Source organism: Phacochoerus africanus, chromosome 6 (assembly GCF_016906955.1).
Source record: "Phacochoerus africanus isolate WHEZ1 chromosome 6, ROS_Pafr_v1, whole genome shotgun sequence".
Lineage (NCBI taxonomy): Eukaryota > Metazoa > Chordata > Mammalia > Artiodactyla > Suidae > Phacochoerus > Phacochoerus africanus.
In genome coordinates, this window is record NC_062549.1 from 110,106,832 (window position 1) to 110,250,550 (window position 143,719).

General features: G+C 46.3%; 4 protein-coding genes across 4 annotated transcripts; 2 read left to right on the forward strand and 2 right to left on the reverse strand.

Annotated features, from left to right (window-relative positions):
* Positions 1 to 6,703: 6,703 nt before the first annotated feature.
* Positions 6,704 to 11,405, reverse strand: PROK1 (prokineticin 1). The gene is made up of 3 exons (XM_047783083.1): positions 11,334 to 11,405; positions 8,674 to 8,799; positions 6,704 to 6,847 (listed from the first exon to the last, which is right to left on the reverse strand). The coding sequence occupies exons 1-3, from the start codon at positions 11,403 to 11,405 to the stop codon at positions 6,728 to 6,730; spliced, it is 318 nt and encodes a 105-aa protein (XP_047639039.1). The 3' UTR covers positions 6,704 to 6,727.
* A 29,049-nt stretch (positions 11,406 to 40,454) lies between these two features.
* LAMTOR5 (late endosomal/lysosomal adaptor, MAPK and MTOR activator 5) lies at positions 40,455 to 45,158 on the forward strand. The gene is made up of 4 exons (XM_047785069.1): positions 40,455 to 40,634; positions 41,513 to 41,574; positions 44,075 to 44,192; positions 44,830 to 45,158. The coding sequence occupies exons 1-4, from the start codon at positions 40,600 to 40,602 to the stop codon at positions 44,888 to 44,890; spliced, it is 276 nt and encodes a 91-aa protein (XP_047641025.1). The 5' UTR covers positions 40,455 to 40,599; the 3' UTR covers positions 44,891 to 45,158.
* An 11,367-nt stretch (positions 45,159 to 56,525) lies between these two features.
* Positions 56,526 to 80,814, forward strand: SLC16A4 (solute carrier family 16 member 4). Its single transcript, XM_047785070.1, is given in 10 exon segments — positions 56,526 to 56,735; positions 58,166 to 58,281; positions 64,216 to 64,348; positions 65,004 to 65,147; positions 65,317 to 65,478; positions 67,239 to 67,334; positions 67,337 to 67,756; positions 70,217 to 70,428; positions 71,677 to 71,770; positions 80,294 to 80,814. Coding segments are annotated over 9 exon segments (1,497 nt in total). The 5' UTR covers positions 56,526 to 56,735; positions 58,166 to 58,197; the 3' UTR covers positions 80,446 to 80,814.
* A 15,272-nt stretch (positions 80,815 to 96,086) lies between these two features.
* RBM15 (RNA binding motif protein 15) lies at positions 96,087 to 104,314 on the reverse strand. The gene is made up of 2 exons (XM_047785071.1): positions 100,570 to 104,314; positions 96,087 to 96,459 (listed from the first exon to the last, which is right to left on the reverse strand). Exons 1-2 carry the CDS (start codon positions 103,436 to 103,438, stop codon positions 96,437 to 96,439), a joined length of 2,892 nt encoding a protein of 963 aa, XP_047641027.1. The 5' UTR covers positions 103,439 to 104,314; the 3' UTR covers positions 96,087 to 96,436.
* Between the last annotated feature and the right edge of the window lie 39,405 nt (positions 104,315 to 143,719).

A 143,719-nucleotide genomic window follows, 5' to 3' on the forward strand; every position in this document is an offset into this window, starting at 1 on the left:
GAAGTGAAGCGCATCCTAGAACGGGATTTTGTTTCTTTTTTTTTTTGTCTTTTGTCTTTTTGTTGTTGTTGTTGTTGTTGTTGTTATTGTTGTTGTTGCTATTTCTTGGGCCGCTCCCTCGGCATATGGAGGTTCCCAGGCTAGGGGTTGAATTGGAGCTGTAGCCTCCGGCCTACGCCAGAGCCACAGCAGCGCGGGATCCGAGCCACGTCTGCAACCTACACCACAGCTCACGGCAACGCCGGATCGTTAACCCACTGAGCAAGGGCAGGGACCGAACCCGCAACCTCATGGTTCCTAGTCGGATTCGTGAACCACTGCGCCACGACGGGAACTCCCCGGGATTTTGTTTCTTTCTGGCAGTTTTATGAGTTCACCTCATTACTGCTGAGCCACAACGGGAACTCTAAGCTCTCAGATCTGATTCCCTCCCCTCACCTGGGGGTGAGCTGCGGGCTCTTTACTAAGACACCCGCCCCCAGTGGGCTCCTGAGTGGGGCAGCCCCCGAGCTGGGCAGAGGAACTTGGGCCCCATTTTCTGAAAGATGCCCATGGACTTAGTGAGCCAGGCTGACTGTCTTCAGAAATCAACACAAAATGTATTGTGTTGTATTGTGGGCCCTCTAAGCACGTCACACATACGGACACTTAATCCTCACGGCCACGCAAAGAAATCTAGTTACCAGTCCAAACTCGGGCCTGCTCCCCCGCAGTAAAGCCCATCTGCTGACCCTGACTGGCCGCAAAGCAAAGGGCAGTGTTTATTCCAGGACACCAAGCAAGGAGCCCGGGGAGCTAAGGTTCAAAAGGCCTGTGCTCCCCAGCGGTTTTCAGGGAAAGGTTTTTACAAACAGGGTGAGGGCGAGGGCAACGGGTACATTATCAGGTTCTCGAATATTCTTTGATGGGTTGGGGGGCGGTAATTGGGAGACACCTTCAGCAACCTTCCGGTCCCTACGGGTCTGGGGTCTGGGTGCCTGTGGGCAGCAGAGGGCCAGCTCCTTCCCCCTGGTGGGGGCGTCAGTGTCTGCAGAACAGCTCTAAGGACCCGACTTGGGAGGTTTTCTTTCACCCTTGAGGATGGGCCAACGTCCTTGACTTTGTCTAATGGCTAAACTAGTGTTATGTTGTGTTGTTTGACTGTTGTCTTTCTTCCTGCATTTTCTGACTTCTCTGAGAAAATGGATTCTTTCCAGGAAGGCCTAGGAGGCTAAAGTTTTTCTACGAACAAAAGGCAGGCAGTGGGGGAGGGGAGGGGTCTGGCCCTGGAAGGCCCCACAGGGTCCTGCTCGGTCACACTGTCATCATCATTGCCATTTTACAAACAGGGAAACAAGACGAGGTTGTCACTTGCCCACAGTCTCTAGCTAATAAGCCGCCTGGCAAGGGTTCAAATTGGCGGTCTACACTGCTAACCACTGGGCCGCCCTGGCAGCAAGATATTTTGCTGCTAATTCTGTGAGATTTGCCAACAGAGCAAAATGCAACGTGACCAGAAGATGTCAAGGGGCCACTGGACATTACTTTTTTTTTTTTTTTTGTCTTTTTGCCATTTCTTTGGGCCGCTCCCACGGCATGTGGAGGTTCCCAGGCTAGGGGTCCAATCGGAGCTGTAGCCGCCCGCCTACGCCAGAGCCACAGCAACACGGGATCTGAGCCGCATCTGCAACCTACACCACAGGTCACGGCAACGCCGGATCGTTAACCCACTGAGCAAGGGCAGGGATCGAACCCGCAACCTCATGGTTCCTAGTCAGATTCGTTAACCACTGAGCCACGACGGGAACTCCTGGACATATTTATTTACTTGCTCTTTGGGGCATAGTTTCATGGCAGAATCTCCCAGGCCCCACTCCGCCTGGTCTCTGTCAGAACCGTGCCCACGGCTTCTTACGCATCCGAGCTCCTGCTCAGGCCCAGTCACTCCTCCTCACTAATCTGCCCCCAAATAAAGTCGTCATCGCCCCACCCCTACCCCCACCTTCCAGCCCTGCACAAGGCGGGGCCCTGGGGGCGGGGCGGGGGGGGCCCTCGCGGCTCAGATTCTTTAAAAAACGCACCCATGATTCTCCTCCAAGGTGCACTAATATCTAAATGAAATGAATGTCCCAGTGGCCCCTGGCAGTAGAGCCTTTCAAGGAGGCAGGGGGCTGAGACAAGAGAGATCCTTCTGGACGGAGGCCCACACCCTCCAGTGGCCTGGGCCCAGTGGACCTCTTAAGGCCCAGGCACTGTGCGCTCAGGCTGGTAGCTGGCTGCAGACTCCCACGAGGCCCTTTGTCAAGTGTGTGTGAAAGGCCTCAGGGGGAGGTCGAGAAGGGCCTCAGTGGGCCAAGGGGAAGGTGAGCCCTTGCCACCTAAAACTTTTTCTCCGCAGTGACTCTATGGCTTTGGGCTTCTGAGGCCAGGGACGGTCCCCAGCGGGGCTGGAGCAAGGAATAGATGGGATTTCACCCTATTCGGAGCCCCCGGCCTCTAGCTGTGCAGCTGCTCTAGCCCTGGCTCCCGCCACTCAACCCTGGGACATAAACGGGACCCAGACTCTGCCCTTCCTTCTCCGATGGGAGAGGCTGATCCAGACACAGGTGCTTTTGGAAGAGCAAGTGCCAACCCAGTGATTGAGGTGTGGCCCAGACGACTTTTTTTTTTAACAGCCGCGCCAGCAGCATGTGGAATTTCCCAGGCTAGCAGTCCAATCAGAGCTGTAGCTGAGGCCTATGCCACAGCCACAGCAATGCCATCCTTACCCCACTGAGAGAGGCCAGGGATTGCACCTGCATCCTCACAGAGACGACATCGGTCCTTAACCAGCTGAGCCACAGTGGGAACTCCCCAGATGACTTTTTGTTGAAGGATGCAGGTGGAAGTGGGGGAGGCACTTGAGTTGATCTGAAGGACACGGCGAAGTCACCAGGCATCAGAGGAAAGCAGAGCCTTCCCGATGGAGGGAACAGCCAGGGCAATGACACGCGTGGCAGCCTCCACACACTGAGACAGTCCCGAAGCCAGGCAGCCCAGGGGGGAGGGTGGGAGAGGCAGAGAAAGGGAGGCAGGGCCAGGCCACGAGAGGCTTCTTTCTGTCTGCAAGGCTGGGCTTTGTCCTTGGGTGCTGAGTAGCCACTGGGGAATTTTCTTCGGGAAAGAACCAGGCCATTGTGGAAGGTGGCCTAGGAGGAAGACTGATGGACATACATGGGTGGATCTTAAAGGGAAGCGGGAGGCAGAGAGAGTAGATGGGAAGCAGCTGCCACGGACCTTGCTGGACGGGATGAGGGTTCAGACACAGGGACGGCTGGTCAAGAGGTTTTTTTGTTTTGTTTTGCTTTTGTTTTTTAGGGCCACACCTGGAGCGTTGGAGGTTCCCAGGCTAGGGGTCAAATTGGAGCTGTAGCTGCCTGCCTACACCACAGCCACAACAATGTCAGATCTGAGCCGAGTCTGTGACCTACACCACAACTCAAGGCAACCCTGGATCCTTAACCCACTGGGTGAGGCCAGGGATCAAACCTGTGTCCTCATGGATACTAGTCAGATTTGTTTCCACCGAGCTACGACAGGAACTCCTTGAGAGATGTTTAAGAGGTAAAAGAAACTGAGACTGGTGACAAGGAGCTCGGGGAGAAGAGACAGTAGGAGGGAGAAGAATCTAGACCATCTCTGAACTTCAGACTCAGTGTCAAGGGATGGTGGCAACACCAGCCATCATGCCCAGCAGGGAAGATGATCTGGGGAGAGAAGCAGCTCTTCCCCTGCTGTGCCCTGGTGCACACAGCCATCTTCCTCTGGCCCCCACCCACCTCCACCTTCCTGATCCTGGAGAAGTCCTGAGAGGCGAGGTCTCACAGGATGATGACATAGGCTTCCCAGGAAGATGTTTGTAGGGTGGACCAGACCCAAAGGGGCAATAAAGCATGTAGATTGTGCTCCCTATGGTGGCAGGCCTCTTGCCATAGGTGGAAACGTTGTCTCTCTAAGCTTCTGATTGAATCTAACACTAAGGATGTCTGGGGAGTGGTCCTTGAGAGCTTGCATCTCTCTAAGGCGTCCATCTTTCCCATGCCATCCCCACTTTAGCCACTAGATGGCACCAGACTCCACAATTTGGGAAGGAAGCGTTGCAGCAACTACCTATGGGAGGTCAAGCTGTCAGACCCACTTCTTGAAGGAGTGTCCATTTCACCTAATTCTAATCTAGTTCTAGAATACATTCTTAGTATGAATATAGTATTCTCATAAGTTGATTGTTTTTATATGTATGAACAATATATCCCTGAATATAAAGACTTCTCACAAATACACTTTTCTTAGCCTCCCTGTGTTCTCTCAGGAAACTGGAGCAGAGACCAATTATCCATTCCTCGAAACTCTGGGGTAAAAAAATTAGAATCGGGGAGCTCTTGCTGTGGCTCAGCGGGTTACAAACTTGACTAATATCCACAAGGATGCATGTTTGATCCCTGCCCTTGCTCATTGGGTCAGGGATCTGGCATTGCCATGAGCTGTGGTGTAGGCTGCAGACGCAGCTTGGATCTGGCATTGCTGTGGCTGTGGCATAGGCCAGCAGCTGTGGCTCTGATTTGACCCCATAGCCTGGGAACTTCCATCTGATGAAGATGCAGCCCTAAAAAGCAAAAAAAAAAAAAATTTAAATAATAAAAAGAGAGAGAAAGAATCAGCCAGTTAGATTAAAGGCTTGGTTCAGCCCGCTGACATGTCTGCAGATCAGCCAGCTCCCTAGAGAGGGTGGCCAGAGGCTGCGTGTCAGTAGCCCCCCACCACAGGGCCCGGTGCCTACAGCCACCCCCACCTCTCTGCACTGAGGCCTGCAGGGGTGCCTCACCCAAGCTTGCTCTGCCTGCAGAGGGGACAGGACGGGGAAAGACCCCACTCACAGCGTGGCCTGGCAGCACCTGGAGAGCCACAGGAGAGGCCAGGCACACTGGACTCCTGGACACGAAGAGGAGCTAACTCTACGTCTAGTACCTGAGCCTGAAAATTGCAGGGGAAGTGACTCTCAGGCTGCAAGAGGGCCGGGTCCACAGAGCAGGCGCCAGTGTCTGTCAACGGAGCCCAAGTCAAAGAACCAGCCTGGGTGGGTCCTGCAGTGAAGCCTGTCCTGAGCACCCCCAGGGCAGAGCTCTGATGGGGTCAAGGCCAAGTAACGAGGGCAGCCGCCCCCCAGGCCTCAGAACCAATAGTCTTCTTGAAGGCTTCTGAGAACCCAGAGGACACAACGTGCTTTCATTTCATGTTGTGCATTTTCCCAGATGAGGAGGTGCAGGAGAGAGGGGTCACGGGCCGCTAGCTTGGCACTTGGGGCTGCTCCCGCATCCCTGGTTCAGACACAGGCTCAGGGCCTCATCAGCCCCGCCCTGATATGGACTTTCTCACCCACACGTGTCCATCTGGTGGCCTCAAGTTTGGGCACTCAACAAAAGGGACCGAATGGCAGAGATGGGAGCCGCAACTCATCCGGATCTCAGCAGTGGCCTTCCCAGCCACTGGCCAGCTCCCAGCCCCCTTCCCGCCTCCAATCCAGCAGTCTGCTGGAGCCTCAACAGCCCCCACTCCCCAGCCCCTCCCGGAGCCAGCCGAGCTCCTGCCACCTTTCCTTCAAAGAGACTCCAAATCCACCTTCTCTAAAAAATGGTCGCAGCTTGGAGGAGAAACACCCGTCGCCTTCCTCTCCTCTGCGGTCCTGCCCCCTCCCCAGGTCCCCACATCAGGACAGCAGGAACACCACGGCCACTTGCCCCTCATTCGTGCTTTTATTCTGTGTGCACAGCTTCCAGCATCAGCAGGCCGCCCTGGGTGAGCCTCGGGCAGCGTCCAGATGGGAGGCTAAGAGGGGCCGGTGCTTCGTTGATACACCGCCCAGACAGACGGCCTTGAACTCCAGGCAGCCTGCGCTCCCTAGAGAAGATGCCCTGTCGGTGTGGGGCACGTGCAGCCTGGCTGTGGGCCGTGATGGGAGTTGCCTCCCGTGTCTGCAATCAGTGTCCTGCCGGCTCCCTCCTCATCCCTCCCCAGTCTGGGCAAAGCCCGAGGCCAAGGTCACAGGCAGGATCTCAGGGGCTAATCTTGAGAAGGGAGCTGTTGAAGGTGACACCCTCATTGCCTCCTAAAATGTCAACGTCTCTTGACCCGAACCACCACCACCTGCATTTCGTGGGGAGGCAGTGGGTTGGGGGCCTCTCTCTTCACTGGTCCCCATGCTGGAAGGGGCCTGGGAGGCCTGCAGTTCTGGCCCAGTGGGCAGGCAGCTGGCTGACTGGCACAGCCATCCGAGGCTCCCCACACCTTCCAGGAGCTCCTGGATTCCTGCACCTGCTGGCAGGGAGAGGCGGGGCCTCCGAGACCAGACCAAAGACTCCGTTCCTGTTACTTCCAGCTTCTCCAGCAGGCTGAGCAGTGCAGAGATCCAGTCAGGCTATTCCCAGGACCACAGCCACCAGCTGGGACCCTGCGAGGCAGGCCTGGTGGACCGTGTCACCGTGCGGTGTGTGTCTGCGTGCATGCACATGTATGCAGTAGAAAGGAGGCATGTAGGCAGGCGGCGCGGGGAGTGGGGACAGAACAGCGGGGGGACAGGCAGGAAGCTGGGCCAGAGGCAGAAATAAAAGTTCAAGAAGGAGCCCCCCCCCCAAAGAAAAAGGACCCCCACCCCCACCCCCCAGGCTGTGCCCAGGAACAGGGCCTGGCAGGTGTCCCGAGGCCAGACAAGCTCCTAAAAGTTGATATTCTTCAAGTCCGCGGAGCAGCGGTACCTGCCGCCCAGGGCCCTGGAGCACAGCAGGTTGGGCAGGCAGGGGCAGGTGTGGTGCTGGCGTTTTCTGGAGAAGGGGACCTGGGGAGAGAGGGGAAGAGGGCCACACCGTCACCAAAGGGAGCCGGGCCCAGTCCTGGCTGGTGTCTCATCAGCCCCATCCCAGAACAGCGATAACTGCTTTTATGGAGGCGGAAACTGAGGCACAGAGTAGCTAAGCAACATGCCAAGGTCACACAGCCCGTGTGTGGAGGAGACAGGATTTGAACCCAGGCCATCTGGCTTTGACACAATGTGATCAGCCACAATACAGTGCTGTCCACCCCCAAACCAAAAACACCACAAGCCCCCACACTGCTCACCCGGTCCCCCTCGCTGATCTGGCAGTGCCTGCCTGCTCACAAACTCACACCCACATTCGTGACGGAACATCACTTGTAGCTCATCCATTAGGCTCTCGACACTGTGTTGGGTGCGGGGTGCAGCTGCCCGGGACACTGTCCCTGCCAGTGACAGACACCCAGAGCAGGGCTGACCCACTGCAGTTTCCTTCAGGGGCTGAATAGGAGGGGTTGGGGCATAGATCAAGTCAGACAGCCTGGGCTAAATCCCAGGTCTGCCACTTGCCAGCTGTGTGACAACTGGCAGGTTATTTAGCCTCTCAGAGCCTCAGTTTGTTATCCATAAAATGGGCTATTAAAAGTTCCCACCACATATAGTTAAGAGGTTTACACTATATACCTAAAGAGGTTTAGGGGTTCCCACTGTGGCTCAGTGGTAACGAACTCAACTAGTATCCACAAGGATGTGGGTTCGATCCCTGGCCTCGCTCAGTGGGTTAAGGATCTGGCGTTGCCATGCACTGCAGTGCAGTTTGCAGATGCGGCTCAGATCCTGCTTTGCTGTGGCTGTGGTATAGGCTGGCAGCTGCAGCTCCAACTCAACTCCTAGCCTGGGAACTTCCACATGCTGTGGGTGCAGTCCTAAAAAGACAAAAAAAAAAAAAAAGTTTAAACTTGCAAAGAGCATTCAGTCGGAAGGGTGTAGTAAGATTCTGCTTGCGTTGCCTCTGCTGCACCCTTGGGGATAGACTCACACAGCCCAAGACCGCGAGGACTGCTCCCTGCCCTGCCCCACCCGTCTCCCGGCACCTCCTCACCAGCTGGAGGCTGCTCCTGGGGGCAGCTGTCCTCCTAGGAGGAGGGTGAAGGACGCCTGGACCACAGGAAGCCCGGGGAACAGGGTGCAAGCCTGGGTCCCACAGTTGCTGCTATATCAGACTGACATTCACAAGTGGAGGCCCTACAGCCCTTCTCAGGCCTCTGGGCTGGGAGCTTCGCAGGGACCAGGGCTAGGTGCCTAGAGTGGGCCTCCTTAAAGTGTGTGCCTGGGCCCCCAGACAGTTTCGCCCCCACCCAGCTGTGGATGGGAACCTCTTCTATGGTCCCTATTTCACCCCCCTTTTTTTTTCCCCAACCCACAGTGTATGGAGTCCCCAGGCCAGGGATCGGTTCCAAACCACAGCTGCGACCTGCGCCACAGCTTTGGCAACGCTGGATCCTTTAACCCACAGCACCGGGCTGGGGATCGACCCTGTGTCCTGGCGCTGCAGAGACACCACTGATCCCGTTGCACCATCCTTTGGAGCAAAGGGCTTTGAGGAGCCTTTCAGAATCTGAATTTATCAGCTCAGAGGGAAACGTCTCCCCTCGTTGCACATGTGAGGCGACTGAGGCCCAGAGCCGTCGTGCTAACTGCCCAAGACCCCTGGGCAGATGAGAGCTGGGGACCCAGGTCTCCAGGCTGTGTGACTGGGACCCCAGCTGCCCCTCCAAAGCCAGGAGGCAGTGATGTATTCCTGGATTGGAGTCAGAAAACGGGTCCAGAGCAGCTCGGGCTCACCGTACCTTGTGACTCCCCGGGTGGCACTGCTCTCCTTCCCGCCCCAGCGGGGTGCACAGGCGCAGCCCGCGCAGCCACAGGCTGACCGCACAGCACGTGCCCGGCCCACACTGCACGTCCCGCTCGCAGGCCTGTGGGGGAAGACAAAGGGCCGTTAGTGCCCGGGAGCGCCCTCCAGAGAAACCAGAAGGGCAAGGATATCCAAAAACCCTTGAGAAGGATGCTGAGAGCGGCCCCCAGGCCTCAGCCACACGGGACCACAGGGCCCTGCAGTGGTGCCCCTGCTCCCCTCACAGCAGGACGATCAGGGCTCAGCAGGGCAGCAGCCCCGGATCTGAGGCACCCCCGGCTCCTTTGAGGCCACTCAGGAGGGAGGCCGTCGCCTTGTGCCAAGTGTAGAGGTTAGAAGAGGGGGCTTTTCCAGCACCAGGAGATGCTCAGTGGATGCTGGTGGAACTGAATTCATTTGAATTCTTACAGGGGGAGGCCCCAGTGGCCCAATGTCCTGAGGGGGTCAGGGTTGAGTTTCAGTGGACAGGACTTGCCAGGCCTGACCCAGCGGCAGCCCAGGTGAGGGCCCCCCCGCCGTCCCCACTGCCCACGTCAGAAGCCCAGCTTCCCCTGAGGAGTCAGTGCCCCTTGACAAGTGTTCCCCCCAAGGCTTCTCTGCGGGCCTGGCTTCCCCCACCCCCCACCCCTCAGAGAGGGAGAGTCTCCTCTGGGTCGTGCTCCCTGAGCAGGGCTGAGTGACCTTCTGGAAGGTGCCATCTGTAAAGCCACACAAGCCCACTTTAAGCAAAAGCCTGGATTGGGGAAAACAGAACTGAACCGCTCCAGGCTGCAGGGGGCCACCTGCAGAGGCACCCAGCCTTCCCACCTCCAGAGGGGCTAGCGACTTTTCTTCTGAGCCGAAGCTGCGAGCCGGATTCAGGTAGCCTCTTCTCCAGCACAAGGCCAGGGAGCGCCCTCTGGCTGCCTTGTGGGAAATGGCAGACCTACCCCCACCCCCGCCCCACGCGCTCAAGCCCCTGGAGGAAAGTGGGGGACGCCAGGGCTGCTCGTCACCTAGAGGACGTGCAGATGTCAACCACCTGGCCACCCCAGTCTCCTGCCTATTAAGGTTACATCTCACGCATCAGCCGGGCCCTGAAAGTTCAGAGCTGGGGCCGAGGAGACCCCACCTGGCTCCTCTCCCCCCCGGTACCACATCGCTGTCCCACTCTGGGTGGAGGGAATTTGGTCACAGTCCAGGGAGCAGGGCAGGGTGAGGATGGTGGGACCCAGCCTCTTCCGGAGAGTCAGACCCGAGGCAGCAGCAGGGCCCGGAGCATGGAGGGAGCGGTCTCCCCTCTCGTGATAAGGTCTCGGGTCTGTCATGCGCTGCTTCTTACCCCCGCTTCCTCTCTGCTGTGCTTTCTAAAGAGCGACTTGGAGGCCTTCCTAGGAAGATATTTTCGCATCTCAGACCTGCCTCCCACCACCCCCTCTGAGCCAGACTCGGACCAGGGGCAACCTGCTGCTCCCATCCCCCTTTGCGGGTTAACCGTGGCTCCTGTCCTCTGCTCTCACCCTCCTGCTCTGCAAGCTACACAGAAGGAAGCCAGCCTTCGGTGGTTTACATTCATGAGGCACCGCTCTGCTGGGCCATTTGTGTTTATGCGCTCCGTCTCCAAAGCGTTGACGTGCCTTTGATATTTGCTCTTCTTTGAAACTCAGCCTTTCTCCTCTAAAGGGGAGAAGAACAAAGTTTTCCTTTCCGTGAATTCAAATGAATCCAATCCCAGGAACTCTTTGGCCTTTCTCTGGGTAAAAAGTTGAAGGAAGTTGAAACAAAGTGAATTTCCCCCTTTTTTTCCTCGTGGCTTTTATCTGGAAAGCCCTTAAAGAGCATCGCTTTCCTTTTGGATAAGAGTGGTCCCACTTACACACAACGTGTGCGCAGGGGAGGGTGGGTCCGGGAAAAGCCAAACTTCTGAGAGGGAACCACAGTCACAGTGGTTCCAATGCTTCAGGGTGCCCGCCCTGGTGCTAAGATGCCCACGGTGGGGTGGGAGGTCTACGCGTTATCTGACACGTGCTGCAGGTCACTCAGCCAAATGCTGACCCTGCCCGTATTCCCATCAGAGCTGGGCACAGAGTGAAAGCACATAAACTGTAATGAAAAGACTTTCAAGACAGGCTTTCTTAGGAGTAGAGAAAGCAGAGGTTAAACGTAACCAAGAGAAGCTAAATAAGGTCACTGCCTTTAACGAAGTCCATCTGCCATGTGAGTTACGCTTCACATGCGGCCCCAGACCGTATACGAAAACCAAAACGGACACTGAATAGAAATGAGGGGGTGCTAATCTACTGTATAATAAAGAGTTCATCATTGCACAAGAGGAACCCTCTTGTGACCAAAAGTCGTAAAGTCAGAATTTGCAATGCTCTCCTAATGCACTGAAAGCAGAATTTGATTTACACACAGTTTTTCCAAAGCAGATCCCCTTTGGCAAAGCGAGGTTCGGCGAATGTGAAAATCCTGTGAAAGTCCTCTTGGAAGTGCTGTCTGGTGGCTGGCTCCTCGCACCCTCAATTCGGGTCCTGTGGGGCCCCTGGCTCCCTTCCCAGGCAGACCCTTCCATCCGCCCGAGACCTGGGGCGCAGAGAATGTCTGATGACTTACCCCGGTGATCACAGCACAGTCGGACACGGTCACCAGGAGGAGCATGACTGAGACCTGCGCGCCACCTCTCATGGTCGCTTGGGGTGAAGACAAACGCTGCCGGCTCCTGGGGCCTCGCACTCCGCCTCGAGCTGCAAGGCCAGGCTCTCCCCCCCCCCCAGTTTATACCACCTGATCCGGGGTGCCCGCCTCCTTCCATCTCCTCCCCACCACGGTTTTATTCAGATGATCTCAGAGATGGAGATGAGACCTGAATCCCTAATGACATCGACTCGCCATCGAAACCAATAAAGATGAGCCATCGGCTCTGTGACAGTCACTCTGACGCTCAGGACGCGGTGATCCACTGCACGGTCCCCTCCGCCTCTGGGGCATCCTCCTCCTCTGCTTGGGGCAGGGGAGGGCTTTGGTAATAAATTAAGGGATTTGCAGTATCGTCATTTATCCTTCCCCACACAGACCTTGCAACACACAGGATCATCAGTTCCCTCACGGTCAACCAACAAGAATAATCTGGGTCCTGACTGTCGGCTCAGCATGGAATTTGGGGGGCAGAGAGGACACAGTGAGAAGGCAGTGTCCCTGGTCCCCTAGAAAGTTAAAATTCCAAGGGGGAGACATGAGGCTGTGAGAAACCAAGGCCAGGCTTGTGGGTTTTATATCCCTGGGAAGCACACAAGGAATTGCCCCAAGTGTCACTTTGCACAGGAACCAAAGGGCACAAGGTAAGCCAGCTCCCAGGTCCTTGTGGAAAAGCATGCTTGGGCTGGGCTGCAGCTAAAAGGTACCAGGAGTCACTCGGCTGCCTTGCTGATACACAGGCTGAGCATGAGAGTGGCCTTACCCAGGAGCCAACACACAGATGGGCTCAGAGCCAGTCTTAGGGAAGGTGACTCCAGACACGGCCCCTTCTGCTGGGTGGTGTGGGGAAGGAGTTGGCCCAGACCCAGAGAGCTCCTAGGACCCACTATCAGACAATCGGCTTCTTTCCACAGTGACAAAAGCCATTATTGTCCAAGGTACATTCTGCAACATGATAATAGGTGTTATGCACAGAAATATGGAAATCTAAGATCCCCACACTCAAGGCTTTGGGAAACAGATTGCACAGTTCCACCTGCTTTTGTACTGCAGGACTTATCAGGGCCTTTCATATGCTAACAAGCATTTGAAACACCAAGCAGGAAAATGCAATTTGTAGTATTTCTTGAATAGAGGGAGTCACCAAACCCTTTTTTCTCGGCATGTCTCAGGGGACTAGGGCTCCCACGTAGACACACTGGCAGGCTTTTATGAGAAGTGAGCACAGCCGCCCAGATGAGACCCCCCAAGGCAGGCATCCTGACTTCTGATCCCAGCGTCATTGGCTTCATGACCCTGAGAACAATGAGAATCTTTCTCAGCCTCAGTTTTCTCATCTCTACCATGGGGATAAGAGTAGCACTTGCATCCTGGGCTTGGGTGAGTATCCGTCCATTTATTTATCCACTGATTACATATTTATTCACAACCACCATATTGAAGGCACTCTTCTGGGTTCTGGAAACAGAGCAATGAACAAAACAACATCCCTGCCCTCCTGGGGTGGGAGACATGTAATAGACAAATAGGAGTTCCTGTCGTGGCACAGCGGAAACAAATCCGACTAGGAACCATGAGGTTGCAGGTTCGATCCCTGGCCTCGCTCAATGGATTAAGGATCCAGCATCGCCATGAGCTGTGGTGTAGGTCGCAGAAGTGGCTTGGATCTGGTGTTGCTGTGGCTGTGGTGTAGGCTGGCGCCTACGGCTACGATTGGACCCCTAGCCTGGGAACCTCCGTATGCCGCGGATGCAGCCCTCAAAAGACAAAAGTAAAAAAAAAAAAATAGACAAATAAACAAACAGATTTATTATTAAATGGCTCGATATGAGGAGTGCCATTAAAAAGGAAGGCACGGAAGACAACAGAGCACGACCATGTTGGTACTTTATTTATTTATTTTTTTCCACACCCACAGCATGAGGAAGTTCTCAGGCCAGGGATCGAACCTGTGCCTCAGCAGTGACAATGCAGGATCCTTAACTGGCTGCGCCATCGGGGAACTCCAGGGTGGTATTTTAAATGGGGTGAGGGTCTCTCCAAGAAGACACTTGAGAAGTCTGGTGAAGTGAAGGAGTGAGCTGGGCAGAGCCTAGGGGGCAGGATCGTGCAAAGGCCCTGTGGCAGGCCCTCCTCAGAGGGTTCCAGGAGCAGTAAGGAGCATGGTGAAGGGGGAAGGCAGGGAGGGGATGCTGCTGGAGCAGGAGGCGGGGGCCGGGTCCTGCCAGCCTTGCAGGACAAGGTCTGGTCCCAACAACAAGCGCGATGGGCGCGCTGGGAGAGCTGGAGCAGGGGAGGGGCAGGATGGGACTTAGACTTTAAAAGAATCCCTGGCTGCTTGTGGAGAATTAAGTGAGATGATGTTTGCGACGTGCTCAGCACAATGCCTGGCACACAGGAGCATCTGCAACCACTGGTAATTCCTATCATAAAAAGATGGGCCTGGATTTCCCAGTGTGCCTCAGCGGTAATGAACCCAACTAGCATCCATGAAGACTCGGGTTCAAGCCCTGGCCCCGCTCAGTGTGTTAAGGATTCAGTATTGCCGTGAGCGGTGATATAGGTCACAGAGGCAGCTCAGATCTTGCATTGCTGTGGCTGTGGTGTAGGCTGGAAGCTGCAGTTCCAATTAGACCCCTAGCCTGGGAACATCCATATGCCATGGATGCAGCCATAAAAAATTAAAAAAAAATTTTTTTTTTCAGGGAGTTCCTGTTGTGGCGCAGTGGTTAACGAATCCGACTAGGAACCATGAGGTTGCGGGTTCGGTCCCTGCCCTTGCTCAGTGGGTTAACGATCCGGCGTTGCCATGAGCTGTGGTGTAGGTCGCAGACGCGGCTCAGATCCCGCGTTGCTGTGGCTCTGGCGTAGGCCGGAGGCTACAGCTCCAATTCGACCCCTAGCCTGGGAACCTCCATATGCCGCGGGAGCAGCCCAAGAAATAGCAAAAAGACAAAAAAAAAATTTCAAAAGAGGGTCCTGTCTTCATTCTTATAAAATTCTCCTGCGAGGGTAAGATAATTTGTCTATGGAGTTCCCTTTGTGTCTCAGCAGTTAAGAACCCACCTAGTGTCCATGAAGACTCGGGTTCAATCCCGGGCCTCACTCAATGGGTTAAGGATCCGGCGTTGCTGCCTGCTGAGGTGTAGGTTGCAGATGCAACTCGGATCCTGCGTTGCTGTGGCTGTGGCGTTGGCTGGCAGCTGCAGCTCCAATTCTACCCCTAGCCTGAGAACTTCCATATGCCGTAGGTGCTTCAAAAAAATAATAAAAATATTGTGTCTACAACCCACCTATACACTGTGACACTGAGCCAGGCACATGACAGGAGAACCAGAAACCAAACCAACCAGCCACTTACAGACAGAGAAGGTGGCGTGGTGCTGGGGGCCGGGAGGGGCACAGAGGCAGCCCTGCGATGCGGGCCACATTCCAAGAGATAATGTTAGATAACGGCTGATCAGCAGGTAGCACCCCCATTCCACCCCTACCTCCTAGTCCCAGCCCCCTTCCCTCCCCCCCAACACACAAAACTGATTAGCCCCCCTAGTGGCTTGAAGAACCGTAGCAGGAAATACTGCTGCAACAGGACCAATAATGTTGATTGAAAGCATTTTATGTCTCCTGAACACTGGTGCTTGAGGAAAAGTCACTTTAATTAGCGGAAGGGGAGAGGTAGATGGTGACTTGGTGGAAATCCCAGAAGAGCCGCTGGGCAGCTGTGGGTCCCTGACCCGCCCGTAGCTCCCGTGCGCAGAGGTACGAGGAGCGCCTTCGGCGTGTCGGGGCCCAGGCTCCTGGCTCCTGGCTCCGGGGTCCAGTTTCTCTCCGGAACACAGAGCTCCCCTGTTCCCACACATGGGTGGCTTTCACCAGCATCCTCGGCACGTGCCAGGAGGGCGCTGAGCTACGCTGGCGGAACCGAGAGCAGAGAAGGTGGTCCAAGGTGGGGACGGTGGTGAAAGCAGGAGGTGGAGACGGTGTTAATGCTGGACTCGCTCCCTCGAGGACGGGGAGAGCTGGCGGGGGGTGGGCGGGTGTCCACAGGGTGTTCATGGGGGAGGGCTGCCTGGTGACATGGGCCGGGCCCCCGCTTGTCTGCTTTAGTGCCATGGTGCCAGTGTCACCATTTTGCAGGACTGTGTATACAGCCATGTATGCGTGTGTCTGTGTGTCTGTGTGTGTGCCTGTGTGTGTCTGTGTGTGTGTCTATGTGTGTGTGTCTGTGTCTGTGTGTATGCCTATGTGTGTTTTTGTCTCTGTGTGTGTGTCTGTTTGTGAGTGTGTGTGTGTGTGTGTGTGTGTGTGTGTGTGTGTGTGTGTGGTGAGCAAGGACCACTCCCTGGGGCATAGGCAAAAGCCCAGGGACAGACGTGCAGGCCCAGGTAGCCCTGACCTGGCACAGTCCTTGGGGGTCATCTGTCCTCGTACATGGGATAACTTTAACTCCTACAGGGTCCGAGGCCCCTTCCAGCTCCACCCAGAGGCCACTGCTCTGCAAACCAGAAAGGGAGGGGGTGTCCAGGCGCCGCACTGCTCCTACCTGAGCGTGGAACATGCGACGACTTCAGTAGCAATTCCTTAGTGGTTCACGAGCAGCTAATGATTAAACGAGAGCTGACTAGCTGACTCTGACTCAAGAAAGAAATGACGAAAGAATTAAGCAATTAAACAATGGAACCTCAAGCATCCAGACCAGGGGGCCTTCACCTGGGGCGGCAGCTCCCCAAGAAGTCCATGAGTAGAAATGAGAGGATCCATAAACTTGGGTAGAAAAAACAATTGCATCCTTACTCTCACTATTAACTGAATTTTCACATTTTCCCTACTCTATTTGTAGGCCACAAACACGGATGTATTCATAGTACCTAAATCTTTGTCGCCAAGAGAAATTAGAGATTTTATTATACCATATTGCTATTGTTGCAAATTGCTGAAAATAGTTCTGCCCATCACTGCATTGAAATCATGGTAGTTACTAAGCTTTCTGCCAGGCTGTTATTTATTAATACATTAATAAAGACCTACACTTCCATGGAGTTTCCTGGTGACCTAGGGTTAAGGATTCAGCATTGTCACTGCTAGGCTCAGGCTCCATCCCTGGCCCAGGAACTTCCACATGCCACAGAAGTGGCCAAAAAAAAAGGGGGAGGACATATAATTACATATCACAAATTTGGTTGGTTGGCTGGTTGGTTTCCTCTTTTTAGGGCCGCATCCATAGTATATGGAGGTTGCCAAGCTAAGGGGTTGAATCATAGCTACAGCTGCCGGCCTACACCACAGCCACAGCAATGCCAGATCCGAGCCACATCTGTGACCTACACCATAGCTCAGAGCAACACTGGATCCTTAACCCACGGAGCCAAGCCAGGGATGGAACCTGCATCCTCATGGATACTCATCGGGTTCTTAACCCGCTGAGCCACAATGGTAATTTCACAATGTGTTTGTAATGTAAATATTTATAGCTATATTTCAATATATGCAATCTTCTTTGTAACTTCTATGTTTTATTTTATACATTTTAAACATTCTTCTGAGCGGGAGTCACAGGCTTCCAAGGGCCCGTGGCAAAAGTCGCTCAAAAAGTCCCTGAGGCTAAGTGAAGAGACTTGGAGAAACAATCCAGTTTAGTGAGGTGTGGGGTCAAAGTTCAGGCTCGTCCAAAGAGAGAACCTCAGATTTGACACATGGGCGGGGGGGAAAACCGCCAGAAAGAAGCAGCAGAAGCAGCCAGAGCAGCCAGCTAGAGCAGGCAGACAGCAGCATGCAGGGTCAGACACAACAGCAGGGCTAATTCTGTCCCCACACAGAGGGCTTGCAGGGTGAACCAGCTTCTGATCCAGGAGACCAGAAGCCGAGCCCCTGAGTCTTGCTAACCCACAGACAACTTGTACCCCCATCTGCCTCATCTTCAGAACTCATTGGATTAAAAACACAAACAAACAAAAAAAAAAACCTGAGGACCAGTTTCCCATCAGTCCCGGAATCTTGTCTCCACCAAGCCACTTCCATGCCCGCTGTCTAGCCGGGTTGCCAATGATGGCAAGACCTCTTAATTCTACAGCAGGAAGGTGCAGCCAAGAGAAGACACGATGTTTCAGACAGTAGCAAGTACCTAAGAAGAAACACCCCATAGCCTGGCCTCATCACATGCAGTCACCCGGACCCCATCCACGTGGCAAGCTCCCCGCTCACGGCTGCTGCCCTTGAACTTGCCCTTGAACGTGGTTCTGCTCTCTCCTTCGGCTTGCCTCTGGGGCCTCTTCTTCCCTGCACAGGGCGTCTCTAGAAAGGCAGACCGTCCCCTGAAGATTCCTCCTCTCCTGTCCTCTCCTCAACCCTCTCCAGCCTCCCTTCTGTTCCCACTAAACCAGCGAAACCACTTCCTCCAAGCTGCTCTTTGCCCCGAAAGGCCAAACGCAAAGCGCCATCCCTGGTCCCCTCATCCCACCTGCGAGGCTGCGGCTGTTGACACAGGCACCTACTCTTTCTTTAAATCCTCTCTTTCCACGACATCGTTTCTCCAGCCCCCTCCCCCCACCTCACCTTTCTCAGTCTCCCCCAGGGGTGCCCTGGAGCTGCACGCTCACTAGCCTCCTGCCTCTCCAGATGCACCCCAGAAAGCTTCAGGGTGGCCACCTGGGTGCTGATGATCCAGCCCTGTCCCCACCCAGGCCACCTGTCTCCTGCCCATCTAGCCAATAGCTCGACGGACTTCACGTGCTGATACCCAGCATCTCAGCCTCACACGCCCCTGTCCAGCCTCCTTTATCCCTCTCACCCCTAAACCCGCTCCTTCTATTCAGGGTTCCTAGTTGGAAATAACCGCATTAGGCTGGCCAGTTAAGCAAAAGGAATGTAATAAAGACTAGTCCGCAGTTCACTGAAGAGTTTGGCGTCTTGAGACACAGGATGGAGCTATGAGTCCAGGAACAATGCCCAGAACCACACCACAGAATCCGATAACGAGACGCATGCCCCCCACCCCCCCCCGCCCCGGGCAGACTCTGCAGACACACAGGCCACCCCACCCAGAGGAGCCGCCTTCCTCCTGCTGCTTCGTTCCCCCAGAGGGAAGGCACCCGTGGGCTGACAGTAGAGCACAGGTCCCACACCTGCCCTCCCACAAGCACCGTGGGAAGTTACCCATTCATAACTCAACATGGGGAAGAAGCTCAAAGCTCTTGTGCAGCTGCAAAGCATGGGTGCCCTCCGTCCCAACCTCCCTGCTGGGTTCCCTGCTCACCACCACACACGAAGCAACTCAACCTGGGAGTTCCCTAAACTCCTGAATGTCCCTGCTCTCATCAGCCACGTATCCTATCACTGCTCCCTGCCCCCCAGAACTCAGACTCTCCCCCCATTTCTGTCCTCACCGCCAGCATCTATGAACACCTTCCTGCCTGACCCCTCCTTCTAGGCTTCCCCATCCTCCACACAACCCAGAGATCTCCCTTCATGCATGGAGATCCAGCGTTCTCCAAGGAGCCCTGGCTGACCTCAGGCTTGAGTCCAGGCTCCTCGGGCTGGCAGCCAAGGGCGTGAGCGGCCCAGCCCTGCGCTCCCTCCAGTTTCATCTCCAGCACCTCCGCCCTAGCACACGCCCCTTTCCAGAAACAAAAAACCACTTACGGCTCCTCCCTGGGCCAATCTATTTCTTCCCTCCATGTGCTGTTTCGTTCCTTCCTTCTTGTCTGGGTGGCATGAACTCACACAAGCTACTGCATCTCTCTGAACCCCAGTTCTATGACAATGATACCCTCGTCCCAAGTGCACTGTGAAAAGCACATGACACAGTGAGCAGAGTGCTGGCCCCCAGAAGGCATGAGCCCATGCCATTCCAGCCTGTGAATGTGACCTTATCTGGAAAAAAGATTTTTGCAGATATAACTAAGTCAAGGATGGTGACATGAGATCATCCTGGATCACCCAGGAGGTTCTACATCCGATGGCAATCATTTTTATCTGAGAGAGAAGAGAAGGTCGTGTGAAGATGGTGACAGAGGCTGGAGTTGTGCCACCACAAGCCAAGGAATGCTAGGAGCTACCAACAGCTGGAAGAGGTGAGGAAAAATCCTCCCCCAGAGGCCCAGAGGGGCCAGGGCTGTGCCAATGCCTGGGCAGCAGACTCCTGGCCTCCAGCACTGTGAGAGAACTCACTCCTATCATTTCATTTATTTATTTTTATTCTTATTTTTTGCTTTTTTAGGGACACAGCCATGGCATATAGAGGTTCCCAGGCTAGGGGTCCAATCAGAGCTGCAGCAGCCACAGCAACACAGGATCTAAGCCATGTCTGCAACCTACACCACAGCTCAGGGCAACGCCAGATCCTTAACCCACTGAGCAAGGCCGGGGATCGAAACTGCATCCTCATGGATACTATTCAGGTTGACTCACGACAGAAACGCCATGCTTCTGTTGTTTGAATCCATTGTGTTTGTGGCAACTTGTTAGGCAGCCGTCGGACACTCTTACAGTCACTCTCACAAAGGCAACTCAGCCCCTCCTTCCTCTCATCCCTTCCAGCAGGGGTCCCAACAGAGATGCTTCTGGACCGGGGACCCACAAGGCCAGGCTGGGGCCAGCCAACAGCACATCAGAACATCCCATTTCCTTTACAAGCAATCGCCGCAGAGAAGGCGTCCCCGAAGAGCAAGTTGGATAGTGACGCTGCTCCACCCTCTCCTCCGGAAGGGAACTGGCTTCCCAGCTGGTCCAGAGCAAGTGAAGCCAGGGGACCGGCAACAAGCAGCTGGTCCATCAGCTCCAGCACTCAGGGGCCTGGCAGGATGACTAGCTGGCTTCCTCCTTTTTTTTTTTTTTTTTTTCCTTTTTGTATTTTTAGGGCCACACCCACAGCCATATGGAAGTTCCCAGGCTAGGGCTCCAGTCGGAGCTACAGCTACCAGCCTGCACCACAGCCATGGCAACAAGGGATCCGAGCTGCATCTGTGACCTATACCACAGCTCACGGCAACGCCAGATCCTTAACCCACTGAGCGAGGCCAGGGATCGAACCCGCAACCTCATGGATCCTAGTTAGGTTCGCTAACCACTGAGCCACGAAGGGAACTCCCCAAACTTGGGCTTTTAACCAAGTCCAAGGTGACAGAGACCCGTGAAGGTTTGAGCAGAAGAAGAGCCGAGTCAGATGTGCTTTGGCGTGGACTGCTGCTCTGCTGAGGGTGTTAAGTAAGCAGCATCTTATAATAATGACTGTGACAAGCTTCTTGGAGTGCAGCTTTTGTACATGTACATGCCATCAAGGTTCCAGCCCTTTGGGCTGGGGAACAAAGCCCATGTCCCTAGGGAGGGCAACAACACGAAAAAGAAAACACAAAACAGCTCCACCTGGAAGCCGTCCACCTGAAATAGCTCAAGACCAACACAGCCCTTCCGATCCATCTGTGCTCTGCCATTAAAAATCCAAAAGGCTGTGGTCTGGGAGCTGCTATGCAGAAGCAGAGGACGGTTTGCCAGCACCAGTCCCGGGACAAGAGCGAGCTCCACAGTCCCTCACGCAGGATGAGCCGCCGAAATGTTATCAGAGCAGACAGTTGTGGGGGCCGCCTGTCCATGGGCCTGTCAGGTCAGAAGCAGGGGCTCTCCAGCAGGAAGCGGGGATTACTTCCAGCCCGGGCTGATTGCATAAGGCAATAAATGGAAGTTGCTATATGTTGGGTCGTAAATCTGAGCTGGCCAACTGCCCACTAAAACAAGTCAGCTGCGTCCTCCTGGAGAGCCCCGGGGGCCCCTGGCCCAGGTCAGGGCCTGCATCAGTCGCTTCTTCCCATTAAAGAATAATCCGTCGCTTTCTGAAGCTGCAGAGAGTATGTGGATGATTGAAGCTGCAGAGAGTATGTGGATGATTGTTTTTATTTTATTCTTTAACCCGCACTCTTTATGCATTTGAAATAGTCCATTAAAATAAATGAAAGTAGTTAAATGAAAAACAAATCTCCTGTTGGCAGATTGGGGCCCTATTCAGTTAAGGGACATTTGCAACTTCCCTCTATTTTTTTTCTCTCAAGAGATTTAACAACTGCATACAACTTTTCTTGAGAAAAGTCTTAAGATCAACAAGGTATGGAGCAGCACAATTGAATCCTTTAAGGTAGGGGGGTCTTGGGAAGCATGGCCCGCCAGGCGTCACTTCGTGACCGGAGGGCATGGGCCAGTTGGGTGGCATCAGGGACAGAGTTCTGCCCTTGCCTGCCCTGTCTAGAGATGGGTAAAGACCCAGGACTGGAGCAGGAATAGGCGGGAGCAGAGGCTGCTTGTAGTAATGGAAGAAGAGCCACATCTAGTCTTAAAACAGAAAGTGGTAGGAGTTCCTGTTGTGGCTCAGGGATAATGAACCCAAATAGTATCCATGAGGACACAGGTTCAATCCGTGGCCTTGCTCAGTGGATTAAGGATCTGGCATTGCCATGAGCTGTGGTGTAGGTCACAGGTGTGGCTCAGATGCTGCATTGCTATGGTTGTGGTGTAGGCCTGCAGCTGCAGCTCTGATTTGACCCCTAGCCTGGAAACCTCCATGTGCTGAAGGTATGCCCCCCACCCCCGCCAAAAAAAAAAAAAAATGGCAGGAGCAGAAAAAGACCTGCGATTCTCTTTAACCCAACTTCCTTCATCTGTCTTCATCCTGCCCAGCTATCTCCTGCCCTGATTCTTCTTTTTTTTTTTTTTTTGTCTTTTTTGCCTTTTCTAGGGCCTCTCCCGCGGCATATGGAGGTTCCCAGGCTAGGGGTTGAATCGGAGCTGTAGCCACCGGCCTACGCCAGAGCCACAGCAACGTGGGATCTGAGCCGCGTCTGCAACCTACACCACAGCTCACGGCAACGCCAGATCTTTAACCCACTGAGCAAGGCCAGGGATCGAACCCACAACCTCATGATTCCTAGTCGGATTCGTTAACCACTGTGCCACGACAGGAACTCCTGCCCTGATTCTTCTTAAGCGAAACATAGTTGATTTACAACATAGCGTTAGTTTCTGGTGTACAGCAAAGTGATTCATATACATATATATATTCTTCTTCAAACTCTTTTCCATTATGGTTTATTATAGGATATTGGTATTGACTAGAGGTCCCTGTGCTCTGCAGTAGGTCCTTGTTGATCTCTTTTATGTGTAGCACTGTGTATCTGCTAATCTCAAACTCCTAATTTATCCCTCCTCGCCCCTTGCCCTTCGTAACTATAAGTTTGTTTTCTAGGTCTGTGAGTCTGTTTCTGTTTTGTAAATAAGTTCACTCGTATCATATTTAAGATTCCACATATAAGTGAAATCATAAGACATTTGTATGATAATCTCTAGGCCCATCCATGTTGCTACAAATGGCATTACTTCATTCTTTTTTAATAGCGGAGTAATAAATATATCATCGTGTATATGTACCATCTTCTTTATCCATTCATCTGTTGATGGACATTTAGGTTGTTTCCATGTCTTGGCTATTGTAAACAGTGATGCTATGAACACTGGGGTTCATGTATATTTTCAAATTACAGTTTTCTTTGGCTATATCCCCAGAAGTAGGATTCCTGTATCATACGGCAACTCTGTTTTTATTTTTTAAAGGAACCTCCCTACTCTGCCCTCATTCTTACTGTCAAAAATAAATGAAAGAGAAATCCTGGGGGCCTTCTAAGTATTCTATCCAGTGGGAACTTAATAAATAATTCCTGCCTATGATTATAAACTAAATCAGGAAGAGCAAAGGATTTCATTCCATTGGCCAGTGCTGATTGATTATAATGGCTGCCTAGAGAAATGTGTTGACACTAGTGCTGAAGTCATCTCTGGGCTCAGTGGGAAAGAGTTCCAGCAGCGATTGATGATGTCTGCCACGACTATAGGATTGGAAACTGTTGGCACACATGAAATGTGTTTTCTAATCAGGGGACGCTATTCAGAAATAATCCATTTACTCTGGAAACTATCTATGAGATAACAACCGAAGGCTCAGAAGCAAGGGAATTCCAACTCTCAGTAGGAGGCACCAGTCATGTTTTTGTCTCTGATCACAGAAATGAATTCTAGCAATGCATTTAGCCTCCTGGTTCTGGTCACCCAGTTGGAATTATAGTTCTTCCTTTGAGACCTATGGATTTTTGGTGCTGGGAATAGGGTTATGACCCATCAATGCCTTCCCCATCTCTAGTGGTTCATGAAATAAACTGCTTTTTTTTTTTAACCTTTTGGCAAAGAGGCCAGGGCTGAGCTCTGAAAAGCCTGCCCAGGAACCTTGACTCCTAGACTGCCAGTTCTTTCCAAAGAGGGCACTTGCCCTGCCATCCTGGGCAGAGGCTACCTCATACATACACGTGGACCAAGATAATCCCTCGAGGCTCAGAGGACTTGCCACAAAATGAAATACTCCTCATTTTCCTTCAGTGTGTTTATTTTCTCAAAGTAGTTCATTTCCACTTGAGCTGGAAATACGCCCTACAGCATATTCAGGTCTCAAGGTCAGCCGTTCCTACTATGTCTGTGCCACATGCCTCTGAGAACTGTTTCCCAGAGGCCAACAATGAGTTCCCTTCAGGAAACAGGAACTGGAGTGGCAGCCAGGGGTCAGGCACCCTAATAGTGGTGCCTCCTCTTTGGCACTGGCCTGTCTGGCTCTAAATCTACTGCGGAGAGGGGGAGCCTCTCGGTCTTAGAGCATCCTATGGGAAAGGCCCTCTCCTCTCTTTCCCTCCCTCATGGCGTTTGAACAAGATAACAGGCCCATCCGGAATAGAGTTCAATAGATTCACAGACAAAAGGAGCCTGTGTCCATCGCAAAGCTAGTCTCCAGGGTACAAACCAGCGAAGCCGGCTGGAAAGGGCTCGGTGTACAGCCCAGAGAGGAGGCGCATGACGAGACACAGAGGAAAACAGAGGTGGACAGAACGTGCCATCGCTGAGTTAATGAGCATGGGACCGAGGACCGTTTATTGATGTGGGGGAAAGGGCACATTATATCGCTAAGTGGAAAAAGCTGGAAATAAAAAAGACTGTACAATATGATCCCATTTTGCACGTGTGTGTATGTCACTGCATGGACACACACACAGAGCGGGACTGAAAAGAAAGGAACCCGAGTGTTAACGCTGTATCCTGGCAAGGAGGCGTTGCTCATGCCCTTGGGTTTGGTTTATTGGTCTTAATGGTTCTTTTGTCTTCATCCGTTTGTACATTTTGTTTTCTGTTTGAGAATGTGTTCCTTTTGTAAAAGAAAACAAACTAAACGCCGCTTTCAAATAATTATAAAAGGGTGGGAAAGGGAAAAATAAAAAAGAACATGATTATTAGACCGACGTAGAACTACTAGTAATCCTCATTCTGTCCCTTTTTTGCTGGCGTCCTTGGACAAATCATATTCCCTGGGCCTCTGCTTCCTCTCCCTAAATCACCTACCCACGTAGTACATGCTGAAGCAGAGCAGGCAGACCTACTGTCTTTATGCAGGTTGGTTACCGTTTGCAGAGAAAGGGTGCTTAGCAGCCAGCAAAGGATGCTTGAGTACTGGGGAGAGGTTTTCCGTTTCCTCCACTGAGACCAAGCGTCTAGAGTGGACAAGAGGCAGTATGAAGGACGCTAGGAAATGGTACAGCCCAGGAGGCCCCCCACACGCACCATGCAAACGCCCCGCAGTGCCTCCAGCCCAAGCGTGGGGCGCACCCGATACCAGAGCCCTTTGGGACTCTGGTCAGCAAGATTGCAGCCCCATCCATGGTCATGACTAACATGAGCTACACTCAAAAGTCTGGGACCCAGTATTCAAACACAGCCAGCAGACATTTTTTTTCTGAAAATGTGCAGATACTTTTACATGGGGGACAAAGCTGGGCTGGAGTGGGGATAGATGGATTCACCTGCAAGTTGATGGGCCACACAGCCAAGTAAAGTGGCTGGACCTCCATGGCAGTGGCACAAGGGAATATAGGAGATGCTGGAAAGGGCTGAGCATGGCTCTAAAGGCCCTGGGGGACATTGCACGCCGTGGGAAAAACAGTGATTACCTCCGAAGCAGCCGAGCAGCCCCTGCCAAAAGGAGCAGTCCCGGCTCCATTCTGCTGTATAAACCTCATTCCAAAGCACTCGAGTTAATTTGGACAAGAACTCCCCAAAGCTCCCAACCAGACACCTAATTCCACCTTCTTTTTTTCTCTCTCTCTTTCTTTTCAGGGCTGCACCCGCAGAATATGGAGGTTCCTGGGCTAGGGGTCGACTCAGAGCTGCAGCTGCTGGCCTACACCACAGCCATAGCAATGCAGGATCTGAGCCACATCTGCGACCTACACCACGGCTCACAGCCAGATCCTTAACCTACTGAGCGAGACCAGGGATCGAACCTGCATCCTCATGGATCCTAGTCGGGTTCATTACTGCTGAGCCACAACAGGAACTCCTAATTCTGCCTTCTTAACAAATGCCGGGAGTGCCCCGTCCTAAGAAAATCAAGAAAAGGAACAGCCAAAATCTGTCAAGAAATTAATTGAAAATGGCCATGCAGGCTCATGAATATGTAATAAGATGGTAATTTGCTCCTTTCTTGAAGGCAGACATGGAGGCCGGGTACTTTCCCTCTGAGTCCCACTGACCCAGGGCCCCCCTTAGCTGCTGGGAGGAGGTGCTTCTGTCTCCAGCAAACTAGAAACGCTCCATCTGGAGCAAAGCAACAAATGGCGCATCTTCAGCCACCTTCCAACCCAGGACCCAGGGCCATAGACATCGCGCGGCATCAAGGGTGGCCCTTCTGCGAAAAGCAAGAAAAAAATGCCCCTGTGTATTACATGCATCTGGAAAAGGCTTTTTGTTTTGTTCATTATATATTTTCTTTGCGTGTTTGCATCCAGTAACTGTTTCTCGTTGGGATGATGACAAAACTAGAACCTAGGCATTTTAGAGCTGGAAGGGAACCCTAAGATTGGACAGCACCCCCGTGCCCAGCACAGCACCCAGGACTCGGCTGCAATGTCCTCACTTGATGGGTGAGCCCATGGTCACGGTCACAGAGACAGTGAAACACAGGTCTGCTGCTCCCAAGTGGCTCCATCCCATGGTCCTTCTTCAGTTCCATTCACCAAACCAGAGTCCACAGTGAGGAGGCAAAGCTGAGTAAGACAGAGCCCCTCCCCTCAAGGGACTGGCAGGAAAAACAAGGATGGCAAGTGACTGTGACATTAAAAAATAATAGCAATAATTTAAAACCTAGCAACAAAGCCACGAAAGGACAGCAAGTCCTTCTAACGTCATTTGGTCATTGTTTCACAGGCCCACCCAAGGATTATTTAATTGCCTAGGGGAATGCATCTTTGTTTATGGGCTAGTTATCATTAGTTAAGGGCTCGGACTCTGCAAAGTTACGTATAAACGTGTAGCTCATGTCCAGTAAAGATATAAATCATTTCTATCCAATAGAAAACATAACATCAAAGACTGATTTTTTTTTTAATTGTCCTGTAGGACATTAACCAGTTCTGCTTTGTTTTGTATTGCGGTCAAAGACACATACCATCAAATTTTTACCATCCGAACCATTTCTAAGTGTACAGTTCAGTGTCATTAAGTAGATTCCCATTGTTGTGCAACCATCACCACCATCCACCTCCAGAAATTTTTTCATCCTGCAACACTGAAACTCCGTAGCTGTTACACAATGACTCCCTATTGGCCCCTCCTGCCAGCACCTGGCAACCACAGTCTACTTTCTATTCCTATGAATTTGACCACATTGCATACCTCATATAAGTGGAATCAGGCAGTATTTGTCCATGAGACCTGTTTACTTCCTGCAGCATAATCTCCTTATTTTATAATACAGTATCCTGTTATAGCAGGTGTCAGAATTTCCTTTTTGAGACTGAGGGCATTTTATTGTATGCAGATACCACATTTTGTTCATCCATCCATCCGCACATGGACACATGCTTTGCTTCCACCTTTTGGCTACTGTAAAGAGTACTGCTGTAAACTTGGGTGTACACATAGCTCCTGAGACTTTGCTTTCAGTTCTTGTGGATGTATATCCAGAAGCGGGCTTGATGGATCATATAATAACTCTATTTTTTGTGGAACTACCATGCGCTTTTCCCCACCAACAGTGTGCCAGGGTTCAATTCCTCCAGATCCTTCCCAGGGTTCCAATTCCTCCAGATTCTTCCCAACAGTTACTACTTTTTGGTTTTTAATTCTAATGGGTATAAGCCATCTCATTATGGTTTTGACTTGGATTTCCTGAATGCTTAGTGGTGAGCATCTTTCCATGTGCTTACTGGCCATTTGTATATCTTCTTGGAGAAATGTCAATTCGAGTTCATTGCCCATTTTTTAAAATCAGGTTGTCTGGGTTTTTTGTTGTTGAGTTGTAGGAATTCTTTTTTATATCCTGAATATGAACCCTTTACCCGATGTATGATTTGCAAATGTTTTCTCCCATTCCGTGGGCTACCTTTTCACCCTGTTGCTAGTGCGACTTAATGAACAAAAACTTTTAATTTTGATGCAGTCCAATTCATCTGTTTCTTCTTTTGTTTCCTGTGCTTCTGACGAGAAAGCCAAGAAATCATTGCCAAAGCCAATGATGTGAATATTTTCCCTTATGTATTCTTCTAAGAGTTTTATAGCTTTAGCTTTTCCATTGAGGTCTTCGATTCACTTTGAGTTAATTTTCATATACGACATAAGGTAAGAATTCAACTTTATTCTTTTGCATGTGGATGTTCTGTTTTCCCAGCACCATTTGTTAAAAGACAGTCCTTTCCCCAACTGAATGGTCTCAGTACTCTCCTCAAAAATCATTTGACCGTGTGTGAGGGCAAATGGTTTTGTTTTTAACATGGAAATTTTACTCCAACATTCCTTTTTAAGTGCTTATAAATACCCAGGTCCTGAAAATGCTCTTTGAACCAGCTTTGCCATCTTCCTGGTACCCTCATGCATGAATTATGAAATCTTTCACACGTGCCCATGCCATATTTCATGACAGCCACGTTTCCAAATGTCTGAACATTATGCCTTGACAGCAATATACAAAGTGCTGTGGGTGTCAGGGTGAAAATCACTTCTAGCTGGGGGATTCAAAAACCTTTTCACTTTTGAGATCAGCAGTATGATTAACAGGTAGACCTTTTGATAGGTAGACACAGAGGTTTGGGGCAAACATTAAAAGAGCTCAGAAACATCCAGAAGAGCGTTTTCCTTCCTGTTTGCTTCCTTTCTTGTGAGTCTTAGACACCAAATCTATTGGCCAACAGAGATGTAATACTTTTCACAAGAAAACCTTAGGGAAAAAAGCTTCTTGTCTCGCTCATATGTTGTTTCTCTTCAAGGCAGGTCCCTGCTACAGCTCCAGGTCAGTGCATTCTTCTTGAGCCCCAGCCCCCTACCATACTCAACAAGAGGCTAGAAAGGGCTTCAGCTTTTCTGTTCATACTTTTTTTTGGGGGGGGGCACCCTTGGCATACAGAAGTTCCCAAGCCAGGGATGGAACCCACGCCACAGCAGTGAGCCAAGCCACAGTGATGACATCACATCCTTAAACCCACTGAGCCACCAGAGAACTCCCCCATCCACACTGTGGATCCCTCTCTGATTCTGCCTTAACTAGGGAATCGCATTTCCTGCCTGTCTCCATCCACCACATGGGGCATCCATGAAATATCTCCCTAACAGACTCTAAATGTCACCAGCATCAATCACAGGGATAAACAGCAAACAAGCCGGGACAGAGCAGCCATCTCTGTCGGATCCGAAGTCGTATTAATTAGAAAACTGAACTTCTGGCCACGAAGATGAGAATGTCTGCCCTCGAGTGACCTGGGCCTTGGCAGCATGTCCCAAGCCAGGGCTGGTGGGGAAGCCCCCACCCCGCTTAGGGCTCTTCTCTCTGTGGTTGAACTGAACACTGAGACTCGTGTTTTCTGAGATCTCAGATGTGCACAGCCCTTCTGAGGTTTTTGAGATCACGGTATTGTGGTCCCAGGCCTTCCCCACCTGAACTTCCTAGACCACAGCCATGGCATTTTGTCAGTGGCCACATTAACCTGCACGGTGCCTGGTCACTGGATGTCTCAGCTTCTGACTTGCTGAGAAACTGGCACTGACCTCGCCTCCCCCCCCCACCCCACCCCAACCCCGCCCCAGGGGAATCCACGCACAGCAGTGGCCCAGAGGAGCCTCCGCAGAGCCTGCCCCTGCCTGCTGCTAAGACCCGCAGCCCTCACTTGCCCAGTCCTGGACCCCTCCCAGAGCCTCAGCCATCCCGACGCCCTGACCGAGGCCCCCAGCCCCTCAGCCTTGGCCCAGCCTCTGCATTTAGCAAATACCCCGCCTCCCTGTCCCCGGGGTCAGCAGAGCCCCCCTAAGGGGCTGACCATGGGAGGAGGGAGTAGAGCAGAGAGAAGGCACAGCAATCTCCAGGCAGGCTCGTCTGGGCTCCTTTCCTGGCTGGGTCACCAGCAGGCACTGGGGCGGGGTGGAGGGCAGGGGCAGGGGCAGCCAGCCTGCATCTGATTTCCCCCTGCACCAGCTGAGTAACCTTGGGCAAGTCACTCAACCTCTCTAAGCCTCAGTGTCCACATCTGAAAAATGGCGCTCACACTAACACCTCGCAAGCTGCTGGATGGTCAAGATACAGCAGCACAGCACCAGGTAAGAATCACTCCTCCACAAAGGGTAACTGTTTCTCGGGGGTTGGGGGTGGGTTTTGTCCTGCGCGTATGGCCGCGTGCACATTCAGAACATCGCGTCCTCGGGGAAGGCCCGGTGGAACGAAAGCCAGAGAGCTTGCCATTCTCTCCCCTAGACCTTCTCTTTGCTGATGCATGTTTTTACCGTCTCATAAAGGAGGTTGTCCCACATGCACATTGGCTTGTCCAGAGAGTGATAAACTGTTACCTCCTTAGAGTAACCCAGGCAGCTTTCAGACGGGCCTGCTCCACCTTGACAGATGGGATTACACTCATCTCGCTTTCCCTTTGGCAAGTGGAACGATCAATGGGACATTAGTCTCCTTGCCTCTGACCGTCTCCCGGGGCAAATGCTGATGGTCGAGAATTAATGTGGCACTTGATTTACTTGCCGCCTCTCAGGTACAGGACAAGCCCTCCCACGGCTGGGAGGGGAGATGGGGACGCGGCAGCCTCTGGCTGCTTTACGGGACCGGCTCACAGGCCTGCACTGTCTAGACTGGTGAGAAGACAGTTGGGGGGAGCTGACTCATCTGGGATCGCACCCTGGGGGCTGGCCGCCTCAGCCTGGAGTCCCAAAGCCACGGGGCCCCCTCACGTTCTATGACCTTGACAAGTTACAGACCTCCGCAGACCTCAGGTACTTGATCCACAAATGAGGCTAGAGATCCAGGTGGGAGGACTGTGGGATTAACAGGAGATACTGTGTGTGCAATAGATGGGCTTCGTACATGTTGCCTTTCCTTTTAGGTACAAGAGGACACGCTCTTGAGGGAGAAGCCACCACGTTTACAGATATTAAAACTCAGGCCTAGAGAGATGCCATCCATACAGTCGGGTGAGGTAGGAGGATGGTCCCCCAACCTCACTGCTGTTGACACTGTCATTGCCACCGTTTCTGCTGGTTCCCCGAGAGGCAGGATAACAACCGATGAAGGCTGGAGAGGGTCCCTTTCCCGTGAGATCTCCACGGGACCCTCTGATGGAACAGACCGTTGTCGGACACATTTTGGTGCCAGACACTTTCCTAGGGACCATACGGGGTAAGGCAACACACTCACATTCTGCAAAGGCCTTGACCCTGAGGGTTTGGTGTTTCTCTTTTCACCCTCCCACCGTCTCTTCCTTTCTCCCTCCCCGAAGCAGCTCTGCCCGATTCGACTCTCTGGAGGGGGCCAGACACACAGGTTGTTACGGGCAGTGATCATTCATCTGAAAATTTTCTCTCATTCGAAATAAAACTTGGGGGGTTCCCATTGTGGATCAGCAGGTCATGAACCCGACTAGTATCCATGAGGATGCAGGTTCAGTCCCTGGCCTCGCTCAGTGGATTAAGGATCCAACGTTGCTGTGAGCTTCAGGGTAGGTCACAGCCAAGGCCCGGATCTGGCATGGCTGTGGCTGTGGTGGAGGCCGGCAGCTGCGGCTCCGATTCAACCCCTAGCGTGGGAACAGCTAGATGCTGTGGGTGCGGCCCTAAAAAAGTTAAATAAATAAATACATAAATAAATAAAACTTGGGTTGTTTTGTTTTGTTTCATTACCTCGAGCTTATTTACTACATAGAACACAAGCTTCTTTTTTTTTATTTTCTTGGAGTACAGTTGACTCACAAAGCTGAGAACACAAACTTCTCAAGTGAGGAAGCTCTGTCTGATCTACCCACATAGAACTGGCCAAACTAGGAGTGACGGATCGATTTTTTTTAATGAAACTATAGATCTACAGGGATGAAGCTGTGGAGATGCAGACTCTCTGAGATGCATTTTATGGCCCTTATCTCCAGAAGCCCAAAGCACAATGACTGACTTCTGGAATTCCATAAATGCTGAGCTCCCGCAGAAGAAAGGGCAGAGAGCTCGGCCCTCCCCCCGCCGGGGAGGCAAACACTGAGGGTGAAGCTGCTCTCCCAGCTGTGGAAGGGGCTGGGGGGGCCCACCGAAGAGCGCTCCCTCTTGCAAAGCAAGAAGCCCCCTGGGGGAGATGCTCCAGCGCTCTCTTGCTGCCGGGTCCCCTGTGGATGCCTCTGCTTTGTTCCGGGCGCTTTGAGAACAGATGCAGAAAGCAGACCTTTCCTCCTCAGGCTCCTTTGCAACTAAAGCCAGGCAGGTGCTCAGGCTGCATCGTTTAACTTCCCCACACAAGACTTCAATTAGGAGGCTCTTGGAAAATTCCACTTTTCTGGCAAGGGCAACAGCAGCGGGGTCTGGCTTCAGGGGCTCAGTGGTTACAGGATTAGGTTCCTGCCACAGTAATGGCCTTGGTGTCGCCAGCTATTGTGGGCTTGGTCACTGGAAGCTTAGACTGAGCTTTCCAGCCCTCCCAACAACTGGGTAACCACGAGCTACCCAGTGTCATTTTTAAATTTTTCTTTCCTTCTCCGTAAGCCAGTCAGCTTCTGTTGCTTGCCACTAAGAGCCTTGAATGACAGTCGAGTGCAGCTTCGCCTCAGCCATCAGTTCCTGAGGGTCCCAGCACCAACGGCAGCTCTCACCTGTTCACAGGGGGTGGAGGTCCCAGCGGTTGCCTGCGAGGCGTTATACGCATCAATCAGTGGAGTCCCTGCACCACCACTGCGAGGTGGATACTATTACCTTCAGAGAGAGTTGAAAAAAAAATCTGAGCTATCAAGGCATTAGAGGACTTGTCCAAGGTCTCACAAGAGAGTAATTCAAGGTTGTAAACAGTAGGTAAGCCCCCAAAGCTGAACACAGATTCCAAGAGGACGATGGCTGACAACAAGAAGGTTTTCCCCAACAAGAAAGCTCTCTGCTCTGCTCCGCTCTGCTCTGCACGGCAGGGTATGCAGGACTAGGTGGACCATCTTGTCTCCAGAACATTCTCTGCCCTGACGTAGGAACCAGTAACATGTCACTACGCTCATCGGTGGTGAAATAAAGACATAAGGCTATTTCTCTGCTCAAGAAGGATTCTTCCAGGTCAACAGTGGCAGAGATTATTGACAAGGGACTACACGGTTAGCCTTCAAGCATCTTTTCTAAAACCCACTCACCAGGGGCTAAGGGGGTACACGTGGGTAGAAAGAGAGGGGTAGGTAGCCAAAGAAGCTGCGAGCCTGCATCTAGTGAAAAGCACTAGTGTGCAGCTTAGTAAATAAGCTGCAAGTACATTTTAATATGGGTAATTTCTTTTCCATTCCTTTTCCAGCACTTATTTCATTTACACAATCCCAAGGCCAATAAATCTTGGCATTTAAGGCTGATGTGATGTGTGATGCAGACAGTCTAATTAAGGAGAGGGTGTTTTATCAGCTCTTCTAAATTTCCTTTTCCCTGGTCTATAATTTTTTATACCGGGCTGATCTTTTTTTATTCATAAGGGCTTCATTCCCATTTGTCATGGTTGCATTAACTGGGCATCTAATGAGGCCTTGGATCTGGAAGTCTGCATCTCATCTATCCTCAAAAGCAAAATTTATAAAGCAGCAGGAAAATAGCTTCCCGAACTAAAATTTCTTTAGCCCACTCTGAGTCATCTAAAATATATTTTGCTTGTGTGTTCCAAGACTCAGCTGTCAAACTTCGGGAGGCAATGCCCAATCCCAATGTCCATCCCCTGATAGCCTGTACCCTTCTCCCAAGCCCATTGCTTGGAGAGGCTTGGATCAGAGTGTTCACGAGCCTGTTTTCCCGCTGTTCCCACTACACACATCTATTGAGCACCTTTTACAGGCCAGGCTCAGGGATATAAAACAGCTCAAGAAGGTCACAGTCAGATGGGACATGCCACCACTGTTGGCCAATATAAGACAAACACCTTACTTAGCCAAGTATCCAGGTTGGGAGCAAGCTGGAAAGATTCAATGCGCTATCCTTTCGCTTCTGAGAAGGTGACCCTCCCAAGCAGATTTTCTGTAATTAAGGGCTGCCAAGTGTCTGTGATCACAGGCATTGACTGACTTGCAGACATGATGGATAGATGAGTATGTTGGTTTCCCAGAGCTGTCACAACAAAGTACCACAAATGTGGTTCCCATCGTGCTTAGCAATTAACGAACCTGACTCGTAGCCATGAGGACTTGGGTTCGATCCCTGGCCTCACTCAGTGGGTTAAGGATCCGGCATGGCCATGAGCTGTGGTGTAGTTCGCAGACACCGCTTGGATCTGCTGTAGCCATGGCTGTGGCCTAGGCTGGCAGCTGTAGCTCAGATTGGACCCCTAGCCTGGGAACCTCCATATGCCATGGGGGCAGCCCTTTTAAAAAAAAAAAAAAAAAAAAAAGGGTACCACAAACTGAATGCTTAAACCACAGAATCTATTGCCTCAGCGTTCTGGAGTCTAGATGTCCAAAGTCAAGGTGTCGGCAGGGGTGGTTTGTTCTGAGGACTGTGGGGAGGGTTGTGTCCCAGGCCTCTCTCTTCGGCTCAGAGATGGCCGGCTTGTGCCTGTCTCTTCACACTGTCTTCCCTCTATGTCTGCGTCCCAGTGTCTCCTTTTTACAAGGACATCGGTCGCACTGCATAAGGGCCACCCTAATGACCTCATCCTAACCGAACGACCTCTGTAAGGACTCTAGCTCTGGACAAGGTGACATTCTGAATACTGGGGGCTAGGACTTCAAAATATGAAGTTTGGGGAGACAGAATTCAATGCATAGTAATGAGTGGCTCTAAAACTGACTCAACTAAAGCTCTAAGACAGCCTGTAGCAGCTCAATATAGTAAGAACACTGGATAGAGGGTTAAGAATTCCATGTTCAAGTTCTTTTTTTCCTTTTTAGGGCCGCACCCTCAGCACATTGAGGTTCCCAGGCTAGGGGGCCGAATTAGAGCTGCAGCCACTGGCCTACGCCAGAGCCACAGCCACAACGTCAGATCCGAGCCGTGCCTACAACCAATACCGCAGCTCACGGCAATGCCGGATCCTTCACTCACTGAGGCCAGGGATCGAACCTGCATCCCCGTGGACACCAGTCAGACTTGTCTCGCTGAGCCACAAGGGGAACTCCTATGTTCAAAGTCTAAATTAGCCACCTCCCCTCTCTGAGCCTCAGACTTGTTCTCTGGTGAATGAGATCCGGACAAGACCTCGAGAACCCTCTCTCATCCGCAGGGTTGTGCTGCTGACAAAGTAAGGGAAGTTGAGGTAGCACAGCAGGGAGGTTAGCGGCAAGGCTCCAACACTCACAAGCAGGCTGATCTTGAGCAAGGACTGATCTTCTGAGCCTCAGGGATCCGTTTAGCTCTAAGGTGAGGACACTGATAGGAGCTACTTCAAAAAGGTTCTGAGGACCAACAAAGCACACGTCTGTCACTCCACAAGCCTGAACTGCTGGGGGTGTGATTGCTATTAGGATTCAGGCTTTGGCTCTGGGACTCAGCTCTCGGATGAGTCCACGATTGGAAGGCAGGGGTCTGCGTCCCAGGATCCTACCCCGCAGCTCTCAGGGAGTGAGAGCCTTTAGCTGGCAGGACTCCTGTGAACCCGGTGGCATGCCTTTCCCCATCACCTCCACCTTACCCGAATCCTATCCCCTTCTATTCAGCTGGTTCCCGGTCATGCCATTAGGGTTAGGGCTAGGATTCTGATGATTTTTTTTTCTCACTGTTTTATAAATTTTATAATAAAATGTATTTAATTATCTCATTTACAGTCCTCACCTAGACTGTAAGCAATTTGAGGAAACAAATGAGTCTTCTTACTGAGATTTGACAAAGCTTATTTACTGACTCCCACAATGCACCAGCCCTCTTCATAAAAATACCTATCATCCTCCCACCACCTGATGAGGCAGGTGATGGTACTCCCATGTCACAGATGAGGCTCAAGTTCACATGCGTAAGGAGTTTCCGTCGTGGCGCAGTGGTTAACGAATCCGACTAGGAACCATGAGGTTGCGGGTTCTGTTCCTGCCCTTGCTCAGTGGGTTAAGGATCCAGCGTTGCCGTGAGCTGTGGTGTAGGTTACAGACGCGGCTCGGATCCTGCGTTGCTGTGGCTCTGGTGTAGGCCGGGCAGCTACAGCTCTAATTCGACCCCTAGCGTGGGAACATCCATGTGCGGAGGGAGTGGCTCAAGAAATGGCAAAACGACAAAAAAAAAAAAAAAAAAGTCACATGCGTAGGCAGTGGCCAAGCCAGGATCCAATCCCACCTCTGGTAACTCCGAGGCTGCCCACCTAGCCTAGCATTCTCCTCACCAAGCTGTACTAGCTCAGGAGGCTCCTGGGCCCCTGTCCCTCACCCAGGATCCCCCAGGCTGAGCAGCATTTTCTGTGGCTTTGGTGCCCCCTGGTGGCATGTGAGAGCCATTCCCCAGCCCAGCTCTGGGCTCATTCACGGCAGGCCTTCAACCCTGGGCATTGCGTGACCGACGGGGCCGGCCCTGGCCCAGCAAAGCCCTCTGCACCCAGGGGAGGAAGAGCTTCCAGGAGAGTGTCACTTTTTAAATGGGAACCGCCCCCCAGAGGATTCTGCTCCTGACAGGTCAGGGAAGAGGGCTTGGGGTCTCAGGTCTGGTTCACCCCCACCTGGCTTTTTCCTCTCCCCTTCCCCGGTCAGGACACGCAAGCATGTGCAATCTGTGCCAGACCCTCCTGGGGTTTCCATTTTCCAAGAGCTTGCTTACGGAGAGGCGAGGAAGGGGAGGATAAAGGCATTAAAACTGGAGTTCCCATCATGGCGCAGCAGAAACAAATCCGACTAGGAAGCATGAGGTTGCAGGTTCGATCTCTGGACTCGCTCAGTGGGTTAAGGATCCGGCATTGCCGTGAGCTGTGGTGTAGGTTGCAGGTGCAGCTCGGATCTGGAGTTGCTGTGCCTGTGGTGTAGGCAGGTAGCAACAGCTCCAATTAGACCCCTAGCCTGGGAATCTCCAAATGCCATGGGTGTGGCCCTGAAAAGACAAAAAAAAAAAAAAGTAGTTAAAGCTGAGGACTTCAAGCTCCTTTATGCAATACAGTCTTTTTCTCAAAAATACCACCAAGATTCATTAAATCTTAAGGGATTACTACTGGGTTCCACAGTGCTCAGGATGCAGAAATGGAGAAAACGCTCTTTCCGTCTTGAAAAGTAAACATATGAAAATTACAATGCAGAGTTCCCTGGTGGCCTGGCAATTAAGGATCCAGCGTTATCACTGCAGCAGCTTGGGTCACTGCTGTGGCGAAGGTATGATCCCCGGCCTGGGAACGTCAGCATGCTGTGGGCGTGACCAAGAATAAACACAAAAAAAGAAAAATTTGCAATGCAATGAGGCAATATGGGTGCCCTCGGACTTATCCTGTCACCTCAAAAGTGGTTATCTGCACTCAAAACTAAGCCTAAAGAATCCTCAAATATGCTACAGGCTGATGAAAGCAGAAAACACTTAGGGGTCAGAGACCTACTCCAGCTAACCATGGCCCAGGCCCCAGCATTTCTCCAGCTTATATAAAACACCTTGCTCACTCTGCCCATCTGGGCAGGGGCAAAACAGCAGCAGGACACAGAAAGACCGGGTGGTGTGGAAGAGCCTGCCTTCCACCTCCAGAACAACGAGGATGTCTGAGCCGGCCATCATCCTCTTCCTCTTTGTTCACTTTCCCTTCAGAGGCCTGCCTTAACAGCACCAAAAGATCACCAGCTTTTCTGAGAATCCTATAATCACTGGTCTGGCTTTGAGATAATCAGAGGTAGCCCGAAGCTCCATTACCCAGTGCTTGCCAGCAGCCACACACGGCTATTGAGCACTTGAAATATGGCTGGTCTGAAGGGAAACATGCTGTCTGTGTAAAATAAACTCCAGATTTTGAAGACTTAGTCTGCGAGGGGCAGGAGAATGCAAAAAACAAACAAACAAAACAACAACGACAACAACAACAACAAAACCTCTGTATTTTTTAAATTGATTACATGGTGAAATGATAATATTTTGGACACAGTATATGGATACATAAAATATTAAAATTAATTCTACCTGTTTAAGTTTTTTAGTGTGGCTACCAAGACATTTAAAATTACATTCATTTCTGGAGTTCCCATCGTGGCTCAGTGGTTAACGAATCCGACTAGGAACCATGAAGTTGCGGGTTCGATCCCTGGCCTTGCTCAGTGGGTTAACGATCCGGCGTTGCCGTGACCTGTGGTGTAGGTTGCAGACGCGGCTTGAATCCCGAGTTGCTGTGGCTCTGGTGCAGGCCAGTGGCTATGGCTCCAATTCGACCCCTAGCCTGGGAACCTCCACATGCCGTAGGAGCAGCCCAAGAAATTGCAAAAAAAAAAGACAAAAAAAATAAAAAATAAATAAAATTACGTTTCTTAGCAATGAGATCCTGCTGTGTAGCACTGGGAGCTACATATAGTCAAATGATTGAGCATGATAATGAGCGAAAATAGAATGTCTACATGTATGTGTAACTGGGTCACCATGCTGTACAGTAGGAAAAAACTGTATGGTGAAATAACTATTAAAATAATAAATAAATAAACAAACAAAATTACGTTTCTATTGGACAGCGCTGCCTCGAAGGTTAAAAAAGCCAGAGCTGAGAAGCCCTAGACCAGCAGAGCTTTACACCACATGGACCACAAGGGGGCGGTACTGCAGTACCCAGCTGCCTCGGTACTGCAGGACAAGTGGGCGGGCTCCCGACATTTTTTAATGCTATCTTTTAAGAGTGGTTTTAAACTGCTTTTTCTAAAATTTAAATGTCGCATATCATAGTGACCCCTAAGTTAATATAAATCATTTCTCTAGGCCAGGAGTCTAAAACTCCTGAATTACGACATTCAAGGCTGGAATTTTAAGGAAGCTGAAAGTTTCTCACCATCACAGCTAGGGAATAAAGAGGGACTCTTGAATTCAAGGCAAGAGGAACCGGGAAGCTGTGCCCCAGAACAGAAGTGAAAGCTGAGTAAAGCTGGAAAGTGAATAAAAGCTGGAGGAGAGAGGGCTGGAGAAAAGGGAGGTCGAGGTGTGCTGTCAGGAGGATTACAGGGAGCGGGTAGAGGCTTATGGGGGGATGGGTGAGCCTCTGGGCACACTCCCATTCTCATCAAAATGCTACCAATCTGAGTATAAACTGGTACCACCTTTCTGGGGGGTAACTTGTAAGTGTATATTAAAAGACTTTAAAATCTTCACATCCTTTGACCCAATAATTCCATTCTAGTAACTTACTATAAGAAAAAATTTAAACTGCACAAATATTTGGCCATAAGGATATTCATTCAGCATTTGTCACAGCCTAAAAACCCCAAAATAACAACGACGACGACAAAACTATAAGTAACCTAACTGTACATTAATAAGGGGTTGGTTAAGCTATAATATGTAATATTTTCTAAGTATTACAAATGCCGTAAATGAACTTTATGTCAGAAAGACATTTTTGCTAAATTTTGTGGAAAAGGTAAGCTACAGAATTGTTTGTACAGTATGTGTGTCAACTTTGCTTTAAAAAAGAAAAAACAATAACACTGAAAGTATACATTTGCAAAGACAACCGGCGGAAAGAATATTCTCCAAGGCCTTATCAGTCATCTCCGGACAAAGACAATGGGTGGGCTTTCTTTCCTTATTTTTACAACTGCTTTTTTTTTTTTAATTTTTGTCTTTTCTAGGGCTGCTCCTGCGGCATATGGAGGTTCCCAGGCTAGGGGTCGAATCGGAGCTGTAGTCGCCGGCCTCCGCCAGAGCCACAGCAACGCGGGATCGAGCCGGGTCTGCGACCTACACCACAGCTCACTGCAACGCCGGATCTTTAACCTACTAAGCAAGCCATGGATCGAACATACAACCTCATGGTTCCTAGTCGGATTCGTTAACCACTGAGCCACGACCAGAACTCCCTATAACTGCTTTTGTAATTAACTTTTTTAAAGGTTACTTTTTAAGTGGTCCTACCCAGTCTTTATTACAATGACACCTTCTTTCTCAAACGTTCCCGAACTCTCTCCAAAGAGGAAGAACCAACGTCTTCGAAAAATCGCAACACTTGCCCCCTTACCCAGCTTGGGGTTTTAATTTTGTTCCGCCTCATCCTCTAGTCCCTTGTCCTTCCTCTCTTTGTCCCTCCAAGCCTGGGGAACCCTTCATCGGAATCCTGTGTCTCTCTTGTCTGTCCCTGCCCCACCACCTGGATGGGACCCCGCGGGGCCGGCCGGATTATTGTAAAACTTCAACCAGACCTGGCCCGACTTCTCGGAGTCGGTGGAATCGAAATCCAAAGGTCTGTACGGCGGAGACAAAGGGACAGGCCAAGAAGCCGGCTCCAAGGGAAGACCACAGACCTCCCTCTCGGGGGTACATCCCGCGCGGTCCCCTCGCGGGTCGCACCCCAGGCAGCAGAACCCCGCCCAGCTCGCGGGGCAGAGGGCGCGTAATGACGTCATCCTGGACAAAACGCCGAGTCTGCGCCACGAAGTTTGTCCCTTTGGAGGCGCCGTCCGGGTCCGCGTCCTGCTCGCATCATGTGACTGACCAAGCTGAGCCGGAGACCAGTTTCCTAGGAGAAGACCCACCGTGGGTGGTGCGCCGGGTGGACGGCGGCGGGATGGAGGCAACCTTGGAGCAGCACTTGGAGGACACGTAAGTAATGTGGCCTCGTCGGCCTGTCCTGGGTTCGCGGCGGGCCTGTCCTTGAGGGGAACAGAAGGCGCGAGCTGTGACTGCCCGCTGGGCTTCTTGGGGACGTTCTGTCCCCGGGCCGCCGATGGGAGTGGAGGGTGACCCGGAATTAAATCCCGCCGGTGCTCCGCACACTCCCTCCGGAACAAGTGTCCCCGGTCCGAGCCCAAATCCCGCCTGTCGTGTAGAAATTGTGTGGGCGGGACCGTTCTTCAGGAGTTTTAGGAACCGAGTTCATTTGGGGGAAGGAGGGTACCTATCACCTGTACCTGCAGTGTAAACATAAACACACTCGCGTACCTCTTTCTGGTGTAACCAGTTATTTGGTGCTCAAGAAGATGAAAGACATCCTTTAAATTTTTCGAACATATAGTGTCTACGTAAAATCCAAAATTAGGAAAGTTTAAGACGGCATACAGGGAGACACCTCCCTTGCACCAGGGACGCTCAGCTTCCCACTTCCTCTCCATGGGGCAACCAGTTTTAGTTAGCTTTCAGCAGTTCTTTCAAGTGAGAGAGTAGGCTAAAATACATATTTTTAACGAGAGCAACAAAATCCTAGTTATTGCAACGTTTGTAGCCCTCCAAAGCTTAGCAGTACCTGGCACAGTCTTTTCTCTCATCAGAGAGAAATTAGTTTAACCATCATTAAAGTTAGCTTATTATGATTTAATGTAATTTTTCTTGGAGTAGGGATGAGGGATAAAGAAAAAAGACTAACACTGATTTAAAGCACTTAACAGCAGTGCTGGGTACATAGAAAGCCTGTGTGTGTTATAATTATTTAAATCCATTTTCCTACATCATTTGCTTCCTTCTTCCTCTGTCCCTGGAATTAGAATGAAGAATCCATCCATTGTTGGAGTCCTGTGCACAGATTCACAAGGACTCAATCTGGGATGTAAGTATCTGACAACAGCCCTTCCGGGGATTGCACAGCACTTGATGTTGACTGGGAGCCTAGTGTGCTGTCTTTCTCTAGTTTGCATTTCCTGCCACCCTGCCACTTTTGGGGGACTTTTCTGTAAATAGAGATCATCTCCCAATAGCAAAATTAGAAAACTGAATGTTTTCAGTTGATACTTAAAAGGTGGAGCTGTCCCTTGCAGTTCTAGCACTACATGGTTGTTTCTTCTAGAATAGTATTTGAATCATTCTAAACGGGGTCTAGAAAGGACTTCAGATAATGACAGCAGTTACCATTTATTGAATGTATTTTGGGACTGCTAAATTTCCCCAGTAACCCTGCCAGATGGATGGTGTTATTTTTTAGTTCAACTTCACTGAACAGTAAGTAGGCAGTAAAAATGAGGGGTGCAAGCTCAGACACATCTAGGTTCAACCCCCAGCCCTCCCCTGTACTAGTAGTGTGAACCTGGACCAAAAAGAACCTTTCTGAACTTCAGTTTCTGTACGGGGTTGTTGTTTGATAATTATTATTATGGAATTGCACTTGCTGAGCTCTATGTGCCAGGCACCATTATAAGCGCTTTCCACATATCAAGTCATTTAATCCTTGTAACAGTCCTATGAGGTAGATAAAGAAATTGAGGCACAGAGGTTGAGTAACTGGACCAGGGTCATACAACTAGTAAGTGATTGAGCTAGGATTTGAGTCTGGCCCCAAAGCCTCTTCATCACAATATTATAGGATCATATAAAATATGTAAAACACTCAGCACAGAACCCAGACATGATGCTCAACAGATGGTAACAAATTGCAGATGAGGAAAGAAATCCAGAAAGGTAAACAATGGGAGGCTTCAGCTAATTAATGTCAGAACTACTAAACCCAGGACACCTTGCTCACTACTCTTCTGTTCTGCAAGATTTTTTTAAAGCTCTGAATTTTTGCAGGGAGGGTAAATGAAAGAATTAGTCTGTGTAACTCAGGTTTTATACACAAATCAGTTAGTTGGAAGAAAAGGGAGATTTTTTTTTGAGGTGCTTGCCAGCTTTACAGATGGAAAGGTTGAGATTCAAGTATGGAAATCTAAAACTAAATTAATTTCTTTAAGAAACTTTCAAGGTCCCACAGATGAACCTACCTACAAAACAGAAACAGACTCACAGACATAGAGAACAGACTTGTGGTTGCCAAGGGGGAGGAGGGAGGGAGGGAGTGGGATGGACTGGGAGTTTGGGGTTAGTAGATGCAAACTATTACATGTAGAATGGAGAAACCATGAGGTCCTACTGTATACCACAGGGAACTATATCCAGTCTCTTAGGATAGACCATGATGGAAGATAATATAAGAAAAGAAATGTATGTGTGTGCGGTCACTTTGCTGTACAGCAGAAATTGGCATGACATTGTAAATCAATTACTGTTTAATAAAAATATATTTTTTTTATTACTCAAATGAATTTATCACATCTGTAGTTGTATAATGATCATAACAATCCAATTTCACAGGATTTCCATCCCATAAAAAATATATATATATATAAATTTAAAAAAAGAAACTTTTAAGGCCCAAAAGACTACGTTGTGTCTGTCCAGTTAATGTTTTATAAACAACAGTAACTCCATCAACTCTGCATAGTAGCATGTACATTACCTGACCTGGTTTCAAGTACATGGGCTTGTATTGCCTCTATATACAGAAATATACGGTAAACTTAGTGATTACTTTTTGTACCTCACACCTAAGTTATTATCTACAGGCTAAAACAGATATTAGTAAAAAGCTAATTCTGTTCCTATTTGAAAACAACCAGCTTATTCTAATGGACATAATTGCTTATAGAATAGTTATGTATGCTGTTAAGGTGATCCTACAGCTAAACTCTTGAGCAAAGATCTTTATATTCTTTGAAGTTGAACTCAGTAAAAGGAAATTAGATTTCCCATGAGGAATTAATTAGTTGGGATTTTTTGGGAGGGCCTCACCCACAGCATGCGAAGTTCCCAGGCCAGGGATCAAACCCATGCCACAGCTATGCCAGCACCATAGCAGTGACAATGCTAGATCCTTAACCCACTGAGCTATGAGGGAACTCCAGGAATTAATTAGTTTCAACAAGTCTCTTGTCCTTACTGACTGCTTTTTGTCAGTCTCACCTCTGAATTTCATCTTGGTTTCAGTTTGCTTCCAGACTGACTTGAATTATAGCTTCCTTACATGCTTGAGAAGGTGTTTGAAGATGGTGATGGAAATGACTTGGAGAACTGTGTTACGGCTTTATTGACTTTAAAGCTGTTGTCTGGCTTCCTCACTGAGATAACCAGCTGAGTCTCAGGGCAGAATCATTTCATGTCCGTACCTAACAGTACTAACAGTAGCTAAGAGCCCAGGAGCTGACCCTTCTTTTTGTGAATAACTGAGTTTAGTTCTACTATAGCTCTGTACTCATTTTTGGACAGTCAGGCAACATGATACCATATCTGTCTTCTAGGCCGAGGGACCCTGTCCGATGAGCATGCTGGGGTGATATCTGTTCTAGCCCAGCAAGCAGCTAAGCTAACCTCAGACCCCACCGATATTCCTGTCGTGTGTCTAGAATCAGATAACGGGTGAGTAGATGTCAGCAGATCCCTTCCTTGCCTTTTGATTCAGAAAAAGCCCTGGGGAACTTGACTGGGGCTTGCCCTGTGTTCATTTAAAGTACTTGGAGGACAGTTCCGCCCTTTGGACCATAGGAGCTGTTGCATTGATCTCTGAAGCTCTTGTGCTTTCAGACCACAGTGGTACATGTAAATGAAGAGTAAGAGCTGTCACGAACTATCAGTAAAAGAAAGCAGAGGAAGACTAAACCAAGAACAGAAACGGTGTGTGTAGTAGTAGAAATATAAAGACGTTTTGAGTGAGGGTCCTCTGAACAACAGTAAATGAAAAAAGCAGAATACAAAACTATGCTCATTATGATCACAGTTTTGTAAAATGAGAAGATATGTATGCTATACACCAGATTAAAAAAGGAAGATACTAATAATGGTTGTCTTTGATACGATTATAAAATTAATTTCATTTTTGTATTTTATACTTTTCTCTATTTCCCAAATGCTCTGTTGTGTTTATATATTGCTTTTATACATAGAAAAATGATAAGTACTATTTTTTTAGTTGTATCCTAAACCAAACAGCATCTTTAATCTTACACTGACTCCCACCTGTAGCCTTTTACTGAATATCTTCCACTTTGCCTTTCAGGAACATCATGATCCAGAAGCACGATGGCATCACAGTGGCCGTGCATAAAATGGCCTCTTGACACCTTGTGTCCGTTCTCCTGCAGCCTGTCACAGGGCCTCGTTCCTACTTACCTTACAGAACTATTCAAGTTCCAGTAGTTAGGCTGTTCGTATAATGTGCTTTGGGTACTTTTCTATTAATTTTAGAGTAAGCTGCTTTTTTGCCATTCCATGGATTGACTTATCAAAATACTGGTTAAGAAAGTATCATGTTTGAAGCAGCAGGCTTAGGTCACTTTATATATAGAATCTTGTTATGTTTAATAAACCTGGTTAGAGGAAAGCTTGGATCTTTTCTGGATTCTTTAAGTTCTTATCAAATGTTTATTTTTCAATTACCAAATTGTAATCTTTAAAAGGTAACTGCTCCAAATTCTTCCCTTGTGGAAGCTCCTGAAATACAGAGATCTCACAGATGCATCCGTGGATATGTAAAACAAGTCAAACATACTCCTACCCCACAATAAAAAAAAATAATAGCATGGGGTTCCTCTTGTGGCTCAGTGGATTACAAACCCAACTAGTATCCTTGAGGACGCAGGTTTGATCCCTGGCATCGCTCAGTGGGTTAAGGATCCAGCATTGCTGGAAGCTGTGGCGTAGGTTGCAGATGCATCTTGGATCTAGTGTTGCTGTGGCTGTGGTGTTGGCTGGCAGCTATAGCTCTGATTCCACCCCAGCCTGGAACCTCCATATGCCACAGGTGTGGCCCTAGAAAGAAAAAAAAAAAAAACCAAAAACCAAAAACACTAGAGCAGATATATTAGGTACTTACCGTATGCCAGGAACATATTTAATTCTCATTAACAACCCTATATGGGTTATCAGCAGAGAGATGGAAGCAACTCACATCTATGGATGGGTGAATGTATAAACGAAATATGATATATACATACCATGGGATGATAGCCTTAAAAAAGGAACGGAATTCTGACGCATGCTACAACACAGAGGACTCTGGAGGACATTATGATAAGTGAAATAAGCCAGTCACAAAAAGACAAATTCCTATGATTCCACCTACCTGAAGGTACCTAGAGCAGTCAAATTCATATAGAAAGTAGAATGGTGGTTGCCAGGGATAAGAAATGGGGAGTTACTGTATAATTCATAGTTTCAGTTTACAAGATGAAAAGAGTCCTAGAGGTGGATGGTGGTGATTGTTGTAATAACAATATGAATGTATCTAATACCACTGAACTCTACGCTTGAGAATGGTTAAGACGGAGTTCTCTGGTGGCCTAGCAGTTAAAGATGCAGTGTTGTCACTGCAGTGGCGTGGTTTCCATCCCTGGCCTGGGCGGTTCCATACACCATGGGCACAGCTAAAAAAATCCAGAATGGTTAAGATGGTAAAATTTATGTTGATGTATCGTACCACAATAAAATAATTTTAAAAACATGAATAACTTCAACAAGTGGTGCTGGGAAAACTGGACAGCTGCATGTAAATCAGTGAAACTAGAACACACCCTAACATCATGAACTAAAATAAACTCAAAATGGCTTAAAGACTTAAACATAAGGCAAGACATCATTAAACTCCCAGAAGAGAACACAGGCAAAACATTCTCTGACATCAACTGTACAAATGTTTTCTTAGGTCAGTCTCCTAAGGCTCATTTAATTATCTTACTCTTACGAGGTATGACGCCCATTTCAGAGAGGACAAAATAAGCTCATCAAGATAAAGTAATCGGCTCAGAATAAAATAGAGATAATACAAAAAAAACAAGTTGGCAGAAAGGGAATAAAAGAATGAAAAATGAAAGGCAAATATATTGTCTAGTCTAGATGATAGGAAGAACTGGGTGTCATAAAAGCAGTCAACTCAGAGAAGGATTACACGAAAAAGATGGCCAGGTTTGATTGTGGATATGTTGAAACTGAATTTCTGACAGGATACCCAGGTGGTAATACTCAACAAAAAAACAGGTATTGGGCACCCCCCATGTCCAGGCATGGTGCCAAACCTCCCTTCAGGGATCTCCCATTGCATTTAGAACAAAATCCAAAGTTCTTACCATGGGGTCCTAGGTCCTGCGTGGTCCAGTCCCCGGCCACCGCTTGGGCCACATCTCATGCCACCCTCCACCTACTCACATCCTCTCCCTAGCACAGCATCCAGCACACAGGAGGCACCTTTATGAATGATACGAGTAAAGGAACACACATTCTCACTTACTCTTCCTAAGAACATTTGAGGTAGGGTGTAATGCACCCACTATACTGATGAAACATCAGACAGTGCTGGAAAGAGCTCAGGGCTGGAGATGGCTGATTTTCTAGTCTGTGCAGAGCTGTAGCTAAAGTCAGATTGCATCGGGGTTCCTCACGCTCACCCCTGGGACGACTGGTCCACAGGGTGCCCAGATATTTGGTTAAACGTTCTTTCTGGGTGTGTTTGTACCAGTGTTTCTAGATGAGATTAACATTTAAATCAGACCAAAGCAGATCGCTCTCCCCAGTGTGGGCCTACTGCAATCCACTGAAGACCTGAATAGAATAAAATTCTAGTGAGAAAGAATTCTTTCTCTCTCCTGTCTTCCAGCTGGGACATTGTTCTTCTGCCTTTAGACTTGGACTCAGACTCAGATTGGAACTATGCCTTCGGCTCTCTCTGACTGCAAGTCTTTGACTTCTCTGTCTCCAAAATCACATGAGCTAATTCCTTAGAGTAAATCCCTATCCTATTGCTTCTGTTTCTCTATTCCTAATACAACCTCCCAGGTTTGCAGAGTTCCCTAGGAGGGCTCACAGGACTCAGCATTCAGTTTTATTCACATAGAAACGATACAGAGCAGGGAGTTCCCATCCTGGCACAGCAGAAATGAATCCGACTAGGAACCATGAGGTTTCGGGTTCGATCCCTGGCCTCGCTCAGTGGGCTAAGGATCTGGTGTTGCCAAGAGCTGTAGTGTAGGTCACAGACGTGGTTTGGATCCTGTGTTGCTGTGGCTGTGGTGTAGGCCGGCAGCTGCAGCTCCGATTAGACCCCTAGCCTGGGAACTTCCATATGCCGCAAGTGCGTCCCTAAAAAGCCAAAAGAAAAAAAAAAAGAGAGAGAGAGAGAGAGATACAGAGCAAGATTAGCAAAGGGAAAATGCTCATGGGGCAGAGTTCAGAAGAAACTGAGAGCAAGCTTCCAAGAATTCTCTTTAGTGAAATCACACAGGATGCATTAATGCCTCCAGCAAGGAGTTGTGACAACACGTGTGAAATGCTACCTCCAGGGAAACTCATTAGAGACTTAGTGCCCAAGGTTTTTAATTGAGGGCTGATCACATAGGCACCCTCTTCCTGGAATTCTCTTAAAATTCTAGCCTCCCAGAAGGAAAGCAAGTATTCAGCATAAAGTATATTTTTCACACAAATACTCTAAGCGCAGTGATCTACTCTCATAATTCAAAGAAGGGTGGGCGCCCTCCCAAAATCTTAACTCTTTTCTGCACAGTGAGTGAGGCCAGGGAAAGATTCAGCTAAAGATAAAATCTTTTATTTCTAGATGGTAGCGTTGTATTATACTCTAAGTTGCTAAGTACCCAAAGTGCTCGTGGCCTGTGTTTGTCGGTAGAGTGAGGGTAGCAGTGGTGACTTGGGCAATCATGCTGCATCCTGCTGAATAACTTCAGGGCCAAGAGGTAGAAAGTCAGAGGTTGAGGGAATTATTTGCATTTAAAGAGCTTATAAGCTTTGATAAGTTTTTGGGGTACAGACATCAAAATGTTAACTAATATCCCAATGGTGGCTTAAGAATTCTTTGCTGTTGATATTAAGCCCACCTGATTAGTAAAAACCATTTTTAATGAATTAAGTACCAAGAGTGGGTTTGTTAATGTGCCATCATTTTATAAGTATGAGAAAGAAAGAGTCTTCACAACAAACTTGCACATAATATTAGCCATATCTTACAGGTTTGGAAACGGATTCAGAGACGGTAACTTGTCAAGAGTCTGCCGGATTAAATAATGGCAAAGTTAAGATTCTAACTAAGTCTGCATTTCCCACTATACCTCAAAGCTTTCTGTATGAAGGATGTTTCAAGGGGCTCATCTCTGAGGACTTTGCAGCCCTCCTAGCCTCTACGAACGACTCACGGTTCTGCCACACTTCAAATCTGGCCCAGCATCAGAGCCTTCTATCAAGAGAAAGCTAGTCATGTCATCCTATGATCAGAATCATAGATAGACGTTTAAAAGAGCAACAAGCAACCACCAAAGGGGGGAAAAAATCTTTCTTACTGATGTTTACTGAAAAATGCTTTATGAAAAATGTTTTTGAAAAATTTTTGAAAAATGTGTATGTTAGTAACTACATGGAGTTCCCGTCATGGTGCAGTGGAAACAAATCCGACTAGGAACAATGAGGTTGCGGATTCGATCCCCGGCCTCGCTCAGTGGGTTAAGGATCCAGCGTTGCCGTGAGCTGTGGTGTAGGTCGCAGGTGTGGCTCGGATCTGGCGTTGCTGTGGTTGGGTGTAGGCCGGAAGCTGTAGCTCCGATTAGACCCCTAGCCTGGGAACCTCCATATGCCACGGGTGCAGCCCTAAAAAGGACAAAAAAGACAAAAAAAAGAAAAAAAAAGTAACTACAAACAACTTTCTGAAAAACATTACCTTCCCTCTTTTGGGTTTTGTCTTCTGCTGAAGTCTGTTCAATCCTTACCCACCAGCCCCACATAATTGCATAATCTTTTCCATTGTTACACTTCAAAGGCATCTTCCCAAACCACTAAGCTATACTTCTGCGAGCACTTTCATCAAAAAGTATTACAGAGTTGGTTTTAAAAGCCTGAGACGCCCCTTACTTTTTAAAAAGGAATATGCATAAGTATGTGCAGATTTTCCAGATAAAACAAGAAAAATAGACTTTGGTCTAAAATATACGCTGGTTTAAAACCTGGAATGTTGGTGCTGGGGAGATGAAAGGCAATTTCATGTTGACTTTTTTTTGATGTGGAGGGTGGCACAGAGGAAGGAAATGGGAAAAGAAAGATGAATTATCCCAGTAATTTTCTAGGAGGGTCAGCCTCAACCACTTCTAAAATGCAATAAAGGAGTTCTCTTGTGGTGCAGCAGGTCACTGTAGCAGCTTGGGGTGCTGCTGTGGCACGGGTTCGATCCCTGTCCTGGAAACCTCCACATGCCACAGGTGTGGCCAAATAAGGTCAAATAAAATGCAGTAAAAAAAAAAAAAATCATTTGCATGGGAGGTGTTTTGCATTAAGGTAATTAAGTATTAAAAAAACAATTAAAACAGGGCCTGTTACTCCAAAGTACTAACCAGGATCTTCAGTCATTACACAGAAAGTCACACAAACAGGCTAAAGATCACCATGTGTATGTAGCCCAGGAAATATATCTCCCAACTCTGGGAGAGTTGTATGCTTTCCCCCATGAAATAAGCATGTCCTGAGGAACAGCAGAGACATAGGATTCTGGGGCCCTACCCTTTGTCCTGAGCGTAGTATAAAAGATAAACTAAGGTTTTCGGCTTTTTTTTTTTTTTTTTCTCTTTATACAGCCGCACCTGTGATATATGGAAGTTCCTGGGCCAGGGGTCAAATTAGAACTGTAGCTGCAGCCTACGCCACAGCCACAGCCACACGGGATCTGAGCTGCTTCTGCGATCTACTCGGCAGCTTATGGCAACATCGGATCCTTAACTCACTGAGCCGCCAAGGATTGAATGCATATCCTCACAAAGACAACAGGTCCTTAACCCACTGAGCTGCAATGGGAACTCCAAAGATAAACTGAGGCAAATTAAAAATGATACAAGGGAGTTCTCTGGTGGCCTAGCAGTTAAGGATTCAGTATTGTCACTGCTATAGTCTATGTTTGATCCCTGGCTTGGGAACTTCACGTGCCTTGGACATGGTCAAAAAAAAAAAAAATGATGAGGGTTTATTTGAGCAAAAACTAATTTGAAGCAGGCAAAATTGGAAGAGGTTAGGATCACTCTAGCATCAGGAGTTCAGGGAGAGGCTTGTATAGAGAAAATGCAGAAGAAAAGCAAGGCCATTATTGATTGGCTATAGTTTAAAGCCTAGTTGGCTATATGTGACTGTTGTCCTTAGGTTTTAATTTCATAACCTTGGTTTGTTTACACAGACCACACAGCACTAGAGCCACCTTAGTCTAACAGCCTCCTGTTGCTTTAGCCAAATGGCTTCTTAATTTCTTGTAGTTACTACACCATCAGAAGTGTTGACCCAGGTACAGGCAGTAGGTATTTGCTAAGGCACAGACTTCCTTGTTGAGCCAACAAGTAAACTAAAAACAATTCTCTACTATCTAAAACCATCACACCAAAAAAGCCTAGGCATTTCTGTTCTGTAGACATGGCCTTAGCAAGATGCAGCAATGGCTGCCAGAGTTAAGAGGCATTGTCTTCCCATGCATTAATGAGAGAAGAGAGCAAGTAATGAAATGGCAAAAGGACCAAAGCTTTCAAATAGGAGCTGAAGATCTTGATCCATGATCTCAGGAAAGCTGTCCACCTCAAGATGCAGAGTTCCTGTGTGGCACAGTGGGTTAAGGACCCAACATTGTCTCTATGAGAATGGGAGTTTGATCCCTGGCCTTGCTCATTGGGTTTAGGATCCAGTGTTGCTGTAAGTTGCAGTGTAGGTCACAGAGGCAGCTCAGAACCAGTTTGCCATGGTTGTGGTGTAGGCCCCAGATACAGCTTTGATCCAACCCCTGGCCCTGGAACTTCCTTTCCATAAAAAGGAAAAGAAAAAGAAAAAAAAAAAAGATGCCATCTGCTTCTGAGGAAGAACCTCCATACCCAATTTTAATTTTAGGTCTCCTGCTGGTGTGCAGTTCCAAGACTCTTGAGAAACTCTTTTCCACTGGGAGATACGGACCCAAGGTTTAAAGCCCTGAAGGCCCTGACCTGCTATGGTGCCTTCTAAGGAGATTCAAGGGGAGTCTTTGTTCTTAGTGATTTCAAATCAGAAGGGTGTGAGAAAACTGGAAATCTTCATTTAGAGAATAGCCCAGACATTGAAGAAAACTAAAACAATTCAGGATCCAGTCTGTTTTCCAGGTATGTAACAAAAACCCCAAGTCAATGAACAGGTCTAGAATCTGATATCCAAAAGATTGTATTATCGTTTTTTACTGAAACATAATTTTTTTCCTCTACAATCATCCTTATTTCTATCAAAGATAATCATAGTCAGACTAGTTTGTTTGCAAAATAAGTCTGGTCTCATTAAACTTGTCCTGATTATTTAGGTGCAGTAAGAATAATAACTGACCATATAGGCTCTTTTTACTCTACTTTGCTAGAACTTTCCATAAGGAATCTCAGATTGAACTTTTAAAGGCTCTCCAGGTTAAGAAACCAAGATAAGGATTTGTCATTTCAGACTTCACCTGAAATAGCTAGAGATTTGGGTGAATTCCTCGCTTCCTGAGGTCCCCAAGATAATCCTGAGGTTCTTGGGCCTGCATGAAGTGACCTTCCTTACTCAGCCAGCAGAGCTTCTGGGAACCCTCTCAGTACAATACCAGGCCACTTTTCCTAAAGAGTGTATTGCCTTCATAAAGTCAACCTCAGTTTTTAAAACTGTCTACTCATATCTGATTTTATACATATTCTCAAGTAGGGCATTCCAGTGAAAGCCTTGCTAATATAACCACTGTTCCAACTGTGTCCTGTTATAAGGACATATTCTTACTGAGCTTATGTAAATCAATATATTGCCATGAAAATAAAAACATGCCACAAATTCCAAATTCTGGAGGGACTAGGCAGGGGAAAAAAGTAAATTTTTTTTTTGTTCACAAAAGTATACTTTATCAAATTCCTTAAGGCATAAACAGCTTAAGAGAGAAAGGTTTCCTTAAATCTGGAAAACAAAACATTAAGGAATCAGCGATGTTTCAAAGAAAAAGTTGTAAAATTATAATCATCTTCATCAGTTTATTTAGTCTCATGTTACTAATTCTTGTTCAGCTTGAATCCAGTTTTTTTATCAGCTCTGAAAATTCTAACTCGTCTCACTTTGATGATCTTAAACTTATCAGAAACCTATATTCTAGAGTACTTGTCAGTCTTTCCTATGAATCTCTCTAAAGACCAGACACTTTTGTGAAAGCATCAGAGTAAAACAATAATTTTCTGTAAACGACAAAAACACTTTTTAAAAAAGTCTTTCCACACCTTACCCCCCCAAATACATAATGCTTCCCCTCCTACTTGTCATGCACAGTTGTTTCCTTTCGCCTTTATAATTCTAAGTAGTTTTTTATAACATATAATGGTTAGTGTTCTTAACCCTTAGAATCCTTACTTTCTAGTGAAATCTAAGAAGTATGCAATCGTGTGTCTGTTAACACTAGCATTCTGTGGCACATTTATAAATATATTCATAATTTCTAGAAGTATATTCTTCTTCATAGTAAGTTTTTCACTGTGGTACAAAACATGTTTACCAATAGACCCAAATAGCTTTAGTTCCTCTGTAATAAGAAGCCAAAAGTAAATTTGTGTTCAATTAATGTTCCAGTATTTTATCTTATTTGGAAATGATCTAGATAGTCAATGAAGATCCATCATTTAACTTAACTTGGTATAACTTTTATCTAGTTTCCAAATAGTCCCACACTTTTTTTTTTTTTTTGTCCTTCTAAGAATCACCTCTGAAAAGTATGCACTTCAAAGAAATGTCTCTGGGTTTGTAGAGAACCTCAGGTAGAACACTTACATCTCAAAGCTCAAAGGCACAGAAAAAGGATGTAAGTTCCACTAAGAAGGAATCTTATTCCCCAAATCCAGATGTTTGACAATATCTATAAGCCTTTTGAGATGAAGAGGGGAGGTTTTGAGATTGGTCAAAAGGACAGGGGGCTCTGAATTGTTCCTAGAGTTGTATTTCTGTTCTTGTCAAGACTGGATTTGTAAGACAAGTACAGTTTTTTTTTTTGTTTGTTTGTTTTTTGCTATTTCTTGGGCCGCTCCAGCGGCATATGGAGGTTCCCAGGCTAGGGGTCCAATCGGAGCTGTAGCCCCCAGCTTACGCCAGAGCGACAGCAACACGGGATCTGAGCCGAGTCTGCAACCTACACCACAGCTCACGGCAACGCCCTAACCCACTGAGCAAGGGCAGGGACCGAACCCGCAACCTCATGGTTCCTAGTCGGATTCGTTAACCACTGCGCCACGACGGGAACTCCACAGTTGTTTTTAATTCCTCAAAGAATTGGGTTGCAAGCTCAATGACATCAAGAGATGCAATGGACCCACCCATTCCATTATATTATCTTCAGTTTGCTTCTTTATGTCCGGGAGATTTCCCAACTAAAATGCAAATGAAAAGATTCTTATGTTCCAGATTTAGAGCTGTGTATCTTTGGAATGTTTTAGTAAATCCTCCTGCAGTGGCTTTAGAATGTTTTTCTTTCCCTCTGCATACACTGTTTAATTTCAGCTTAGGGGAGTAGACATAAAAAACAAGTTCTTATCATGTTCTGAACATCAGCTTCCAAAGTGACCAACTTCTAACCACAGCGCTCACTTAAAAAAAAATCCTTCAAAATATCTTAATGCATTTTAGGTGGGACAAACAGTAACTCTTCCTGGCAATAAGGAACACACTTCTTCTTTTAAACCAAAGGTATCCCTATCAAAGGACTCCAAACCAAGACCATGGCTTAACCACAGATTCTAGAGGCATCCCCAAAGAAAATGCGAAAGATATTAACCCCTTCATCCCCAAGATCCAGAGCTACTCATAAAGAAAACCAAGGAAATATTTAGACAGTTCCCCTGAGCACGGGCAACCGTTGGTAGGATCTTGGCACAAATGGGGTAGCCATTTTTGGGGGTCCCCAACCTGACAGCTGAGCTGTCCACACACATAAGAACTGCCGACCTGTATGCCCCATGGGCAAAGAGCGGAGCAAAGCACTCAGGACACAAAACAAGACAAATGAGAAAGCAGCAGCAGACCCTGGGAGGGAAAGGACTGGTCGACGGGGACTCAATCACAGCCACCATTCAAAGGTCTAACTCTCACAAATGTTTTTTTCCTGCCAACCTGAACCTAGAGTGGAAGGAACAGGGTGAGAGTGTACCCTCCTCTCTCCATTAGGCACTGCAGGCAGAAACACGGGAGAGCTGATTCTGGGAAGAATTCTCACCCTTTGCGGGCTTCTGCCAGTTTTCCCGGGACCCATCTGCAGGCTCTAAAGCAAGTGGGATGTCTCGGTAGGTCTTATCCTGGCCACCAGAAGCTGTAGAAGAAGAAAAATAATTTCCCCTCTGCTTTTATAGTAAGTGCTTGCCTGCGATCCTTTTTTCTTTTCTTCTCTTTTTCCCATGGCTTCACCTGCATCATGTGGAAGTTCTCTGGCTATGGGTTGAATTGGAGCTGCAACTGAGGCCACAGCCACAGCCATGGCAACACGGGATCTGAGCCACATCTGTGACCTACTTTGCAGTTTGTGGCAACGTCAGATCCTTAACCCACTGATCAAGGCCAGGGATCAAAGCCGCATCCTCATGGATATTAGTCTGGTTCTTAACCCACTGAGCACAACAAAGCTCCTGTTGGGCACCTCATGAATGGTTAAAAGTTCTCCACTGCGGCCACTGTAATTCAAGATTATCTTTGGTAAATTTAGCCTACTTATTCACTTTTAAAATGTTACTTACCTGAAGCCTCACTCAGGACCAGTCCCGTTTAAGTTGGGCCCAGCCTGACCCTGATCCAGTCTGATTTTTAAGTTGGACCCAGGCTGACTCCAGGTGGTTTCTGGATTCAGCCCAGAAAAAGAAATGCTCAAAGATATTCTGACTATTCACAGAAACTGTGGAGCTGAGATGTGAGGGACTTGCCCACCCGCCCAGAGGCATCGAGAAAGCAGCGAGTCCCAGGAACTCAGCGGGTACCTATGTCTGGCTGCTCGGGGTCTCCTTCCTTTGTTCCCTCTCCTGACACCAAAACTGTTCAAAGACAAATTGAAGCATATTGAAACTTTTAAGAGTTTATTTAGGAGTTCCTGCTCTGGTACAGCAGAAACGAATCTGGCTGGTATCCATGAGGACGCGGGTTCGCTCCCTGGCCTCATTCAGTGGGTCGGGGATCAGGCATTGTTGTGAGCTGTGGTATAGGTTGCAGATGAGGCTTGGATCCCGTGTTTCTGTGGCTGTGGTGTAGGCCAGCAGCTGTAGCTCCAATTTGACCCCTAGTCTGGGAATTCCATATGCTTCAAGTGCAGCCCTAAAAAGCAAAAAAAAAAAAAAAAGGAGTTTGAGCAAAAATTGATCTCATGAAACTGGGCAGTGTCAAACTGGAAGATGTTAGGAGCCCTCCACCGACTAGGGTTCCGGGAGAGGCTTTTACGGTGAGAAGGAGGAGAGAGGCCAGGAAGTTAGTGATGGGCTCCACGCCTGGCTGGCTGTGACGGTCGTCCCCGGGTTGCCACTGCCTAAGCCTGTTTCCAGTGTGGTTTGCTTACTTAGGCTGCCATGGCAGTAGAGCCACCTCAGTGTGATGGCCTCCGGGATGAATTAACAATAGTTACCTGCGGGATTTTCTACTTGGTTTTCTCCCCAGCTTGTTTTTGAGATGATGGTGGAAAAGTCTCCCTGCTGGGTTAGGGTGGAGGGAGGATCTGGGAGGAGGTCAAATCACAGTCTTTCCTCCTCCCCTCAGGAAGTAAAGTCCACTGGCAGGAGCGCCTACATTGGCTCTCACTCTGGGCTCTTACAGTGCTTGCTTGTTTTCACAGTGGAGCAGAATGTAATGCCTTAGAAAAACAGCAACATTCTGGAAAATTGTATCATTTATTTTTCTTCCCAGATTGCCTCAAGACTGTGGGGGACTCCCTTGCTGAACACCGCATCAAAGGTAGGATGAAAACAGGGCTGTGAAGTGGGGTTAGTTCTCCATAATGTTTTGATTCAGATTTTTGTTTGTCTTTTTAGGGCCACACCCATAGCATATGGAAGTTCCAGGCTAGGGGTCTCATCAGAGCTGTAGCCGCCAGCCTACGCCACAGCCACAGCAACACTGGATCCTTAATCCACTGAGCAAGGCCAGGGATTGAACCCGCAACCTCATGGTTCCTAGTCAGATTCATTAGCCACTGAGCCATGACAGGGACTCCCTAGTTCTCCATAATGTTTTGAAGGACCGGCCTCCTGCCCTGCTTGGCCTGCTCACCAGACAGACGGCCATGCCACACATCCTGCCAGCAGATTCTCCTTTCCCGGAAGAAACAGCCTACCTGCCAACCTGCCAGTGGCAAATAAGGATGCTGCCTCCCCCCACCCCCCGAACATTTACACTCTTGCTATCTCTCTCTGTATGCACTCACACACACACACATACGCACAATTTCTTTATCTTACGGAACCACTTGTGAGAAGTGGGTAGACGCTATGACAACTCACTCCTGAATACGTCTGAGCACACATCTCCTAATAACAAGCACATCCTCTACTATCCTGTCCTCATTCAGACTTTCCCAACTCAGCTTCCAAAGTGCTATCCGACTGTTTTTTTGTTTGTTTGTTTTTTCTGGTCTCAGATACATTCAAGGAACTGTCAGTGCAATTTGCTATTTATCCCTTAGAATATTCTCATTTTAGCAAGGGCTGTGAAAGGGGATCTCCAGACCCAAAGTTCCCCATCCCCTTTTCATTTCTCTAAAGGCAAGAGTTTACCCAGAGGACCAGAGGGTAGTGCAGAGCTTGTCCTAGGATCTGGCTTGCAGACCTGGGGGAGGACAGTGCGAGGAGCGGCCACCCCACAGCCAGTAAGGTCAGGCTTTGTGGTTAACTCCTCGGCAAGTCCTGCCTGACATGAACTTCACGGTCATCTTTCAGAGGCCATTCAAACCGGTGGAAGAGAGATTTCTGCGGTGGCTTTGATGTCCCTCACATCACAGCTTTTCATTATCTTTTTCTCACCTCTCTCATGGTTCTGCCTGAATCATCATTATGGAATAAACAGGGATAAGGGAACATTCTAGCTGGGCAGACTTTATATGTAACTAAGGACACACTCCAAGAGAACTCTCAAAGCCCTGGGCACTTGCCAGGGGAAGCCAGGCAGCAGACCATAAAACTGCCCCCAATGATACAAAGTCATGCTTGTCTTTTTGAGGTTGAGATCAGAGTCTATAAAAACAATTTTAGAAATGAGAAGAAATCATCTATTTTTAAAGACGAGGGCTGAAAAAAAATTACAGTACAAGTAGTATACTACAGTGGAACAAAAGTTTTAAAGTTCACTTCAGTTTGTCAACTGAATCCACTGTCTTGGATTTGTCACAGGGATCTTCTGCCTTTAACACAAACGAAGCATCATGCTGAAGAGGGAGAAGGTCCGACGTTACACGAAACCCCTGGATGGAGGCTGGGGATGGATGGTTGTGTTTCATTTCTTCCTGGTGAGGATTTACTTCCCTTCCCTCCTGCCTGAACGAGCCTCTCTGGAGAAAGGCTCTGGGCAGCCTAACAACAAGATCACTTATGAAATCCTTGACATTTGTATGGAAAGGGGGGTCAGAGCGAGGCCAGGAGTTGCGGATGAGCCCAAGAGAGATGTTAAAATGTCCTCCTTGAGTGAAAGCAGCATTTCCATCCAGTCTCCTTACTATCCCTTAAACCTCCAGAAAGCTCCAGCCACCACAGCAGCTTGGCCCTGGCTGCATGGCAGTTAGGACTGGGGAGCAGTTATCCATTTAGCCAGCCCAGAAGTAGCTCTGGGAAGTGTTAAAAGGTGCTTCTGCAGGGGGTTCTCCAGTTCAGCCCAGCATAGACTTAACACTGCTGGCAGCAACCTCCTTCTCTCCCAGAGAGTAGGGACTTTTATTCTGTTCTGCCAGCTGTCTCCTTCCCAGCCCAGCCCCACCAACCACAACATATACTCGAGTTAGGCCCGAGGAATATTTCTACTACGGCTGGAAAGGGAGAGAAGGATGTGGATTCTGAAACCGAAGCCTGATTTTTCTCTTCCATCTCTAAGCAAATGGACTTGGCACTCTTCTTCTTTTTTTTTTTCTTTCTAGGGCCACACCCACAGCATATGGAGGCTCCAGGCTAGGGGTCCAATTGGAGCTGTAGCCGCTGGCCTACGCCACAGCCACAGCCACACCACATCCGAGCTGCCTCTGCGACCTACACCACAGCTCACAGCAACACCGGATCCTTAACCCACTGAGCGAGGCCAGGGATCGAACCCACAACCTCATGGTTCCTAGTCGGATTCATTAACCACTGAGCCACAAGGGGAACTCGCGGCACTCTTCTTTCAGTAACTTCTTTCCCACATCCTCCCAGAAGCTCTTGGGGTTGTTACTTGAGACAGTGGTGATGTGCAATCAGCATGCTCATTTGGATGGGAACTGCCGAACATCCTAAACGACGCTGCAGAGTGGCACCAGGTCCACAGTTCCTCTTAGGTGTCCCCAAGTAAGGTGTGTTAACTGGAGATGTACTCACAAAGATACCCCTTCCCTCCAGCCCAGCCCAGCAGCTGGACGCTCCCAAGGAGGGGAGTACAGGTCCTGGTGACTACCAGCAACCCGCAGCCCACACCCCCACCCCCTAGGGCAGAGGGTGGGGGGAGGGGCAGAGGTCCTCAGCCAGGATTTCGGTAAGACAAAACTCCTACTAACCAGAGGACTATTTGTTAAACATTAGCTTCATTACCAAAGAATGTGCAATCTTTTTTATTCCCCCCTCCCAGAAATATTACTAATAACGAAACTAAGGATGTCCTGAGTCTGAGCCTTCCCATGGCTGGGCCACCTCCCCACGTCACAGGCTCTGCAGAGCTGGCGTTGGTGGCAAGGCTCGATAATTCTCCCACCTTTCTTCTCAAGAACCATCCCCCCTTCCCTGCATTCTCCCCTGAGGATAGGAAGTTATTTGATCAGTTTAGTTACTGGTAAGAAAAGTTGTCTAATAACCAAATTAGTAAGCATCCCACTTTTTTGGGGTTGTGATACTTATAAAAGCACAAAAGAATAGCATTTTGGGTCTTCAAAATGGTAACAGTTAATCCAGGCTAATCACTCACAGTGGTAATGTGGGTACTTAGATGATGGAGCTTTTGTGTCTGCATGAGTTACAAGTCTACTTTTCTACTACAGATGAGTTCCTGAAAAGGTGAATGAAAAACCCAATAACAACATGCCCTTCAGGAGCTCCGCTTTAAAAAAAATGGCTCATTCTTAAGTTCCCATTGTGGCTAGGCGGTATTGAACCCAAATGTTATCCATGAAGACAAGGGTCTGATCCCTGGTCTCACTCAGTGGGTTAAGGATCCAGCATTGCCGTGAGCTGTGCTGTAGGTCAAAGATTCGGCTCACATCCCACATTGCTGTGGCTCTGATGTAGGCTGGCAGCTGCAGCTGATTGGACCCCTAGCATGGGAACCTCCATATGCTATGGGTGCAGCAAAAAAAATGTTTTTAGGGAGTTCCCATTGTGGCTCAGCAGGTTAAGAACCTGACACAGTGCCTGTGAGGATGCAGGTTCAATCCCTGGCCTTACTCAGTGGGTTAAGGATCCGGTGTTACTGTGAGCTGTGGTGTGGATTGCAGATGTAGCTTGGATCTGGCATTGCTGTGGCTCTGGTGTAGGCCAGCAGCTGCAGCTCTGATTCAACTTCTAGCCTGGGAACCTCCATATGCCACAGGTACAGCCTTAAAAAGAAGAAAAAAATAATTTAAAAAAAGGACCCATTCTAACTTCCCATACTTTATAACTCCACATCTGCATGACTATTTTCTGTAGTCAGCCTGTCTCCCTGAACCGAATGTTCTGTGAGCCGTGTTTGTGTGCTCACCACTGTAAGCCCCGCCCCCAGTATACAGTGTGGAACACAGCAGGCACTCAATAAATACCTGCTGGTGGATGGGTGGATATAGACCTGTAAGAGTGGAGACTAACCAAATGTTAGGGAGAGAGGGAGCTGTGCAGTCCTGGGATGTGAGCTTGGGCAACTTGGAAGGTGACGTATGCCCTTCAATGAGCAGGAGCACAGAAGAAGGGGAGAGAACCTGAAGATGGCTTGGATGGTTTAACTTTGGACACTGGGTCTGAGAAGCTTGTGACATAAGCAGTATTATGTTCACAGTCTATGTGCATGCAGAGCATGGGATTTGCCTACTGACATCTGCAAGTCAGCAGCATGCACAGTGGTTGTACTAAGTGTTTATGTAGTGAAGTCACCAGGAGGGAGATGAGCAACTGGGACCCGGAGAAAATTGATGCCTAGGGGACAGGTGGAGGGCAGTTCACAGAGGAAGCTGAGATGTGGTCAGAGAAGTTAGTGGCAAACCAGCAATGCAGAGTCACAGATTCCAAAGAGGAAATGTCCAGGAGAAGCAGCAGACGTGCAGAGAGGGCAGAGGTGAGAGAATGACAAGGTATTCGCTTAGCAACAAGGAAGTCTCTGACAACCTTGATAAGAGCCATACTGGGGAGCAGTGGGATGAGAGGAAGCAGTGTTAACCCAATAGACTACTCTTTAAAGAAGTTTGTGAAAGTCGAGAAGAGCTGGGGGGGCCCCGAGAGGGACTAGGGTAGAATGAAGTTATTAAACAGTAATTTCTGACAAAGCCTGATGCTCTGCATTCGAAAAGGGCCACTGTGGCTGGATCCAGCCCCCTTTCCAAAGAGTATTCTAAATCAAATGATCTGGTGAGGGAGGGCTTACCATGGGAGTAGGGATGGTAGGAAGGCAGGCTCTTAATGGTAAAAATGACATGAAGGGGCTGGAGGACTTCTAAGGGCTTTTATTTGGGGATGAGCCCATTGACAATGTCTGATGTGTACTTCGCAACAAGACTGAGACCCGTCAACCTTGCTTCAAAGCATGGGATGAAAGAGTATAATACAGACTTATCTAGCCTGCTTAATTAACTAAGGGACAGTCTAGACCTTGGGAAAAAGATTTTTTAGTATCCATGTCAAAAGAGAAACAAGGTTGGAAGATTGCAAGTTGAGGGAGAGAGGCAGGATAGATACAATGGCTGTGTCCTCGGCCTTCTAGATAGACACAGTGGAAGGCTCAGATGCAGCTGCAGGTCATACCCATTTACTGCGGCTGTGCCCAGTTATCAAGGAAAGACCAGAGAGGAAAGGTTCGGAACCGGGAGGACCGGTAACCAGCCAAATTCCAGAGGCTGAGGAATAGGGGCCGCATCCTGCAGATGCCAGCACAGAACCCATGTCCACAGAAAAGGAAGCATGTTTTACAGAATGAGGCCTCACTGTAGCATTCCTTGTTTCTGAGAGGGTTCAATCGTCGTTCTGCATTTTGAACTGAAAGAAACAAGGCTGGTTCATTTAAGGTTCATGTGTATTCTCTAGCCTCATGTACTGGTAAGAGGCACCTTTGAGGAGAATTATGATTACGAAGTGCCTGATAAAACGTTTTTTTTCATTTTTTAATATACAGCCCTGGTATTCACAGCATTGTTCATGCGAAGTAAGTAAAGTCTTGTAGTTTCTATCAAATCAGAATGGGGAAAATACATTAAGGGACTTCCTCCTTGTCACCCCAACTTCTGCAACCTTGGAGCACCACAAATGACAAGAAATACCACTGGTCTGAAATAAGAGTCTAGCACTGGAGATGGAGGGAAAGGTCTTGGTTATTTTATTGAGAGGGTAGGGGCTGACAGAAGGAGGTTCCTGAGTGGAGGCAGGTCTCTGACTTCAGTGAGTGGGTGGAAGACACCCATTTCATTTCAAGAGAAAAGCAGAGGAAGAGTGGACATGAGTTAAGGGAAAGATGAGTTTCGTTTTGGATAACTTACCTTGAGTTAGAAAGATATAGTAGACACAATATGAGCCTGGAGCTCTTGGGAAAGCAGAATGGTTACACAAGAGAATGAAATCATAGTTGAGTTTGACTATTAATGCTTACTATTACCAGTTTTCTCAGTCTTCTCAGTTCTAGAGCTGATGACGTTTCCTTTATCTCCACTTCACCAAAGAGGAAGTGTTACTTCTGCAGTCTGCCCAAGGTCACATCCCTAGGAAGAAGCAGAGCCAGGATTCTGACTGCAGATCAGTGCCTATAACTACATGAGTTCAAGGGTGACAATTAAAACCTTGAAAGTTAATGACTGTCCATAGGGCAGGTTTAAAGTGAGATGAATGCAGAAGCACATGGGGAAATATTTACCAGGTGGACAGAGAAAGTGGAGTCAGGGAAAAGGAACCTACAATCTGTGGTCCTTCCATAAGGCACATCCAGCTTGAAAGCAAAGAAACTGAAACACCAAGGTCACTGAAAACAAGGGCCACTAGAAAGTCCCTGGAGATGAGCGAGTACATGCGGCTCCAGGGCTTTGAATGACTGCAGAACCTGCCTAGGCCTCCCTTTCAGTCCCCCCACCTCCCAACCTTGCACCTCCTCCCTGCCCCCATTCTAATCAGAACTCCAAGAAACAAATGCTAATACTCCACTGAAAGAAAACCAGACCTCAAAGGGGGAGCTCCCCCTAGTGGAGGGAAGGTGGTGTGGGCGAAGAGTGTTAGGTGGGGCCCTTACCCCAACCACAAGGTGACCATAATCCTTCGTCATTACCCTTGCTGTCCAGGCATAAATTAACTGTGCTGCTTTTCACTCTCAGCGTTACATCTGGATGATAAATTATATGGCTGCCCTACGTATATACCAGGTGAGGGCAGGTACTCAGCTCAAAAGCAGAGTTAAAGCAAAGCAAAGCTAACCTGAGAACAGGAACAATTTTGGGGGGCCAACACACGTCTATTACAAAGGTAACTGGAATTGGCTGTTTTTAATAGATGCTATTATAACAGGTCGACATAGTGGTTGGTCTGGAGTCAGACTATCTGGGTTCAGGTCTTAGTTCCAGCGCCTTTATCTTGAGCAACTTTTAAGCTCTCTAAATCTCAACTTCCTGAACTAATACAGTATATAGCCTTGTAATGAGGATTAAGTGACGTGCTTTCATGTGGTGTTTAGACACTCTAACCACCCCCATAAAATATAAAATGTTATAAAGAAGAACCAGCAAGCAAAGAGTTCCCCCAGTGGCTCAGCGATAATGAACCTGACTAGTATCCATGAGGATGTGGGTTTGATCCCTGGCCTCGCTCAGTGGGTTAAGAATCGGTGTTGCTGTGGCTGTGGTGTAGACCAGCAGCTGCAGCTCCAATTGGACCCCTTGCTTGGGAATTTTCATATGCTGTATGTGTGGCACTAAAAAAAAAGAGGAACCAGCAATCGAACTGGTAAATACTGGTGGGCCAGAGCTACACAGGCTCCAGCACCTATGACCTCCTCTGTAACAGCTTACTCACCACCTGGTTTGTATCTTTGGTCCTCTTTAATGCAGGTCAATGTGTTTGTGATGGGGATGACCAAGACTTTTGCAATCTTCTTTGTGGTTTTTCAAGAAGAGTTTGAAGGCACCTCTGAGCAAATTGGTTGGATTGGATCAATCATGTCGTCACTTCGTTTTTCTGCAGGTATAAAGCTTGCTGTCCAAGGACTACTACAGGCAATGAGTCCAAGAAGACTCATTTGTCAGTCATTCAAGACTGAAGCGTTGCTACAACTCGGTTCATTTATTAATCTGTAAAGCTGAGAAAAGTAGGGATTGCAGTGTTCAGCCTCCACTTGACTTGGCAAAACTGGAAAAATTAGGGTTCAAACAAAGTTGAAGAATCCAACTATTTAATTCTATGATTCAATTTTCATGCCTTGTTTCTTTCAACGGTGTCTTAATATAGGCTTAGTGAGCCAGTCTAACAAAAACAGAATCAATTCCTCTTCCCCTAGTTCTAGTTGGAGTTACAATATGGTAGAGTAGATTAATAATTGAACTTTCTTAGTCATAGGTCACCATATGCAACCTTTTTTTGCGGAGGTTTTATGCATTTTCAGTAAGTTTCCCTTCCAAACATGCTTATTTACAATTTTCTTTAAAACAAACAAAAAGCAACAAAAGTTTCTTTTTCCAAAAAGCAAAATAGTGTGGGGCTGGGAATATTAAGAAACCCAATAGAGACATCTTTTTCAGGGATAGTAGAGTCCTTTTATTTTCCTCCAGTTGCTCATTTAAATCCCACACCAGAAGGGATGCCAGAACACATTTAACTAGTATTTGTTTCTTTTCCCAAGGTCCCCTAGCTGCCATTATTTACGACATAATTGGAGCGAAAACTGCCTCAATTTTGGGGGCTCTCCTTGTGACTGGTGGATATCTGATCAGCAGCTGGGCCACAAGCATTCCCTTCCTCTGTGTGACTATGGGATTTTTACCTGGTGAGTCCGATGTAAAATTAAGACTTTAAAAGAGGGAACTAGGGATATGCCTTTTTACTGTCCATGAGTACAAAAGGCCTACTTCTATCATCTCAGGTCCAGGAGAATATCTCACCTGGTACCAAGCCACTTAATGTGAAGGTGATTCCAAGCTTTGTTTTTCTTTTAGGTTTGGGTTCTGCTTTCTTGTACCACATGGCTACCGTGGTAACTACAAAATACTTCAAAAAACGATTAGCTTTTGCTACAGCGATTGCCCGTTCAGGGATGGGACTGACGTTTCTGTTAGCGCCCTTTACAAAAGTCCTGTTAGATCGCTATGACTGGACAGGTGAGTCGTTCTAAGTTTCTCAACTGTCAAGCCCGCCAGACTTAATAATGTTCAGCTCTCTCCCTTGGACTCCAGAAAACACGCCCCTTTTCCTCAGAGAATACCCAGCAAAAGAGGGCCTCGATGACTTGCAGGCTTTGCCAGCCCAAAAGGCAACCCAGAGTTCACCAAAGGGTTCAAGTCTGAGAGGATGGAGGGCAATCCGTGTGGCGGGGGGAACTAGCTTGCAGGGAAAGCCACACTCCTGGGGAAACAAGGACCCCCTCCTCAAAGCATTCTCCTCCCTCACCAAAACATTCGCTTTTCAAATTTTCCTTTAAGAAAACAAGCTGCGGTTAAACAAAAAGTCCCCTCTGGAGCTCCCGTCATGGCGCAGCAGAAACGAAGCCAACTAGGAACCATGAAGTTGCGGGCTCGATCCCTGGTCTCGCTCAGCAGGTCAAGGATCCAGCACTGCTGTGAGCCGTGGTGTAGGTCGCAGACACAGCTTAGATCTGGCATTGCTGTGGCTGTGGTGTAGGCCGGCAGCTATAGCTCCGATTGGACTCCTAGCCTGGGAACCTCCAGATGCTGTGGGTGGATACGGCCCTAAAAAGACAAAAGACAAAAAAAAAAAAAGGAAAAAAAAAAAAAACTCTCCTCTGGAGTTCCTGCTGTGGCTCAGCTACTTAAGGATCTGGCATTGTCTCTGCAGTGGCTTGGGGTTAAGACAAGAATTTGATCATGGCCAGAGCAGTGGGTTAAAGATCAGGCATTGCCATACCCGTGGCACCATGGGTCAGGGCTGCAGGTCAGATTTGATCCATGGCCAGGGAATCTCCATACCCCATGGGTGAGGCCCCCCAAAAGTTTCCTCATCAGATTCACTAAAATAGATGGGAAAAGACTGCATAAAAAGAGGGCTATGTTCCTTAATACTTCATCTTTTATATAGTCAACTGTAAATTTTCAAATAAAAACCATTCACTCCGCAATGTTCTTCATACCTGGTATAAAACATCTGGATTAAAATAACCTCAAATTATTGGGAAAAAAGCTATTATATGTACATATATATGAATATATATGTCTTTTTCTATCCACAAAGCAGTTTTGTTGAATCTTTCCTTTCCTAATAAAAAACTACCACTAGTTTCATGGTGAACAGGACTGGCTGATGAATCCGTAAGACAAGACAGCAGAACCTAGGGCCAATTCCATCTCTAGAAGCAACACAGTTTTGGTCAGGACATGCTAAGTCAAGCAACTGCTCAGCTTCAAAGGCAACACCGTCATCTGTCTTCTTTCAAGGAAACTCAAAATGTCAAGGAAATTTAAAGAGATGAAAGGCTATCTCTTGTTTCCAAGTGATTCCCATCACCTGATTCTATATTTTCTGTACATAAATCTACACCCTCACTTCAAAATATTTAAAACACACTGTAATTTTCTAACATTTGAAATATGACTCCCCTCCCCCCAGACCCCTTTCCCTTTAGCACAAATAACTCTCCTTCCGAACCAACCTACTGGCGCAGCGTTCTGGTTTTCTACCTCCAAAGGACTCCTTGTTTTCACAAGGATATAGCAGTGTGTACAACTAACGGTTAAGTCAACAGATTTAAATACGTTTGGCTAAATTCAAGGACGAAGCAGTGTTTTCAGGAATTACTGCCCTACAACTGAATATTTAGTGGTGAGGCCTCTTCTGAGCCTAAGAATACAGAATATCGTGAGAGAGGTAGTTTTTAACAACATCTCAATTCCTATCTCCTATTTAGGTACGCTTGTATTATTTGGAGCTATCGCATTGCATTTGGTGCCTTCTAGTATGCTCTTAAGACCCACAGATATCAAAAGCGAGCACGATTCTGACGTAAAGATAAAGGTAGCAGTTTGTCTGCAAGTGGCCCAGAGGCAGCACACGGGAGAGAAACATCGTGCTGCAGCGAGATTCAAGAGTCTACCAGGGGAGACAGTACTATGCAGAAGGCTGGACAACCTGATGCACAGTTCACAGTCTCACAAAACCACAATGAAGAGTTCAATAAAGGACCTAACAGGAACAGACTAATCCTAAGAACTAATGAAGAAAACTATGAGAAAGAGGCTAGTTCATGGAGGTGCAAACAAAAGCTCTTCTATATTTCTCTTCTTAAGAATCCTTTCTTCTACATATTTACATGGTCTCTTCTCCTCAGTCAGCTGGCCTATTTCATCCCTACCTTTCACCTGGTAGCCAGAGCCAAAACCCTGGGGATCGACATGATGGATGCATCCTACCTCGTTTCTGCAGCTGGTAAGAAAGTCTATTTCAACCTTACCCTCAAAAGAAAAAAGAAACTTAATTTTACAAAAAAATGTATTAAATTTTATTCAAAAGCCAACCCACCCCCCGCCGCCTTTTTAAAGGAGTTATGGGAGGGCCAGAAAAGCATGGTGAGTACAGCAAGGCTTTCCCTCCAGATCTGGCACTGCGCTATGCATACAGGCGCTCCCCACCAGACAATGGACTCTAAACCAAGTCTTCCTGATTTTCCTATGACAGCATCTGGCAGAGTAGACACGAAGTATTACTGGACAGTGAACTTGAGAAAACTGGTGCTCAGTGGCAATAGACATTCTAGGTAACAAAAAAAAAAAAAAAATTCTAGGTAGGCAGCACAGTGCAAAAGTTTAAATGACTGGTTTCTGGAGCTAGACTTTCCAGGTTGAAGGTTGGTTTTGTTTTGTTTTCGTCTTTCTAGGGCGGTACCCACAGCATATGGAGGTTCCCAGGCTAGGGGTTGAGTGGGAGCTGTAGCTACTGGCCTACACCACAGCCACAGCAACACCATATCTGAGCCGCATCTGTGACCTACACAACAGCTCACAGCAAGGCTGGATCCTTAACCCACTGAGTGAGGCCAGGGATCAAATCTGTGGCCTCACGGATAATTAGTCAGATTTGTTCCTGCTGAGCCATGACTCGAACTCCTCGGGTTCAAGTTTTGCTCTTTATTTCCTCACTGTGTGACCTTGGGCAAGTTATTTGCCTTTTCTACATCTCCATTTCCTCATCTGTAATAGAGGGAAAGTAGCACCTACTCTGACAAGGTCATTCGGATGAAGCAGGAATGCAGAGTTGAAGTAAGCACATAGAGTTTAGAACATTCCCTGGACTATCGTACGCATTCAATAATGTTCTAGTAACATATGTTGTTAAGTATTTTTCCTCTTGAACTCACACTAAGACAGATAAATATGCCTATCAAGGCTAGTCACTAATGGATTAGCGGATATTTAACATACACTAGATGAATAAAAACAATCATTTTATTTGAGTACTTATTAAACAAGTATGAAACAGAATGCTTGATCCAGAAGACATGGTTTCTCTCAGCTGACAAAACAAGGAGCCTAAACAAAATGAAAAGGAGTGAAATGGTTTGCTCTATCTCGAAATCCTCAGTAGTAGCTCAAGATTAGCCTTCCTCTTGCTAATTTCTTGAAAAGCCTATGTACCAAGCCCTTAGAATGCTGCACCCTGTTTCCAACTACAGTGACAGTGGTTCAGTCAAATAAAGCTTGTGTACACAAGCTAAAGACACCTAAGATAAACGGATTTTTTTTCACTCGAATGCCTGACAGTATCCATCTATTTATTTGTCTTTTTGCCATTTCTTCGCCCACTCCCACAGCATATGGAGATTCCCACGCTGGGGTCTAATGGGAGCTGTAGCCACCAGCCTATGCCAGAACCACAGCAACTCAGGATCCAAGTCTCATCTGCAACCTACACCATAGCTCACCGCAAGGCCGGATCCTTAACCCACTGAGGGAGGCCAGGGATCGAACCCGCAACCTCACGGTTTCTAGTTGGATTCGTTAACCACTGCACCACGATGGGAACTCCATGACAGTATCCATTTAGATCAGATTAGGACCAAAGAACACAGTCTCAGTACATCTCCTAGGAAATAACTATAAAAATAGATATAGGAAATGGCAGTATGCATTTTTTTTATTCCTTTCTGTAGAGCAATTTATGTTTGAAGCATAGGAAGAATCTGGAATATAAAACAAATGCAGCTCTTGGTGAAAATCTTTCAGTATTTAGCAGCTATATTAACTTACAATAAAAGGTGACAATGTTGTGATATGAAACTGAATGGAAAATGTTATTCCTAAATTTTATTTAAGATTTTATTTATACCATAGCTCCAATGTTGGAAAAATGATCTCTCATTTCCAGACTTCCTCCATATTTTCAGCTTAAACATAATAACCTTTGGTGGAGGATTTAATTACTGAAACCTCATCTGCAATGAGAAAGAATCACAGTATTTTATTTCAACGTAAGACTTTATCATTTACACTGCAATCTTCCACCGTATGATGTTCCCCAGGACACTGTAGCTCTACCGTCTTTAAGAAACCCCGCTGCCTCCCCTGCTGACCTACTGAGCCCAGGGACCTTTGTAACCAGGTATTCCCAGTTAGGTGGTATGAGCTTTCCAATCACAATCAGAGAAAAATACCTGCTGCTCCTCTACTAACTCTGGAGGAACCTTTTCAGAATTTTATTAGAGGTGTTTAGAATAGGTGAGAGAATGATAGAATCTACTGACAGACAAATGAAACCATTTTTTCTTCTATGTCCTAGTCTCAGGATAAAGTCGTATTATTTAGGAAAAGATGACTTAGGTATTTACGTTTTTCAAAGGGGCTAGGAAAGTGGAATTTGGATTTCATTAAGACCTCTCCAATACTGTTTCAGGTATCATTGAGTCAGTCGGTCAGCTTGTCTCTGGATGGGTTGCTGATCAAAACTGGATCGCCAAGTATCATTACCACAAGTCTTACCTCATCCTCTGCGGCATCATTAACCTGCTTGCTCCTTTAGCCACCACATTTCCACTACTTATGACCTATACCATCTTCTTTGCCATTTTCTCCGGTGGTTACCTGGCATTGATACTTCCTGTACTGGTAAGTAGACATACGCATTAATGCTCTCACAACATTTAGTAAAAGTATTAATAGTAATCTCCCCAGAAGAGAATACATATTTTATATTAATTTTATAATTAGGAGTTCTTGCTGTGGTGCAGTGGGATTGGTGGCGTCTCTAGTGCACTGGGACACAGGTTCAATCCCATGTCTGGCACAGTGGGTTAAGGATCTGGCATTGCCACAGCTACAGTATAGGTTGCAAATGCAGCTTGGATCTGATCCCTGGCCTGGGAACTCTGCAAGGCAGCCAAATAAATAAATAAACTTAAGAATTTTATAATTAAAAAAAAAATGAAACCCAGGCTTCAGGAACCCTGTAGCTATATCCTATCCAGCTATTCATCTTACCTTGTAGGGAGGGATGAGAGGATTATCCACATGGGACAGGAGAGAAATACAATCAAAATAGGTATCAGGAGGATCCCATTTTGCTTTATCAGTCACCCAGGCTAGGGTTCTGTTCACTTCTCTTCCACTCCACAAATTCCTTCAGTTCTAAGACACAATCTTGGAAGAATTCCCTGAGAGAAAAGGGGATTCCTGACCAGTGCTGACTTCTTTCTTGTTGGGAGAAGTTCTGTATACTTTAGTAAGAACACTGAATTTTCAACTCCTCTCCACTTCTACCCCAAACTGACAGTCCTAGACCCAAATGGAGCTGAAATAGTTATACAAATACTTCTGGGTTCTTCTTGGAACCCCATGAGTTCTTTAAACTAGGTTCCAAATGCATTGGAATAAAATCCCCAGGAAACTTCTGGCCTGACATTAACATTAGCCTAAGTGCTACAGGATATTTTATGAGGCTTAAGCAAATATCAAACTTTCTAAAGCTGAAATCAACTTCTTGTGGTATCTGACTTCTTATAAACCAGTAGTTGACACTCAGCCACAGGTGGATTCAAGAATACCATGGTCAGTTCCAACTGTAAATACCATCTTCTAGTAGAGGAAGTATCCCTGAACCAACTAAAAGATTTTTTAAAAGAAACAAAAATAAATGCTCTTTCCTTACTACTAAAAACAGTCTGCCCGGGGAAATTATGTTCCCTATTTGCCTTACCTCTTTCATAATATCAGGGTAAAAGGCCATTCAAATCACCTCAGAAGTCAACTGTTCAAAGTTTAAGATGACATAAACAGTAGCTGCCCTTTTGCAGGTGTAGTAGGTCTCTGCAGAATTTCACCTTCGACATGGCTAACACTGGATCCTAATCCCTACAGGTTGATCTGTCCGGGAATTTTATGGTACACAGATTTTTGGGTTTTGCCTCTTTCTTTGCTGGGATGGCTGTTCTTTCTGGACCACCTCTGGCAGGTAACAGCTCAACCAATTTGAGCAAACTTCAATAGCCATGAAAGGAAAGGCTATTCCATGATTAATGGTAACATGCAATGACAATTATCAGGATAAAAGAAACTGATGATTATCTCTGCTCTTCCTATACCAACTCTCACACTGCTTCACTAGTCCAGGACAATCTGAGGGTCAATTCAGCAGATGTGCACAAGGCAGATTCTATAATTCTCTTGGGAGTCTTACAGCAGGGATTATATATGTATATCTACTTATTGGAGGAGAAAGTCAGAGTTTTATCAGATTCCCAAAGATCTATGATGGTTAAAAAACAAACAAACAAACCCACTAACATCACTGTAGAATAAGCTTAACAGCTGCAGGCTTGACCTCTTTATTCATCAGATGTGCTATATATATCTTGGACTAAAGGCCAGGATCTGTGTGAAGAGGATATGTGGGGCCACTGGTGTACATTAAATACATGCACAGTAAAACTTCGGGCAGTTCTGATTTTTAAGTTAACTTTAAGACTGAAGCATTGTTTTATATTCACTTTTTACTTAATGGGACATTTTGTGCTTGCTGAACATTTAATCTAAGACTATTAAGAGTGACTACTCACAAATATTTTCAGGAAACAGACTTAAGTTTCAGTATCTTACACTACAGAATTACAAATTACACAGCATTTCCAATCATGTACAAAAAGGTATTCAGCCTAAAATTACTTTTGCTTCCCTTAGTTCTGAAGGGAGGCAGAGAAAGGGTCTGATCTTGCCCCACTAAAATTTTTTTAAACAAAGCTTTATGTTAGGTTTACATCTCTATAAACTTCAAATATCAAAGGAAAAAGTATAAAACTTAATAAAAGAAATTATTACTGAAGGGGAAAAATGTACAATTACTTGAGGCTCAATTCTGATGTATCTATCTAAAGGAAAAAATTATACAAACATAAAAGTAACTCCTTATTTGAATTTATGAACATACCTCTCTCCATGAAGTCTAACTTAGCCTATTCTTCATAACTGGAAAGCAGGCTAGAATTTTAAAGTCAAGCCCAGAAGTGTTATACAGGGAGACAGGTCAGAGGGGACCAAGCAGCAGCAAAGCTCCTCCCTGGCTAGCGCCCAGGTCAGTGACATACAGGAAACTGAGTTCAAACACAATTTGCTCATGCATTTTTTTCAATCTTCACTCTTCTTCACTGTCCCAATAATGCCTTTGAACGTCTGGCCAAAAGTGTAGGGAAGCAACAAATACCAGGGCACTGAATATCTCAGTCAAATGATAAAGGCAAGTAACAAAACTACATCACGTTTAGAGAGACATGTATACAACTCTGTATACAACTTTAAATGTTTACAGAGTTCAATGTATGAGGAGACTAGACAAGTTCCGTGAGGAGTATTACTTAAAAGGAAAAAGCTATAGATGTGTGTATGGGTCTTCAATTCGTTGGGTCATCTTAAAAAAATATGTATTTCTTTAATAAAAAAGGACCACAGAACAGATTAGAAATCAGAGTGTATCACTTTATTGTGAAACTTATTCCTTTCACTGCACACATACCTATGTAATATAAAATATATGTGACGTAAAATACATTTCTTACTGTCAGTGAGTCAAAAAAAGTTACAAGCCTTTTACGATCCAACGTTCACAATACCCAGACCATGCGAGGATGAGGAAGAAGCTCACGGTGGAATTTTTACCTGCTAACTCGGAGAATATTATTTAGGCAATCATAAATGTTGTAAGTGCTACCGAAAAGTCATCAAAGGAAGTGAAAAGGCTGTTGCTGAAAGCTCAAGTACATAGATTTTTTAGTCTGGGAATTCCTCAGAGAATCTTAAATAAGATTATGATAATTAATATATAATTCAGTTAATCTTCCTTCTCTGTACCATGATCCTCACTGATTACAATGTTTTGCTAGGCATCTTGTTGAGGAGACTTCAGGAAAGCCTTCACTCCTCTGGGAAAGGACAAAAGGGATTTACAAAGGCCATCAGATTTGTTCCTAACTTCTAACTCCAGCAGCAACTACCAAAGAAACATCAGAAATACTGATTTACATACCCACTCATCACTCAAGTATGGGCAGTTACATTATTGTCTTTAACTAAATCAAAAGGCTTAGTAGTTATAAAATATTAAATTCTAAACCAAGCTTAGATCTTCAGAATTGTATGAGATCCTCACTTTTTACTTACCTAGATTTGTTATTACCAAAGTGCAAAAGTTGAAATTCCTATAAAAGATTACAGGCATTTTAAATTAGGAATCTAGTAAACAGTAAAACGTTTCACAATTAATCCTCAAAAGACTAGTTAAAAATGGTACATGAACAATAATTGTCTCCTTCCTGTATGGAAATAAAAAAGAAAACAAGTTAGTCCTAGAAAGCATATTTTAATAATTCAAGGAAAGGAAATAAAAGTAAATAAAGCATATGAGCAAGAAAATTATTTATATACCTTTTGTAACTGAAATATAGTAGCAATAAAATTCTTTATCAGATCTTGGCTGAAACCAACTGATAGGGATCAAAATAAATAAAAGTTTAAAAATTAACTATCCTCCCCTCCACACACAAGTGACTGCCCTGCCCAGTCCTCCTAACAGCCCCTCCTATTCTTTCCAACACGCAGTGACAAATTCAATTTCAGTTAGTAACATGGCCTTCTTCAAACTGGATCAGTTTCAGGGTAGTTCTAGGTTTCCTAACCTAGGGTGGTCAGTAGACTCAACTGTAGGCCAAATGTCATTATCTATCCAAAGCTAAAGGCTGTTTTTCATGGTAGATGGCATCCAGAACTATATACTGATCCCAAGATGGAAAAGCCTTGGAAGTGGAAAAATAAAAAATACTGATATTTTTAAAACTTAATACATATTTCTAGTAGACCACTATTAACAAAGGTACACCTGTAGAAAGCAATATAAATAAAAAATAGTGCCTTGGGCAAAAAAAAAGGCAAGTATATGATCATATTCTCCAATGCACAAAACAGATTTAAGGCACTTACGTGAAATTTCTAATTTTGTACCCAAGGAATTTGACATGTGAGCTCCAAATGCTAAGGGCTCAGTTCCATTTATAAATAAAACCACCAACAGCCTATAAAACAAAACCAAAGGCAGTTCCCCTCTCCTCCACATAACCCCCCATTCCCAACTGATGAATCCACATTTTATGCCAATATATAATTTTACATTTAAATCAATCACAAATTTGAAAACTCTCTTAAAACACAATAATTTTGTTTTCACCACCAAAAATTTACTTTTTATCCATAGAGTTGATCCACCTTACCCATTTAATACTCCCTCCTGCCCCTTCCCCCCCCAATAACCACTATAATGTTCTCTGTATCTACATGTTTGTTTGGTTATAAATCAGTATTCATTCAATAATTATCAAGCAACTTATTAGGACAGAACTCTGCTAGCTGCTTCATAGGGCAGAGAAGACAAAAGTTATTCATTCGATGCTCTTTCATACCTTATCGGATCATGGCATAGCACTCATTATTCTGTTAGGCACACACACTGCCAGGGCTTAAAACTAAGGACAACAGTCTAGAACCTTAAAACTGAGAAGTGTTAGAATTTGTATTCTTCTTCTACTTCATTTGTTGAAAACTTGGTTGAGGGGAGTTCCCATTGTGGCTCAGCAGAAATGAACCTAACTAGTGTCCATGAGATGCGAATTCAATCTCTGGCCTCACTCAGTGGGTTAAGGATCTGGCGTTGCTGTAAGCTGTGGTGTTCGGCTCAGATCCCACATTGCTGTGGCTGTGGTGTTGGCTGGTGTCGGCAGCTCTGATTTGACCCCTAACCTAGGAACTTCCATAACTTCCATATGCCACACCTGCAGCCCTTAAAAAAAGGGGGGGGGGGAGAAAAAGAAAAAAGAAAATTTGGTTGAGTCACTGTAATCCAGGTCTCCATCTTACCTTTAAATGAAAGTATCCTAAGCTTTGGTATAATAAAAATCACCTTAAAATATATTGAAGCTTCACTCCATCAAGCAGGTATCTCACAAAAGTAATTTACCTAGTTCCTAAAGAAGTTATACCTCTCTCTTTTGCTATTATTTGTCAACCTCACAATTCATCAGAAACACCAGGGAGCAAAACCGGTAATTTTGCACTAACTCTTTATCTGTGTTTTATAAGAAAAGACAATGGCTAAAATGGAAACTCATCCAAGCTCGTCTCTGTCCCATTAATACAGCCAAGTTCATCTCCTCATGAAATGGCAGATCATTTCCTATCTCTATCCCATCCTTATTTCAGACACACTATTAAATAAATATTCCACCCAGTCCTCACTCCACCTTTTATCAACCATATCCTCTGCAGTTTTATCAGTCATCTTGGCCTATCGATTGAGAATTTCTCTATGGCCTGAAATTTTATTTGGGAAACAAACACACAAACAAAACAACTCAACCACTGGTCTGCTGTAATCCATTTTGGAGGTTGAGGGTCAGTGGGGGACAAATGAGGAGGCAGGGCAAAGTGCTCTATCCTTTAAATTCTGAGGAATATTGTACCCTGAAGAGACAAAAGGAAACAATGTAAATCATGTATTTATCCAGTATTATTAGGATTAGTGAATCCCTCCAAAAACATCAAAAATAAATTCCAAATAGCTCTCTATTGTGGTTTTAAAAAAGGAGAGGGAGGTGGTCTTTCCTTTGCAAATATATTCCTTTGCAAGGCCAAGGAATCAGTTTTCAAAATCCTAACACAGACCACAATCATCTTAATAAAACTTACAACACAGAGCCAATATTTAAAGCACTACCAGTGATTCTTATGGCAAATTTCTATCATGGGCCTTTGAGAGAGTTCCTATCTTAAAAGGCACTGAGGTTTATATTTGTTAAACTAAGTTTCCCAAGATTATAAGAAATACTTGTTTAATACACCCAAAGTAAAATGACAAGGCTGCTAACAGCCAGGCAGTGGCTCCAGTGACCCCAGAAATGCAAGAGGGTCACTGTGTCTGAACAACTTGGAAGTTTGCCACTAGGCTGCAGCTCAACAGCTAGAAGCTCTGGTTCAACACTGGCCAGTCACTTACAGAATTCTCAGCAACTAATCTGAACTACTATGAAGGAACTTTGGAATTAACAGCCTTCTGGGGGTATTTCAAGTCTTACTCTTAGACATTCTTGCCCAGAGCAAGAGTTACAGCCATAAATATAAGGAAATAATTTAGACAATTTTATCATATACATAAACATTAACTGGGTGTCACCCGGGAGGAAGTATGCTTAGGAAGCCAATGAATTTACACAATTAACATGCACCTCAAGTGAATCTGAAGCAGGTGTTCTGGAGACACTGAGGAAATGCTTAGGGGGGATTTCAACCTAAGAATCCATCTGTACCAGCAGCCAGTGTGCCCCTCAGAGTGTTGGCTATATACAGAAACCCCATCATGGAGCGGAGGCTCAGGTGCACACACACTTTCCTGGATTGTGGCTGCTATTCTCTGCCACTCACAATACTGTTGCTATAACCACAAAGGAACCCAGTCTTTTGCATGTCAACTTGTGTGTATTTCCACTTAAAAATGATTAGAATACAGTGGTTTCTGAATTACCAACAATAATTTCTTTTAAAAATATAAACTCGGAGTTTCCATCATGGCTCAGTGGTTAACGAATCCGACTAGGAACCATGAGGTTGCGGGTTCGATCCCTGGCCTTGCTCAGTGGGTTAAGGATCCGGCATTGCCGTGAGTGATGGTGTAGGTTGCAGATGCGGCTCGGATCCCACATTGCTGTGGCTCTGGTGTAGGCCGGCAGCTACAGCTCCGATTCGACCCCTAGCCTGGGAACCTCCATATGCCGTGGGAGTGGCCCAAGAAATAGCAAAAAGACAAGGGGACAAAAAAAAAAAAGAAAAAGAAAAAGAAAAAAATATATATACATACACTCTACACTGTTTAGGGTTGAAAGTGCATTTGGATAAAGCTTTTTCATGCTATTACCAAAAAAGCACAACTATCTAATAAAATCAGATCAAGTATACAGTATTCTGTATGGCTAATTATTCCAACCAAATAGAGATGTTTAGCTATGAATTTAATTTCCCTAGTAGTCACTTCCAAGCTTAATTATGAAGCTAACACTTTCATAGGGCAATTAATCAATAATAATACAGTCCTGCATCCTACATTTCCCTTCATATTTGCTATCATAAATAGCATCCTAAAAGCAAATAATCAACTGCATGTTATTATCAGACTGAATAGCAATTAAATCTCAGAGACGTAATTTTAAAATATCAATTATCAAGCATGAATGGGAGAAACAGATTTAAAACAAATTATTTCATTAAACTTTACATGGAAATACATGTAAACAGTTCTTCTTCCCTTTTTTTTTTTTTGTCTTTTTAGAGCCATACCCACAGCATATGGAAGTTCCCAGTCTAGGGGTCAAATGGGAGCTACAGCTGCCGGCCTACACCACAGCTCACGGAAATGCCAGATTCTTAACTCACTAAACAAGGCCAGGGATCGAACCCTCGTCCTCATGCATACTAGTCTGGTTCGTTACCACTAAGCCACCAGGGGAACTCCAGAAACAGCTCTAAAGTATGCTAAACAACTCCTTGCCCTGGTAAGACAATATATTAAATACAATTTAATATTCAATGTTTCAGAAATAACATTCTGACTTTAGCCATGTTTACATGAAATGAAAAGTTTACAAGCAGTTTTCTCTTAAACTGTTAGTCCCTCTGGGATTAACATGTCATTTTCACTATTTTTAGCTTTACTCTCCTGACCTCTTGGCAGCACTATCTGTCTTCTTATCCAAGAACTTCTAGTCTTTTCCTAGAGTATTACTTCCAACACCCCGTCATATAACTCACAGGTTCTGTAGATACTGGTAAACTGCTGTACTGGTGGGACTAAGGCAAGAATGACAAAGGATAAGAGGAGATGCTGCTGCTTTCCACAGTTCCCCCTTTATAGAAATCCTAGAAGAACTGATAGATTGGCCACCCGTTTCTCAGATAGCGAAAAGGTCAATCACAGCAACATGATACAAAGACTCATCCCAGTTGGTCTATTTTGCTTAACTCTAAGAAATATTTAATTGAGATCACTGATCAAATAAAGTTTCAATAAGTAAAAGCAACTTAAAGTTATCTGAATTTAAATAAAACATTCCATTCATTCATTACGTTAAGGAAACAAAAAGCTAATGAAGCAAGCAAACAAAATTGTAAGTCTCTATCAGAGCTAAGTCAGAGAACAAAGAGGACGGGAGATAAAGACAGACATGATCAGACCACAAAAAAAAAAAAGTATACTCTACATATCCAGTGAGAAATTATGTTCCAAATTATGACACAATCTAAGTTCCATGTGGGAAGATATTTTCATCTATTTTGGGCCATGGGTATATCCCTAGTACCCAGAACTGTGCTGACATAGCAGCACAACTTTTTGAATAAATTATCAGAATGCAGCCTTAAAAAAAAAAAAAAAAAAACCACAGCCATGACTTAAGGTTTTTGAGGATTTTAAATATAAAAACTTATAAAAGCCATATTGTAAGTTTTCATCTACAAACATAATATGCATACAATAATCTAGAAAAGACTGTAGACCCCTAAAGGCTCTGAGCCATTTTTAGGGAGTCTGAGGTCAAAATTATTTTCATAATAATACTAAGACATTATCTGCCATTTTTAACAGGGCTGACTTTTGCAACAATATTTACACACTGGAGCCTTGACAAATATACCCTTTGCCGCTACAGACTGAAATTTTTTTAAATAACGCCTTTCACCTGAGAGGTTCTAGCATGTGCCATTAGCCAAATGACTGCTGAGGACCCTCCCAATTCTTGCTTTAAAAGAGCATTTTGATTTCAGGGGAAATTATAGTCACCGTCTAACCCACTTGGCCTTTTCATTTGCTCTCACAGCTTCCTGACCTATCCCTTCATCCTAATACCCGGGTGAAATTTGTAGGTTTAATACCTAACTCTCCACTAAATGATACAGTTTATGAGAGCAGGACCCACGTCTATTTGGCTCATTACTGTATCCTCAACACCTAGCACATAGCTGGGAACACAGCAAGTACTGAAATGTTTGTTCAGTGAAGGAAAACATAATAATCAGTTCTCACTTTTTTCTTTGGAAAGTAGCAGTAATTCACAACTTCCTTCTTTGTAAGAATAGTGGCCTTTTCTAATAAGAGTCACCGTAAAATGAAATGGTATGTGTCCCTAATTTCTCCGACTTCCACTGCAAGACTGGAGATGAGCTCTGGGTCCAAAATTACTTTCTCCCCACAGCTTTAGACCCCTAACTCAGACGGAACTGATTTAACTTCATCAATAGAAAATAAGACGGGTAATAAGCAGCCTAACTTTCTGGTGGGTCACAACAGACTGGTAAGTACAAGAGGCTCCCCTTCCTTAAAGGAAGGGTTCATGGCTGAGAATTCCTGATGGAAAGGTATGCATCACTAACAGAAACCCTGCCTTCCTTACAGGCTGGTTACATGATTATACCCAGACATACACTGGCTCCTTCTACCTCTCGGGCGCATGCTACCTACTCTCTTCAGTGTCCTTTTTCTTTGTGCCACTGGCTGAGCAATGGAGAAACAGAAAGAGAGAGGACTGCAATCAAGTGAGTGCTTAACAAAAGAAAATCTAAACTAATAAGTCACTGAAAACAGAAGCATGGAAGTAAAGTTCCCTCATTTGTAAAATGAGAGTGTAAACCATTTTGCTTTAGCATTCTGAGGAATGTGTAACTGGCAGGAAATCGGTGAAAGCAACTGCTTTAGATATTAATGAAAATCAGAATGTACTGTAATAATAAATTAACCAAACTCTCAATTGTGTCCTGGTAATTCAGTCACTAAAATACGTGAAGATGGAAAACATTTCCTTGAATTTAAAGCAGCATTAAACAGAGCCACCGAACTCTGGAATCTGAATATTAAAACGCTGTTTAGCGACTGGCATGGTGTACACCCTCCCCAAATAGTTGATCTTTGCTTATTAATTAGAGGTAATATTTGTTTTCATTATTATGTTAAGTTTTCTATAATAAACATGTATTGCTATGTAATAAAAAATAACTGCAAAAAAACCAAACAACAAACCTTTATTCAAGATCATTTAGATCCCATCTATCCAAACAATGTTATTTTTCCACTACATCTAATTATTTAAAATGTTCAAGCTAAATATCTAGACACGTCTTTAGAACCACCAGTTCTATATGAATATAAAGTTGAATAGGTAGGTGGCTCTTTTTTTTTTTTTCTTTTTTTGATTTTATGGCCACCTCTGCAGCATATGGAAGTTCCTGGGCCAGGGACTGAATCTGAGCTGCTGCTGCAACCTGTGCCACAGCTGAGGCAATGCTGGATCCTTTAACCCACTGTGACAGGCCAGGGATCGAACCCACACCTCCACAGAGACCTGAGCTGCTGCAGTTGGATTCTTAAGCCACTGTGCCACAGTGGGAACTCCCAAATCAGTGGCTCTTAATGAGAGATAAACTAAAAGATAGGGGTTTTTTTTGTTTTTGTTTTTAGGGCCATACCTGCAGCATATGGAGGTTCCCAGGCCAGGGGTCAAATCGGAACTGTAGACGCTAGCCTACACCCCAGCCACAGCAACACAGGATCCAAGCCACATCTACAAACTATATCACAGCTTATGGCAACGCCAGATCCTTAACACACTGAGCAAGGCCAGGGACTGAACCTGTGTCCTCATGGATACTAGTCAGATTCATTCTGCTGAGCCACAATGCAAGCTCCTAAAAGATGGTTTTTAAAACATGGAATAATTATGTTAACTAATTAATAATGTCACTTAGACTAAGCAACTACATGTGGATAAGAGAGTCCTTCATTACCTCGGTGATTTTAAGAGAAAAACAAAAACAGTTCTTCTTCAATACCAACCTCCTTTAGACTCTTCAAAATAGTCCTTGAAACTACTATGACCTTTTTTTTTTTTTTTTTGGCTATGCCCATGGCATGCATAAGTTCCTAGGCAACCACCCGCACCACAGGTGTAACCAGAGCCATGGCAGGCACAATGCTGGATCTTTAACCTGCTAAGCCACCAGGGGACCCCTATTACTATTATTATCATCCCATCCTTCCAATCCTCTCTGCTTTAAAATATTTACTGATTCCCTGTGGAGAAAAACCCTAAAGTGAAAGCCTGGTTTTAGCTCCAAAATGCCATACCCTCTCACTCTGTTTGCCTTTGTACAAGTTTTGCCACCAGCTACAATCCCAATGGCTTGCCATTCTCCACCAGGCACAGCCTCACTTTCACAGTCTGACTCACCAAAAGCCTCTGGAAAATCTCCCCCAGCATTAAGTCATTCTCTCGTCTGGAATGTCATCTAACTTTTAACCGAGCACTATATAAGCGGACATGTCGATCTTTTCCATTAGTCTGCAAGATCTTCAAGATGGATGATGTTGTATTCCCCAAAACTCAGCATCAATTTTGGAACCAAATTAATCTGGTCCAGATCTCAGTTATCTTATAAAACAATAGTTGGTCCTATTTAAAATGTGTAGGTTTTACCCTTAGATGTAAATGTCTAACAGTCTTTCTACATTTTAGATGTTAAAACAATGTGAATAAAGAAGAAACACTACCCCTCATACAGACAACAAAAATAGTAATAAACCCAAGCTCTGCTACTTGTTACTATATCTAAAGTTACTCAACCTCTCTGAATCCCAATTTCCCCCTCTGTAAAATGAGGACACCACCATCCTACCTCACAGCTATACTGTGAGGATTAAATGAAAATATACTTGTACCAAGCAAAAGATCCCTCATACACAGTAGCTGCTAATTTCCTTTCTTCTTTCTACATCAAAAAGCAAGATTAGGAGTTCCTGTCGTGGCGCAGTGGTTAACGAATTCGACTAGGAACCTTGAGATTGCAGGTTCGATCCCCGGCCTTGCTCAGTGGGTTAAGGATCTAGCACTGCCGTGAGCTCTGGTGTAGGCCGCAAACGCGTTGCTGTGGCTCTGGCGTAGGCTGGCAGCTACAGCTCTGATTAGACCCCTAGCCTGGGAACCTCCATATGCCGCGGGAGCGGCTCAAGAAATGGCAAAAAGACACACACAAAAAAGCAAGATTAAAAAAATAACACATTTTCTAGGAATCACAGTCATCGATCTCCCTTTCCTTTTGGAGCAATAACTGTTCTCAAAAGACTTCACCTAGGGCAATTAGATTCTTTCTTCCTATGAAAGCAAACTACACATCTTAAGCAGGACCAACTAAAGAACTCCAAGTTGAATTCTGATTTACACAGGCTTTATGACTCTTAAGCAACAGAGCAGTTCTTCATCTTACTCAATGCCAAGAGCCCCTCTAAACCTGGGTGGTATGGATCTGAATCCCTAGACTATAGACTTCGTAACTAACGTATTCATTGTATTAACAATTAACTTACCATGTTCCTGTTCATTCATTCCTTCCCTTGAACAATAAGATGTCAACACATTTCTAAGTAACCACAACTAGAAATACTATCCCAGACATACATAGGGTTTCAAAAAAAGCAAAATAGTACACTGATACTCTATCTCCTTCCCTCTTAAGATATCCCATAAGACAAAGAGAAAACAAATAGTAGCCTTAGGATATTATGTAAGTATGTGTTTGGAGAAGTAGAACAGTAAATAATTTTATTTCAAAATCTAATATATCCTAGTCATTGAGGTAGGCATATTTTATATTTAATCTCCACGACCTTTAAAAGCATATACTATGATGCCTGTTTTACAAATGAATAAACGTAAGGTCAAAGAGATTAAACACCCAATATGTAGTGGTATCACAATTCAAATACAAACTGACACAAACCCCTATGCTTTTTCCTTTGGACAACCCTGGCTTCTTGGCAGTATCACAAGACTACAAAGCTTATTTTATTAAAAGCAGTTATGTTATAATAAATTTGTTCTAACTCAAATTGGCATAAAACTTTAATATCTAGATTGAGAAAGGATGCAAAATAGCCAAGAACCAAAACAAACAAACAAATTACAGCCACAAACAGATCTGCTACAATGCAGTAACAATGTAGCTGTTAAAGATAACAAATTTTAGGTCCTCCAATATTCACCAACCTTGACCCAAGGTTGCACGCCTAAGTACAGAACACTTTTAATTCCTTAATAGTAAGATATTAGTTGAAATGTTTATAAACTGTAAGCCTTGAAATATCTACAAATACATGTACTCAGTAGAGCCATATAATTTGAAAGTCCAGTATATACTTTCTTCTCAGCTATTATTGAGTTACTTAAAACTAGTAAGATTACCAGAGGTTCCCACTATGGCACAGCAGAAACAAATCTGACTAGTATTCATGAGGACGCTGGTTCAATCCCTGGCTTCACTCAGTTGGTCAGGGATCCGGTGGTGCCGTGAGCTGTGGTGTAGATCACAGATGCGGGTGGGATCCCGCGTTGCTTTGGCTGTGGCGTAGGCCAGCAGCTGTAGCTCTGATTCAACCCTTAGCCTGGAAACTTTCATATACTGCGGGTGTGGCTCTAAAAAAGCAAAAAAACCAGAAGTTCCCGTCGTGGCGCAGTGGTTAACGAATCCGACTAGGAACCATGAGGTTGCGGGTTCGGTCCCTGCCCTTGCTCAGTGGGTTAACGATCCGGCGTTGCCGTGAGCTGTGGTGTAGGTTGCAGACGCGGCTCGGATCCCGCGTTGCTGTGGCTCTGGCGTAGGCCGGCGGCTACAGCTCCGATTAGACCCCTAGCCTGGGAACCTCCATATGCCGCGGGAGCAGCCCAAGAAATAGCAACAACAACAACAACAACAACAACAAAAGCAAAAAAAAGACAAAAAAAAAAAAGCAAAAAAACCAAAAACGGAAACCAGTAAGATATCATTTCTTACTGGTCTTAGAAAATGCCATACCATCACTGTAAAAGTAGGAATTTTCTATATACATTGCTCATAAAATGCTATTTCTGTTACTAAAACTCTATCTTACAGTACTTTTAAGTTTTTAAAGTTATTTTCCTATTACCTCATTAGCATCCTGTCACTCCTGCAAGGAAAATAGATAGGTATTATTATTCCTATTTTATACCTAAAGAACAAAAGCAAATTAAGACCAAGTTATTGTCTAAAGCTACAAAGCTAGAAGTTCCCACTGTGGCTCAGTAGGTTAAGAACCCAACTAGTATCTATGAGGATATGGGTTCAATCCCTGGCCTTGCTCAGTGGGTTAAGGATCTGGTGTTACTGTGAGCTATGGTGTAGCTCACAGATGTGGCTTGGATCCCGTGTTGCTGTGGCTGAGGTATAGGCCAGCAGCTGTAGCTCTAATTTGACCCCTGGCCTGGGAACTTCCAAATGCCGCAAGCGTGCCCCCCCCCTTAAAAAACCCCAATAACAACAAAACAAATAAAGCTACAAAGCTAGTCCTCAACAGAGCCAACTCTGAAAACTAAATAACAATGCTGATTAGATCATGGCTCCTGGCTTTTCTTCTTTAATGATTCTCTAAAAATTTAAAATTAATAAAAGCAACAATTATACTTAAATGGACTAAAATAATTTGTGATTGTTTTTCAAATAATCTAGGTATATTAACATATGTGATGCTATGCTTACTAAAAACTAGCTCCTTAGTAAATAAACTTGCCTAATTGTAAAATTAGCTTTTTCCACACAAGAAAAAAACACATTATGTATCATTTGATTTTAGATGTAATTTTTTTTTTTTTTTTTTTTGCTTTTTAGGGCCACACCTGCAGTATATGGAAATTTCCTGGCTAGGGGTCAAATAAGAGCTACAGCTGCTGGCCTACGACACAGCCACGGCAACTTGGGACCTAGGCCGCATCTGTGACCTACATCACAGCTCACAGCAACACCAGATCCTCAACCCACTGAGTAAAGCCAGGGATTGAACCCACGTCCTCATGGATACTAGTCAGGTCTGTCACCGCTGAGCCACAATAAAACTTCCTAGATGTAATTTTTAAGAGAGAAATAATGCATACTTGGACAGTGGTTTCTCTGAAGACCTCAATATAAAACAAAAGCCCAATACGTTTTAAAAACCTTGAGTGTTTCTCTTAAAATAGAACCAACTTGTATGAGGATTTATGTCTATATATCTGCCTTATCTGGTCACTCATTTACCACAAACAACCACCTAAATGTGTCACATTTATCACCCACAGGTCCTAACATATACACACAAATGAAAAAAAACAAAAGCCCTTGGAATCATCTTTTTAACTAAATCAGTTTAAAATTCATACTTTATTTCTATGAGAGGGAGGCTGGCATAACCTAGGGCCACTAAGAGAAATAAGACATTTATTAAAAAAAAAAAAAATCTATTCTCTGGTACATTTCAACAGACACTAATAAATATAATCTACTTCTATCCAAAATGATGATCAATAACAACCTAGTGACGTGGTTTCAGGGGTGCAGAGAATAAGACAAGGTGACCAATTACCTGGCTTTCCTGGAAATCAGGGAGTTCTAGGACCTGAAACCATCAGTTGGCCCCCCTTACTAAAGAGTAGAAAACACTAGACGACTAGATGTCTGGATACTTAACAGCACTCAGATAAAAACTAAACTGTTTTCCAGTCAACTTTCCCCAAAATCACAAATTCAATTGATTTTTACCCCTCTCAAGCTCCAGTGAGCAAACAGAAACCAAGAGGACAGACATTAGTACTTAAGGGAGGCATACATTTTTAACGAGAAGCCACTTTCAGGCATTAACAGACCAGGGACTTGTGAAGTGAAATTTTTAGAATGAGTTCACTTTCCCTATTGAAAAATTTCCAACTTTCACTTTTATACCATTTTTACAAAACGGATGACTTGGGCCAAAATAAAGATGTCCCACTCTTTGGCTGGCCTCAACCAACATCAATGTTCTTTCAGCAAGGAAAAGAGAAGTCTGTCCCTTCAGAATAATGTCGGGACCAAGGAAATGATAGGTAAGTTTTAAAAAACAAGAGCTAATATTGCCTTCCTTCAATATCCCAGAGCTAGTCAGAGTTTAGTATAAATTATTTACATACACCAACCTGTAGATCAGAGTTTACCTCACTGGACTAAAGTATGTCAAGCCAAATGCCCAGCTATGCAGTAGAGTCCTCTGAAGCCACAGTAATAAGATGACTCACCCACTGGCAGGTGTCTTAGGCTCTATGAATAATGGGTGTCTGCCTGGATGAGAACACATGTATATGCCCAACAGACGACCTCATCCTGCTTGGCTAAGAGAGAAGAGAAGCTAAAAAACTGGTCAGTAGTACAGTAAATTTTTTTTTTTTTTTGTCTTTTGGCTGCCCCAAGACATATGGAGGTCCCCAGCCAAGGATCAGATCTGAGCCACAGTTGCGACCTACACCGCAGCTTCAGCAACGCCAAATCCTTACTGTGGTGGACTGGGGATCAAACCTGCATCCTGGCACTGCAGACGTCACCAATCCTGTTGTGTCACAGCAGGAACTCCCAGTAATTGTTTTATGACAGAAAGAACCATACTTTGCTCCATGGAAGAGACTTATAAATCATGCAGACTTTTAAAACGTCCTCTGTACATATTTTATATTCCAATTTTCACTTACCAGAAAAGTATAATAGAGTAAGATCTAAAAGGGAAAAAACCAATTTTATCACCTCCAAATTAGATATAACCCAAAGTGAGAATTATTATACTGAGTTCTCTGCTTCAAGAAATGTGAAGTCAGAGTCACAAGAAAAATAAATCCATATTTAAACCCTCCTCTTACATTTAATGACTTGATGTCAATTTCCGCATAAGTAAAAATCAGTAGTTCGTATTTGAGCTTCAGATCACTGACATATATATCCTTATGTGAAAACAAACACCAAGCCATAGTTAATAAGATATGGGTTTATAAATATGGAGTTTAAAAGAAACTTACCCTTTCCCTTTGTGCAGCTCTGACTTCCAACCCAGTTTCTATAGAAACAGGAGGACAAGTGCCAGTGCCAGAAGTCTGCCAATTAGAACTCATCTTTTAGGTGCTGAATAATACAGCCATATCCCAAAGTCGGCTATGGGTTTTTGATTGTCAGTAGTTCCTAAAAAGAAACCCAGGAGGAAAAAAGACATTTAACCAACGACTATACTTAGAAGTACTCTCTCCTTTAAACTTGGCTATTAAAAAAAAAAAAAAAAAAAGAGGCGGTAGATCCAATCCCATGTGTTAAAAATTTTCTTTTAAATCAGAGCTTTAGACATTTCTAAGCTTTAGGAGCAGCAAATAGAAGAAAAGGTGTCACTGAAGGTTCAAAATATTTTTAAACTAATACATGCTGAAGAAAAACCACTCACTCATGTATCACAGAAATAAAGTATTTTCAACCACCAAACCTCAAACTTCGGATGAATTCATCCTGTTCACAGAATGAATTCAGTAAGATCATAACACTGAAGAGGATAAACTTCACAAATGAAATTTGTCTGGAGAAATAAATGATATAGGTAAGTTGTCACACACACAAAAAAATCCTCTCATGTCTCAGGAGAAATCCATAAATCATAAATGAACCTTAGAAAAGTCTTCTAGAGACACTGACATTGCTGTGCTTGAAAAAATTCCTCCAAAACACATGCTACTTAAAAAAATGTGTAAGTGCCCGTTGCGGCTCAGCAGTTAACAAACCCAAATAGAATGAGGACTCAGTTCAATACCTGGGTTAAGATCCGGTGTTGCCGTGAGCTGTGGTATAAGTAGCGATACAGCTCAGATCCAGCATTGCTGTGGCTGTGGTGTAGGCCAGCGGCTACAGCTCCAATTCGACCCCTAGCCTGGGAACCTCCATATGCCATGGGTGCAGCCCTAAAAAGACAAAAAAAAAAGTAAAAATTATGAGATGTGACAATAATCTGGCTGCAATTTTTCATTTGATATTGACATGGTTGCTTGGTGAATATACTTTAGAATCTTTTAAAAGATCTAAATCTCATAAAAATGTATGCATTAAAAATATCATTTCTGTATCGAAACTGCTGTCATGCAATTTATAGTATTCTCTGAACATTCACACTGGTTTATTCCCTTAAATACATACGAATCTTAGTATTCATTATTTGTTAAACTTTAATATAAATTAATTATTGCTATGTGAGGAAAATCAGTTTATTAATAAAGTTACTATCATACTACAATTAAAAAGCAAAGGCAGTTAGGAGCCACTCCTCAATCCTGTTCATATCCATCCCCCTCCATAGAAAGCTCTGAACCTACCTCTACCAAATTTTCTAAATTATGGGGCACCTATCAGCACAGTGTCTCAAATGTCCTTACCTGTATCTATAAAAAATAACATTTTCTATCTCACAATTAATAGAGTGGACTAGAACAGAATAGGAGGCAGAGAAAAAAATCTAAGTGTAACAAAGAACCAACTAACTAGGACTAACAACAGTAACCCTTCCCTCACCTTGGTGGCAGAGACGTCTGGTAATTTTCTGGTCACCAGAAGCTCACTACCTACAACCTCTCTTGTTCCTACTCTTCTTGTTGAAAATATTTAAATGCTTTGAAGTAAATCTCACTGACTAATACACAAATCAGAGAATCTTACACATGAGGGATAATAATCTAACCACCCATTTTTACTACACAGAATATTTATGTATCTACATCTTAAGCAGTGCTTCTCAAACTTTCCAAGACAGAGGAATCACTGGACATCTCATTCTAGTCAGTGGGTCTAGGTGAGGCCCTGAAATTCTACACTTCTTAAGTTTCTGTGTGATGCTAATACTACTAGTCAGAGGACCACACTTTCACAGCAAAAATTCTGGAAGACTAAGTTACCGTACTAAACCCAAATTATACTCTGAAAGGTTTTGGTTTTTCATTTCCAAAAAGAGTTTAAGAGGTTGACTATGTGTTAGTCAGGATGTTTAATATTTCTGTTTCTAGAGTAGTGGTTCTCGATGCTGGCTAAAGATCAGAATCATCCGTATACTTAAAACAAAATACTGGGGCCCTGGCAGAGCCCCACTGTACCTACATCAATGTAAATAAATCTCCAAGAGAGTTCCAGCTATTGACAAGAAGAAGTTCCTCAATTGATTCTACATAGCCAGGTTTGAGACCTCTACTACAAAAATGTGGAAAAATTCTAAGGAATGTAATTTATTGAAGTGTTTCTCTACAAAAGAATACACACAAACAAGATGCTTATCTTGAGGGCAAGGTAAAACTATTGACAGTCAATTTCATATGCTAAAATAAAAATTTTATGAAACAATTTTCCCAAGATGCTTTCAAATATGTAATAAAAATACATATTATGGAGTTCCCTTGTGGCTGAGCAGGTGAAGGACCTGACATTGTCACCACTGTGGCTCTGGTTACAGATGTGACACAGGTTCAATCCCTGGGCAGAGAACTTCCACATGCCACAGGCACAGCCAAAAAAAAAAAAAATATATATATATATATATATACATATATAAAAAAAATATATGTATGTGTGTATATATATACACACATATATGTATGTATGTATATGGTATCTCAAAGTGTTGATTTCACCTGTAATAATAGTTCTACCCTGGACATAGACGCAATCACAAACTTATGCATGAAAGTTTTTCATTAAGCCCCTTTCTTGGGTAAAAGGAAATCTGCTGGCCACCTGAGAAAGGTCATAGACCAATAGCACTAAAAACTGTATACATACATACATATGGTTTGCATGGGATGATCGCCATTCCACCAAAAAATCCTCTGAATTGATCTCTTAGTATGGAAGTTTGGTTTGATATCACCAGAAAAATCACAAGTTATAAAATATAGAAGGAATGATCAGGATGTTACAGCAGCAACTATATGTGACTACGGTATAAACCGTCGTGACAGCCTGCTGAAAGCAGAAAGAATAAAAAATGACATGTTGAGGAAATGAGGATATACACGGAGGAAGAGCTCAGGGTGGCCAACAATTATGAGTCCAAAGAAGAACTAAAATCTCTGTTACAGTATTTAAATAAAAGAACCCCATTCATCTCGAGCAAGAACATATTCAATCTTCAGAGAATCTGACATGCTAATTTACCTTTGAAGGAAATATTATCTTTGACTTGCAAATGGTCAAAAGATTTCCTGTTTTGAATTACTTATACTACATTTTGTCTTCAATTTGTATAGCTAAGTAAGTTTTCAAATATTAGGGCACCTATTATATACTAGGCATTATTCTAGATCTTGGGAATAAGAAACCTGAAGGACATTATTGGTTACTTTCCTAGACACATGGTCAAATCTTGATCAAATTCACTTCGCCTCCCTTGCTTAAAACTTCCAAAGACTTTCCACAACGTTCAGCTTTGAATACGGTCTAAACCCTCTGTCCTAGACAAAAAGGCTCTTAATTTACTACCTCCCTTCTTTAATCAGAATTTAAGTTCCATGAGAAATAAGAAATATCTTTTTTCTTCACCAATATACTCCCAAGAGCTAGAATACTGCTTGGTATATAACGGGTACCTAAATATTTGAAGAATTAAATAATTAGCTACACCGACTGAAGACAAACCCAGGACTGATAATTCAAAATAGGAAACTTCTGAACACACATATTCAATTCTAGAACCACTTCCAACTTTAAGATAGACTTCAATCACGTTATTTTTCAGATTAACTGAAAACTCAAGGTTATTTCAATCAGTTCCTGGCTGTGTACCCCTTAGCCACGAAATAAACTTTTCTGGCATCCCTTTAGCATTTATTTCATAAACTAAACAGTAGGCCTTCTTCGTCATTATAAGGTAAAATTAAATACTGAGCTAGACTGAACTGCTGGGAGAAATAATTACATGACTATAAAACTACTACTTAAGTGACAATTTTATAGGCTAAACTCCATGGCATTTGCAGTTTCATTCTGCTTGTTTCTTCAAAGGCTTTGAATGTACCTTCTGGAAACGCCTCCTCTCAGCTTCGGAATCTGGCTCTCCTACCTGAGCCTCTTTTCCAGCACCATCCGCCATTCCCATGCCTTAAATATGACATTATCCCAAGTTTATACGTCAACACTCTACTCTCTGTGGGCGTCAACACATGGCTACTGACCAGAGGCTACATCAGGATGACCTGAGGAGCTTGTAAAAAGAACAAAGACTCTTGGGCCATGCTGGCCTTTACAAATCCCAAAATTTTCTGGGATTGGAGCCAAGGGCCTGTATATTTCCTAAGAACTCCAAATGCTGATACACGCATTTGAAATCCACTATCCAGACATTTTCTCAAGTTTGCAGCTTTAATGCCTCCTGAAAAACACAAAGTAGGACAGTACAGTGTCCAAAAGCCCTGGTTAGAACAAAAGCTTGGTTAGAACCCTGGCTCTATCATTCACCTAGCTGTCAGATCATGGTCTGTGGTGAAACCTGGATAAAACCTGTGTCTAGGTCTTGGCGGAATGTTTGGCCTGAGGTGTTTAATAGCTGATTGCTATTAATACCACTCTTTACATCAGCATGCCTCAACTGACTATCCATCCTCACTCCCCACCTGCCTGAAACCAGCCTGCCTTTCAGGACTCCCTCAGGACCCAACCATACAACTAGTTTAGGCTCAGTCTTCATCTTTTTCATCTATCAACAAGTTGCTCTATTATCATGTATGCTTGTCGGCTTGACATCTCAATCCTAACCTCCTTCCACCATTCCACATCCTTCTCCAACAAATTATTTTGCAAAAGCCTTTCTTGATCATTCCAGCTTAATTTATTCATATATTCCTTCATATAACCATATCACCCATAAAAATTTACTAGCAATAATCAAACATTGCCCTGTGACATCTCTCCCATAGTTGTCTGTGAACTTTTCCCCTGATATTTAACCATTCACTTGTTTATACCTAATTTCCCCAGTTAGTGTATAAACTGCTGACAGGGGTAGAGACTATTTGATACTTTATATGCTCAGCATCTTATTTCTTAACATATAGCCAGCATTCAATTTGTACAGGAACCCTACCTGAATGCTTACTATCTCAGCATTTGGGTATAAAAGCTTGTTAAGTAATCTTACCATCAAAATCTCTTTATGGCTACTTCTTTTTTTTTTTTGGTCTTTTTGCCTTTTCTAGGGCCACACCCGAGGCATATGGAGGTTCCCAGGCTAGGGGTCTAATCAGAGCTATAGCCGCCAGCCTACACCACAGCCACAGCAACGCAGGATCCAAAACACGTCTGCGCCCTACACCACAGCTCACGACAACGCCGGATCCTTAACCCATGAGCAAGGCCAGGGATCGAACCTGCAACCTCATGGTTCCTAGTCGGATTCGTTAACCACTGAGCCACGTGGAGAGCTCCTATGGCTACTTCTTAGTAACAATCTTATCTGAGGTTTGAAGGAATTTTGTTATTCAATAAAATCCTCTGCTAAGAATTTATAACTAGATTATAAGTCAAGTTTTTAAGGAAAAGGGTTTTTAACCAGGAAAGCTTAAAGAGAGCAAACTGGAATGGACCGCTTTTCCTATTGCAAAAAGAAAAACAGATGCTGTACCAGCCACCATAAAAACTAAATTTATTGCCTCAGATAAACAGCTTGTAAATAATAATATGACTTAAGCTACGGAAGGGGTAATTTATAAAATCTAGGTTTACTAAAGCAAGGTAATCCCCATTTTCAATTTTAATACAACCAGGCTTTTCAAAATGGGCACAAATCAAATCAGAGGTGTTCTTAGTACTATTCCCTTTCTAGTAGGACCCTAAATTTAGATCATACGAAAGACACTGGGAAACCACACAGGTAATTCAAAAGGGCAGTTTCCAATTTATAAAGCCAGAACCCTAGATCTAACACTCAACCCAGTTAATATTTTTTTCTTCATGGTGTAGCTGGAAATAAAATGATTTCATGAGTAGTTTCCAAAAAACCATCATTCTGTGTACCTTCCCATTTTACATGACACGGTTTCATACACAAGTACAAATGTCCTGCCTGCAACATTTTTTCCTGTTTTTGAGATGAAGCCCAAGACCAAAGAAAGATATCCAACAGGTAGAACTACATAGAGAACATAACATCATCTTCCTCAAACTGCTATAGTTATTTCAAATATTTTTCCTCTAATTGCAAAACTGCTTAATGAGTTTTCCATTTGGACTAGTCAGAGAAAGCAAATACACTGAAAAATAACATTCCCAACAGGTATAAACTGTTTAAAGAAATGTACATGAGAGATCACTTGGCAAAGCTTTAAATGTTAAGCAACTCATAAAAACTCTTGTAAATGACATCTGGAGAACCTGAAAAATCACTGTATTTCACTTTTCCCCTTTGGTAAGAGACAAAAGATAAAAATTTCATAAAAAAGAAAAATTATCTTCAAAATTTTTGTTCCCGTTTAAAATAAAGCAAGGAAACCTAAGTTGTAAAATACATTAAAAATTTGTGCTTGTGGTAAACTGCCTCGGCCTCACACTCAAGTAACATCGGAGGGAGGGGCCGGAGGGCACAGAAGGCAGGTGGGACTCAACAATGAAAATGGTTAAGAGCTGGGTTTTTCTCAACAGTGCCCATTCACTTCCCCAAAGGTTGCTGCAGCTACCTCACTTTATAATTAATTCAATCTCCTTGGGGAAAAAGAGAAAAAACAAAAAACAACTAACCATTCTGACTTAGAGGTTTAGAAATCAGTGCTTATAATAAGCAACATTTATACCAGTTAAGTTCTTCCAGCACCATTAAATCACCACTAAATGTAAATAAAGACCATGGTTAACAGAAAAGGTCAAAATGTCATAGGTCCAAATCCAAAACCAGGGTTTTAATACTTTGGCTCCCACATTAGAAGAATTTTTTTCAAATGTTTAAAGAAATCTTCAAACTTAAAAAAAAAAAAAAAAAAACCCTAAAATTAAAATAGAACAAAAGTTCTGGCCTGCAACTTCAGCAAAACACTTGATGAGAGGCGGAAGCTAGTAACAGCAGCAGAGCACCAGAGCAACATCCCCGAAAACATTAAAAGCCCTCACCCTATAAATTATAATGCAATTTTGACCTCTCGAAACCCTCTTACCTGTTTACAAGAGTTTACACAGCTGTTTGCCACTGGAACACCACCTTGCAGAGTATAAGCGTGGCATCCTTTGTTGATAATCACCTGTTGCCTAAGTAATCATCATCCCGCATGGAGACAGACAGCACTAGGTAGGGCTCTTCCATCCGAGGTTAAAATTCAAAACAAGCCCAACAAGCCTGCATTTCAAGGTGGTCTTCGTCTGCAACTAGTTAAGTTTAAAACTGGCAAACAACAATGGTGTCTGAAGCCAATGGTGCAGCACTGCTGGCTTCCTCTTGAACTCCAGCGTTGTCACTGTGCACCGAAGTCTCCTGCTGCAAACAGGGGAGTTGTTCTCCTGTCCTGGAAACAGCCTCCAAAGCTCAGGAGCCCCTGTACAGGATAATGCAGGAACTAAAGGCAAACACTTTTTCCTCCTTAAGGATGCCTCCATTTCTCCTCACAATCTGTCCTACCAACCGAAGTGACTGGGCCTGAGTGTACGTTCGTACCTATGAAACCGTCACGGTGCATGCACATCCAAGGCATGTGGAACCACAGGTCAAGTAAGGCACAGATACCGAGTAACGGTTCTAATTACAAACGCTAGCTCTCAGGAACTCTTCATCCATTCAGAACTAAACCCATCACTGCATAACTCGGGTGAGAAGCCCCTGGAGACGGAGGAGCTCCTCAAATGTGTCAGGAAAGGCTTTATTAACATCACCATTAACATTTAAAAAGCAAGCGGAGCATTTCTCCTTCTTTTGGCAATTTGGTGCAAATGTTAAGTGCAAGATAAAGCAATTTCACACTTTTCTTCAAATTAAAAATGAAACTAAGGCCAAACGTGATGGGTGAACAAAATAAATCAAAACTTAAATTTCAGCAACTCCGGCTCTTCAAACCAGCAAAGCCCCCGACTCGTGCACTGTGGTGAGGCTTACGGTGCTTGCCCCGGCTTCTTGTGTGCCAGCAAACAGCACCATTTCCTCATCAAGTTGAGGACTGAGAAGCAAATGATCCCCTTCACTGCAAACAAAGGGGGGTCACAGTAACACTAGTGATCCTTCAGAATCGACACACTGTGATAGTCAACACGATGGTCTCCCTGCTTCTTGCTCAAGACAGACAAGATCTGAGCAGCAGCAAGAACCCCCTCAGCTGCAAACAAAGGGGTCAAAGGTTTGCCGTCAATTCACTTCCAGGCAGAAAAACATTTTCCTCAAAAGAAACAATTTATTTAGAATAAAACAAAAGCAGCTCAACTGTGAGCGCATGTTTGAGTGACAGCTACTTTTAAGCTGTGTGAGCCATAAAAAGGGTTTTTCTTTACTTTTCCAGAAATCTTGTGTACACAGCACAAAGCAAGGTCATTTTTTTTTTCCACTTAAAACACCGGCATTGGCATCACAATAGCAGATACACAACTTTAAGCTGCCATTTTAGTAAAATGCACAAATACTAAACAGATTAGCTTTCTTCCATCAAGAGGCCCATGTAAACTCCACATAAGCCACAACTTCTCTTCAAAAAGGTCCATTAGAGCTTTGAATTCCACATCTTCATCCGTTGTTCACCAGTTTTGCTTGCAGGGGGGAAAAAAAGGTTATTCAGTACAAATGTTTACAATATTAAAAATATATCTATTTCCCCTATGCCATTATAGATGAACATACATTAACAAGACCTTCCTGGATAGTCCACCTTGACTTCAAAAAGCACCAATAATACCCACTGGCACAAACCTTGAAATGAATTTACTGTATGAATAGACAACAAGTAGAACAATAGGGTGGATTTTTTTTTTTTTTAAAGACTGCAATTGAAGTGAGAATTACAGGACTGAAAATATCCTTTGTACTCATGTAACTGAGTAAAACACGTCAAAAAAATTCAGAAAAAAAAGCAAATTTATAATCCATTTATAATCAATATATTCTAAATATAACTTTAAAAAATGAAACTATAAAAAGGTGGAGTTTAGTCAAACTTTTACCCCTTCTAGTTTCACTCTGTAATTTATATGGAGCAATACAGACCTACTCCGTTATTGTAGAAAGGGGTCAAGATACAAAGCCGTTTAAAAATCCACCTTCATCTGTGTTACCAAAGACAGCAGCTGTTATTTTCTTTTAAGAAGACACTCATACAAACAATTACTAAACAGCCAAAGAACACCGTAGGACTTTTACTTTCCAACTGTTTAAATCAAACATATAAAACTCTTCATTAAGCTAGACAGTTCACCATGGTTACCTGAAATCATTTTCTCCCTTTAGGCACATCACTATAACCAGAATGTTAACAGGATCAGCTCCACTTTTCTTGTTCTCATAACTAACTCCTATCTCCAAACCAAACACTGTGGCAGAGACAGAAAAAAAAAAAAAAATGTCCAGAAACTCTCTCCAAAAATGTTTCACAAAAAAGGTCATTAAGGCCCTCTTCTCAAGAGGATCTCCTAGTTCTGTTACCAGAGTTTTTGGTGAATGGATCCTATATGGACCCAAACTGCAGTTCAAGCTGTACCTGCATAATGAGCAATTTCACTGTCTGAAGAAAGTGGATTTAAAATTGAAAAGGCAAAAATGACAAAAAATTGTCAGTGAAAACCTGCTCAGAAGTTTTTAAATAAATCAAAACAAGTGTTTGATTCTGAAAGCAACACATTCTCTACTTTTACTACTGCTCCTCAAATGATCCAATTGAGTTAAGAAGGGCCAAAGTATATTACCTTCAAAATGTGACAAAAGCTTTTACCAACCAGAGGATGGACATTTTAAGGCGTAATCCTTAAAGGGAAAACTTTATCTACTTTCAGTTGAGAGTCAAAATATACATCCTAAACCAAGAATTTAAATTTTTGAGTGGAAAATTCCTTATAGGAATCCCAGTTACAACCAACAAAATACAAAAAAATTGACTAGCAGCTGAATGATTCATTTCTGTAAACTTTGAAGTTGTGATCTAAAAATCTTAATTAGCTTGATGGGTTTTTTTTTAAACAGTAATACCTAATAGGTCATTTAATGATATACTGAAGTAATGCTTTCCATTCATTTGAACTGAGTTCCAGAAAATTAAAAAAAAATCAATTAAACAAATATATTTTTTAAAGTAAAAGTAAAAGAAACAATTGGTTGTTACAAAGAACATCCAATGTTGAGATTATGAAATTCTGGCTAATGAGAATTAGAACTAGATAGCTTTAGACTTTTGCTTGCGTTCCACTCTGAAGTTTTAAGATAGTTTACCAATATCATGAACCTGCACAAACAGAATGGGCAACACAAATCAGAGATTCATCTGAGTGGTGGCACTCTGCCGGTAAGCACCAAATTAAACATAATTAGTTATAATACATACATTTAGAAATGGTATCAAGCCATTGTTTCAAAAACACTGAAGCACAAATTGCCCAGATCTACAAAAGCCGCGATGTCAGATAAAGATTCAAACAAACATAGAGCAAAAACCACAGTACTCTACTCTTAAGGTAAGCTGTCACATCAACTTAAAAAAACAGAATGGAGGGAGGGAGGGAGGAAGAAAAAAATAAAAGAAACAGGGAAAAGCCGCACACACTTCGGATTAGAGTAAAATTAGAGGTCATGGACTTCGCTCTCTAAAAGAGAAAAACCATTTGCCCCGCCATCTTATCAAAAGATATTCAAAAGTTAATGGTTAGTGAAATTATTTAAACTGGAAAAATGTATCCAGCCACAAATTGTACTTTGACCCTCTGTATGTACAGACTGCACATTTGCATTAGTTTCTGAACAGGTGTCTACTCCATATTAGCATGTCAAGCAGAGCCTTTTAAAAGCAAATAGGACCAAAAGTCTTAATTGTAGGATTTCAGGTATTTTCCCTACAGGCACACCAAAGACCTTTGTGCTCATAGCCTAGTATCTTTCTTCCCTCAAAATGGCTAGTTTTTCCAGTTTAAAAACAAAAAAAACACAAAACCTTCCAAACTTAAAAAGAAAATTTAGAAACGCATAGTGAAAACCAAAAAGGATGACACAGTGTGATGAGGCTTTCATGCTGACATGCATTAGACACCTGTCATAACGAACAATTAAAAATTACACGACATTTCCCTGGGTTATTATTGGTGCTATTTCAAAACCATCAGCTTTGATAACAGAAAGAAAACAGTTGGGTTCTGCCAGGCTTTCAATAAGTCACACAGAAGAGAAACATGACCATGATCCAAAGGTCCTCAAGGTTCTAATCATAATTAAGTATCATGGGCCTTAGCTCAAGTCCTTAGCATTTAAATCGTTGAGGGAAAATAGACTTACAAATGACCTGAGAAACTAGGAGTTCGGGTACAGGGTAGATTTAAAAAAAAAAAAGACAAGAAAATCACTCACTACTGTTAAGCAGCAAAAGCCCTTGTTAAGAACCAGAAATTGATATACTCTTCAGTTTTGGAAAAAATTGTGAAGGTAGGCTAAATTATTTTGTATTAATTCCAGGTGTCTGGGAAAATAAAACACTAAAAAGGGCTTTCCTTAACTGACATTTCAATACTCTGTGGTTAGACACAAGTGAAAACATTAAACACAAAATTTCAGAGATACTGAAAACATTTTCAATAATGTAATGTCATCGCTACTAGTTTAAATATGAAAATAAAAATATGAGCGAAATTTTAAAAGAGCATGTCAAAGGCATTTCACGATGACTTTAAAAAATTCTGCAATCCAGATACGGCTGATTAATGCCCACTGAAACAAAAGATGACTTATGAGCCTGCAGACAACTTTTCTTTCTATTATTAAAATCAGAAATTTGAATGGATACAAAAATAAAAACTCATCTCCAGTGAAAAACGCGTTCTGAAATATGCACAATTAAATTAGAACTGTACCTGCCACACCGCTCTGAAAAAGTCAGTAAAACACTACCACACACCAATAACTGACCAAAGAATTCTGATTTTAAAAGCACCTACTCACTTCCTGCATACTAGTGTAAGCATAAGACATACGTGGTTTGTAACATACTCCTCAATTTTTACTGAACAGTTACAGCTACAAACCAAAAGTGCATATACGGGATACAGAACTCAAGAACTAGTGATAAAAAATGCTTATGTTAAAGCAAACTCTCTGGGAATAAACCATGTATTTTAAGAGAAATACTCAAATACCTGATTAAAATAATCACATTGCTATACAATTTACCAGCTGATACCTCTGAGATCCCTGCTCGAATTTCAGCCACATAAATAACATTTGTGATACATGAATTATTTGCCTACATTCCAATCAAGCCAATTTTTAGGTTGTATATTATCATCTTTATATAGTCTGTGGGCTCTTTGTTTTCCAAATTCTGACTTCAGAGTTTTGGTTTTGTAACTTTGAGGATTTTTTTAAGCTCAAGGTTAAAAAAGAAACTGCAGAAAAAGAGGGGAAAAGTTACTCAACAGAGTGGGAACTCCTAGTTAAAGTAAATCCATCTGCCTACTACCTTTGGGGCATCCCTTTCACTTAAAATAAGAGCTAAACTCTCCTAAATTCTATTTTAAAGAGGTTTATAAAAATATAAAAAAGAAAAATGCTACAACTAAACAACTAATTAAAAAGAAAATTTCATCTGATGCTGTATCCCATTACACATCACAAAACAGGAACCATGTCAAAGCACTAAATACAAGTTACACATGGACTTTAAGACGCACCACGGACAATGATCATGACCAGGTAATCTTCTTCAGATTTGGCCAGTGCCTTGGCAGGGGAATCCAGGAACTGCTGGGAGAACTCACAGGGTGGGAAGGCGTGAAGGACCCCGGTGTTTTCCTTGTCTTTGTTGCCCCCCACAGGGAGGCTGATCACCCCAGCGGCCTGCTTTTGCTTTAAATAGGACACGAGGTTCCTAAGTGGCCTCTGAGTAGAGGTGGCAGTGTCTGACGTGGCCGAGGAAGAGGAGGACCTGCTATCAGAATTTCCAGGCACAGCCAGAAGAATAGCATAACCATTGGGCCCTGCTACTTTGATGCGGCGAGTGACTTCATCCAACTTGGGCTGGTCCAAACGAAGACGCTGAGTGATCTTGAGCTGGGCCACTTTGCCTCCCGTTGAGCCCTCCACTAGAAGACTACTAGCCACTTGGAGGTCACCCTGCAGCAGATGCATGTTGGAAGGAAAGTTGCTGTTCTTCAACAGAAGCATGCCCTGCCACGCCAAACAGAGTTTGGGAGAGGCTGCTGCCGCAGGGGCTGTTCCACCATCCTGTTTCTGGGAAGGGGACTTCAGCTTCGATGAAGCAGTGCTGGTGCTGGGGGCACTCCCATCAGACCGGTCTTCTTTTTTCAGAGGGCTTTTTCCTTCGGTGGAAGCTGTTGTCCGGTGCTTCCTATCCCGTTCAGCTGATGCAGAGTTTTTACGGTCTCGCTTGTCACCCTGGCTCTTCTCCAAACTACCTCGTCTGTCTCTGACTGGAGAGGGCCTTTCCAGGAGGAGAAGACGGGAAGATCGATCGTTGTCACTATTGTAGCGATCCCGGCTACTGCTCAGTTCTGGACTGCGGTCAGGAGAAGGCGCGCAGTGACGTTTTCGGGGGCGGTCATTCTCAGGGGACCTATCCAGATGCCGTCCCCCACTCTCCTCAGGCAGCCTTCGCTTCCTAGGCTGGTCTCTGCTGCTGGGCAGATCTCGCTCACCTCTGTCCCGATCCAACGACCAGCCGTCCCGCCTGCGATCCAGGCTGTCCAGTGGCTCATAAGCAGGCACAGCAGTAGCTGCAGTCCGAGTGCTGCGTTCACGGACGGGGGGCGGGGGTGGCACCCAGTCAGAGTCAGGATAAAGGTCCCGATCACGATCTCTGTATAGTAAGGGTGGTGTCCTATCCCGAGCACCCCTCAAAGGATCAGGTGCCCGATGTCCAAAAGCATCTGTCACCAGTTCATAATGAGTTAAGGGCAGAGGCTGCAGATATTGCTGCTGGTAACGATGTTCTGTGTCAGCAAAGTCTACTCTAAGGCGTCGATCTGGGCCACCAAGTGGGAAGCCCCGCATATGCGTCCAGGCCGCATGAGCTGCATCCAGGCTTTCGTATTGGATGTATGCCCAACTGTCACCTTTGCGGTAGTCGATGGTACGTATGGTGCCAAATCGGTCAAATTCCCTTGCCAGGGCAGCAAGAGGCACCCAAGGACCCAGGCCACCTACCCAGAGGCGAGTGGTGGGTGTAGCTTTGCCATAACCAATTTTGATAGGATTCCGAATTATAATTTTGCCAGACATTGCTAGTTTGGCCCGGTGAGACATGTCTAGGTTCTCAAATTTGAGAAAGCCATAGGTGCTGGTCTGGCCCCGAGAAGGCCTCTTGATGTCTACTTCTGTGATGACTCCAAAACGGTCAAAAGCCCTTCTTAGGTCACTCTCTGTCACAGTGATGTCTAGGTTGCCCAAGAAAAGCGTCCGGTTAGCTCGCTGATCATCCTCGGGCGAGATCTCATCCACATCTCTGAAAGGAGCAGCACCTGCTCCAGCTCCCACCCTTGGCTCCAGACTGTAGGCTGGCCGCACTCTCTCATAGAATGGATAGTCTCGCTCTCTCTCCAGCTCTCGGGGCAACGGCGGCGGAGGTGGAGGGGGCAGGCGGCCAAGAGCCAACTGCTGCAACCGGTAGTCTCTGTATCCCAAGGCTGCGCCACCAGGAGAAAGTGATCTCTGGCCTCCACCACCTCCCCCAGGGGGGTGCCGGTGACCACCCACAGAGGACCCGACCACGCTGGCTGATGGAGGATAAGAATCTTTGTCTAAAGGGGAGCGGCTGCGGCGCCGGCTCACATACACAGCTTCTATCTTCAGGGGCCGGTCATAGAGCACCAGGCGGCCTCTGGCATGCTTGGCCGCCCGCGCGTCCTCTGGCCGCCGGAAGTTCACAAAGGCTACTCGCTCATCCCCGCTGCCAGAACCCGAGAGATGGCTGATTTTGACACTTACATCACCGAAGCGTTTGAACTCATGAAACAGTCCGTCCTCCACCGCCTCGTCACTCAGCTGGGACCCCAACTCGCTTATCTTCAGCGTCTTGTATTCCCCGCCGTCCCCGCCGCCAGGAGCTGAAGAGGCGGCCCCAGAGGAACGTGATTCCCCGCCTCCACCCCGGGAGCTGCTGCGCGACTCGCCCCCGCCCGAGGAATTTTTGGTGCTTGGGGAGCTGTAACTATGCAAGCGGCTACTGGAGCTGCCCCCACCGGTCTCGTACTCGCGGCTACCACCTCGGCTGCTGGACTTGTCCAGATGAAGGCTGCGCCGCGACCCGCCGCCGCTGTCGGTCTTTCCGCTGCTGCTCCCATTGCTGCCACCAGAGCCCCCCAACTTCTTGCTCCGCTCCCCGCGGGAAGTCGAGTCCTCACCACCACGCGAACGTTTGGGCTTGACTGGGGAGCGCTCTTTTCCCTTCATTGTCGCGGGTCGTCGGAGGTCTTCTCCGCGGAGCTGATTAACCCGCCGCCCCGCGCTCGTTTCACACAGCGGAACCGCACGCCGCCATCTTGGACTCCGCCGCGGCAAAGGGTCCCGCCCCGCAGTCTTCATTGGTCAATTAGCTCCTCTCTTCTACAGTCTCATTGGGAAAACCATTTGTCTGTCTTTACATCTCCCCGCGCTCCGGGAAGGCGCCCGCCCGACTACTGTTATTGGGTTCCCAATGCCCTAGTCAGAGTACCTCATTGGTTACATTCGTTGTCCATCTTAACGGTTCCTCGCGCCAGACTGTAGCTCCGCCCCTCGCACTCTACGGTCACCTGACCCGAAGTCTGGAGGCGTTGATTGGACAAAAAGTCTGCCCTGTAACGGTACTTCTTGCGCGGTGAAAGCAGAGATCCCACCTCCTCATCCCTTTCATTGGTTTGTGATCCCGTCCTTTAACCTACTATTTGGGAAGTCGGGCCATATGTTCTAGCGTTTTTTTCTGAGAGGCCGGCTCACAGCGATCTCGCGAGAGAGAGAAAGCTCCCTCTTTCGACCCCCTTCTGTTACCTCTCCGGCGGCTGAAAGAGGTTTAAATCTGATTGGATGTTGATGAGGACGTTGATAGGCTGAAATAACTGTCCATCATTCGCTTAAAGGGGTAGGCCCATTTACTGAGGAGGCTGCCTGAAGGTGAAAGAGTAGAATTCGCGCTTGCTCCGCGACGTCACTTAGACGTCGCGAGGTGGTGACCCTGAGCCAGCTCCGCCTCCTTGTGCTCTCGGCGTTCTCTCCAACATTTGTTTGGTTCAGCGGCCAACTTTGTTGAGCTTTGACCCTCGGAGTTCAAACCGTCTGAGCTCACTACTTCCTGCCTGTGTGGGACAAGGAGCTGGGCATGTCCTGCGGCTGTCGGGGCCTACGAGTCCCTGAGAAAGCGAAGAGTCACGAGTCACCATCTTAGCCCCTTGGGCCTCCGCGCCTACAGCCGGAAAAAGCTCCACCCCCTGTGAGCGAGAAAGCGCCGCCTAGGCCGGGAGTTCACAGTTCAAGAGGTCCCGGGTCACACTAAGGCCCGGGGCGGGGCGGGAGGGGACGGCGGCCGAGCGCAGCCTCTTGGGGTCCTGCGGCTGGGACGCAGCGGAGCTGAGATGCAGCCCTAGCTTGGGCGCGCTGACCCTTCTCGGCGCTGCGCGTTTCCGCCCGCGCGCCCCGGGGCAACGCAGGAGAGTCACTGATGCGCCCAGTTTCACCGCCCGCGGGCGGGGCGGAGACGGTCGAGCCGAGGCGGACAGGTCTGGGCTTCCTGTTATATGTTGTAAAGTCACGTGGGTTTTGGATTTTGTTGTCCCATGATATAACTACGATTAATCGAGTGAAATTTACGCTCCATGAAGATGTGTCGCGTATTTTCTGTGGCTTTTTGTACCTCCCTCCATTCCCAGTTAGTCTGTATACTAGAACTTAGTAGAACGGCCACCTTGCTATCTCGCTCTAAATCCATCTCTTTGGGTTCTCTGAATCATTAACCGCTTTAAACCCCAACTTTCCAGAGACCTTTATTGTGTCGGACAGCAAAGCACTTGTGTGAGGTGCTGGTAATATCTAGAGGAAAACAGTTACAGCCTCTGTCCAGCTGCCCATGCCTGGTGAGAGGAGGTTGTGCTGAGTTCATCCTAAGGGTTAGGGTTTTCTCCCCGGTATCTTCTGGGCAGAGGATGATCCTCTCAACTACACCTCCTAGGAGCCAGTCTGTAGTAGAGAATGTGAGAGGTTTTTTAAACAGGGCCCTTTTCAAGGTTACAAATTGCCCCAAACTGAAACTTAAACTTGAAACTTAGAAGATTAGGGTCTGCCACCTGTTTAGCCCTGTCTTAGCCATTCTTCTCTTTATTCAGTAACCTTGATGAAAGTGAAAATGTTTTATTTCTTGATCAACAAAGCTTGACAAAAGCCCACTATGTACAAGCATAAAAATCTATAACAGTGTTGGGTGTAGACATAACTCATTTTATTAAAACTAGCCATTAAAATAGCTTCATAAGGCATAGTACAGTGTGTGTAATATGCTGCGATTGTGGTTTTTTTAAATGATATACTTGTATACTGTATGTATGTTTTAAAACATATATTCATGAAACTCAATTGAGAATACTTAGGAAATTGTTACTAAGAGCTTGCTGTGGAAGGGAGAGTTGAGGGTCTGGATGGTAGAAAGACTACCTTTATGCAGTATTAAAAGAAAACTGTTGTTTTACTATGTGTATGCTATTGTTTAATTTTTTTCAAATAGCAATTATTTTTAGCTTTCCTTAAAAAACTTTTTATGGAAAAACTAAAAAGTATACAAAAATAGAATACGGTAAAGAACTCTGTTGTACCCAACACCCAATTTCAATAATTTTCAAAGCACGTCAATCTCATTTCATCTACACTCTCTTTCCATTTTTTCTTCTCTTCATTATTTTGTTCCAGGCTCATCTGGTACATTTTCTGCCCCAGACATGGAATCAGTTATTTCTCCAAGGAGTTCTAGTTTCTTTTAGTGGGAAATGATACTTAGAGATAAAAATCTGGATGCTAGGGTATAAAAAGAGAAGTAAAGACAACACGTTATTCAAAAGAAAAAGCTTTATATAGCTAGGGGGTTTTCATCTGTTTCAAGGTTCTATTAACACAACACAAATTTAAAGTTAAGCCACTTTAACCAGTGTTATAGCCAATCCAAATAAATTAAGCTCCCAGGTGATTATTTTTGACCTAAATTGACTTGCTTAGATGACTCACTGGTCAAAAAAAAGACCAAATAAGTTTAGTTTCCTAAGCCTCACGATATAGACTGAGGGAGCATGGGAGTTGAAGGAGAAATTCAGGGAGCCTATACCAGTACGTGTGGCAGTGGCCAGGGCTCTGCTAGGCTTAGTGGCTTGCCATTCAAAATACCAGAGAGCTTGATGGAAGCTATTGCCCACATGTAGCTGCAGCGGGAAGGCTTATCTAAGGGGGGGGGGTGGGGGGGATGACAGCCTATCTGGTATCAAGAGGACTGGTAAATTAATGGGTAGACAGAAATAGCCTAGATTCCATTATCTCTTTTGATAACTAGAGTCAAAACATAATTGTGTGTGTGTGCACACGTGCACGCGTACGAGTGTCCACGACAGAAGTGAAAAATGACATGGTATGTTGATCCAAGCTATAGTTAAAATAAGTGATTTGTTTTCATTTTCTTTGTGTTCTTTAAAGTATGAAGTGCCTTAGTGAGGGTGTATCAGCCTATGTTCACACATGTGCTTTAGAGAGGGCTGAAGAGGATAAAAGTGACCCATGGTTTAGAAAGCCAAGACTTTGAGCACTTTTTCTAGTGTTGGTGATGGAGCTGTTGAGGTCCCGTCCAGGCTTTCATCTGGTCTTGTGATCTCTGGCCAGATTTGCGAGGGTAATTGGCCCGGTGAAGAGGATCTTTCAGCGGTCAGGAAAACACAGTTAAACTACCAACAGATTCCCTGAGCATCAGAGCAGCATGTTGATCTCTCCTTTCAATGCCTTGTCAGAAACCAAGAAATAGTGTTGAGGAAAGTAGCCATTGCCTATTCTGACTTCAATGCTGACCCCTTGGAGCCTTGGAGCTGTACAACTCAAACGCCCTAGAGGAAACAGCTCAGGCCGAGAGCAAACATAGCTCTCTAAGCTGTCTAAATGAAGTGCTTTCTCTGTCTCCTATAAAATAAGTTTTAGATTAAAAAGGAAAAGCAAAATAAAAGTTATGCACATGAAAGAAAGTTGTGCAGTTAAAAGGTATCAGTGTTTTCAATCAAATGTGTTCTTTCTACCCCTTCCTTCCTATGTTTTATTATTTGTGTATTCTCAATACACATAGAGACAGTTATGATTACAATATGAAATTTGTCCTGGGCGCTGAAAGCCATTTGATTTCCTGGCAGATGCAAAAAAAAAAAAAAAACCCCTGAAGCTGGGGATTTAAAAAACAATTCTCCCACTCATAGTAGTAGATTAAAATTTTCTGTTTCATTTTCTTGCAAAGTGAGTGGTCTCCTGACTGTAATGCTTGTTTTGTTTGTTTGCAGAATACGTCTCTTTTACCCATAGACATATATGCAATAGCTAAAATAGCAAACAATCATTTAGAACACAGTTTGCATCCTAAAGTCATTTATTTGTGGTTTGTGGGTTTTTTTTTAAAAAAAGCTTTATTAAGATATAATTTACATACCATAAAGTTTACCCATTTAGAGCTTACAATTCATTGGTTTTTAGTATACTTAAAGAGCTATGCGTGTGGCTCATCCTGCAGCACTGTTACAGAAAGCCTCTGCTATAATTTCTCCTAGGTGACTAAGCTCTAATATAATTATCTCTTTCATTTATTTAGATATTTTATAGGGCAGTAGTTAAGAGCATGAACTCTAGAACCAGCTAGCCTGGATTAAATCCCAGCTCTGCTGTGGGTCTCAAAAGAGTTACTGTTAATCCCTCTGAGCCTTTATTTTCTCATCTATAAAATGGGAACAATCATAGAATCTCTCTTTACTGGGAGGATTAAAAGGGTTAAAATATATGGTTGGCATCCTCAGAGTCAACCAACCATGGGTCATCTGACTGTACAAGGAGCTTAGAAGAGTGCCTGGCACATGGTAAGCATATATTGCTATCACTAGTATATTTTCTCTTGAACTTAAGTACGTAGAATTGGATTAATCACAATCCTTAGTTCATGATACACAATCATCAGTGGTTCATCCATGGGCCTTTAAACTTTTCACTTAGTCAAGAACATAATGAATACCCATGAACCTATCATTCAATCCAACAAGTAGAAAGTTACCAATAATCTGCATCTACCTAAATGTTCCTCCCTTACCCACTGCCTACCCTCATAGATAGCAACTATCCTGAACCTGGTATTTAGCAATCCCTTGTTTTGTTTTAAAAACTTAAAAAACATTTTAAGGAACTTTAAGGAATCCATATATGTGTATGCGTGCAAATGTGTGTTCATGCACATGCACATACATGCGCCTTAAATGTATGTTATTTTAGTTTTGCTTGTTTTGTAACTTCATACTAACTTGTAATCTGAGATTTGCATTTTTCACTCATTATGTTACTATGACTCTTTTATTATCAGAAGACTTTCAAGAAATGGATCATTTCCTTCTCTTTTGATGTTCTGAGATTGTTATGCTGCCATATGATCTAATATGGCTTTTCAAGTTCCAGCCATAAAATAACCATTCCAGTCACCCAGCGGGTGAAGATGGAACAACAACATGTCCTCCTCCTTTTAAGACACTTCCCGGAAGTGACTCACTAAAACTCCGCTTCTATCTCATTCACCAAAACATAGACCTGCGACCACACTTAGCAAGGAATGCTGGGGGGTATAATTCTGTATCTTACTTTAGCCCAACTAAAAATCAGGAGTCTTAAAAAATTTATTGAAGCTTCATTCATTTACAATGTTGTGCCAATTTCTGCTGTACAGCAAAGTGACCCAGCTCTATATGTATATATTCTTTTTCTTACATTATCTTCCATCATGGTCTCTTCCAGGAGATAGTTCCCTGTGCTATACAGTAGGACCTTATTTTTTAGCCATTCTAAATGTAATAATTTGCATCCACTAATCCCAAACTCCCAGTCTATCCCACTCCCTCCTCCTTCCCCTTGGCAACCACAAGTCTGTTTTCTGCCTCTCTGAGTCTGTTTCTGTTCTGTAGATAGGTTCATTTGTGCCATATTTTAGATTCTACATGTAAGTGATATCATATGGTATTTGTTTTTCAGGGGTCTTATTTCTAAGGAAAAGAGGGAGAACAGGTCTTGGGGTCACCAACAGTCTCTTCCACAACTACCTACAGGGTGAATTTCAAGACACAATGTATATAAAGCTGATGGTACATACTTAGCAAGAGTCAATTAAAACAGTCATTTTATGATTTCCCTTACATTATCCAATTTAATCCTCATAGTAATCATATGCGTTAGGGCAAATATGATTATCTTAATTGCAGACTTGGAAACTGAGATTTAGAGAGGCTAATTACAGCTGTGCCAGTGGTGGTAATTTTTGTTTGTTTTGTTTTAAAGAAAGAGGCAGTAGAGTCAAAGGGAAAGGAGCAAGAGCCCAAATCTAGAGTCCTAGCTTCTCTTGACAGAATCTGCCTTCCATAAAAATCCTAGAATTCTATGTTCTGTGACTTTCTGGATCTGGCACATAAATCCGCAAGGTGTGGGACAGAACCTGAGGCCAGTAACTACCACTGTGGGTCGCTTTCCACCATATCCCGTGTGAACCTGGTTGTTGGAAACGACATGCTCTTCAGCAGCAGCCTCTCCTTCCCACAAGTTGAAATCTGAACAAATAAATGAGATTACATAACTCACAACTAGATAATAAAAATAAAAGCCAGCCTTTACTGAGTAATGACATACCAGGTGCTCTGCTAAAACTTTCCTCACATTGGCTTGCTTCACCCTCGCAACAGCCTGTGGAGATGGATAGGCTTATAATTCTCTCTCTTTTTTTTTTTTATCAGTTAAGGAAACTGAGGTTTAGAGAGCCAATATAATTTACAGATATTTAAGAAGAATAATATATGTCCTATAGAATTATTTGGTTTTTTTCCCAGTCTGTGAAAAGCATTTGTTTTGAAGTCATCCTTACATATTATGGGTGACTCCCCGGTGTTCATTCCCCCCTTCTTTGCAGTACTTTGACAGGAAAATATTTTATAACAAATGATATAGACAATTCCTTAGGTAACTAATGTAGTGGGAAAATACATAGTAACTGTGTTAGTATCTGCCTGCTTTAAGAATGGTGCTTTACTATTTACAATAGCCAAGACATGGACACAACCTAAATGTCCACCGACAAATGAATGGATAAAAGATACACACACACACACACACACACACACACACAATGGAATACTACTAAGCTGTAAAAAAGGATGAAATAATGCCATTTGCTGTGATATGAATGGACCTAGAGATTATCACACTAAGTAAAGTAAGTCACAAAAGAGAAAGACAGATACCACATTGATACCACTTATATGTGGAATCTAAAATATACAAATGATCTTATCGAGGAAACAACAGATTTTGGGGGGTGTGGGTGAGAGAAGGATGGTAATTTGGGATTAGCAGAAGCATGCTATTATATATAGAATGGATAAACAGCAAGGTGTTACTGTATAGCACAGGGAACTATATTCAATATCCTGTGATAAACCATCATGGAAAAGAATATAAAGAACATATATGTATATGTATGTATGTATAATTGAATCACTTTGCAGTACAGTAGAAATTAACAGCATTGTAAATAACTACACTTCAATAAATTTTTTTTAAAATGGTCCTCTAACCTCAGTAGTTTATAACAACTGGAAGAGAGTATTTCATTTGATTGTATGCAGTTTAGAGGCAAAAGTTAGGTGTCTTGCAAGGGAGATGGACATCCAGGGGCTCTCTGGATTTCCTGTTTTGGCTCAGTGGAAATGAATCTGACTAGTATCTATGAGGATGCAGGTTCTATCCCTGGCCCCGCTCAGTGGGTTAAGGATCCGGCATTGTCATGAGCTGTGGTGTAGGTCACAGATGTGGTTCGGATCTGGTGTGGCTGTGGCTGTGGCATGGGCTGGCAGCTAAAGCTCCAATTTGACCCCTAGCCTGGGAACCTCCGTATGCTGAGGTGTGGCCCTAAAAGACAAAAACCAACAAACAAAAAAGAAATTCAGGGGCTTCCAATTATTGGACAAAACGTCTAAATAAGGCAATAAAAGCTTTATTTGCTGCTCCTTATTTGGTATTAGACAAAATCCTCTTGCTGCTCCCTATGTCAGGTAAAGACTCCAATTTAAAGAGTTCTGCATGGTGTATTCCGTGTAGACCTCCTATATCTCACATGTCAAATTCCATTCACCTATAATTCTGGTGAGGTTATAAAGTTAATAGAATGTGAGTGCTTCTGTCACCAGTTGTGTTTCAACTGGGCAAAAAGTTGTAGATTCTATATTTCCTGGTGTGTTTAGTACATACATCTTCTCATAAAATGCAATTAACTTCTGAGATCTCACAAGCCATCTCTATGAGCCCACGATAAGCAAGAAGAAGCCAGCTTTGGGGAAACCCAACCCCCCCCCTACACAGCTGTAAATAACCTAGTGGAGAAAATGGACTTCTGCAGATGTTGTGTGTATATATTAACATGACCATGGAATGTATTTCCATGACATTTCAAAGGATATGAGCTCCTGGAGTTCCCATCGTGGTTCAGTGGTTAATGAACTCAACTAGTATCCATAAGGATGCAGGTTTGATCCTTGGCCTTGCTCAGTGGGCTAAGGATCTGGTGTTGCTGTGAGCTGTGGTATAGGTCAAAGACGTGGCTTGGACCCCACATTGCTGTGGCTGTGGTGTAGGCCGTCAGCTGAAGCTCTGATTCAACCGCTAGCCTGGGAACCTCCATATACCGTGGGTATGGCCCTAAAGTGACAAAAGACAAAGAAAAAAAAAGATAGGAGCTCCTTTAATCAATCAACTAATCTTTTTAAAAGCATGTTCTATGTGCCCAGAATAGTGAAAATATAGGGAGAAATTATATTACATGATCTCTACCCAGAATTTTCTTGGATGGGACAAAAATCAGATACACTTAAAATTAGTCGCTGAGGAGTTCTCTTATGGTGCACATTGTCTCTGCTGCTGCTTGGGTCACTGCTGTGGCACATGTTTGATCCCTGGCCTAAGAACTTCTCTATGCCATGGGTGAGGGGAAAAAAAAAAGTCATGAATTATTGAAATGTAAAGTTACTTATGAAAGTTTAGTGATAAGAGAACTCAATGTGGGCTGGTGCAGTTGGAGAGTTATATGTGTTCGTTGTAAAATTCCGGACCAGTATAGAATGCACTGTATAGAATTCTATGTTCCAAGTGATGTTTTAGAAAGGGTGCTGACCCTGTAAATTGAAGCTCTTGCCAGGAATTGAGATAGTATATAAACTATGGAAATGTAAGGGATTGTTTTGGGTGAATTGTGAGATAGTGCTTAAGCTCTAAAGACCCCAGAGGTTTGGGGGCAGGATGAGACAGCTATAGCTAGAGTCATCATAGTTCGTGTGATTGGGGATAGAATGGATTGACACCTGTTTGAGGTGTTTTCAGATATGTAGAAGGAATTCTTGCACACAGTTTAGGGTGAAGATGATCTCTGTGACCCTTCCCAGCTTTGAAATTCCCGGATTCTGGGAAACAAACCTACACTCACATAGGGTAAAAGACAGACCTCAAAAAACATAGTTACAGCGGGGGACTCTCTCTCTGAATCCTATTGACAAATGATGGTCCAGAGAGCATCTCTAATCTGAGGACAAAAACTTTTACACAATGCTTTGCTTGAATGAATTGAGATGTGAGCAGATCACCTCTTCCTCACCCCTAGTCCCTCAGGTGCAGAGAGGAGATTCCTGGTGACGTGGATGGGTATCTCTGTGTTATTATAAAGCCTGTGTGGGTTTTTATTTTCTGTGTGAGTTCAACTGCTTTGCAGAAGACAGACTTGATCTAGACCAATGAGGTTGAACTTATCTCTTCCACCACCATCAGCAAATACTGTCATCCTGGACCACTTCAGTAGCCTTCTAAACAGTCCACCTAGATCCACCCTGGCCTGCCTCCGATCAGTTCTCCACTCAGCACCTTGAACCATCTTTCTAAAACAAAAACCTGATGGTTTCCTTTGCTTCTAAGATGAAGACAAAAATTCCTAAAATGGCCTCTGAGGCCCTATATGGTTTGGGACTTTCTGCCATTCTAGCCTCATCTGGCTCCCCATCCCCATGGCCTTTTTTTCTGTCCCACACACTCACTTTGCTCCCTCCCATTCTGGGACATATGTTCTTCTCCACCCAGATCACTATGTGAACTCCTGTTTATACTTCAGGGATCATTTCCAGGTTACCTCCTCAGGGCAGCCTTCCCGACCAGACTGAAGTCCCCTATTACAGACTCTCACTTGCCATGTAGTGTGCCTCTCCATTGCACCTGTTACAATCGCAGTTTGACATTGGTTGTAATTATTTGCTTTACGAATAATTACGTTTACAAATAATTAGTGCATTTGATTTCTGTCTCTCTCCCCCCAAGTCTTCATAAGGACAGTCCTATGTGTGTGTGTTAGCACTTTATCCACAGGACTTCACACACCACCAGGTACACAACTGACACCCCAAATTTTTGTTGAGTGAATAAATGAACATAATCTATATCACTATTTCCCAATATCCCACAAAATGGTCCCAGGGAAAAAAAAAAGTCAAGCGAGTTTAGAAAACACTTTACACTCTATTATCTAAGTCCCCACCCCCATACATCTTTGTATATAAAAGACTCTGGCAAATCCTGCAGTAAAGAAGCTTTCAGCTTAATTTGAACCCAGCACGTAAACCAGGGTTCCCCAGGACGGACTCTGGGCACTGTTTCTACTGAAGGGAGATGCTCTAGCTGCCCACGCTAGTGCTGTTTTTGGTACAGCAAATGGCAAGAAGAGTTCTAAATGTTTCCTAAGAGGAATTTCCCAGGAGTTTAACTGCCCTTGGAATCCAGCAAGTCTAGGATTTAGGATTTGAAAAATGGAGCCACAAGTACAAACAAGCTCTAAAATAGTAGCTGCCCCGATAGCTGAAGAATGGACTCTACTCAGCACAGTTTGTAACACAATACATGTTCCAAGAATTAGTGGAGGGAGAAAGTGTCTGGGGTGATAAGCCCTCAGCTAGTGGTCCCATCTTTTCATAGGAAGGATAGCAGTATGGTTAAACTTAAAATTCAAGTGTGAGTGACAGATGTTTAAGCTTTGATGGTAAATGTATGGGCATTTTAACTAGCTAGTTAGGGAAGGTTCTGGCATAATAAATTGCCAGGCTTAGAGGAGCTTCCCCAGTAACAGGATTTGGGGGGGGGGGTCTTTGTAAAGGCCACACCCATGGCATATGGAGATTCCCAGGCTAGGGGTCAAATCAGAGCTGTAGCCACTGGCCTACACCACAGCCACAGGAATGCTAGATCAGAGCCTCATCTGTGACCTACACCACAGCTCACGGCAATGCTGGATCATTAACCCACTGAGTGAGGCCAGGGATCAAACCCGTGTCCTCATGGATGCTAGTCAGATTCGGTTCCACTGAGCCATGACAGGAACTCCCAGTAACCGGATTCAACGAGGCACCACAAATACGGATATTCACTTGTTGGTTTTGTGACGAACTTTGTGCCAATTTTTTTTCTAGGATTTAATATTAACTTCCCTTTTTTTGGGTCAAATTCAGTGTTTTCTCCCCCGCCCCCTAGTATTTACCCTCCTTGATCTTTTGGTCTCTTTTTGATGGTGTTCAACAAACCCTCCTTCTTGAAATTCTGCCTGCCTTTGTTTCTGTGACCCACACTTACAGTTTAGTAGCATTTCAACCAATATTTATTGATCATCTGTGATGTGCCAGACACTGGGCTATCATCATTCGTTTATGAACTCATTCATCAACATGCACTGAGTTCCTACCGATCCTGGGTACCGTGCCAATGACTGAGATACAAAGATGAACAAGATGCCGTCCCTGGTGTGAGAAGCTGCACAGTCTAGGGACAGAGACAAGAAACACGGTCCTGGCAGGACAGGGCTGCAGCAGAAGTGAAGACTCAGGGGTCTGTGGCCCTCAGAGAAAGAATCAGCTGCTTCTCTCTGGGAGGGAGGGATACCTTGGCATAGCACAGTACCTGGAACACACTAAATCTTCAATAAATGTACATCAGGGGAACAAAAAGCCTTCCAGGCAGAGAGACTAACATGGTTAGGGGCTCTTCCTGGAGCCTCGCTGGCTAAAGCGGTGGTTTTCAACTCAGCAAGACAGTATCAGATTCTCTGTGGGTATGAAAGGGCCGGTGATGGGCGTGTTGATCTGAAAGAGATATTTCTCCTACTGTTACTATTTAATTTATAAATTTGATGCACAGGCATATTTAAAAGTGCACTATGTAAATGATTAATTTACGGATTTCATTTTATACCTTTTCATATCAAGAATAAGGATAAAATGACTGTTTCCATAATACAAATTACAGAAATTAAAGCTCAAATTATGAAAGCTGATTGATAAATGCAGAATACAGAGACTCTATATTTGAAAACTATATTCAAAATGGCAGAATTTCAAAGCCATTGTCCTCTTGCGGGTAGTGGGGAGATTTTTGACGTTTAACAAAAGTGGAAGCAGAATACCGCGTTGTATTCTGTGAAGGACTACCTCTGTACGTTAGGGTTTGTCAACCAGTGTCAGAATCAAAATTACCTAGGGCAGGGGAAAAGTAAGGCGTTCCCACTGTGGCACAGCACGTTAACAATCTGGCTTGTTTCTGTTCTGGCACCGGTTCAGTCCCCAGCCTGATACAGTGAGTTAAGGATCCAGTGTTGCTGCAGCTGTGGTGTAGGTCGCAGCTCTGGCTCAGATTTGATTCCTGGCCTGGGAACTTCCATATGCTGCCGGGGGGGGGGGACAAAAAAAGGAAAAAAAGATCACCTGAGGATATCATTTTAAAAAGAAAATTTCCAAGTTCCATTTGTTATTAGGCAGGGTTCTCCAGAGAAACAGAACTAACAAGACTTAGATACAGGTAGACGATAGACAGATAGACAGAGGTATAAATACAGATATAGGTAGATATGTCCCAAGGCTTGCAACGGGCAAGCTGGAAACCCAGAAAAATAAATGCCTGTCTGAGCCCAAGCTGGAAACCCAGAAGTATAAATGCCTATCTGAGCCCAAAGGCCTGAGAAACAGGAGAACCAATGATGTAAGTTCAAAAATCAACAGATACAAGACCCAAGTGACAAGTTTTCAGTTTGAGTCCAAAGGCAGGACAAAAACAATGTCCCAGGTCAGTCAGGAAAGCAGGAAGCATTGCCTTTTATTCTGTTTAGATCTTTGATTGGATGAGGCTGACCCGCATTGGTGGGGGGGGGTAATCAGCTTTATTCCATCGGCCAATTGAGATGTTAATCTCATCCAGAAGCACCTTCACAAGCACATCCAGAATGCGCTTGATCAAATATCTGGTCATCCCATGGTCATTACAATTGACCAGCACACCATCTTATAGTATACACTGAAATTTGAGGACCTTTGCTGACCATTTGGAACAGTGGAAAGTTTCCAAGAAAGGAAGCAAGTGATTTGATCAGATAATCTGGGAACTGCTTAAGAAGGAACCCTGGCCATTCTGTGGAAGATGAGTGGTGGCGAGTGGGGGAGGTGAGGCAGCATGCAGTGGGCTGGAATAGACTGGAGGTTGGGAGCTTATTACACAGGACTCAATGATGAGGTCCTACTCTCTCTGCTACTCGTGATCCCTGTTCCCCTTACTATTGCTATGTAACAAATTACCCCCATGCTTAGCAGCTAAAAACAATCATGGATCAGGAATTTGAGAAGGGCTCCACTGGGTAGTTCAAGCTTGAGGTCTCCAATGCTGTTGCATCAGATGTGAGCTGGGGCTTTAGTCATCTTATCTGGGCTGGATATCCAAGATGAGTCATTCACTTGGTTGGCAGTTGACCTTGGCTGTCATCTGCTACACACGGCCTCTCCAGTAGTCTGAGGCAGGGTAGTCAGGCTTCATTTCAAGACACCCAGGCAGAAGCTACCTGGCCTTTTCTGACCTAGTCCCAGAAGCCGCAGAGCAGAATATGCACCATACTCTATTTTATTTTTGCTTTTAAGGCCACACCCAAGGCATATGGAGGTTCCTAGGCTAGGGGTCAAATCAGACCTACAGCCATAGCAACGTGGGATCTGAGACAAGTCTGCAACCTGCACCACAGCTCACGGCAAAGCGGGATCCTTAACCCACTGAGTGAGGCCAGGGATCAAACCCATGTCCTCACGGATATTGGTCAGGTTTGTTACCACTGAGCCATAACCAGAACACCAGGCACCATGCTCTATTAATCAAAGCTTTCACCAGCCTACCCGGATTCAAGAGCAAGGGAATTAGATTCCACTTCTTGATGGGGGCAGTAGCCAGGTCACAATGCAGAAGAGCATGTGCAATAGGAGATGTGTCGTGACCATCTTTGAAACACAGAGACTGACAAGGCTCCAAAATCAAGCTTTCCAACCTGACCTCTTCTCTATTCTGTTTTAGTTACACAGTTGCCCACAAGCTACCTCACCGGGAAGTCTTGTTGTCAGTTCAAGTTCATGTCTAAACAGAATTTACAACAACAATTCTCCATCCAATAATCTTATTGTTTTGGTAATGTGATAACTCAAAAACAAAAAAAACAAAAAAACCCATAGACTAGCCCTTTTATCTCTGACTTTTCTTTCTCTGAAAAATGATCTGCTACCAGGTCCTGTCTTTTCTTCCTTCTTCACATTGACTCTTGGATTCTCTTCATCGCCTGCCAACCCCTTGGTGCAGGCAGCTCCTCCTTACCTCTTGGCCCCCCTGCTGCTCTTCTTGCCTCCACCCTCTCCCTTGCTCCTACCCATTTTGCATGCTCTCTCCTGGTTAGTCCATCCCGAAGCCCACATCCCACTTTCCTGCTCAGCGTTAGGGTGTGGGCCCCTGAAATCCATTTACCTTTCTCATAATGAGTTCCCTGGAAAGAGTTTAATATTTGGGGGTGTTTCTTAAGTAGTGACTTGAATTTTTTTTTTAGGGCTGGACCTGAGGCATATGAAAGTTCCCAGGCTAGGGGTCCAATTGGAACTGCAGCTGCTGACCTACATCACAGCCACAGCAATGCCAGATCTGAACTGAGTCTTTGAGCTATACAGCAGCTCACGATAACACCAGATCCTTTAACCCACTGAACGAGACCAGGGATCGAACCCACATCCCCATTCTTAACCCACTGAGCCAAAACGGGAACTCCTTAAGTAGTGACTTTGAGATTGACACCCATGGAAGGAAAGGGAAAGAACCAGGAATGGGAGGAAGAAAAAGTGGATCTGCCGTCAGACCCAAAGACAGCCTCAGCTGACCCCAGGGGAGTCTGTAGAGTGAGAATGTCCCATGAGTTCACGGCCTTCAGAGTTGTTCCAAGATGAGCTGAGATGGCTGGGCCCTTATATCTCTGCATTGTTCAGTCATTAGGCCACTGTGGAAAGGATCATGACCTTGGGCAAGGCAGCTCTCTGCACTCGAGGAAAGGCCTGAAGTGGCTGACAGCTGCAGGTGTCCGCTCACAGCACTTCCAGGAGCAACAGCGGCCCGTCCCAGAGTCCCCTACGTTCACCACATTCACCAGTACCCTTGTCTCTTTGATGACATCGCCCTTGTCCTTGGTGCTCCCAAGCTCAACTTCAAGTCCTTTTTTCATTCTCTCTCCACTTGGGCTTACCCTCTGATGTTCTCTTATATGTTATGTTGCCCCACTCCACCCAAGCTAGGTCATGCATTCGTTGAGGGCAGGAATGGAGGCATGTCTTTTCCCCTAGGACCTCAGCACAGAGATGAGTCCCTACAGATGGACAGTTGGAGCCCAAGAGATGCTTGGCGACCCATGAACTAGAGCCTCTGGTTAATGTAGAGATTGCTCAGACCAGACTGTTCCCAACTTCCATCACTGTAGCAGAATGAATGGTTTAGGAAACCACCACCTCCTTCTCCTTTCAGAAGAAAGCTAAAGCCCTTGCTGGCTGTGCATAGCTTGCTGTGCTGGGTCTGGAGCAGGAGCAGGACCTGGACCTGAGCGTACCCCGACTTGGGCGACAGCCTGAGGTTACTCCCGGTCCCTGTGTTCCCACCCACAAAGCAGAGCCAGGGATCCTTTGGTCTCACAGGGTGCTGTGCACATTTAACTAATTAGTGGCCATAAAGTTGCCCACATGCCAAGTGTAATTGTGGTGAGCAGTGATTTTTTGCCTGGAGAGGCAGCATTCCAGCCATTACTGGGGAGGGAGATAAATGGTGGTGCGATCTCTGGGGGCCTGTGGGAACAGGAGCTGTTTTCCTGCCCTCAGAGGATCAGGAACCGGGTAGAGCTTTCTTACACTCAGGCACACCTAGGCAGGCCGCCACAGGATCACCTCTCTTTTGGTAGATTCATCATTCCTTGGGCCGGAGGGAACAGCAATCCCCAAAGTGCAATGCCAGAAGCCACACCCAGGCAGCACTGACTGTGCCTGGGCCTCAAAGCCACTCACAGGGATCCCTTCTCCCTTTGGCCCCAGGAAGGTTGGGGCAGAACTCACCTGGGATTTTCCCACCACCCCACAGTGTCTGGAATATACTAGCCTCCATAATCACAGTAATAAGTTAAAACAGAAAGCACTTTGGTGCTCTCTCAATGGAAGTTTTTATTTTTATTTTTATTTTTGTCTTTTAGGGCCGCACTTGCGGCATATGGAAGTTCCCAGGCTAGGGACTGAATTGGAGCTGTAGCTGCTGGCGTACACCACAGCCACAGCAACTCAGGATCCAAGCCACATCTGTGACCTACACCACAGCTCACGGCAACGCCAGATCCTTAACCCACTGAGCAGGCCAGGGATCGAACCTTTATCCTCATGGATGCTAGTCAGATTCGTTTCCACTGAGCCACGATGGGAACTGCCTGGAAGTTTTTTATTTTTTCTATTTTTAATTTTTTTGTCTTTTTTTTTTAAGGGCTGTGCCTGCGGCATATGACGGTTCCCGGGCCAGGGGTTGAATTGGAGCTGTAGCTGCCGGCCTATGCCACAGCCACAGCAACAAGGGATCCTAGCCACATCTGTGACCTAAACCACAGCTTAAGGCAATGCTGGATCCTTAACCTCATGGATCCTAGTCAGATTCCTTTCCACTGAGCCATGATGAGAACTCCCCCTCAATGGAAGTTTTTATATTTAGGGTTCTGTTTCTCCCTCCAGGTAGATTTTTATAAATAACCACTGGGGATGCTGAACAGAGTTTTCATATTGACTCTTTTCACATAAGAAACACCAAGCAATTTTAGATCATGTGACCCTTTCTCCCTGAAGAGTTATAGAATTAGCTAATGTAAACAGAAAAGTAAATGGGAAAGGAAGAAAAGAAGGAATCCAAGGTATGGGGACAATTTACACAATGTGCTTATTTAAAAAGAAATTTAGGAGTTCCCGTCACGGTGCAGGGGGTTAAGAATCTGACTGCAGAGGTGCAGGTTCAATCCCCAGCCCAGGGCAGTGGGTTAAAGGATCTGGCATTGCTGCAGCTGCAGCTTGGATTCAATCCCTGGCCAGGGAAACTTCAATTTGCTGCAGTTGAGGCCATAACATTTAAAAAGAAAAAGAAAAAGCAATTCAATCCCATCTCTGTCTTGAGATAAATACAGATTTGTCCCAAACTCCTAGCCTTGCTAATTGAAGTGTCAGGCTAATACTAAAACACCTGCCATGTATCCAGCATGATTCTAAGGTGTTTCATAAGCCTTCTCTCATTTACTCCTCACATTAGCCCTGGAAGTAGGCACTATTATTCACCCATTTTATAGAGTGGAAACTGAGGCCAGTAGGAATGAAGTAACTTACCTGTGTCAGTCTGACCCAAAAGCCAGGGCTCCTAACGAGATCACTCTACTACTAAAGTCCGGGACACGCCACAAGGATGTATGAATTGTCATTTTCTGAAGGAGAACCAGGGCACTGTAAGGTTCTGGGTTCATGAAGAAATACCCCCATGCCAGCTCACCAGACATGGGAGAAGCATTTCTCACCCCCCCCTTACCTACTCAGGGACTATGCAGTCTCAGAAGCCCTCTGGCTGAGGCTTCCTGTGTCTAGAACTGTGAGCCTCTTCCAAGAGGACGAAGTAAGTATCGAACCTCTGTTCTCTGAGTGAAATTCGAGTCCACCTCCATTATTCACACTCACTTAGAAACAGTCTTAGGAAAGGATGTTCTTTCATCTGAAAAGCTTCCATTTACACACCTAGAGGCAAGTTTTTTCCTGCTGTGCATCCTCTCCCCCACCAGGTTAGGGCAGTGCCTGTCCCCATCATGTACTTGCAGAGCAACTGGGACTTTTCCTTTGGGACACCTATCGTGGTTGGGGGATCATATGCTGGCTTAATGACCTATCCAGTCCTGTATCTCTGCCTCATCAGATTTTAAACTCCATGAGGCAGTGATTGAGTCTGTGTTGCTCTGTGCAGCATCCCCATGGGCTAGTTCAACACCTGGCACAAAACCAGCACCCAGATATTGCTGGAGGAGTAAAGGATGCTAAACATGGCACCATTTGGTTCTGAAAAAATGCTGCCATGAGCTATAAGAGAAACCTGCTTCTCTAAAGCATTTAAAGATCCAGTTCAATTTTCAGGTGAGAGAATTTTTCAAGACACAGTTTCAGTCATTTTTGCAATGGGAGTACCAACTGGTTTCCACTGTGGTTGAGAATACTGGTCCTGGAGTCTGAGTGTCTGGGTCTCATTCTCCAATCACTACTCTGCGTGATGATGGTCAAATACTTCAATCTCGCAGTGTGTCCATTGCTGCCAAGGTAAAGTGCGGGCTAAACCAATGTCAAAGCAGTGATGTACAAATTAAATGAGTTGGGAGTTCTGTTGTGGCTCAAACTGACCGGTATCCATGAGGACACACGCTGGATCCCTGGCCTCACTCTGTGGGTTAAGGATCTGGCATTGCCCTGAGCTGTGGTGTAGGTCGCAAACACAGCTCAGATCCCGAGTTGCTGTGGCCGTGGTGTAGGCCAGCAGCTGCAGCTCCGATTCAACCCCTAGCCTGGGAACCTCCATATGCTGCAGGTGCAGCCCTAAAAGAAAAATACATAAATAAGTAAGTGAGTTAACACAAGCGAGTGTTCAGAATTGTGCATGCTACCTGGGAATCCATAAACGTTGGCTCTTATTACCAGTGTAGCTTTCAGCCTAGAACTCATTCAGTTCTGCAGGCGGGTTTGGATCACTCCTAAGAATTCATAGGCTAGGAATGCAAATTGAGGCCAGGTGCAAAGGCATCTAGACTCAATATCTCAGTTGTCAAGTTTCCTTAAGAGGCCAAAGGGAAGCTCTCCCAACCTCAGCCTCCCGAGTGTCATTTATTTTACTGCAGTTGTCACCTGGTCACGGGAAGCAGGGAATTCTAGCTCTTCCGAGGCCTTTGTCTGAGACTCCCACCTGCCTCCCTGCTTTCTTGCCTGCTTGAGTGAGATGCCTGGGAAAGATGCTCTTAATTCAGAGAACTCGTGACTCCATGAGAAAGTCAGTCCCCGCTGAAAGGCATTCAAATCCTCCATCATTCCTCCCACCCCACCCCGCCCACTCCCCCGTGTCTCCACAGGGTTCTCCCTGCTTTCACCCACACCCGAGGCTCCGCTCCAGTCACCTCAAATGGCCAAAGTTTCCAATGCAATAAGACAAAAGCACTGCTCTAAGCACTTTACAAAAATGTTAACTTATAACCCACAGAAGCCCACTGGGTGGTGTTAGCGCTTCCTCCAGTCCACAGGTGATGAAGCCAAGGGTGATGAAGAGGTTGACCGACTTGCCCAGGGCCACTGAGCTGGACAGTGCAGAGCTGGGGTCTGAGCCAGCGTCTGAGCCCCTGACCACCACACCTCCCTGTCTCTGAAGGAAGGTCTCCCCACCCTGCCCCTAGGGAGCACGCCTAGAACTTTCTCCTCAGTATCATTGGTCAGGGAAACGGGAGGCAAGGAGAAAAAGATGTGAGCACAAATGCAGGCAAGTATGCAGTGGTGTGGGGGTAGCTAGAAGGGCCGGCTCTACAGCCAGACTGTGTGGTTAGAATGCTGGAGTTTTTACTTACCCACCCTGTAAGCAAAATGGCAATAAGAGTACGCGTCTTCTTGTTTTCTAAACAATGAACTTGATACATGTTAGGTCCTTAGAACTGTGTCTGGCAAATACTAAGTGCTCAATACTTTTTTTTCCTGCTTTTTTGATCTTTTTACATTTTCAGGAGGCAGAAGCAGCAACGAATGCTTTTGTAGAAAAAAAATGGTGGATTTGGAATTAGAAGATCAGGCGTGAGTGTCAGTTATCTGCCGCTTACTGTGTGATCATGGGAACATTTTTCCTCTCTGAGACTTCACTTTTCTCATCTCTAAAATGGGTATGAAAATAACCTCACTTGGAGTTCCTATTGTGGCTCAGAGGATTAAGGACATGACATTGTCTCTGTGAGGGTGTGGGTTCAATCCCTGGCCTTGCTCAGTTGGCTAAGGATCCAGTGTTGCCACAAGCTGTGATGTAAATTGCTTGGATCTGGTGTTGCCGTGGCTGTGGTGTAGGCCAGTAGCTGCAGCTCTGATTGGACCCCTAGCCTGAAAACCTCCATATAATGCAGGTGCAGCCGTAAAAAGAAAAAAAAAAAAAAGGAAGGAAGGAAGGTAGGAAGAAAGAACGGGAGAACAGAAGAAAATAACCTCACTCAACTGAGACAGAGTGCCTGTAAAAGAGCTCTGTAAATTCTAAAACACTGTGCAAATAGTGATTACAGAATTATCCTACTTTAGAGATAATTTAGGGCTTCTCCCAAGAGAGCAGATAGTTGCCTTTCAGGAAGTCTTCAGACTAAAAGACTAGAACTCCACCCCCCGGAGATTCACTGTCTGTGTCTCCCAGGCTTTTGGTTTTCAAAACTCCTCCTTTCAAGGAAGTCTCAAGAAGCGGAGAGCCCAGTGTGTTCGGAGGGAGAGAAGAGAACGCCTGGGGATATGACTGCTGTCTTCAAGGAGCCGATAGGCTGCACAGGGTGAACAGGTCAGACTTCTGAAGCAAGTACTGGGTCTCTGAGCGCAAGCGCAAGTAGCAAGTCTCAGATTTCATGTCTAGAAGAAAGGAAGACACTTCTTTGGATTGCAGCTCTCAGAAAGTGGGGATGGCTACTCTAGTCGAGAGTGTGCTGTCACTGGAGGCATTCAAGCAAAGAATTGAGACCATTCAAAGGGGATACGGTAGAGGAGATTGAAACGGGACAGGAGAGGAGAAATCAGTTGACCTGAGTCTGGGAAACTGCAGTTCCTCCTAAAGCGCAGCCTGCCTGAGCCGGGATCAGGTGGGGCAGGTGGGCAGGGAGAAAAGGACAGCCAGGGGGCAGCTAGCAGGAGCCCTGAATCAGCTCCGCGAGTTCACGGTCTTGCCGAGGGCGGTCCCTGTCTCTTCGGCCACTTTAGGCCCCAGAGCCTGGAACTGTAAACATTCCACTCACTCACTCAGTTAATTCAGCAAACATTTGCAGGCCTGAGAGTCAATCCCCCGCCGAGGCCGCGGTGGGACCACGGGCGCTTGCGAGCCTCCAGCCTGGCGACCGGCAGGGGGCAGGAGAGACACACAGATGCCAAACTGCGCAGCCGGCTCGCCAAGCCTCCCCGCTGGGGGAAACTGGGTCACTCGGTCCTGCCATTCCGAGGTGGGGATGGGCACCTTGAGCCTCCCAGCAAGGGCTCTGAGACCCCGGATGCCACCTAACAGGGCCATCGGAGCCATCGGACCTCTGGACTGGCAGACATACAACCCCTGCTTGCCCAAGAAGAGATGGATAAACCCGGATGGCTAGGGGCTGGGGGGCCGGCCCGGGGCGGCGGGGAGGGGGTAGGCTGGAGGGAACTCGTCCCAACAAAAGATGTCACGTAGCTGGACACATTCCAGGCCGTGTATTAGAGAAGGCCTGCCACTCAGGACTCTCTGTGAGAGAACCCGTGACCTGGCTAAGGAGGTCGAGGCTCTGGGGCTGGTTGAATCTTCCACTGTGGGTGGGGGAAGGGCTCACTGGCTGGATGCCAGACCAGATAGCTCAGGGGTTAGGTGGCAGGTTCGGGAGTCAGATTTGCTTTTGTGTCCCAAAGCATGTCTCTCTACCCTCAAGCCAAAGACCTCCCTTGAGGTCTTGGAGGTTGAGAGTCAGGGAGGTGGAACAGACCTGGAGTGAGAGGGGACCTGGAGGATGGAAAGGGGAAGAAGCACTCCCCAAACTCCCGGGAGCCTGAGATGGTCAGAAGGGCCCCTTGAATCTGAAGTCAAGGACCAGCTTATGCATTCTTGGTTGTTTTTTTTTTTTTTTTTTTTAATTTAATTTTTTTAGGGCCACACCCACAGCTTATGGAGGTTCCCAGGTTAGGGGTCCAATCGGAGCTGCAGCTGCTGGCCTACACCACAGCCACAGCAACACCAGATCCAAGCTGAATCTGAGATCTACACCACAGCTCATGGCAACGCTGGATCCTTAACCCATTGAGCGAAGCTGGGGATCAAACCCAGAGGATACTAGTCAGGTTCTTAACCCGCTGGGCCACAATGGGAACTCCCGATTATGCCTTCTTCCAGGCCTTGAGGTCAGGATTATGCTGCCCCCTCCCCTGCAGAAGAGGGGTGGGTGGGCACTGATGCTGCTCTATAAGGGCTCAGCAAGGCGTTCCATGATCGTTGGCTACTCATGAGGAAAGAATCTTGGAGAACTACTTTGAGCCCCCAGTTTTACTGGTTAGAAACAGACAAACCAAAAAAACATAAAAATGGAGGCTCAGAGAACAGTGGGACCAGAGAAAGGAAAATCCCTGCTCTTTTCAATTGTTTCTAGAATCTTCATCTGAAACTATGTGGAGAAAGGGACTGGACCCCTGCAGTAAGCTCCCCAAACTGAGGAGTCTCCCCCCGGAAATCCTCAGGGATGACGCTCTGCCCACACTCTCCCTGCTTCACTGCTGGCCACGCTTACGTTACCCAACCTCGAGTATGAGACAGGCCAAGTTCTCCCAGCCCCAGCCTGGCCTCTGGGGCTCCGAGGAGCAGCCAGTGCTTCTGAGGTTGAGGGGGGTTGGGCAGCATCGTGGGTTAAAGCCAGATGCCCGAGCTGGAAGCTCAGCACTAGCCACGAGGCCTCAGGCAAGCTCCTTCCTGTCTGGGAGCCTCTACTTCATCTATCAAAGGGGGGCAATAATAGTGTCTTCCTTATAGAAACCATCCTTTCAAGTCCCTCTTAATCTGAAATTGGAAACAAGAACAAACTAACTAGCTTTCTTCTTCCCTGGGAAAGCCAAACAGCAGGATCCAAAAGGAAAGGGGTGGGAGCCAGACTTTGGAATCTCCGGTCCAAGTGCTGGGAATTTGGGGGAGGAAATAGCTTCTGGCTGGGGAACAGGTTGTGGCCCAGCATCCTTCTGCCCTTAGATTGAGGTGTGACCACAGTCTGCCTCCTGCACCTCTCTGGCCCTTACTGCTCTGCTCTGGACAACGGAGAGGTTGAGCTTGGCGAACCCTAAGGTCCCCGAAGCCCTGCGCTCCTGAGATTCCGCTGCAGGGCCGGGCCCTCGTTCTTTGGGATGCAGCCCAGGCCTCATGCAGCCACAGCAGCTAAAGAAGCAGCACGTTGCTGGGCTCTGGCCCTCGGCCCAGAGGAGGGCACTCAGCTCCAGGGAAGCCCCTGGTTTGCTGGTTTGGATGCTGTGAAGGGCCAGGCCACAGGGACTGTGGCCTACTGGCATCTGGTTCCAGCCAAAGCTTTTCAGGGATGGGTGAGGAGCAGAAAGGCTGGCAGAAGCCGTGGAAAAAAATGGCCCAGCGCTCACACTCAGGTTCTGGGGCCTTGCTTTGAAATCCACAACCTCAGCCACCTGGGAAATGATGAAGCCCTGAAAGGAACAATGGCCAGGGGCCCAGGGCAGTTTTGTGTTTTAAAAGGACAGGGTAAGGGAAGGGATCCACGTGAGGGGACCAGTATTGGTAGGAGGAGGCTCTGCAAAGGCAGACAAGCGGGGGCCGAAGCAGGTACCCCATCACTGACACAGTCGATAAGCAGGCATTTAGCGTGTCCTCTGTGTGTGGCACTGGGTGGCAGTCCTGGGGGTGGCACTGAAGGGTCAGATGGGGCTGCCTTGGAAGACTTTCTGATCTGTGAAAAATGTACGTGGTGTGGACCACAGAAAGGAGAGAGGCCGTGGAGGGGGAAGAGCTCAAGGTCAGGGGCTCCAAGGGCTCTGAGGTGGTGGCCCGGAGCCCGCTGCCCTCCTCTGTCAGGCAGGGAGTGGGCTGGCTTTCCTCCCCTGGGCAGTGAACCTCCAAATACCTCTCGTTCGTTCCAACAAGTACAGCGAGTCTACTTGACTCTGTGGACTGTGCCCCAAGCTCAGACCGGCTGGCTCTAGGGACTGCTCTCTGGAGCCACTGGAGGCTATGGTGGATATGACTGTCCTTGTCAGCAGACCAGCTGGAAGTACCTGCCCCAGGCTGCCTGGCTTCTGAGGATTGCAGCTGGGATTTGAACCCATGTCCAACTACCTCTGAATCCTGTGTCCATTCCAAGAAGATGCCAACTCCCACTCCCATTGCCTCATAGCCAGGATAGACAACGTGCCCCACACAGACCCCTACCACAAGCAGACTGGGCAGATATGGTGGGAAAAGTACATTCCTAGGGAAAATCAGCTGCTCTGACTGCCTGTCCCCACTGTAAACAGGAAGAGAGCTCGGGGTTTGCAGGGCCACCAGGAGAATGCCCAGTGATACTTCCACAGATACTTCAGCTTGGGACCCAAGGTCCCGCAAGGTCCCCCTGGATCTTGATGCTTCCACTTCCACTCTGCAACTCCACTCCAGGACTTCTGGGTGACTCGTGCAAAGGCAAAGGCAAGGTCCTTGCAGAGGCAGGCAGAGCCGCTGGAGTCCTGGTGAAGGCCTCTCAGATGACTTGGGGCAAATTCAGAACGTTCTGAGCCTGGGCTCCCTCATCTGTTAAGACGATGGCAACCAACCACACCAAACAAAACTTACAGCTGGGTTCTGAGAGGTGAATGAGTTAACCTGTGTGAAACCACCAGAGTCTAAGAAGATACTCAATGTATACTGTTCTTCAGGGGATAGAATTGGGGGACTTTGGGGCAAGAAGAAAGATTGTGGGAATTATAATCATTGAATGCATGAAACCTGCCCGTTATTGTATTCAAGCCTTTACTTATATTATCTCAGTGAAGCCTCCAGCACTCCTATGAGGCAGGTAGTATGGATCTCCTCATTTTGGAGCTAAAGGAACCGAGGCTCCGCAATGTTAGGTTACTTACCCAAGGTCAAAATCAAGAATCTGAGCCAGAACCCAAGAGTTTAACATCTAAGATGTTCTGTAGCCATTCCCACTTTCCTGCTCTGACAGGAGGATCCCTCCCTGAAAGACGCTGTCATTTATCTTTAGATTTTTGCTGAGCTAAGCAGACCCTCCAAAGGGGCTTCGCATCTTTCACGGCAACAGTTACTCCTTCTCTCACCCGCTCAGAACACTGTGGTTAAGTTGACCCCTTATGTTTTGCAAGCATTACACGTATTTATACGTCTGTCTCCGGCACGAAGTGGACCTTCTTAGAAGGCACGGACGAAATGTCGTTTTATTTCTCTTTGTTTCCTCTCCAAGTCACCATTACCCACAGTGCTTCACATGCTGTAATAGGCTTTTGATGAATGTTTGTTGACTTGAGCTGCGTGTTAGGCAGAGCTGAGAAGAGAGTGAAGGACCTGGGTGGGAATTCCTACTCCCACGGATGACGTGACCCTGGGCAAGTGACTCAGCCTCTGCGGGCCTCCCTCAGTCTCCTCTCCTCTAAAATGGGATAACACTATCTACCATCATCAAGAGTTGTAAGGATGAAAAGAAAAACGCCAATGAAGCAGTTACACAGGGCCTGGCACGTGTTACAGAGTCAGTAAAGGTTGTGTATTATAAGGCCTGAGGGGTGGAGACTGGGCAAGGTGGATGTTGGTGATAAGGAAAGAGAGAAAGAACCTTGGGAGACACGCAGAAACAAGGATGCTGCTAAAGACCAAAGCTGCTTAGTTCTTAGAGCATGGTGGGATGGAGACAGATGAAAAGGAAGGAGATATTTTAAGGAAAGTTCAATATAATGGAGAGGAGCCAATGAGATGAGTTTAAGGCTGCTGGGACAAGAGACAGAAAGGAATTAGAAGCGAGAGAAGCCTGAAGCAGTATCTCTGTCCAGGGTGAAAGAAGAGGCCTGGAGATGAGAGAGACACCCCTACCCAACCAAAATAAAGGAAACACTGGGGTGGGGGGGGCGTGCAGCTGGGAGGACATTACAAACTAAGGTGGCTGTGGAGGAACAGTTTCTGCCTGGATCCAAAAGTCGGATCTGAAAGCCAAAAGAAATGAATAATCCAGGCATCGGGCTCAAGGCGGGAGGCAGCTGTTCATTTATGGCTTGACAAACACTTGACTAAGCCCTTTCAGCTAGTTTAGGAAAAGTCCTTCTGATGCAGTTTGGACTGAGATGTCTTTAGCAGGAGCACCCACGCCTTGCCCAAGACCCCACCCAGGAGGGAGCAGAGAGCCATGGAAGGGGGGGAGGGGGGGAAGCACAGTCTGTGGAGCCTGCCTCCAGCTCTCAGCCTGGGGCTGGGGTGGTGCAGCTGGAAGTTCCCACACGGTCCGAGGAAGGCCTTCTGCTGGCAGTGTGCTGGGCCTCTTTGTCGAACCAACAGGGTCTTTCTGAGCTTCAAATCTACTCTGCATTTTAAATCAACACCTGCTATCACAGAGGCTTCTACCTGCAAGAGGTGGAGGAGAGAGAGGAGGTGAGGGGCCTCTTAACATAATTTAGAGAGGGGGACCGCTCTCCACTGAAGTCCTTGCTTCCTCCTCTGGCCAGCACTCAGCTGGTTTTTCTACAGTGAGAGAGGAAGAAGCTTGCCAAGTGGCAGGAGCCAAGTCATTATCCAGCCTGCAGGGGCACAAATGGTCTTTCTGGCCTCAGCACTGGAGCGAGATTGTCCTAAGCAATTTACAGGCTCACTGGAAAGGTGACATGGGCAAGGAAGTGGCTGGGAAGTAAGTTCCTTCATCCACAGAGCCTCGAGGCACACATGCCCTGCCTGTAAGCCAGAACTAGTATGGGGAGCTGGGAGCCCAGAGGAACAGCTCCGGTTGGCCGTGAAAAGCATGAAAAGACCCTGTGGGCAGCTGTGTGCATGCGTGAATGCCCCCTGCTCGAACGCGGGCCCAGGTGGGTGAGGGTGGGATTCTGCTCTACACAGTTATTCAGGGGCCCAAGTGGCCTTGGCTTTGCCATCTTCAATGCCAGACTGCCCTGTGTCCCAACATCCAGTTGATCGGGAGAGAACATGGCAACCATCCCCAGGACACCTTTGGTCAGGGCTGGAAGTGGCGTGCACCCCGTCACATGCCACTGGCCTGAACTCATTCCCAAGGACACACTAAACTGCAAGCGAGGCTGGAAAGCAAAGCTTAGCTCTGTGCCCAGGAAAGAGAGGAAAAGGACTTGGTGTTCTGTCAGCAATCTCTGTCACACACGTGCAACCATCCAGGACATTCGGTGACAGAGGGTTGGAAAGGGACACCTGAGAAATAAACAGATTGACAAGACCTCAAGGGCTTGGGGGAATATCCCATCTAATAGGTATCCCTTCCTTAGCCTCAGGAGCATCGGGTCCTTGGGGGAGACATTTGGTGAGGGAGTCAGGTAAGATCCAGCCTGGAGCGCTTAAAGAACCGTGGAAGCTCTTGGGCCGGGGGAACAGGTGCTCTGGGGTCCTGGAGAATGCGGTGAGGGGAGGGCGAGGGCCTGGTCACTCAGTGTGGGGTCTGGGCTCAGACGAGGTAGGTACTGGGAGTCTTAGGTCCAGCCCAGGTCATCAGGGTAGGGAAGAAGGCAGGGCCCAGGACACACACTCCGCACACTGCAATCCCCATGCACGACTTTCCTGTGCCCCATCTTCATGGAAGAAGAGCCAGGGAACCAGGACCCAGGCGGAGGAGGCCACCTGGAGGTCAGCAGGCAAGACAGTCAGGCAGGATGGGAAAGCAGGGAGCCCGGCGTCTGAGGAGGAGGGGCCCAGAGTGGAGAGAAAGGGCTCCATGGGGAAACAGAGCCAAAGAACCCTGTTCTGTCCGTGGTATAAGAGGTGTGGCTGGGAGTTCCCCTTGTGGTGCAGTGGAAATGAATCCAACTATTATCCATGAGGACGTGGGTTCGATGGATACTAATGGGTTAAGGATCCGGCGTTGCCATTATATTAGCTGTGATGTAGTTTCCAGACATGGCTTGGATCTGGCGTTACTGTGGCTGTGGTCTAAGCTTGCAGCTCTAGCTCCGATTCAACCCTTGGGAACTTCCAGATGCCATGGGTGCGACTCTAAAAAAGCCAAAAAAACAAAAACAGGTGTGGCTTTTCACTTTTATGCTGATGTTACTTTTGGGTGTCACAGCGCTAACCAGTAGAACTTTCGGTAAGGGTGGAAATGTCCTCTGCTTCCGCTGTCCAGCACGGTCACCACTAGCCGCATGGTGCTATGGGGCACTTGAAGTGTAGCCAGTGTGACTGAAGAACTAAATTTTGAATTGTATTCCATTTTCATTAAACGTAAAGAGCCACAGGCAGCCAGCAGCTCCTGAGCTGGACAGCTCAGGCACAGTTTTGGCCCAGGGAAGGTAGGGTGTCGGGCCTGTTACTCTGGCTAATGCTCTGCCTCTCGCTGCTCCTGGGCCCTTAGCTCCGTCCCAGCTTTGGCTCATGATGAGCCCTAGGTGGACAGCGGGTCTAGTTCTATCCTCAGGTTCGGGCGAGTCTGGGCTCAGAAATTCTCATTTGCTTTTACCCCTGGGTCTGGGAAGAGAGAGCAGTCAGAGCGCTGGGCAGCTGGGAGGCATTACTGACTCTTTGTGGTCCCGGGGCTGGAGTTGGAGGAGGGGCTTGGACTCTGCGTCCTCTGCCCTCAGTCCTCGGTCCCTGCTCCTTCATCCATAGGAGGCTCCGAGCCATGGAGGCCAGGCCCCAATGCATCCCTTGGACACTCAGGGGCAGCTCGAAGCTCCCGGATGGGAAACACAATTGCACCTGTCCCCCATCTGCTCCGTGCCCAGCCTGTCTCAACGCTAAATGCTTTGATGCCCGCTGGCCACCTGACACCCCCCCCCTCACTCCCCCGACTCCCCCCCTCGACTTCGTTTTGAATGGTCAGCACTTCGTTCCTTTCTAGCACACGCCCTCTCCTGATCCCAGACCAGCTGAACCAGCTCTGCTTCGAAGCCTGTTGTCACTGTCTGCCATGCTCTCATCATCTGTCAATGGACATGATGCTCTGTGCCTGTCTCTGAGGGACCCCAGGCCCAGAGGTGCCTTGCCAGTGCTCTGAGCAGCGCCTGAGTCCCTGGAGTCTGCTCTACAATTGAGACCATCCATCCCCCGACCTCCTCTTGACCCAGGCGCAAAGCTGAAGCAGTGGGACCTCCAGGGATTCCTCCCCTCCTCTCGGGCAGCGCTTTCTCCTCCCCTCAGATTTTCATCCTCTCTACAGGATACGAGGTTGGGTGGTCCCCAAAATAGCACTTGAAGGTGGTGAGAGGAAGTTTATGGGTGAGAGCGCACCATGGGCCTGCACGGCCACCTAGAGTTGGAGGCGGGGGTCTGGTCAGCTTTTTCTCAAGCACAGGCCTTTCTTCTAGCCTTGAGGGCCTCCATGGCAGATGAAACCATCCTCAAGACCTGGTTCAAGCCCTACCTGGGGCCTCTGGTGTCACTAGGCCTCCCAGGCCTTTTTGGAATGGAGCCCAGAAACCTCTTTCTAAAGGGCAAAATTGAGATCCCGCTGCACCACAGCAGATCCAGTTAAGGATCGAGTGTTGTCTCTGCGGGGATTCCATTCGCAGCTGCTGCTCCAATTCAGTCCCTGGCCTGGGAACCTCCATGTGCTGCTGGTGTGGCTTTAAAAAAGGCAGGGGGGTGGGGGGAGCAAAGCTAAGGTATCCTGCTCTGTGTAAACCTGGCAGTGGATCCTCAATGGCTCCCCAGCAAAGGCCGGACTCCTTAGCAGGACCCAGGCACGTCACAACCTCCTCCTCTTCTCCAGCCCCTGTCTCACGAGGCCAGGCTGCTCCCCTTTTTCCCCTCGAGCTCACACATAACGTGTGATGGTTCTGTGAAGGGCCTGTTCCCCTGGGTACAGCCGAGATTATTCACAGCTCCCTGGGGATGCGTTCTAAGCCCACTCATTTCTCTTCCCCTCAAGAAGGGCCCTTGCTCTACAGCGCCACTCAGGTCTGCTCAGGCGACACCTCTGCAACGCCCTCCGTGTCTCCTAACATCAGGCGGGTGGCAGAGGTCCTCGGCTCTGTCAAAGCACCTGTGTGAGGTTTTGTAGTTTTAATTTCCTTATCCATCCCGCACTTATCCCTGGCACCCGGGCCCCAGGTGGGCTCCTTCATACAGCTGGCAGAATGGAAGCAACCCCCCCAACCCCTGATGGCTTTTCTCCCTGCCTGAAGCCAGACCGCAGGTGCTGGCTGAGAGCAGACAGATAAGAGAACAAACACAAGACTGATGGTTGACATCATCCATCCGGGCCCTGCAAGCATGACTGGTACTGAAAGCTGTCGTTTCCCATGCGTGGCCCTAACCCCAGCCTTCTCCTCTCTGAAAGATGGGGCAGAGCTGGCGCAGCCTCTTTCACAGAGAAGATGCTCCATAAATATTTCCTGGATGATTAACTCCCAGTATTCAGCTCTCAGGATGAAGCTGAGCTCACATTAAGGTTTGTGGTTGCTGTTTTCTTCTTCACTGTTTCCTGGTCTTCAGGGATGTGCAAAGGATAGTCTTGGGGATGGCCAAGGTAAGCCACTTCCCTGCCCACTGTCCCCCGGACGCTGCCAGAGTCAGAGATTCCAGGGCGGGGCCCGGCAAGCTCTCCCCCGTCTCTGGACTGCTCTCTTGGGACCGGCTTCCCACAGCCTCCCCCGTCCCCAGGAGCAGCCAAGCCGTCTTATTCATGGCTGCTCCTTCTGTGCAGGGCTTCGGCGGTGGCTGCTCCTCCACCACTCTGCCACTCGCTCAGCCGGGGCCCTGCCAGCTTTCCTCCTCCACACCTGATGGCGTACCTGGCCGGGTTCTCAGCCTCGCTTGGGACTGCTCTTTGGTTCCAAGCCGGGCTGCCTTTCTTCTTCTTTGAAGGCGCATCGTGGTGCCTGGACCTCTACCAGTTTACCACCCAACTCCTTTTCTCTGCAGGCCCCTCCCTGGGTGCATCTCCTAGAGCACAACCAGGGCCCTTCTTACTGTGTCTTTGTTTGTATTTGTTTATTTATTTTTGTCCTTGGGGGACCGTACCCACGGCATATGGAGGTTCCCAGGCTAGGGGTCTAATCAGAGCTGTAGCCGCCAGACTACACCACAGCCACAGCAACGCCAGATTCGAGCCACATCTGCCACCTACACCACAGCTCACGGCAACACCAGATCCTTAACCCACTGAGCGAGGCCCGGGATCGAACCCGAAACCTCATGGTTCCTACTCAGATTCGATTCCACTGCGCCACGACAGGAACTCCACTCAGTCTTTATTTTTTATTTTTCATTATTAAAAGTTTTATTTTATGGCTGCACCCACAGCATACGCTACCATGGGGACAATGGCCACGTTAGTCCTGCCATCCAGAAGGATGGGAGATTCCTGTGATGGGTTGATACCCAGAGGTGCTTTATACACAGAAGGACCACAAAACACCTGAGGTTGCACCACAGCAGTGCCCAGGCCAGGGACTGACTCTGAGCCACAGCTGCAGCAACAAGGGATCCATTCACCCACTGCACTGGGCTAGGGATCAAACCCGTGCCACCCAGTGATCTAAACTGCTGTAGTCGGATTCTTAACCCACTGCACCAGAGTGGGAACTCCTCACCCGGTCTTTGGCACCCGGCCGCAATCCTCCTCCTCGAGCCTCAGCGGCGTGCGTTACTTCCCTCCACCGCGCCCTGGATTCCTTGAGAGCAGACCCTGGGCCTAAGTACAGCTCTGCAGCCTCCCACACTCTCCCCCAGGGCCTTGGCCGTGGAAAGTTTTAATGCCTTTTTATTGATTACTCAGAAATGGAGGCTCCTTAAAGGGTCTGTGAACCCTGGGATCTCTTCCACGTTTCCCAAGGTGGGCTGTGGGATATGACTAGGTGTTCTAGGAGTGAAGAGACCCGTGAGCAGCTACACCATTTCTTAGAGCCCTTAATGTGTTAATAATGCCCCTTGTGATTTTTCCACGTAAAGTGAGAGTCTAAGATCCCCATGGGCTAGGACACGGGACCCTAAAGCAGGACCTCAGGGAGCCAGAGAACCTCTACGGTATCAGGTAAGGAGCGAAGGCATCTGGTGAGGGCAGAGACTAGGCTAAGGTCAGCGAGTAAAGCCACGCTCAGAGGCGAAGGGAGCAAAGGAGCCTCCTCACTCCCAGGCTTCTCTCCCCCAACCCCAGGGGCTGGGCTGTCATCAACGGCTTCACCAATAAACCTTCACTGGGCCCATAATACACCTGGACCCAAGGCCAGATTCCAGACAGAGAATTTCTAACTAAGCTGAAGATCTGGGGATTTTCTAAGCTTAGAAGCAAAACAGGGGGCTTTCTATGAGGCTGGACTGGCCACAGCCAAACAAATTTGGCCAACCCCCCCCCCCCACACACACACACATTTTATCCTTGAAGGACCTCCTGGGATTGACGTGTCTGGGAACACATCTTGGAGGCGCTGCTGTCTGCAGCCTCAGGGAGGAAACGCATATGATCGCTGCTGGTGTTTTGTGGTCCTTTTGTTTATAAAGCACCTCTGGGTATCAACCCATCATAGGAATTGCCCAACCTTCCCCTGGATGGCAGGACTAACATGGCCATTGTCCCCATGGTAGCAATGACGATGACAGAAGGCGGGGAGGGCCCTGGGACAGAGAGTCCCGAGTCACGCATGTGAAAGTCTGCTCTGCCAATGACAACCAGTGGGCTATCCATCTCCAGATTGATATGGGACGGAAATGGGAGTGTCTGTCTTGCACGGTTACTGACAGGGTGAGGTGAAAATGTGTGTTAGGTGGCTGTGTAAAACCCCTTACTCCAAAATGTGTCTATTGGGCTCGTGCTGTGTGGTTCTCCATAAAGAAGAGCTACCCTTCACTGGGGGCCGTACATGGTCCTCGGCACTTTCTTTATGCTATTAAATGTAACTCTCGTTATAACCTTGTGGGGTAGGTTTTTATAATCCCCATTTTCTAGATAAGGAAACTGAGGTTTGGTGATTTGAGGTTTTCCCAAGTTTACCTCAACTGACAGTCTGAAAACTTGAACTCAGAGCCAAAGGCAAAGCCCATGTTCCATGCTCTTTAATGTTAAGAGTTAGTGGAGTTCCCTGGTGGCACAGTAGGTTAAGGATCTGGCGTTGTCACTGCTGTGGCTCAGGTCACTGCTGTGGTGCACGTTCAGTCCCTGGCTTGGGAACTTCGACCAAAAATAAAAAATAAAAATAAAAATAATGTTAAGAGTTAAGATGCTAGGAGTTTCCACTGTGGTGCAGCAGATTAAGGATCTAGCGTTGTCACGGCTGTGGTGTAGGTTGCAGCTGTAGCTTGGATTCGATCCCTGGCCTGGGAACTTCCACTAGGCACGGGTGTGGCCAAAAAAAAAAAAAGAGTTAAGATGCTAGTTCTAAAAAACAGAAAATTAAAAAAACAAAGCCTACCCTACATGCAAAAACAAACAAAAGACAGACGAAAAAGATACTCGTTCTAGGCTCTGCTGAATGTGGTTCTGTATAGCAAAGATCACCAGTATTAACGTGAATTTTTAAAATGAAAAGCAGTAAGTTAGTGTTCAAAGAAGTGTGTCCAAAGCTTATTTCCACAAGTCCTGGCATAGCAAGCCTCTCTCCTGTCTTCCATTCGCCCTCTGGAAAACCGGGGAAATTGCCACTATTTCCTAAGGCTGTTGCAAGAAGTAAATTGACCTAGAATATGCAAAAGCAGCTACAACAGTGTCTGGCTCTTGGCAGACACTCAATAAGTGTAGCTGAATGAGATTCTTTGCAGCTTCTAATCTAGTAATAACACACAGGAACATGCCCGCAGATACAGTGAGTTTGAACACTGAACATAAGAGCGGTGAAAACATCAGTGCTCCTTTCCACGACTGCTTTTTACCAACCGGGCGGTAAGACGTGCGGGTGGGGTGGGAAGAGGCAGAATAACCGAGGGGTTAAGGGCACCGCCCAACCTGATCAAATCTACTGACCAGTTCAGGGCCTTTGGGAAATTACTCAGCCTCTCCATGCCTGTTTCCGCCTTCTGTAAAATGACAGAGTGGTTTCAAGAATTGAAAGGGTACAAATATGCAAAGCACTTGGAAGGCTGACTGGCACAGGGTAAGTGCCAGGTAAACCCCCCCTCCCCAAGTACCAGCTGTCCTCCCCTCCTCTGAACTCTTGTAACTCCCATGAATGCCAAAGATGGGTTTGGATAACTTTCATGCTTTGGCATCTTAAGCGTGTGCCTTTTATCACTCCTACTGGATTGAAGCAATTTGAGGGCAGGACGCTATCAGATTCAGCCTGCACAGGGCTAATGCCAAAGCCAACATCTGGGAGACAGCAGATGCTCCAGAGCTGATGTGGGGATCTGTGAAGAAACCAGTGAGTTAGAACACAGACTTGGGGTCCAGTTCTGAGGGGCCTGGAGCCGTGTGCTTCCCCCTCCCACACACACCATGGCCGGTCCTTTCACTGCACTGGTGCCCCTGGCTTTCTGCTTCTCTCTTGTCCTGAACCGAGATGCTAAGAAGTGGCGGACTGAGGTTGCCGGCCCTGCCCGCAACCCTTGGGCCAGTCAGCCCCCGCCCACCCAGGGCCACAGAGTGGCCTGACAGGCCAGCAGATTAAGTGCTCAAAAGCACATGGGTGTGTGATCTAAGAAAGTGTCCCCTGCAGTGCGTCTGAGAGCCCATCCCTGCTTTCCAGGCCTCCTCTGGGACATGGCCTGAAGGTGAGTAGCATAGGAAGTCTTCAGCTACAAGGCTTTGGGCAGTTCACAGTAGGAAAAGTGATCGAGGGCCCCAGGGGCCAGAGATGGAGAGGAGGAAAAGAAGCCAATTTGGGGGCCCTGGGAGACAGCAGATGCTCTCTCTCCTCTCCGGGTCCTGGTAGTTAGGGTAGGGCTCCCAAGGTATGAGGGAAGGAGGCCTGAGATCCTCACCTCCAACCCCCCCCCCCCTCCGGAGAATGACCAGAGATGGCAGAGCACACTGTTCACACACCTGTGTCAGGCTCATTCCTCACCCGTCTCCCCATTCTCTTCCCAACACCCCCATCCCGCACTGATGTTCAACACATGGGCCCCCCTTCCAGGAGGCCACCTGGCACGGGTGCCCAAGCTTGGGCTTTGGGAACAATCAGACCTTATTTCAAAGGAGGACTCTGGCAATTACTGTCCGTGTGATGCTGGCCAAGTTCATTACTAATGTTACTATTGCAACCACACTAATTTCTCAATAATGGTGAAATTGACGAGAGCTAATTACATTAAGTCCCCAGTGGTGCCTTGCACATAGTAGGTGTTCAGCAAATTGCTATTGGGGGTGGGGGGACACAGTTCCAGGTCTAGTCATACTACAAGCCCTTTCCCTCTGTTTTCATCCAGCTGACAGCCAGCCAGAGTCACAGCAAGGCACCAGGCGGTCTGGGGTGGGGAGGGGAAGGCAGGACAGTCCTTCCTGTCCTCTGGGTGACCTGTCGGGGACAAGTTACAGGCTGAGTGCTGAACTTGTGTCTGAATGTGTGTGCTGCGCAAGGGCATTTGCCAATCAGACCGAACCACCCTCCTGCCCCGAACCCTCTAGACCAGCTGTCTGTCTCCCCTGCCCACAATCCCCACTTGCTTCGCTTCAGTAACGACCTTGGGGTCTGAGGAGACAGACAGGTTGGATGCATGACTGGGGGAAGAAACACTGCAAGAGCGACATCAGTAACGATCAATAACAACTGCAAACTTTTGAGAGCAGACTCTTGGTCTGGGATGTTGCAGGCCCCTCACTTCATTTCATTATCACAACTCTAAGAGAAGGTACTCTTATCATCCCCATTTTATAGATAAAGAAACTGAGGCTCAGAGAGATTCGAAAACTTGTCCAAGGTGGCATGGTTAACAAGGAGGCAGATGGGATTTGAATTAATCGGACTCCAGGGCCCACCAACCAAGAACCCGATACCTTACCAGGTGCCTTAACCTAAATAATTTCGAAACCTCACAACAGTGAGGATATTGTTGGATACTGCTTTTTTTTTTTAATTACTAAGAAAACGAAGTTAGGTTAAGTGACTTGCCCGGGGTCATGCGGCTGGTAGCTGGGGAGCCAGTGCCCAGCTCCAAAGCACGTGTATTTTCTCCGCTCCACCTACCCCGGTGCCTCTGATTCGGCAAAGCCTGGAAGGGGGGCACGGAAGGGAAGGGAAACTGACCTCGATGAGCACCTAGTATATGGTCGATGCTTTTACATAAGCTCCTCATTTAATCTTCACAACCACTCCGAGAAGAGGGTATAATTAGCAGGCTGAGAGTGAAGCAGCTTGCCTGAGATCGCACAGCCACAGCAATGAAATCAGGATTCAGCTTCACTAGTGACTCCAGAGGACTTGCTTTTTCTATTGGAGTGTACCGTCTCCGACGGCCCCTCTGCTGGCTTTGTGATTCCGCTTTGCTCTCAAGACCCACTTTCCGCCTGCTCTGAGCTTTGGGAGACCCCCCCCTCCTCAGAGGGCATGACGGGCCCCTCACGCTCTGCCTTCCCACTTGGGTCAGATGAACAGGGAGCTTGGGAGGAGGCGGGGTACTTTCTCAGCTCGCTCCTTTCCTGCCTCGCTGTGGTCCTAGGACTACAGCTCCCTCCCCTCATGGCTGCCCCTCCTCCCTGGGTCCCCAGGAAGAGCTTCCTGCTGTTGCTCATCTTCAGCTGCATTCCTTGTGGAGTCCCTTCGTGTGGCACCCCTGCTAACTTTCCCTTCATCACTTACCTTCTTATCCCAGCGGAGTGTCTGTTTCCTGCTGGACCCTGACCAAGGCTCCTAATGTCTGTCTGGGGCTGCTTCTCTTAGGGCTACTGGGAAGGCAGGCCAATGGCTTCTTTGCTGGTCAGACAGGTCCAGGCCTTTCCCAGACTAGTTAGGGATGGGCAGGACAGTGGGTGAGTTCCTGATGCCCATGCCTCTCTCCATCTGGAACTGCAGCTTGGGGCAGCATGGCCTTTCCACAGTCTCATATTTATTTACTTTTCTTTTCTACAGCTGCACCTGCAGCATATGTAAGTTCCCAGGCTAGAGATAGAATGGAGCTGCAGCTGCCAGCCTACACCACAAGACAGCAATGCCAGAGCCCAGCCACATCTGTGACCTACACTGTAGCTCATGGCAATGTCAGATCCTTAACCCAATGAGCAAGGCTAGGGATCGAACCCACATCCTCATGGGCACTCTGGCAGGGTCTGAACCAGCTGAGCCACAACAGGAACTCCCACATCCTCATCTTTAGTATGTGGGCTTCAGCGAGGGGTTCTCTCTTACCCGGAGGGCACAGGACTTGCCAACCCTGCACAGCAAGGCGATGGTGTGAGGATGAGAACTCCTGGCTCTTAAATCAGTTGCTGGTTTTCTGCTTTACCCTGCAGTGTTTCCCTTCAAAGCTCAATAAATATTTCACCAGTGGTGACTCAAAATAATCACCCCCCTCCACGCCACTCCAGACAGCTTCTGACCTAGAAACTGTCCCCACTCTCTGACATACTCTGCCACTCTGCCTAGCCAGGTGCCAGCCTCTTCCCAGCCTCTGGCTTTTCTCACGGGAGAGCTGGTTGAAAGCCAGCATCCCAGACATGAGTGGGGAGAAGGTCAGGGAGAAAGGAAGAAGATGCCCTCTCACCACCTGTGTGGGTACCAGGAGAAGATGAACCTGATGCTCTGGGAGATGTGCTGTCTCCTGGGAGAGAAATGCCTCTGTTGATTATGTTTCTGTTCTGGAAAACATGGTCGTTGGAACAGCGCTTAGCTGATCCCAGCACTGGACCGTGAAAGCTAAATTGCCTCTGCCCCCAACCCATCCCTCTCACATGGTGGATCTGGAGAAGGAGCTGGGGAGAGGTTGAGGAGGAAGGGAGGCCCAGGACGTGGTGGGGAAAGGAGGGTGGGCTGGAAGTAGAGCATATGGAGACGTGGTGGTGGCATCAGGGGCTTAAGAGATGCACGCGAGGTCAGAGCCTTCTCAGCCCAGGCACCGGGCACGGAAGGCAATGTAGCTTCCGCACTGCCTCTCCAATTCCCCCTCAAAACAAAAGCTCTCTCCTCTTTACAATGGGGGGATCATGCCTGGAGGAGGTGGAGGAGAGCCCCCTGCAGCTCTGCCAGGCAGCTTCTGGGAGGGAGGGAAGGAGAAGAAAAAGCCTGGACTGGGGCCAGAGAACAGCGGAGGAGAGAGGTCCCAGCTTCGTTGGGTCCCGAGGGATGGAGGGCTGTGCTGCAGACAGCTGGCAGTGCCAGAAACTGGGGGCAGAGGGCACACGGGGTGGTGGTGGTGGTGGCGGGGGAGGGGGGGGAAGGTTGCACTTGGCATCTGAGAGGAGGAAGCACTGGCTCTCATTTCCCTTTGGGCTTTTGCTGTTTAATTGAGTGATTTCTGGCCCTGGGGCCACTCAGAGCATTTCGCTGGCATGCACCAGAGATGTCATTAAATTGCCTTCAGATTCTGCTTGGGGTTTTTCCTTCTGAATTTCCACAAATGACCCAGGTTTACCCTGACTGCCATTTGAGTGTGTTTTGTTTTCTTTGCCACCTCATGTCCCAGAGGTCCCCAGAAGCTGCACACCTTTCCGTAAGCTCCAGGGCGAGCCTCATTCTAGAAGTCTGGGCCAGGCCTGGGAGACCTGCTCGCCAGCTGTGTTTCAGGCAGCATGCCCCTGCTCCCCACTGTCCACATGCCCTCCTTGCTAGAACACACACACTCTCACGCAGTGTCTGACATGCGACAAAATGGAGACAGCCAACAGCAATTCCTTGGAAGAAAACATAGGCTCCTCTTTAAAATTTGGATTTAAAATGCAGACTCAAGGAGTTCCCAACGTGGCTCAGGGGAAACAAATCTGACGAGTATCCATGAGGACGCAGGTTCGATCCCTGGCCTTGCTCAGTGGGTTAAGGATCTGGCATCGCCATGAACTGTGGTGTAGGTCGCAGATGCAGCTCGGATCTGGCTTTGCTGTGGCTGTGGTGTAGGCCAGTGGCTACAGCTCCAATTCGACCCCTAGCCTGGGAACTTCCATACGTCGCAGGTGCGGCCTTAAAAAAACAAAAACCAAACAAAAAAAAAAATATATATATATATAGGGTAAACCGCCTTGCCAGTCTGGGGTGAATCTATCAGGCAGCTTTCATTTTCTGAGACTGATCTGACAGTACCTGGAATCACCTGGAACCACTCAGCCTCCAAAACCTTAATTTCAAACCTGCCACTCTCTGGCTACAAATCTCTTATTCTTTCAGCTTTTCCCTAAACCCCTCATTCTTCTTCAAGACCTTCAGCCCTCAGCCCCTCTGAATCTCTTAGCCCCTCTTGACCTTGCCCCTTCCCTGACTGGGTCTCTTGCTCCTTGGCTGACCCTTTGCTCCAGCCTCTTGGGATCTGGCCCTGTATTCATGCCCTAGAGCTGCTGTAACAAAGCACCGTAAGCCGGGGCTTAAAACAATGGCACATTCATTGTCTCACAGTGGTAGAGGCCGGATGTCCAAAATCAAGTGCTGCGCGCCCTCTGAAGGCTCCAGGGGAAACCCAGCCTTGCCTCTTGCAGCTTCTGGTGGTTCCTGGCGTTTCTTGGCTTGTGGCAGCATAACTCCAATCTCTGCCTCATCTTCACATGGCCCTCTTCCCAGGGTGTCCTTTTCTGCCCCTTATAATGACACCAGTCATTGGATTTAGGGCGCTCTTGAATCCAGTATGACCTCATCTCCAGTCTTACCTAATTACATCTGCAAAGACCCTATATCCAAACAAGGTCACATTCTGAGCTTCTGGGTGGACATGAATTTGGGGAGGACACTATTATACCTACAATAGACCCCCTTTGCCATTTACTGCGCTTGCCTTCCAAAGCCCCACACGTGGCTTCTGACCAAGTTGGCATCTCCTTTGACCTTGGGGCTGCTGAGCCCAGCTCCCAGCTCCTCCCACTCTTTGCTGCTGGCCTCCACAACCTCTGTCCTTTCCCTCAGGAACCAGACTGCAGAGAGATAATGGAGCTCAGGGGGCAGGTACTCCCTCGACCACCAACCCTAGGGCCCTACCAATATATCCGTCTTTTCAGCTTTCCCACCTTCCTTCCATCCCATTCAAGGCCCCAGGTATCCTGCCTCTTCTTGGAGGTTCGCATCTTCACAGCTCTTGTCTGGTCTACAGGAAATGATCCTGAGTGTATTTTTCTGCTTCCAAGTTCATCCCGCTCTTTTGTCTTTCCTCTCATTCCCCTCTGCTGCTTAAAAGCCATTCATTCATTCATTCCTTTATTTGTCGAGTGCCTGCCATCTGCCA

Bases quoted from the DNA above. Each gene is read 5' to 3' on its own strand.
- RBM15 (XM_047785071.1), bottom strand. From the start codon at position 103,438: ATGAAGACTGCGGGGCGGGACCCTTTGCCGCGGCGGAGTCCAAGATGG. The intron at 96,460-100,569 runs GTGCGTCTTAAA...CCCCCCTGCAAG, and splicing joins GGTCATGATCATTGTCCGTG to CAAAACTGGTGAACAACGGA.
- LAMTOR5 (XM_047785069.1), top strand. From the start codon at position 40,600: ATGGAGGCAACCTTGGAGCAGCACTTGGAGGACAC. The intron at 40,635-41,512 runs GTAAGTAATGTG...CCCTGGAATTAG, and splicing joins GAGCAGCACTTGGAGGACAC to AATGAAGAATCCATCCATTG. The intron at 44,193-44,829 runs GTGAGTAGATGT...TTTGCCTTTCAG, and splicing joins TGTCTAGAATCAGATAACGG to GAACATCATGATCCAGAAGC.
- PROK1 (XM_047783083.1), bottom strand. From the start codon at position 11,405: ATGAGAGGTGGCGCGCAGGTCTCAGTCATGCTCCTCCTGGTGACCGTG. The intron at 8,800-11,333 runs GTAAGTCATCAG...CTTCCCCCACAG, and splicing joins ACTGTGCTGTGATCACCGGG to GCCTGCGAGCGGGACGTGCA. The intron at 6,848-8,673 runs GTACGGTGAGCC...CTCTCTCCCCAG, and splicing joins GCCACCCGGGGAGTCACAAG to GTCCCCTTCTCCAGAAAACG.